This window comes from Globicephala melas, chromosome 1 (genome assembly GCF_963455315.2).
Source record: "Globicephala melas chromosome 1, mGloMel1.2, whole genome shotgun sequence".
In the NCBI taxonomy this organism is placed as follows: Eukaryota; Metazoa; Chordata; class Mammalia; order Artiodactyla; family Delphinidae; genus Globicephala; species Globicephala melas.
In genome coordinates, this window is record NC_083314.1 from 105,016,671 (window position 1) to 105,160,849 (window position 144,179).

Sequence of the window (144,179 nt, forward strand, 5' to 3'; positions counted from 1 at the left end):
TCATCATAATCGTGACCCATGTTTCTTAATGAGTAACAGAAATGCTGAGGGACATTTATTTCATGCTGTCAAGGCAAGAAGAAGCCATTTTCAGGTAGAATCTCTTTTTATTCTGCTCTAGAGAGGGGGAAAAAAATCTGAATGTGGAAAAACATTAAGGACCATATGAGTTGGAAACAAAGCAAAAGAAGGAGCCCTTTATTCTTGAATAAGACCAGGTTTTGGCTTAGCTTTCGTTTGGAAATTCCCTTTTTTTTTCGAAGCCTGGAACTTCAGAGAGGGCCAGCTTCACAAGGTAGGAAACGCTGAGGAAAAAGAGAAGGGGACTTGAATGCAAGCGTCGGTTTCCATGGAGCTTTCATAGGACCTGTGCATGCTTCAGTGCTGTCCTTGGGGAGAGTAGCATGTGTGGTGGTTAGGGAGTCGCACCCCGGAGCGCAACTGCCTGCTTTCAAATCCCAGCTCTGCCTCTTCTCAGCTGTGGAAACTTGGGCAAACTCCTTAACCTCTCTGGCCTTTGGGTTACCTCATGTTGTAAAATTCTATCTACCTCTCACAGGGTTGTCATGAGGATTAAATGAGCTAATACCTAAAGGATGCTAGAATGATATCTTCCGGCCATTTTCACTAGTTGTAAATAATAGAAATAGATCGCTGAATATTTCCAAATGATCATTTGCTTCTCCACTGGCATCATGACATCAGCTAAGAAGAAATAAGAGGCTATTTATAGAGGGAACAAAGTTAGTTTGCAGATTTCCTGGATTCTCAGAAAGTGACATCATGTCAGAGCTATGTCTAGTGTGTTGTCCATTCATCTAGCAAATATTTGATGGGTCCTGGCCTTCTGTGGAGGAGCAAAGGCAGACATGTTCCCACCTGTGTGGTGCTTAGACCAGGAAAGAACAGAATATCATCATAATAACCTCAATACAGGACAATGAAGGTGGCAAGAGGGTAAGTACGGGATTCTGGCTGCTGACCAGGTGGAAGACTGTGTCTTTAACAGCCCCAGCCCCCCAGGTGCCCAGCACAGGCTAGACACATAGTAGGTGCTCAATAAACATTCAAGGAACTAATGCATACAGTACTTATTGTGTGGGACTGTGTGTCTCGTGTTGCCCTTTATCTCCTACTCTTCAGAGCAGGAACATATCTTCATTTTTGCGACCCCAGCACCTAACGTCACGCCTAGCACATAGGGCAGGGGGCGATAAATATTTGTTGAATTGATATGAATGATTGATAAGCCTGATGTGTCTCTCCCCCTGTTCAACGGTGGAGGCCTTTCTTGCTTTAACCCAAAGAAGTGAGAAACTTGACAAGATGGGTAGCCAAGTTACTTTTAGGAGCTGAATCTTTTCATACCCATTAAAATTATATGTGTAACTCGTTTTCTGCTCACTCTCAGCTGCCACGACCTCCTCTTTCTTACGAAAACTCTCTCTCTTTCGGGTTAGGGTCCCACCTGCCCTCCCCCATCTCTCTGGAAATTCCTCCATTTTTTCCCTATCATCTCCCTCCTCCAGCTCCCCGCCTCAGTCCTAAGCCCAGCGGTCGCCATGGCTGCTGTCGGGCCACTAACGCTATCAACCCCCTCCCTCCAAGAGCAGACCCACACCCTGGCCCCAGGAGCCGACACATGTTCCTCTGGCAACACTGACTGGCCCAAGGAGTGGGCATGAGCCTCAAGCAGGGACAGTCAAAGTCCTTGCCTGGCATGACGGCTGCACCCTGGGGTGATGAAGCTGACAGGACATGGCCCTGGGGCTGTTGGCAACTACCAGGCCATACCACGTGGAGTCTCCCTGCAGAGACAAGTGGAGGCCAGCTGAAATGGGAGATGGGAGAGAGAGCAGACAAGAATGAGAGAGAGACCCAGTCTCTGGGACTTCCCTGGTGGTCCAGTGGTTGAGACACCAAGCTTTCAACGCAGAGGGCACGGGTTCGATCCCTGGTCAGGGAACTAGGATCCTGCATGCCATAGGCATGAGGCCAAAAGTAAATAAATAAATAAATATGACCACATACATTAAAAAAAAGAGAGAGAGAGAGAGAGCGCGAGAGCAACCCAGCCTCAGAGGGCTCTGGTTTCTGTAGCCCTTGCACTGGGCTGTGAGCTTCCCAGACGCATAAACCCGTGCCTTCCCCTTTAACTGAGCTGGGCAGACTGGAGTGCTGCTGTCTGCAGAGGGATTTGCTGCCACCCTAACCCTCCTTGGGGGCCTTGTCCACTTTTACAGCTTTGACCAGACTTCTAAGCAAATGGCTCCCAATTTCTATCCCTAACCTCAGACTCTCCACAAGCCTGTGCCCCGGTTCCAACGTTCCGTGAAGGGCACTGTTCCTGGATGGCCACTGCCCGCCTCAACTTCAACTTGTGTAAGGCTCTTCGCTGCTGAGCTGCTGACCTTCTCTATGCTCTACCTTGAACTGTGGTGCCTCGCTTCTCTCCCCCGAGGCCTTCCTCCTCTCTCTTCTTCCTGCCGCCACCCACAATCAGGCGCTAAGTCCTGCAGCTTCCTCCTTCTCACTGTTTCCTACGGCTGCCTCCTAACTCAATTCTTCTGGATGATCAGAGGAATAAGCTTCTTGAGGCTCTCTCTGCTGAATCAAGTCCAGGCTTCTTAGCGGAGCCCACAAAGCTGCCCGCCAGCCATCGTCCTAGTTTCTGGCCACACCCCTCACCTACAGGACCCCTGCGCCCCAAACCCATCGCGCATAGCACTCTGCTCATGCAGGCCTCAGCCCTTGCTCACCCCTCCTCCGCCCTGCCGTTCCTCTGCGGTCCAGCTCAGATATTGCTTTCCTCCAGGGAACCTTCTCTCTTCCCCCAGAAAAGTGAACTCTCTCCTCGAAGGTCCCAAATACATTTTAGGTCTTTAAACAAAGTTTTATGGCTATGGAGGAACTATTACGTGCCAGGCCCCGGGGACCTGACTTAAGGATAACGCAGTCTCTGCAGGCACTGAGCAGTCAATGGACTAGCAAGAGACATGGCGACACATCCCGCTTCACTTATACCGCCTCCTCCTGTGGAAGCTTCCATATTAGTCTCACTCCCCTGATTAGCTTGAAAGACATTTTAGAGAAGGGACCCATAGTATAGTTCCTGGCACACGGCCCTACACATAGGAATTCCTCAATAAATACTAACCTATATAAAGCAGCGTCTAGGTTAAAAAATCCGTAAAGGATAAGAGATGTAAAAGAACATTATTCTTTTTAAAAATTAATTTTATTGAAGTATAGTTGATTTACAATGTTGTGTTAATTTCTGCACACACACACTCTTTTTCATATTCTTTTCCATTATGGTTTATCATAGGATATTGAATATAGTTCCCTGTGCTACACAGGAGGACCTTGTTGTTTATCCATTCTAAATATGAGTTTGCATCTGCTAATCCCAAACTCCCAACCCAGCCCTCTCCTACCACCCCCCGCCTTGGCAACCACAAGTCTGTTCTCTATGTCTATGAGTCTGTGTTTCACAGGTAGGTTCATTTGTGTCATATCTTAGATTTCACATATAAGTGATATCAGATGGTATTTGTCTTTCTCTTTCTGACTTCATTTAGCATGATAATCTCTGGGTCCATCCATGTTGCTGCAAATAGCATTATTTCATTCTTTTTTAACAAATACTATTCTTAAAATTAAGGTCCAGGCTTAAAACTAATCTTTTCAGTTTGGTCATTTTAACAGCTGTGTATAAAATTTACCAAATTCTGGAAACTACTGCCTTGGTACCACAAGCACCCTCTAGAGTATATGTCCTGTTACTCCCCTCACCACAGGGAATAGGAGTCGTTTCATGGTTTGTTTGTAGCTGATTTAGAACTGTGAGTTGCTACAATATAGTAACTTAAAGGGTGATAGTTTAGGACAGCAATTACAACTTGCCAAACATTATAAATATGCTTCCACTGTGGAAATAACTTGGCTTATTCAGGAATTACTTACAGGCTTGAAAGCTCTGTTTTCAAGAGTAATTGATGTAATAGGACAGAGCATCATTCACTAAAGGCAGCAAGTGATTGGATGAGTGATGGGCTAAAATTTTGGAGCATTTGTGACCTATGCTATTTTATAAAATGTCAGCAAATGAATTATCTAAAAAAGAATGAATCCTCCTATGCAAATGTTTTTAAACTGGTTATATCATTATTTTTTAAATTTTTCATCTGAGGTGGTTATTTCATTATTTTTAAAATTTTTCATCTGAGGAATTCCACACCCAATTATCTTTTTCTATTAGACTTGCCTTTTAATAGGGTTGTCTTTCTATATTGGAATTCATTTTTTTCCATGTACAAAACTTTGAGAGTTCATCGATACATCCAACCTGATAAAGTATATGTACTTCAAGCCCACAGATAATTTTCTGAGTTAAAGACACCTGTTTGATGGACTGACCATGACATACCTAAAGGTTATTTATTTTAATTTGCATGGAACAAAATTTATTAATAAATAACATTGTTAAGATTGTTCATATCCAAACTAAAATGCTGGCAGAAAATTGTACAAATCATTGCATAGGATGTAATGTATGTACATAGGAAGGATTCTTTTTGTTTTATATCCAAAGTCTAGCAGAGAACTCAGCATCAGGCAAGATACTCACGCATTTATTGAATGAATAGATTTCTGTTCATCAAATTAGTGCATATGTCAGGGTAAGTCCAGGCCACTCAAGACGGCTGGTCTCTTGCTCTTGGTACATCCGCTACTTGACCAGTGCCTGCTTCACTCACATGACTATCCAGTCCTTACTTATAGGGCCTAATTTGTCCCTGGTAACTGATGAGACAACCTGATGTCAATTCCCTCTATAAATGGTAGCCTCCTTCTTCCCTAAGTAGTAAAGACTGCTGCCATTTCCTGCTCACTGTCTGCCGCACATGGTGAGGTGTTGCTCCAGGACACTTTGGGTAAGATTCCCCCATCTATTAAACCATTAATGTCTCTGTCGCTGTCTCCAGGCTCTTCATCTCCAGGCTGGGCAACTGCAAGGCTTGCAGGCCTGTGGGGTTCAGCCCACAGTCAGGTATAAGGAGATCTAGAAATGGGGAATTAAGGGATGTTTTCATAACATGATACCATATAAAAACTTTTAAATCATATGTGTTATATTACTAAGAACATATGTTAAAGGCGTTAATTTTAAATGACTTTTTCTTACTAAAACAATGTCCACAATTTACATTTATGATTTATTTATTTTGTCAACATTGTATGTAGATAATATATGATGAATATTTACTGTTCATCAAAATGAAATTTGGCAGGAAGACTGATAAGTCTTAAGCTTATAAAGATAGTTGTGTGCTGAAAATAATAATCCTGTCTAAGATTTGAACTGGAAGCTTTTTCTCTAAAATTATACTTTTCAGAATACTGGTGCTATGGGATAACATTTGGCAAAGTTTCTTGTAAACTATTCTAGACAGCTAGTAGGAGTATTTTGAATGACCAGGACAATAGATTTCATTTTATGGACTCTCAACTATTTAATTTCGGTCTAAAGGTTAACTGTTAGACTAGTGTATAATTATTTTCACAAAATGCATAATCATGACTGTCAACTTTTCCATGACTAACTATACCCTGCCAGATGTTTTTAAGGTTCTGCTAAGTCACATTTTTTTTCCGCCGGACTCTGTGTTCCCACACTTATTCCCTCTGGTCTTTTTTCATACTTTGCCTTTTACCTGAATTTTGGGTAAATGGTTTTATTGCTCTTTTTACTATTTCATATGAATATAATAGTTTCATATAAATTACTCTCAATTTCACCTTCTATCATAAAGCTTAACCCATCCCTTTCCTTGGGAGAGATACAGTTTGTGCAATTTATTCTGAAAAGTTATTAAGCCTTTCTAAGCAAGGAAAGCTAGCAACAGCTCATCAGATGACTGAAAATCTGCTGAATCACTCTAATATCGAGTCTTTTAGGAAAATGCTAACCATTTCCCAAACATTTGTTTTCTGCTCTTCAGCCACTTATCCTGATTAGATTTTCTGGCTGTAGCAAGGATCATTAATCATTAGACAGCTGGGGCTCACTGTCAAGTGAGACCTTGTAACACATGGTGGATTTGTATTTTCTTACCAAGTTGAGCTTTTAGGGAACATTCGCTGCTGGCCACTAGCAGAAGAATTTCGATGACAAATTTCATCTCTCGAATGCCAGTGAAAATATCTGGCTGCATGCACGGTTTCAAAGTGTTTATTGATTCAAAATGTATTAAAGCCTACCAGGTGCTTGTAATTGTGTGAGAAATGTGAAGAAAAAAACCCAGTTCTTATTCCCCGAAGGAGCTCTAGTGGGAAAGACAGATGACAAACACACAGTTGAAATCAAGTAAAGTATTCAATGAGGTCAAGTCTGTGAAACAGGTGGGGAGAGCTATAAAAGTATAGAGGAAGCGCTGCAACATTGCCCCAGTCACCTTCAGACTCTTCACCAACCACATTTCATCACTGGTTATGCAAAGGCAATGCAACCCTGCTACATGACTCCATGCATGCATGTTTGAAGGAGAAAACATCAGAATATTTCTGCGGGAGAACAGTGAGGTCTCCAAACTGCAAATATTTTCTACACCAATGGCAGAGCATTGTTGAGCACCTACGGTTGAATAAACTAATTAAAGTGAGCTTGGGTTTATGACCTAATCTTACTTCCATGCATTGGGAGAAGAAAGCATGGTCGTGCAAAGAAATCTCCTGGGGTCAGAAAACCAGATGTGTATTGTGAGATTAGGCAAGCGGGGTTCACTCAGGCCAGCTGAGCACAGGATCGTCATCTGTGAAGGCATGTCTGTCAGGTCCCCCCAGTCATGTGACATTCTAAGATCTAATCATAAGGGGATTGGTCAGGCCAGCCTGATTATCATTATAGTTTAGGACCATTTCAAACATCTGAATCTCCAAGGTGTATCATATAGGAGGAAACTCTGGTAACTGCTGAGCTCCACTTTATTGAAGGGGGTTAAAAAAAACTGTTTTAATAATCAATCGGTTTCTGTGCAAAAAATTATCAATAATGAAATTTTAACCGTGCAGAGCAGCACTAGAAAGCATTTGGCCACAGTCTGATCAACCAGGAAAAAAACTTTACTATGAAATGTTACTTACCATAGCCAGTTTTCTTCCTCTTCTTGAAAGTGGTCATTCTTTTTTAGCATTTTTCAAATCTTTTATTTTTTTTTACCTTTGATAATTGACTTTATTTGTGGAGTTTTTTGTATACACAAAAACTTTAATTTTCACATATTCAAATATGCCTTCACATTCTTGCATAGCTTTGGGGTTTGCAGTTTTAATTAAAAAGGTATTCCTAACTCCTATATTGTACATGTGTTTTAGACTTGTCTACATTTAACTCTTTTTTTAAATTTATTTTTTATTTATTTATTTTTAACATCTTTATTGGAATATAATTGCTTTATGATGGTGTGTTCATTTCTGCTGTATAACAAAATGAATCAGCTATACATATACATTTATCCCCATTTCTCCTCCCTCTTGTGTCTCCCTCCCACCCTCCCTATCCCACCCCTCTAGGTGGACACAAAGCACCAAGCTGATCTCCATGTGCTATGCGGCCGCTTCCCACTAGCTATCTATTTTACATTTGGTAGTGTATATATGTCCATGCCACTCTCTCACTTCATCCCAGCTTACCCTTTCCCCTCCCCGTGTCCTCAAGTCCATTCTCTAGTCTGCGTCTTTATTCCTGTCCTGCCCCTAGGTTCTTCAGAACCATTTAAAATTTGTTTTTAGATTCCATATATATGTGTTAGCATACAGTATTTGTTTTTCTCTTTCTGACTTACTTCACTCTGTATGACAGTCTCTAGGTCCACCCACCTCACTGCAAATAACTCAATTTCGTTTCTTTTTATGGCTGAGTAATATTCCATTGTATATATGTGTCACATCTTCTTTATCCATTCATCTGTCGATGGACACTCAGGTCGCTTCCATGTCCTGGCTATTGTGCATTTTTCAAATCTTAAAGAATGTCATTCTATATTCACTCAAAAACCTATGCTAACACCCGACAAATTCTTCTCTTTCCTGCCTGATAACTTTAGTGAATATGCAAAATAAATATTCTACTTTGTCAACATTTATGGCACCTTTGGTATCACAATATAATGTTAAACATATTTTTCTTATCAAACTGCTGATCTTGACAATTTAAACAATGCTGATTGTTTAAAGCCCTTTATGATTTCAGGACAGTCAGTGGCTCCAAATACAATCAATTACTCTGCAGACAGAGCAACAATTCCTTGGGTCTTGTAAGGCACTTGATTGAAGTGTAACATTTTCTCCCAGCTACCTTCAACTCCAGAGCACAAAGAATCACAACCCATGTGGGGCTAAAGATCCGTTAGGAAAAATGACTCCGGCCAGAGACTGCAAAAAGGAGGATTGCATGGCTTAGTTTTGCAAATATAAATTTTGTTTTAGAGTTGGAGGAGAAATCAAAGAGGAAACCAGCAAGTGCAGCTTTCAGCCTCCAGGAAGGAAGGACTACAAGAGCTAAACCTGGATGTGCTATTTCAGTTCAAGGAAAGGGGGAAAATTTAATTTTGCAAAGTTTCATTTCTTTTAAAATAAGTGTAATGCTATGGCTCAGCAGGCTATATGGAAATGTGTATAGAGTGTGCACTAAAGTGCGAGGCTAATTTCCCTAGAAAAAAACTGGGAGAGAAAGAGAGAGAAAACAGACTCCACTCTCCTAAAAACTCTCCAGTCTGTCGAGGAGGCAACTACAGAGTACAGTAAAAAAAATGACGGCAATACTTTGACAAGAACGCCTACAGAGCCGCTCAGTAGAATAAGAGTTAACATTCTCCTGCCTGACAACTTTACAGCAAAGCCCAGAAGAGGAAGCCAGAAAATTCAGAAAAACCAAAGCTTAAGTCTGACTATATTTTTAAATTTCATTTTTGGTTTCTTTATACTTGAGCAGAACTCAGTCCCGCAAACGTCTTCTTCAACGGCGGCAGATGTCACCTTGGAATTCTCCCAGAGGCAAAGTGCTAGATTTGGGGCAGTTCTTCTTCGGTCACTAAGCCGAGGTGGGCTGGGTTGTGCCTGAGCTGACTGAACTTCGGACCCGTAGAAGCACCTGCATTGGCACCATCTCATAGGATGCACCCAGGCTAAGGGCCCGGGGAGGTAGGCGAGCCAGGTATCATTGCCTTCGGGGCGAAAGCCGAAATCACAGCTAGGAGAGGGCTCTGCTCCTTGTCACGCTGTTACTCGGCTGCAGATTCCAAGGCTCAGCCTGACGCGCGCAAAGAGCCCGGGAAATGCCCTGGGGGCCGGAGAGGAGCCCGGAGCCAGTACTTTCTATTAAACTCGGTAAGTACTGCGCTCCCGCTGGCGGGGACACTGCATCGCCAAATGGAAGGGAGGGTTCCCTCTCCTCCACCTCGAACTCCTTCCAACCGCCACCTTTTCCTTCCCAACAGACCTGCCGCCCATTCAGGCGGACATCTGGGTCGGTGGCCTGAGGGCAGAGCTGGGAGTCAGGGGGTCTGGGTGGCTGGGACTGTGGTTCCCCTCAGCACCTGGAGCCGCCAGTGGCCGAAGGACACTCGCGCTTGACGGCCGATTGAATCACGGGTGAATCAGCCCCTGCAGGGTTTCGGAGTTTCCTACAGGGAGGAGGCGGGGCCGGGGTGTGGATCCGCCAGAAGCAGCCCAGGGAGGCTGCTGGAGCCTGGCTGGGGGCGGGGAGTCGGGAGGAGGGGCGGGGGCGGCCGTAGGGCCTGCGGAGGCGCGGGCGTGCGAGGGGCTCTTTAAAACGCGCCGGGCACGGGCTCCCACAGACTCGGGGTTTCTCGCGCCCCTCCTGCTCCATCCCGCAGCCCCAGGCGCCTCCAGTCCAACCTCCGCAGCCTCCCCGCCTCCCCAGCCTCCGGGGCGCAAGGAATCCTCCCGACCTCGCCGTCAGCTCGTGAACATGGCGACCCCCACCGGGCCCCGGGTACCCTGCTACGAGGCCGCCGTCGCTCGGGCGCTCCTATTCGGCTGGGTCCTGGTCCGAGTGGCCGGAGCCACAGGTGAGCGGCACCCTCCCCTGCCCCCCCCCCGAGCCCTGGGGCCCGCCACCGGGAAGAGGGAGGACAGTCCTGGCTGGCAGCAGGCTCGCCCTGCCGCCCTGAGGTGCCACCCGCCCGGGACCCGCCGCCCCTTCTGCTAGAGATGCTTGCTCGTGGCGTCCAGCGTTGCCTAAGTGCGTTCGGGGCTCTCGCTTGAAGTTTAGGAAAAGAGCTTCCCAGGGAGCCGACACCTTGAAGGTGGTGGGACGTGGCTCCTCACCTGCACGGGTCGGCGTGCAATGTTTGAATGTTATCCTTCATTATATATGCACTTTCCATAATAAAAAGCGGCTCTCGGTCTTATCTTGATCGTCTGTGTTTTAGATTGCGTTAGAGGCAGTCCCTGCAAAATGTCGCTTGGACTGGAGCAGGCACCACATTGTGCATGCCCTGTAAGCCTGTTGTGTGTGCGGGCAGGGCAGAGGCTGATCTGCTGAGAACTGGCCAGGCAGACCTTAACACTAAGGCATCCTAACCGAATACATCCGACGGTGTTAACAGGCTTAACGGCTGCACGGTTGTCTGTGGAAGTTTCAGTATAGAGACATTTTAGATACAAATGAAAAAAGTCAAGGTTTGGGTTTTTTATTGGATGCAGTCCTAACTCTTCTTACACATGTGGGCTTTGTCCTTTAACGTAATTTATGGAAAACCCTTCCTAGCCGGCTTTCCCTGCTAAGTTGAACCTGGAGTCCTGCCCTTCCCGAGTTGGGCCGTGGACACCCTGGGCCACTGATGGCTCCTGGGCTGTGCTTCCAGGTCATTATCACAGGGCTTTCCCCCATGAATAATTTCAAACAAGGGTTTCAAGATCCTTGTGCGTGTCCTCAGATTACCCGGTCAATCTTGCCATGAGGAAATTCTGGGTTTAGGAAAAAATTGCAGATTTTTTCTTATAATTCAGTTAAAGCTTTTGTGATTGGAAAAATATTAATGTGAGGTTTATGATGGTGTTGGGGAGTGGGAAGCTGTTTTATACCATCAACATGAAATCGTGTGCTGAGAAGTTCATGTAAACATTAATAGCTGTTTCTCTGTTGTTTAAAGGCACTACAGATGTAGTAGTAGCATATAATTTAACTTGGAAGTCAACTAATTTCAAGACCATTTTGGAGTGGGAACCCAAACCCATCAATCATGTCTACACTGTTCAGATAAGGTAAGCCAGGTACCAAAAAAGAAAAATAAGATTTTTGCTGTTTCCTGTGCTGAATATAAATGTCTTTAAAGCTGATTGATAGATGAGATTATTTAACAGATAACGAAGAAGAGGGCATTCATCATAATTTGCTGGCCAGAGCCATACTCTGTCAAGCCTGCAACATTTCCAGACCTTAAACTGATAGAACATTTTAATTGTTTTTGGAGATGACGGGGAAATTTGTAAGTGGAGTATAAGCTATGGATAGGAGAACCTTCTTGAGCAAGCCACGGTGGCACTGATCGCTGATAATTCATCTCATCTAAGTACACAGCTTTTTTCCGTGCTGTCTAGACTGCTAGCGGGATTTAACATGTTAGAGAAGAGGTGGGGAGGAGTTTGGATGTATACATTGCCTTTAAACAGTGTTTGATTCATTAATCTTTGGATTCATGATTCAAAATTCGGTTGCATACATGATCTTGGAGGGGGTCAAATTCATGACTCACTGAGCGGGAATGGAATACTCCTCTGTCTGCACCCTGAGCTGTCAGGGCTGCTCTGCTCATCCGTCCCCATCCCTGATTGGCAGCTGTCCCCAAGAGCCCCTAATTCAGCATATTCAGTCTCAATGTCCTCTTTTTGATGGTCGTCACCATATTCTTAGCAAGTTTTTGGTTTCTGAAATGTTCTAGGAAGCTTGGTAGAGCTCTTATTAAGTAGAGGAGAGCAGCTGTGGAAATTAACACTGCTTGTAAAAGGCACAAAATTATCGCTGGCTAAAATTAAAGGTGCTTTGCCATTTTGTTTAGCTTGTGCCAAGCCTTTTGTAGCATTTGGAATGCAGCTGCTAAGTATGGAGTGGGGCTTTTAGGTGGTTTTTTGTTTTTTTTTTTCCCAAAATCAACTTCATGACAACAATTGCCAAGGCAACACGGAAGAGAATTTGTGTGTGCATGCATGCTTGTATAGATACATAGAAAGATTTAAAGGAATTTCATAACTCGAGGTAATAATTACTATTATGGTCAAACTTGTCAAATCAGATTCTACTGGTTGAGAGTTAGTAATTCCACTGATACAGAGCTGAAGTTTACCTTAGTAGATGCTTTCCTTCTGGGTAGTGAAAATAAGATTTTAGGAGGAATGCTTACCTCCGAAATATATTAAGTTTGGTGAACACGAGGAAACATATTTCTGAGTTACCAGCTTTTGAAACATAAGCCTTTGTCAACTCAAAGTTCTTGGACTTTGCATGGCTGTTGTTACATAAGTGGACGCAGTCCCCTTGTGCAAACATCCTAGTGCAGAGCTGCCTCTTGGGGGCGCCCGCGGACCCGGGCTGGGGGTGGTTCCCGCCGCACCGGCCGTCTCCACACCTGTGCTGGAGGACCTGTGAGCAGTCCCTCGCCCCTGCCGGAGATCCGCACTCTTCGGCGACCAGCCCACGGGTAAATGGGATTCCTGGGTGAAGGGACCGTAGCAATCATTTTATAGAAGAGGAAACTGGCCCTGGGAAGGTGAGGGACTTATTCATGACTGCGCTGATGGGGCTCGCCCAGCAGGGTCGGGTACCACGGTCTACCCAGCGAGGCGCACCACCACCCCTCAGTGGGTCTCCCCCGGGTCTGATGTGGGGCTCCAAAGCCGGGAGGAGGAAAGAAAGTCATTCCCACTGGTCTCCTCAGTGCGCCTTCCTCCCTCCCGGTTTCTTTCCCTAGAGAAAGCGTCTTAACCTGCTGCTCCTCCTGACCCACCCACCTCACCACCAGCCAGTCCTCAAACACAGGGTGCCGCTGCTGTGTCTGAAGCCCCTCCTTGGAGCGCCAACTGCCTTTTTCCCCTTTGGAAATGTTCACCGGTGGTTGCAAAGTGTTACTGGCTCAAGCCTTAGCACCGACCATCCCTTGTAGTATTGATTCCATGAAACGTTCTGAATTCTAAAACAGAACTAACTCCCCAAGCTTGTAGAAAACAACTTGCTTCTTAATTGGAGAGTCTGGATTCTGTTGGGATTTTTTAGAAGTTCAGGCGGAACTTTTATTATTTCCAAATCAGGAGATTTTGCAATACCCAGAGGAACCTTGGAGGCGTTTATATTGTTCATGCTCATTATAGCATTCAGAGGAAATGAACTGCAGAATTGCCCCCTTCCTAACCTGTTCACAGCACTTCATGGCTTTATTACTTTTGATGATTTAGTTGCTTGTGCTAAATTTTGTCAGAGGACTGTGGTTGCTACTGTGAGCTGGAAGGAACCAAATGCTATCTCTCAGGCAGAGTATAGCCTCAGCACCCAGCAGTGTTGCTCCTGTTATCTGAACCATTTGTTTGCCATAGCAGTGGAGAAGAATCATCAGGTTCTCATTCACTTTTTAAAATAGAAATGATGTAATTTAAAAAAATGCATCTGGTCATTCTGGAATTAAGACTGCATCTCTACTTTTATCACAGAAAATTAGAGAAATCTAAGAGTATGTAAACTGATATTTCTGTATCAATCTTTATCTGTGAATTTAAGGACCAAGAGTGTGTTTACTCACACCCTCTTAGCCCGATTACTTAGTTCAGACTTTTAAAAAAATACTTATTTATGGTTCTCATGCCTGGATTTAGACAACTGAATCCATATGGCAGCTTGTTTTCCCCGGTTCAACCTGGAAATGTAAACCATCTAGTATCCAGCAAGGCCTGGCCATGTGCAAGCCCTAAAGCCCCACTGCGTGATGGGGGAGCACAAGGGCATGGAGCCCTGGTACCACCCTCACCTTAAGTGCTTTAATGAGATGTCAGTGCTGGGGGATGGGGAAGGGAAAGATAAATTCTGAGCAAGGAGATCTGGAGATTCCTGCAGAAGGTGGGATTGGAACGTGGCCTTGAATGAAGGGTAGGGAACGCTAGTGGTTGATGATGGGGAAGGTCAGGGTAGCTGTCAACTTATGTGGGACAGATGTGTGTGGATCCAGCTGCAGTGACATTTGTCTAGGAATTGTCTTGGTTCTGTAGAATAATTTCATTTTTAGAAGCTCTTTATATCATTTCAGGATACTTTCATTTTTGGCAGTACTTTAAATCATTTCCTCTTCAATGACATCTTACAAAAGAAAGCTCTGTCTTTCGTCAGGTCTCTTAGTCTCAGACTTTGACAGATAACCACCTGTGTTGTTGCTCTATAGTTTTTGACAGCACATCTTGTGAAAGTGAGGGAGGCATGTCGTATAATGAGAGGAACAGACCCAGCTCTCACCACATAAGCTGTGAGACCTTGTACAAGTTACCTAGCAGCTCTGTGCTTCAGGGTCCTCATATGTGAGGAAGATCCAATACCTTCTTGGAAGGATTATACCAAACAAAGTAACATGGCTGAGGGTCCAGTACAGTGCCTGGCTTATAGTAGATTCAATAACTGTTAAATAACCACACCAAGAATGGTCACAATAGAATGTAATAGGATAGAATATATTACATAGAACATAGAATGTGGTAAACAGAATATAATAAGTGGACTGTAATAAATAATTGGGTCTTGATGGAAAATTGCCCTTTATCCCACATAGTCATGACAAATCATCTACATTTTAAGGAAGATATTTAACAAAACGGTTCAGAGCACAGACCCAGTAGTCAAATTGCTGTCTGGCTCAAAATCCAGCTGTGTGACGTGGAGCTGGTCACCCAGTCTCCCTTTGCCTTCATTGCCTTATCTGTAAGAACAGAGACAATTACAGAGCCACCCGCAGGTTGCTGTGAGGATTCAAACTCATCTGAAGTGCTCAGCGTACCAAACGCCTCCTCGGGATCGCTTGTGGGAAGCTGCTATTGGAACAAGGCACCCCAGCCAGAAACCAGTTTGTCTTGTTGGATGCAAATCATAATGTTCCATTTCTCTTCCTTCAGCTCTAGATTAGGAAATTGGAAAAACAAATGCTTCTACACAACGGACACAGAGTGTGACGTCACCGATGAGATCGTGAAAAACGTGAAAGAGACATACTTGGCCCGGGTCTTTTCCTACCCATTGGATGCCATCGGTTCTACTGGGGAGCCTCCGTTTACCAACTCCCCGGAGTTCACACCTTACTTACAGAGTAAGTAGCTCGGTTTGTAGTAACCATTCATTCTTGTTTTAAAAACTTCTGAATATTCTTGTGAGCTTGTGACCCTTAGGAGCCATGACCTAAGAAAATATTTATCCATAAACACGTCTTCTTTCTCAGAGACTGGTAAGTGCCACAGGCCTCTTCGCTCATTCCGGATGTGGCAGGAGGTTCACGGAACGTGAACTTTGGAGTTGATAACAATGTCATCAAGTAGGTTTCTCCACCAGTCTGTCCCCAGACCCTACCAGTAACTGGCTGGATGAGGGGCAGGGAGTAGGAAATTCACTAAGCCTGGGGTTCCAGTATTTCCCCATATATATTTAGGAGAGTCTATATACCTCACTTCTGAATTTTCAGAAGTCCCAGATGAGGGTTTTTCACAGATGGTCACGAGTCCATGGGGACAGTTCCGTCTCCCTCCAATCTCATCATCGGGCTTGCTGACCTTTCTAATCGCTTGACCATGATCTGAGTCCTGTGATGTGCTGCCACTTGCCGGGCCAGCTCCCATCCTGCTTCCTTCATGCTGGTCTTGAAAACGCAGAATGCTTTTCTCCCCAGCCTTTGGCCCAGTAAACTGACTTGAGCGTCTACTAAGGGAGAGCAGAGGATTCCTGCCAAGTAGGAGACGTAAATTTTTTGTCACGGCTATGGTTCTGAACTAGGTATTTTAAATAAACACATGTAGCACATTGAGAAGAGTGAAATCAGCTGCTCTAGCAAGAAGACTTGGAATGAAAGTGTTGTGTTATTGGTGCTTTTATATTTACCCTTCTGACACCCAGAGGGGAGTTTCTCAAAGCAGGGATGGAGAGAAGGGGCCAGAGGGACAGGCAGCCGCCTTTCCCCTTAGCACCTACTTTGAGGGTGGAAATAGGCCCAGCCTCACCCCAGGTGAATCTGGCTGCCTGCCCTGAGCCCCCGTGTGCCAGAGCCCGTCTTCAAACTCCCCTAGTGCTTCTACCTGTGTGCCTCTCCCAGCACTTAGCTAGAGTAGTGACCCTACCCACAGCCGCCTGCAGGGTCATTGACATTTATTCTCCCTCCACTGGCAGCATCCTCATGATTCCTTTTTATAGTTCTTGAGTTTTTTTGTCAGCCACTGCAAATCCTTTTTTGGTGCAAGAGGGAAAATAGTTTATTTATTTATTTATGCGCTCACACACACACATACTTGCACATAGTTCCTGTTAAGTTATCGGGATTTGTTTTACTGTCCTTCAACCAAAGCACATGAGATAACTGAGCCATCAAAGAGACGTGGTGGTTAAAACTGGTTCCTTGAGGTACCAAGGACAGACATTTCTTGGGCTTTCCCACAGCCTCTACTTTATTGTATGTAAGATCTGGAACCTTATGCAGCTGTTTGGTTAACCACATGTGGCTGCTGAGCACCTGAGATATGGCTAATGCCCTAAGTGTAGAATACACGCTGGATTTTGAGAAAGATCTCCAAAAGTTTTTATACTGATTAAATGTTAAAATGATAATATTCTAGCCATATGGGGTTAAAAGAAATATATTATTAAGATTAACTTCACCTGTTCCTTTTTACGTTTTCTAATGTGACTCCAAGGAAACTTAAGGTGACATCTGTGGCTCCCACTACATTTCCGCTGGACAGCACTGCTGTAGAACGTCTCGGGGCCCAGCTCTGGGGCTAGGGAGTTGGTTCTATGAGCTGTTTCATGAGGGATGACCAAGTTGTTATTAACCATGATTAATGGGATTCTACGTTGTCTAGAATTCTTTGATTCCAACAAAGCTCATTTTCTGTGTTTTAGCAAACCTTGGACAGCCAACAATTCGGAGTTTCGAACAAGCTGGGACAGAACTGAATGTGACCGTACAAGATGCACGTACCTTAGTCAGAGTGAGCGGCACATTCCTAAGCCTCCGCGATGTTTTTGGCAAGGACTTGAATTATATACTTTATTATTGGAGAGCTTCAAGTACAGGAAAGGTGAGCGCTCTTTTGTTTTTATGACTCGTTTTAAATTGTAGATCCTTGATTTTACAGCCTACTTCTTTTCCAACTCAAATATCAGAGCGGGTGGTTGAGAGGACAGGGTGGCGGAGTGGGAGGGGCCGCTGTCCTGGTTTTACCTGTGACTTCCAGCTGCCTTGCTCAGGGCCTCCTCGGATACTCAGGTTCCTCAGCCAGGGGGCTGGACCAGTCATCTCCAAGGTTCCCACCAGCTTCCTCATTTCTTCCTCTACAGAGGATCCCAGAGACGAGATTTGTTTTCCATTCAACAATTAATACTTCATTCCTATTTTCCTTTACTGCAGATATCTTTTTTTAATTAATTAATTAATTAATTAATTTTTGGCTGTGTTGGGTCTTCATTTCTGTGCGTGGGCTTTCTCTAGTTGTGGCGAGCGGGGGCCACTCTTCATCACGGTGCGTGGGCCTCTCACTGTTGTGGCCTCTCTTGTTGCGGAGCACAGGCTCCAGACGTGCAGGCTCAGTAGTTGTGGCTCACGGGCCTAGTTGCTCCGCAGCATGTGGGATCTTCCCGGACCAGGGCTCGAACCCATGTCCCCTGCATTGGCAGGCAGATTCTCAACCACTGCGCCACCAGGGAAGCCCCAGATATCTTCTAAAGGGGCTAAAAACTGGGTTGGATGCGCCCAAACTGGATATCTTCATCCTTGGGAAAAAAACATCCTTAGCAGTTATCGGGGGAACTTGGTGAGCCAACTCACTTCCAATCCTTTATGTCAGATGTGTCCATGTAGGCTTTAACTACCACAGTGACTTAGTAAAGGGGGCAGAATTCCCGGAGCCCAGATGAATGAAGGACTCTATCTTTTAACAGAAAAAGGCCACGACGAACACTAATGAGTTTCTGATTGATGTGGATGAAGGAGAAAACTACTGTTTCAATGTTCAAGCAGTGATTCCATCACGAAGAGCTAACCAGAAGAGTCCAGAAAGTCCCATCGAGTGTACCAGCCAAGAGAAAGTTCTGTCCACGGGTGAGTGGCTCTACCCATGATCCATCTGGGAGGGAGGGAGGGGTGCCTTCCAGGACGAGGATTTAATTTCTTCAGGGGAAAACTGCCTTGGTTTTTTGTGGTTTTGGGGGTACTCATAATTTTAGGCATTTAGAGATGTTTCTATGTTGCTCCCTTGTATTAGCAAGTGTTTTTCTGAGCACGTACCATGCGCTAAGCTCTCTGCTGAGCCCTGGGCCCATGGTGCATGTTTAGGATTTAGCATCAAATGCAGATTTCTCTGAGCATTTCTTCATACTTAAATTCTGATTTGGGGAGCGTGGGGGGAGCTTCTGGACCAGGTGCAGCAGCACCTGATGCACATTTATGAGCACCTACTGTGGGCTGTTTCCACAAAGGTTTTAACCCACGAAGGGAAGGGACTGAGTCTATCAGGTATACCACGTGCATGTGTGTGTCCCTGGCCGGCACGTGTGTGTGTACATTATGTGCCACACCAGGGCCCTGACACCAAGTGAGGAGTGGATCTTATCTGGAGATGCCATGGAGGCTCAGACACGTGCATGAGGGTGAGAGCCCAGGAATCTCCCACCAGGCTTGAGCGGGTAGTGCTCTGAGTACTTTTGGGAACAAAAAGTCAAAGGATAGCAATAATGACCTAGTGCCTTGTTAAGATGTAATTTAAGCCTTTTAAAAACACTTAAAATTCCCTCCTGTTTATTGACACTGACAGAAGGAAAGGGCTCTCTTTCCCTCTGGTTCTGCACCATCTGGGCCCTCATACCCACAGCCCTCAGGTCCATCCTCCTAAAGCCAGCTTGAGTTCCGCTGCTCTCTGACTTCATGCACACCTAGATCGCTGCTTCCCCTGCCTCTTATCTATCTGCTGAATTGGGTCCTTTGAGAATGATTTCAAATGCCACCTCCACCAGGAAGCCTTCTTATTGCCCCAACCAGTTATCATCTCTTCTTTACTTGAATTTTGGTAGTGCTCTGCATCTCTCTTTGCACTGAGAGTTCAGCTTCTATAATCTTTGCCACCAAACTCAGCATCATTTTCAGCCACTTGTTTCTAACAGCCGTTCTTGCTTCCGTCTTCATGCATCTTTCTAGACTGTGAGCATTATCCAGTTTATTAAATCGTTTTCACCATTGTCAATTGCCCGCAAACATCTAGGGTTTGACAGATTCTTTCCTAATCGAAATGGGTTGTGGTGGAAAGAGCGCAGGAAAGAAATTTCAAGTTACGCAAAAACAGGATGGTGTAATTTGGGGTTATGCCTTCAGTTCTACCCACTGATAAATGGGATTCAAGCTCTCTCTCTGAGTTGACTTGGTACCTTTTATTTTTCAGAAATGCCCTTCATCGTTGTAGCAGTGATGCTTGTGGTCATCATCTTCATCATCGTCCTGTCTGTGTCTCTGTATAAGTGCAGGAAGGCGAGAGCAGAGCGAAGTGGGAAGGAGAGCTTGCCCCTCAATGTTGCATGAAAGATCCTGCTCTTGGATCTGCCAACTCTGCAGAACTCGTGTTGCACTGTGACCAAGAACATTTAAGGCAGTAGAATACATGGAAACACAAATGAGTGTTTGAAGCTTAGAGACCCTTGGGCTCAAAGAAAGCTCTTATCTGACCTGTTCTCACGATTAGCATTCTGGTTTCAACATCAGCATTAGACACTTTGGGACGTAATGAGCGGTACAACCAATTCCAGGTTTTTTAAATTTCTATTTTAATGCTGCAGCACCTTTTGCACATATCATGCTCTAGACTGTATATTTTCTACACTCAAGTTGAAGCCAGATCATCTAAGGAAAAACAAATGAACAAATGCCCTAAAAAATCCTGGGTGGATTTTTGGAGAACTTTTGAGAGGCCGACTTCAAACCATGTGGGAGAGTAAAATGGAAACTGGGTGGACTTTCTAACGTATGTCTGTCCTTTTGTAATATGGTGTTTAGGGTTTTTTTTTTTTTGAGTACTTTTGGAGGTTCGAAACAATTAGCAAACAACATTTATATGAATGTGTTAAAAGCAGAAGACTTGTATTTGGGGCACATTCGTAACATGCATTACAGTTTAGCACTTTAACTGACTTAAATGCTGTTGATGAAACACTTGACAGATAGCTGTATTTTTATAAGACTACTATACCAACAAATTACATAGAGTTTAAGATTTAAGGTACTTCACACTTTATGGTCAACATTGTACATATTTATAATTTGAAAAAAGGTTTTATATATGGGGATTTTCTATTTATAGAGGTAATATTGTTTGTATATATTGAGATTATTTATTTAATATACTTTTATATAAATAAAGGTAACTGGGAATTGTGACTATTTATTATATCTTATTTATCTTATTTAGTTATTATTTATGGTTTGGCCTTTGTATTAGTTGGCTCTGCTGCAGTAACAAATGACCCTGGAATTCTCAGTGGCTTATGACAATGGTATCTTTACATTACACTTACAGTTTGGTGGCTGTGGATTGACTACCGCTCTTCTTAATGTCTTCTCATTCTAGGACCAAAACCAAAGGTGAAGCCCCTATTTGGATCAGGGCAGAGGGAAAAGCAAAAAACTAGTAGAACGGGCAGCCATGTCTTCAAGGTTTAAGCCTCCTCCTAAAACTTCCACTCCAGAGTGGCTCAGTGTCACTTCTGGTCACATGCCACTGGCCTAAGCAAGACATATGACCAAGCCTGATAACACTCTGCCTGCCAGGAGGCACCACGAGTCACACAGCAACGGGCAGGGGTGTATGGTTTCCAGGGAAGGGAGGATTTTATACCATCTACTGCAGGCTTAGCGGGAGAGAGACCTTCCCATGGGCATCAGTTTGAGTTGCAGATGAGGGTTGGAGAGGAGAAGAAAAATTCTTCAGATTATTGAAAGAAAATTTGATAAAAGGACAATGTAAGATAAGGAGAGAGAGAAGTGGAGTTTCTAGAGTTATTAGAAGCAAACTAGATTGAGAGCTCTTTGTGGACAGGATGGGGTCACCGTCTGCTGCTCCTTGAGGGTGACCGTGCCAGTGGGCTCTTAGACATGGCTGAGTCGAACTACTTCACTTCGTCTAGAATGTCGAAATAGTGAGTTCTCCATTCAAATGCAAATAAAATCTAGCAGAACAGTCTTGATCCCACAACTGCACTGAAAGAGGATTCTAAGTAGAGATGAAAATGAGCCTCCTGGCACCTGGTTGAGCCCAGCCGTGTTTGCCTCCTGTTGTGGAAGGCTGGGCCAGTGCGGCCTGAGAAAGGCTTCCAGAGGCCACCCCTGCTTGGACATGGTCCCGCCAAGGAGACACTTAGTAAGCACTGAAAGCCAAGACTCAGCTCACTGTCCAGCTGTTCATGAATTAAGTGTATTTTGTTCCTTTGCTCCAAAGAGTTCAAAGCATTGTCAATAAAAATCTAAACATGAAATGTTAGGTATAACACCATATTTTTAGAAAGAATGGGGCCAAACAACCTTTCAGGTCCTCAGAAAGATGGCAGCCTGAAAAAAATATATTTTGGAGAAATTAAGGGAAACAGACCAGTGGTTGGTTTATTGGCTGGTTCTGATGGGTTGTTTGCCAGTCTGTGTCAATGCTGGAGTGGCATTCAAGCCAGAGAAAGGGCGTGCATTTGCAGCAGAGTCAACAAAAGAGAGGTTGGCATGGGAGCATGTCCCCAAAGAAGTATGCTTTGGCTGTTATCTTGAATTCCTGCTCACATGGGGCTATCCAGGACAAAGAGCTTAGTGCATGGGGGTAGAACAAGCTCCCAGAGAGGGTATCTGACTGGGTGGTTCCATCAGGCTGCTCTATTCTCGGCTAGGAATAAGTACAGCATTATGCAATTCCATGGCCTCATAATCTAAGGAACTTGAATGGTCCCACTAAAGAAAGTACTGGCAGAGTGAAAGCAGGTCTGGGTAGTAATGAGGTGTCTGGCTGTTCACAGGGAAGGAATTCATTACAGATCCAAACGAGGCTGCACTGCAATGATCGGGAAGCTTCAATATTGCACATTTTAACCACGACTCAGGTTTCCACCCCCGCCCTTATCGCTGAGACTAAAGAGCTGCTGCTCAAATCAACATCGTAATTAGCACTGGAGCAGAAAACCATACTCTAAATTGTTGGCTGGTATCCAGAAACTACTGCCCTCCAGTGGGCCAAATTATACTTCACTATTTATCCTGGTCTTTAAAAGTATCCCATAAAGCTAACTGTTAGTAAACTAAACGTTCATGCTTTGAAGACAGATTTTTACCATCTTAAATTATTAACCAAGTTTGACTTACATATAAGAGACTAATACTTGTGAAATCCAAAGACATTTTACCTTAGTTACAGCTGAGAGCCAATAACCTAAGGACTTGTCTCAAACAAAGGAACAATTCTATCAAATAGTAAATAAACTCATTACCAAATGCAGTTTTGACCTGTTCTAAGACACGTGTATTTAGCATGTGTTATTTTTCTTCGGTGGTTGCCTGAGAAGCTTTGTGACGGTTACAAGGTGACTTTCATTCATACCACACACTTATAGTGGACTCTAGTTCTTCTTTCCCACAGTCCTGCTTTTCAACTGCCGACAGAGGTGATTCTGGCTTTGCCATTCAGCACATTCCTTCCTCATGACTGCAGAAACTGGTTTAGGGGTAATCACATGCCCTAACTTGGTCTAGGAAGGGTGAATCTCAGCGCTCTTTGTGGGAATGTTGGGATGCTCTCTTTCTTGATGAACATAATGAAGAAACATGTAGCCCCAATGTTAGCTTAATCTGATGGTTCTCAAAGTGTGGTCCTGCATCTCAGGTGATGGAATAAGAATTAGCATCACCTGAGAGCTTGTTAGAAATTCAAATTCACAACCCTGACCTCAGACTTACTGAATTAGAAATCTGCATTTTAACAAGAAGCCCTTCAAGTGATTCTAATGCCCAGTAAAGTTTCAGAACCACTGGCTTAATCTATAATCTACTGCAGTGAGAGACTACAAGTAGCTCTAGACACAAATGGGGCATTCCTAGTCCTGGGAGAGGTCAGAAAGCAGCTTGCTGTGAAGCCAAAATCAAATTAAGAATACATAAAGCACAGACAAGATCCTCTGTCTTTAGCTGCACTGGAAGGTCTGTCATATATGGGTCTGTTAGGATTTTTTCTGTTGCAACGTACCGAAACTCTTTCAAGAGAACTTCAGCAAAATTGGGGAGCCTGTTTTCTCTTTTGTCAAGTGAGCTAATTGGTTGAAAGCTCTTCAATCTCTTTTAGCCTAAATTCCATGATTATGTATTCATTAGACAGAGCATGAATAATTAACAGCTGAAAGGCAACACTTTCTCTGGGAGAAATGAAAATACTTCAAAACAATCCAGGAATTTTGTAACAGAAATTGCAATTCATCTTGAATATACAAAATTTAATAAACATTTAAAACAGGGTTCTAAAAAAGCTTTAAGAAAAAAGGTTTTGACATAATCTTAATCCAGCCTGATTTTCAAAAATCCCTGGAAAACTATGCTCCATCTGCAAAGAAACTTGTCTTCTCTAAGCATGTATCAGGCCAGAGAATAAGAAACATTCAGAGGGGCAGGAAAATGCTTTTCCTCTGCATAACGGCATTTAGGGTGGAAGCGTCCTTTAATGACTAAGATTGCGGTGCCACCTTCAGTTCCTGAGGAGGATCGCAACTTAACCAGAATTCACGAACTGGATTGCAAAAGCAAAGGAATAGTAAATAAAACCCAAAACACCTGTAAATGATTAAGAATGAAGGAACATGGTGGGGGTGGTGGCCAGAATCACTGAAACAGAGAACCTCCTCCAAGTTGCTGCAACTCCACCTGTGATGGTCTCTTTAGTCCACAGCTAGAGCTCCACCCCAGATCCTGCTACTTAAAGTGTGGTCTCGGGACAGCGTTTGAGCATCACTTGAGAGGTAGTTAGAGATGGAAATTCTCGGACCCCACCCCCGACCTACTGAACCAGAATCTGCATTTTCCAGGTGATTTATATGCACATTGAAGCTCTGTGCTTTCCCCAATCATTTAGCCCACTCTTCTGATTTCACAAAGGCAGGGTAGGGGAAGTGAGGTGGAGAAGGGGAAGAGACACCTCACCAATGGATAGAACTGCACAGCCTTGACAAGAAGTTGCCATTTATTAAACTTCAATTTTAGCAAGTTATTAATCCAGGCCAAACGTAAAAGCAGAGCCATGATCATACTGTAAATACTACCCATTTCACTAAGACAATACTCTGAGGACCTCTGCTTTAATCCACAGCTTTCTAAAGACCAAAAGCTTTCCTGCCTCAATCTCACCGATTCATGTGCCCTGCTTCTACCTACCCATCCTTCAAGACTGGATAATAATTCCTGGATCTTACCCAGGAGCTTTCCTCTCCCATATTCCCAGTGCACTCTTCCTACCTCCTTACTGCATTCTCACAATTCTTTCTTACCACCCTTAGTACTGTACAGATCTTTACCTGTTATGGCCCCTTTCTAGATGGTAATTTTTCTGGCAAGAACCATGCTTATGCATTTGAATTCATTCATTTATTCTAATATTAAGCACCTACTATGTGCCAGGCATTTTGGATTTGATAAAATACAACAGGTATAATCTCAGCTCTTGTGGAGCTCATGTATTTGCAGGGTAAAATGTCAAACAAGTAATGATAATAGAACGTAATCATTATGATAGGGGAAGTATAGGGTGCTTTGGGAACTCACGTGGGGCCATCTAACTTGGAAGGGCTACCTAAAACCTCAGCTGAAGGACACAGTTATAACCAGGCAGATGGAGGAAAGGGAGAGGAGAAAGTGTGAGCAGTGTTCCAGGAAGACGGAAGGCTTGATCACAAAACAATGTCTTGGACATAGGATGATGCCAAAAATAAATATGTTTGAAAAAGCTTGGAGTTTTGTATTGCCTTAAGCATCCCAAATTCAAAGCCATTTGGCAAAATATCTTTGGCTAAATAGTTTGGCCAATTAATTTATGTTTAAAATTTAAATTTCTAATGGATATGTATAACTAACTCGCTTTGCTGTACAGCAGAAACTAACACAACATTGTAAAGCAGGCTAGGATCATTAGCTAAAAGCCCGCCTGTGACAAACTCAAATCCTCACACATAGACTGCTTTAAATATTGTCCCAAACCATAATTTTAGCCGATTAGAGCCTACCTACTTTACATACCCCATGAAATTGTATTGAACATCTGCTGACCATAGATAAGACAATCCTATAGCTGTAAGACCCCAAACCACTGCTTGTCCTTCAGAGCAACTGCTGCTGAGGGACATCACCTAGACACATGAGCCCCTCTCTGATTTCCCTGTTGCCCCTGGGAGTCCCCTTGTCCTATTCCACTTATAGGCGGTGGTCTCACGCCACCATCTCTGGAACTAATTTTTTCTTAAGTTCTGTCAGTTCTCACGTGTTGAAGGACTTCCTCTCTCATGTAATCCTGTCCAACTGCCATCCAAATAAAGTTTATGTGTTTAAAGTTTATCTTGTCTCTCCTTGATCAACACCCAAGCCCCTGACTTACCACAAGAAGTTACGAAGTTCACAGGTTCAAGGGATGGGATTATAAATCTCACTTCTCTTTGGAGGATGTTCATACCACACTGTAAAGAGCATGTGGGGTGGGAGCATCCTTGGAAAATACAATCTGTCATAAAGATCAATTTACAAAAATTAACAAGTAGAAAATAAAATATACTATACTAGAATCAACAAACATCAAATGCCTAGCAATGAAGATGTGCAAGACCTCTACACAGAAAACAACAAAATATTACTGACAGAAATTCAAGAAGTCTTAAATAGAGGGATCTATCACGTTGGGTGAATTCTGCAGTTGCTGGGTACACATGTTAATTAGGTCAAGTTGGTTAATTGTGTCCAATATTTATGTGGGTTTTTTTTTTCCCCCACTACTGGTGGATCAACCTTTTATCATCATGAAATGACCTTTTTAATTTTTAGAAATGCTCATTATCTTAAACGTCTACTTTGGATTCTGGGACAAGATGATAGAGTCGAAGGACTTGAGCTCACCTACTCTCATGAAAACACCGAAATCACAACTATCTGCTGAACAACCATCAACAAAAAAGACTGGAACCTACCAAAAAAAGATATTCTATGTCCAAAGACAGAGAAGAAGCCACAGCAAGACAGTAGGAGGGCATATGTGTGATATAATCAAATCCCATACCTGCTGGGTGGGTGACCCACAAACTGGAAAGTAATTGTATCACAGAGGTTCTCCCACAGGAGTGAGAGTTCTGAGCCCCATGTCCGGCTCCCCAGCCTGGGGATCTGGCATCAGGAGGAGGAGCCCCCAGAGCTTTTGGCTTTGAAGGCCAGTGGGGCTTGATGGCAGGAACTCCACAGGACTGGGGAAAACAAAAACTCCACTTGTGGAGGGTGCACACAAGGTCTCATGTGCACTGGGACCCAGGGAAAAAGCAGTGACTTCATAGGAGGCTGGGCCAGACCCACCTGCTGCTCTTGGAGAGTCTCTTGGGAGGCGGGGGGTGGCTGTGGCCCACTGTGGGGACAAGGACACTGGTGGCAGAGGTACTGGGGGATTACTCATTGGCGTAAGGTCTCCTGGAGGCTGCCATTCTGACACCAAGACCTGGCCCCACCCAACAGCCTGTAGGCTCCAGTGTTGTGACACCTCAGGCCAAACAACCAACAGGGTGGCAACACAGCCCCACCCATCAGCAGACAGGCTGCCTTAAGTCTTCCTGAGCGCACAGCCACCTCTAAACACAACCCTTGACGTAGCCTTGCCCACCAGAGGGTCAAGACCCAGCTCCACCCACCAGTGGGCAAGCAACAGTCCTCCCACTAGGAAGCCTGCACAAGTCTCTAGACCAGCCTCACCCACCAGGGGGAAGACACCAGAAGCAAGAGGACCTACAACCCTGCAGCCTGTGGAACGGAGATCACAAACACGGAAAGTTACGCAGAATGAGATGGCAGAGGAATATGCTGAAGGAATCAGATAAAACCCCAGAAGAATAACTAAGTGAAGTGGAGACAGGCAATCTACTCAAAAAAAGAATTCAGAGTAATGATAGTAAAGATGACACAAGATCTCAGAAAAAGAATGGAGGTACAGACCAGGAAGATACAAGAAATGTTTAACAAAGAGCTAGATGTTATAAAGAACAGAGTTGAACAAATACAATAACTGAAATGAAAAATACACTAAAAGGAATCAATAGCAGAATGAGGCAGAAGAACAGATAAGTGACCTGGAAGACAGAATGGTGGAATTCACTGTCATGGAACAGAATAAAGGAAAAAGAATTGAGGACAGTTTAAGAGACTTCTGGGACATTAAACACACTGACATTCACATTATAGGGGTCCCAGAAGGAGAAGAGAGAGAGAAAGGGCCTGAGAAAATATCTGAAAGGGCCTGAGATAATAGCTGAAAACTTCCTTAACATGGGCAAAGAAACAGTCACCCAAGTCCAGGAAGTGCAGAGTCCCATACAGGATAAACCCAAGGAGGAACATGCTGAGACACATAGTAATCAAACCGATAAAAATTAAAGGCACAGAGAAAATATTAAAAGCAACAAGGGAAAAGCAACAAATAACATACAAGGGAATCCCCATAGGGCTGTCAGCTGGTTTTTCAACAGAAACTCTGCAGGCCAGAAGGAAGTGGCACAACATAAAGTGATGAAAGAGAAAAACCTACAATCAAGAATACTCTACCCAGCAAGGCTCTCATTCAGATTCAACAGAGAAATCAAAAGCTTTACAGACAAGCAAAAGATAAGTCAGCACCACCAAACCAGCTTTACAACCAATGCTAAAAGAACTTCTCTAAGTGGAAAAGAAAAGGCCACAGCTAGAAACAAGAAAATTACGAATAGGAAAGCTCACCAGTAAAGGTAAACATATAGTAAAGATAGGAATCATCCACACACAAATATATCAAAACCAGCAATCGTGAGGAGAGTACAAATGTAGGATATTGGAAATGCATTTGAAATTAACAGACCAGCAACTTAAAACAATCGTGTGTGTGTGTGTGTGTGTGTGTGTGTGTGTATATGGACTGCTATATCAAAACCTCATGGTAACTGCAAACCAAAATTCTACAATACATATACACACAAAAAAGAAAAAGCAAAAAAATAAAATTAAATTTAAAAAAAAGCAACCCAAACACAACACTAAAAATGGTCATCAAAACACAAGAGAACAAAAGAGGAAGAGAAGAAAAAAGACCTACAAAAACAAATTCAAAACAATTAACAACATGACAATAAGAACATACATATCAATAATTACCTTAAATGTAAATGGATTAAATACTCCAACCAAAAGACAGACTGGCTGAATGGATATAACATATATATGTTATCTACAAGGACCCACTTCAGATCAAGGGACACATACAGACTGAAGGTGAGGGGATGGAAAAAGGTATTCCATGCAATTGGAAATCAAAAGAAAGCTGGGAAAAAAAAAAAAAAGAAAGCTGGAGTAGCAACACTCGTATCAGACAAAATAGACTTTAAAGACTGTTACAAGAGACAAAGAAGGACACTACATAATGATCAAAGGATCAATCCAAGAATATGTAACAACTGTAAATATGTATGCACCCAACAAAGGAGCACGTTAATATATAAGGCAAATGTTAACAGCCATAAAAGGAGAAATCAACAGAAACACAATAGTAGTGGGGGATTTTAACAACCCACTTACATCAATGGACAGACCGTCCAGACAGAAAATCAATAAGGGAACACAGGCCTTAAATGACACATCAGACCAGATGGACTTAATTGATATTTACAGAGCATTTCACCTGAAAGCAGCAGAATACACTTTCTTCTCAAGTGCACATGGAACATTCTCCAAAATAGATCACATGCTGGGCCACAAAGCAAGCCTTGGTAAATTTAAGAAAACTGAAATCATATCAAGCATCTTTTCCAACCACAACACTATGAGATTAGAAATCAACTTCAAGTCCTCGTGCAGGAAGATCCCACATGCCATGGAGCAACCAAGCCCGTGCACCACAACTACTGAAGCCCGCGTGCCTAGAGCCCGTGCTCCACAACAAAGAGAAGCCACCGCAATGAGAAGCACGCACACCGCAACGAAGAGTAGTCCCCACTGGCCACAACTAGAGAAAGCCCATGCGCAGCAACGAAGACTCAACACAGCCAAAAATAAAATATAATAAATTAAAAAAAAAGAGAAATCAACTACAAGTAAAAAACTGTAAAGAACACAAACATGTGGAGGCCAAACCATATGCTACCAAATAACCAATGGATCACTGAAGAAATCAGAGGAAATCAAAAAAATACCTAGAGACAAGTGAAAATGAAAATATGATGATCCAAAACCTATGGGACGCAGCAAAAGCAGTTCTAAGAGGGAAGTATTCAATATATAGCAATACAAGCGTATCTCAGGAAACAAGAAAAATCTCAAACAACCTAGCCTTACACCTGCAACAACTAGAGAAAGAAGAACAAACAAAACCCAAAGTTAGTAGAAGGAAAGAAATCATAAAGATCAGAACAGAAATAAATGAATTAGAGATGAAGAAAACAACAGAAAAGATAAATGAAACTAAAAGCTGTTCTTTGAAAAGACAAACAAAATTGATAAACATTTAGCCAGACACATCAAGAAAAAAAGGGAGAGGGTTCAAACCACTAAAATTAGAAATGAAAAAGGAGAAGTTACAACTGACACCACAGAAATACAAAGGATCTTAAGAGACTAGTACAAGCAACTATATGCCAATAAAATGGATAACCTAGAAGAAATGGACAAATTCTTAGAAAGGTACATTCTTCCAAGACTGAACCATAAAGAAACAGAAAATATGAACAGGCCAATCACAAGTACTGAAATTGAAACTGTGATTTAAAAACTCCCAACAAACAAAAGTACAGGACCAGACAGTTTCACAGGCAAACACTATCTAACATTTAGAGAAAGTTAACACCTACCCTTCTGAAACTATTCCAAAAAATTGCAGAGGAAGGAACACTCCCAATGAGGCTCCCATCATCCTGAAAGCAAAACCAGATAAAGATATGCCTAAAAAAGAAAATTAGAGCCAACATCATTAATGAACATAGACACAAAAATTCTCAACAAAATACCAGCAAACTGAATCCAACAATACATTAAAAGGTTCATATACCATGATCAAGTGGGATTTATCCCAGGGATACAAGGACTTTTCAATATCTGCAAATCAATCAGTGTGATACACCACATTAACACATTGAAGAATAAAAACCATATGATCATCTCAATACATGCAGAAAAAGCTTTTGACAAAATTCAACACCCACTTATGATAAAAACTCCCCAGAAAGTGGGCATAGAGGGAACCTACCTCAACATAATAAAGGCCATCTATGACAAACCCATAGCTAACAGCATACTCAATGGTAAAAAGCTGAAAGCATTTCCTCCAAGATCAGGAACAGGACACGTTTATTCCACATAGTTTTGGAAGTCCTAGCCATGACAATCAGAGAAGAGAAATAAATAAAAGGAATACAAACTGAAAAAGAAGTAAAACTGTCACTGTTTGTAGATGACATAATACTATACATAGAGAATCCTAAAGATGCCACCAGAAAACTACTAGAGCTCATCAATGAATTATGATAAAGCTGCACGATACAAAACGAATACACAGAAATCTGTTGCACTTCTATATATTAACAATGAAAGATCAGAAACAGAAATGAAGGAAACACTCCCATTTACCATCGCATTAAAAAGAATAAAATACCTAAAAATAAACCTACCTCAGGATGCAAAGTACCTGTACTCTGAAGGGAGTACACAAAGGGTATCCAATTACATATGAAGTTCACAAACAGGCAACCTAATTTATAAGTCAGGATAAAGTGGCTTTTATGGGCTAACGATTGGAAGAAGACATGAAGGAGGCCCGGAGGCGTGACAACGTCCTATTTCTTGATCTGGGGGGTGGTAATGCACATGAACACTTTCTAAAAATCCAATGAGCGTAAGATTTGTGGGCCTTTCTGCTTATGTATTATATTGCAATAAATATATTGGCTGTGGCTGGAATATGGGCAGCAGGGGATGCCTAGAACTGAAAAAGTAAGAAGTAGCTATATAATACACTGCTTAAAAATAAAACCACCAGGGCTTCCCTGGTGGCGCAGTGGCTGAGAGTCCGCCTGCCGATGCAGGGGACACGGGTTCGTGCCCTGGTCCGCGAAGATCCCACATGCCACGGAGCGGCTGGGCCCGTGAGCCATGGCCGTTGAGCTTGCGCGTCCGGAGCCTGTGCTCAGCAACGGGAGAGGCCACAACAGTGAGAGGCCCACATACCGCAAAAAATAAATAAATAAAAAATAAATAAAACCACCATAAAACAGTTACAGGTTAAAAATGGTTGCCCCACTGAACAGCAGAAACGACCTCAGCATTGTAAAGCGATTATACTCCAATTTAAAACAAAAAAAGAGAGAGAGAGATTGCCCTTAAGGTGTGGGGAGGGACTGTTATTTATGAATTTCTGGTACTAGATTTTTTTAAGTGGCATGCATACATTTATAGGTCAGAGCATTTCAACTCTTCACAAAAGAAAAATTACTGATGGAGGTAAAAATGTAAACAGCTTCCTACAACTAACAATGCTAAAGTCCCATCTGATAGGAGAAAACTCACTCTGCTTTTAGGCAAACTATGGTTTTAAACACCAAATTTAAAAGTTAAAAAATTATATAAGGAAATGATAGATGCTATAATATCACCACAGTTTTAAGCCAAATGCTAATCATTAAGGGGTGGAGGGGGAAGAGGTGAAGGGTGGTAGGATTTGTCATCCCAAAATATGCCACTTTGGCATAAGGACTAGTTTGAGCTACAGGCACTTAAACAGCAGGTGCAGGAAGGGCACTCTGACTCTCCCCTTTTTCTTCCTTAAAATAGGCGATAAAACCCCCATATGGAATATGTCCTCACTATACCCGAAGGAGAATAACACTGTTATCAAGGACAGGATATTGAGGCTGAGAGAATTCTATACAAAACTTATTAAAATAATTCTTACCTTCTTTTAGCCTCTCCACATAGTTATTTTCCACAATTGCTTGTTTGTTCAGCTTTGTAGCCTCAGGTTTTGCCACTTCTTTGGGGCTTTATTTCCTTTCGAGGACTCCCGTGTCACATAAAACTTATATTAAATAAATGTGTATGTTTTTGTCCTGTTAATCTGTCTTACGTCAATTTAATTCTTAGGCCCAGTCAAAAACTCAAAGAGGGTAGAACTTTTGCCTCCCTTATAGAGGCAAACCCCAGATACATTTATTCTATTAGTGCATAGCATACAACCCTAGGTGTCTGCATCCCTATTTTCTCATAGAAAAAGTAGAAGCTTGGTATGATACACTTGATATGCAGTGTGTTGCTCATGGATGAAAGTCCTTATCTTCAGTTTATTCTTCAGATTAAACCACCATTTCCCAGTTCAGTCTATGAACGATACTAACAGGAATTATATGGGAAAAGATGTTCCATGGTCAATCACGTTCTGGAAACACTGGATTCCTTTACTGCAAGCCTTCCTAGAACCAACAAGTTAATGTATACTGTGATTCTCCAGGAAAGGGATCTTTCTTTATACCTCATATGGTGAGGCACTTTAACATTTGTTAAATTAAAAATGGAAGAAAAAATAAAGAAAACAAAAACAAAAAAATTTTTTTGATTGCAAGAATTCATTACAGGGCTTCCCTGGTGGCACAGTGGTTGAGAGTCCGCCTGCCGATGTATGGGATGCGGGTTCGTGCCCTGGTCTGGGAAGATCCCACATGCCGCGGAGAGGCTAGGCCGTGAGCCATGGCCGCTGAGCCTGCGCATGCGGAGCCTGTGCTCCGCAACGGGAGAGGCCACAACAGTGAGAGGCCCGCATACAGAAAAAAAAAAAAAAAAGAATTCATTACAGAGAAATAAGGAGGCAGCTAGGAAAATACTTCTATTAGTAGGCTTACGATAACCTAGAAATCTGAAAATCTGAAACTTCCCCTATGCCATAAAATGTTTCCCAGGACTGATACTATCTTTTAAGGTCTCCTGTCTATTTGGTAGCATTTGTGAAGTACACTGAAGGTTTTTTCCTGGCTTTTCTAAAGAAGAAATTCATTCCACTAAAACCACATTTGACAAAAATTTTTAAAAATTAGATACTGGATGCTAAAAGGGCTTTGTGAATGTTTATTTTTGTATTTTTCAAGTCAAGACTGTATAACTCTGTATGAACTACCTAGGATTTATATACCAGAATAAAAAGAACAAGCAAAGGTTGTATAGGATATCTGATTCTTTTTTAATCTGAACAGAAAATAAGTAAGTATACAAGTTTGCTAAAGAGAAGAGGTAAAAATTGAATGTTATGTATTATGAAATCAGTACATCAAGTTTTAACTTTGGTAGTCAGTGATTCTTATAGTTAATTCTGCAAAATAAAGACCCAAACCAGTTATGCAGAGACAAGAATATAAAAAGCCCCTTTCTGAATCCCAGTTTGATAAAACTGATTTCATATCTAGCTTATTGATAATACTCAATTTCAGTTCTCCCTGTGCAAATAATACACATAGTCATTAATGGTGGTCTGGTGAGATGAAATGGATTTCTCTTAGGATATAGTTCAACATAATGACCCAAATACAAAAAAGTTATTAAAGAGTCGCAGAGATAAACCAGTGCCTTAGGAAACATAATTCATTCATGTGCATAATTTTATAACATATTTTTTAAACATAAAATCACAGTCAAAGACAGTGATAACATTGCATACTCAGTGCTTTACTTCATGTAGTACATTCCTATGGCTCATCTGGAGTTTAACGCCATGTAACCACCACACTTCTAATGAATGGGCTCCTAACATATACAAATCCATCCAATTCTTTAAAAATTCTAAAAATCTTGTAAGACCTTGAGCTTGACATGTAAGGACTTTGTGTTTTCATATCCCATCACTGAGAAGATTAGGTGTGAAACACAGTAACCATCCCCTGTAAGCAAGACTGCACATATACTTTTGTTGCATCACCACAAATAACCCTCAAAACAACTCAATAATGAAGATTGCGAGTGGCACACTTATTATTTAGCCAAAGAAAATCCAAATGGCTTTCCTGGATTCAAATGTACCCCAAGACATAAGCAAGGAATGAGTATAACTGTGGCAGCTAAAGATATCTGCCACAGGGTAATAAAGGCCATTATGCCAAGATGTACATTTTGATAATACACTATGATTTGTTTGTTTCCCACTATCATGGGGCACAAGAAAATGAAACTCAAGACTATCTTGTTAGAACAGGACAAGTGATGACCCTAGTTTTAAATAGGGTTCTTCACTGAAGGAAAAGATAGAGCCATAAAAGTCAAAGTAGCTGACTTCAAATGGTTTACATCCCAGGATGAATCAGGTTACACTGATTTAAGCCCAATTTAATTTAGGCAGGTTTTTAACCACAAGAATAAGGACATTCTTAGTACATATTAATAATTAAACCAACATATACACAATTAGCAATATCCTATATAATATTAAATGTTTCAACAACTTATTCGTGATTATTTTATATCTAGTTAATTTGTTGTTTTGTTTAAAAAAACAAGCTCAACTTTATTTTACAATGTACTTTGTATTTCTAATTGTATTGTGTAATTATTTCATTGAAGCTGGTTCAATACAGTTCTCTGGATTCTAAGAGCCAAACTCAACTGTATCTTCTGTTATCTGTTTGAATTCATAATTGCCTCTGCCATCCATATGCAGGTAGTACTATGGGAAAGAAAGGGGAAAAAAATCAATAACTGAGAATCTCCTTTTCATCAGGAATTTATGTAGAGCTTATTATACGAGAAAATGATTGAAAATAATTATTTTAAGCCACTAAAATCTTCAAAAGTTTATACTCAGAAATGCATACCATTTTCCAAGGAAAGACTAAAAGAAGATGTCCGCTCTCTTTAAAAGGAGCCACAATATACAACTGCTTGTAGTGGATACAGTACTTTCCATTAAGAGAACTAAAACACCAGACTTCCTTATTATTATTTTTTCCTTATTATTTTAAAGGAACCAAATCTGTAAGCATCCCACAAATTAGATGCTACCACTCCACAACCAACAATCTGATCTACAGAGGTGCAAGTGCACTAAGTGCAAGCCTGTCGTATAGGACAGCCTCTAAAATACTTACTTTAGCTGGTTTCCCAGATCAGCTCAGAACCTCTAACTTAAGGCTTTTTGTTCATTTGTTCTTTGACTAAGCAGAGGAGGATGAGAACTAGAGAGTGAGCTCAAATATTTCATCCTATGAAGATGCTTAGGACAGCAGTTACAAAGCCTTCCGTTTTATTTAGTGGCTTTTTGTTTACAGAAAAGACTTTTGTTTTTCCATTTTCTATATTGTTATTTTTAAGCTATTCTGGACTCTTTAACATTGCAGTTCTTTGTGTTACCCCTCCTGCACATGATCAATGGCCTGACGGTTATTTTGATAACTGTCTATACACCTCCAGGAGAAGAGGAGAGGGGAAACCCAAGTCCTTTCACTGTCCTATGGCTGTAATGTTTATGAACTTCTGAGAAAACACAAAGGCTTGGGTATATTTTAAACTGCTTTGATTTCTAGTTATTTAGTTTTTCATTCAATTCATGAAAATGGGCAAATTATAATATGTCATTAAGATAATAAAAGTATCTTTAAAAGTCAACAGCTATACAGAACTTCATTACGGTTTATTAAGAACTTTCATACAGGCTACCTCTTTGATCCTCACGGTAATCTATGAGACAGTTAGGCAAGGATCAATACTTTATTATACGAAGGAAGCAATTAATGCCAGAAACAGTGATGCCTGAACCCAGGTTTTCTGACTTCAAATCCCATGCTCTTCATTTAACCATTTATACACTATCATCTAAACCATAAGGTTCTTGAGTGTAAGGACAGTACTCTGTATCCCTCATGACACTTAGCCCAGTATCTGGTTAAAAAGATAATCAATCAGGTATGTATTTTATGGGACAAAACACCCTTACCATGTTCCAATTTTTCTCAACCCTTTCTGTATCATTTAGGTAGGAAAAAAAGGAAAGAAGAGAAGAGGGAAGGGAGAAAGAAAGAAAGGATGGAAGGAAGGAAGGAGGGGGAGAGAGGAAGGAAGGAAGGAAGGGAGGGAGGGAGGGAGGGAGGGAGGGAAAAGAAAAGAAAAGAAAAAAGAGAAGAGGAACTAAGCTGGGTTTATTTTTAGGGTTTGATTATTTTACATTAAGAGTTGAAGAGAACTCCCACACTGAGAATGGCACTATGGCACTGCTGGAGCACCTGTACCTATGTAAACCTCACTGTAATATCTTTGTAAATTATAGTGACCACCTAATGAATTCTGTTTATTACAGTGTGATGACAAATATAGCTGACATTATATAGTTTCCTCCTTGTAGTCCTGATCTCTACTAAAACTGTCTCTAAACTTTTTGCTACCTGATCCTTCTTAAAACTTTCTCCTTCTGTCAATAAAGAATGGTAAGAAAAAGTTTGTTTGGCCATAGTTGTGATAAGATTATGCACATTTTAGTCAGTTATTATACAACAGTCATTTATAAAACTGGAGAACCACTAACTGGTTCTCTAATATCTATCATATATAACAAGGGACTGTTTACATATATTGTAGCTTTCAAAATTAATAACTACAATAATATTTATGAAAATCCTGTTTTATAAAAATGAATTAGAATCACCTTTTTCCCTTAAGTTATATATTTATAAGGGAATATACACCAAGAAATCTAAAACCATAATCACCTGAATTCATATATGAAAATAAACTCTCACTATACCATTCAATAAGAAATACAAACCTCATGGTGTTTCCAAAGAGACTTCCTATGTGACACAGTGAAGAGGGTAATGCCAACCTAATACAAGGAAAATGATTTAGGTTTATATCAAGAACACAAAGTCACAAATTAAACTAGTCTATATAATTTAAGCTGTTAAGATGACTGTCTTCAGTAGCTATAGTTAAAAATCAATGCCAAAGAGAAAGAACTGTAACTGATGCCAAATGTTTAAGGTAATGCAAAGTACAGGCCATTGACCGCATAATAAAAACTAACAAGTATCAACAGAATCTTAAAGAAAAAAAAAACTAAACTAATAGGTACTAGCTTAATTTAAGTGTATTATTTTGTTTTGGGCAGGAAATATATATCCTAGCACATTTTGTATTTTATTGTGAAAAATATCTGAAAAGAGTATAAAGGTGGTAAAAGTAGCAAAAAGTCAAAAACAGGAAAATTAAATCAATATAGTACTGCCTACAGCAAATTTGTTTTTCAAATACAGGGTCATAATCTTTTATTGGAAACCCTTATTTTGGAATGTCTTAGAATTCAGACTTTGTAAAAGTAGTATTTACCACCCCCAGAGGGTTCTGAGGCAGAATTCAGAAATCAAACACATCAATGTTTCTGCATCAACACATATGGACATGAACATTCAGTGAGATAAATAAGAGCTTAAAGTCTTCTGTTAGCTCAGGCCAGGTCTGGCTACCCAGTGAACTTGCTACAAAATAATGAAAAGTCTTTTGGTTTTACAAGCTTACTGGATTTCAGACTGTGAATAAGGATTTATAGATTGTTCTTCAAATTTTCAAAACAACACTAAGAGATACAGCTAGTTGCTCTGGATCAGTGATTCTCAACCAGGGAGGGGAGGCAGGGGATTTTGTCCCATAGGGGACATTTGGCAAGGTCTTTTTGATTGTTGCAACTGAGAGTGCTACAGAAGTCTAATGAGTAGAGGTCAGAAATGCCGCCAAACATCCTACAAACAGAGGACAGCCTCCCACAACTAAGAGTCATCCAACCCACAATGTCAACAGTGCTGAGATTGAGAAACCTTGCTCTAGATCAGTGTTTCTCAAAATGGATCTCTCGAGGCTGAGATACATGCTAGGGTAGCCAGGAAATCTCCACCATGAGTTCCAATTTTTATATTCATTTTGATAATTAAAAAGAATTTTGAGTATGTTCTTCTTATCACTTCTATCATGAGATTTAAGTGCCCAAGTTTGTGTTTACACTTCTGTTGGCACCATGTGGTGACTTAAAGTGGTATCCTTTAAAACTTTTAATGTATCATAAGTTTGGCTGCCGTGGGAAAGGTTTTCAAACAGGTTAGGAACTGCATGACAAGTATACGGTCCGTTATTAATAAAACATATATTTCGATGGTGCAACACATATCTGATTTTTGAAAGCTCACTTCAGATATTATTTCTCTTACAACTCTAAAATAACTGGATTAGATCTCAACTGAATGAAGGCATTCTTAGAATTACTTAAGTCAAAATACGTAAGCAAAATTCAAAACATAAGATCTGAACCTCCTATTATTTTTGGACCTCAGATTAAACCTAAACCAGTGGTTTAGTTTCAGCAAAACAGTATCATAGGTCTCTCTAACGCTGCAGTTTTGAAACTGTGTTTTAAAGTTTTATCTGTACTTAACTTATAAGTTTATATTGGTTTTGTAGCTTTTGTAAATGAGTTTTAAGTTTAAGTTCATACTTCATTTCATGCTTATCCATATTCAAGTGCCATTATAGTAATACAATTTATCAACTGGGGGCTCCATAAGAATTTTTTTCTTTTAAGTGGAATCTACACATAGGAGAATTGCATCCTTTGTGGGGACTTGCAGCCTACAGCTAGATATAAGAGGAAACTGTATGGACAAAATTACCAGCAAAGTGCCTCTAAATCACTAATCAAGTAGAGACTACGTGGTTTTATGTGTAAGAGATTCCACAAACACCTCTAATGCCTATAAATCTGAAAATATGTATGGACAAATGGATAAAAATTATAAATGACTAAAACTGATTAAGAACAGAAAACCATTAAAGAAATAAAATCAGTAGCTATAAAATCTTCCTAAAAGATGAACGTAGCAAATTTATTCCTTCTTCATTATGCCAATTCTTCTCAAACTTTAATGTGCATTTGAATCATCTGGGGGTTTTGTTAAAATGCAGGCTCTGATTTAGTAGTAGGGCTTGAGACTGCATTTCTAACAAGCTCCGAGGCGATGCTGCCGCTGCTGAGCTATGACCAACCACACTTTGAGCAGAAGGAATTGATCCTGTATATGCATCGTGACTTTTTATATTTATTGTGAACTCCCAAAGAGCAGTTACAAAATGTTAAAAGACCCCTGTACTTCATTTGCTTACACTGAAACTCTAAAAAACAGTTAGGATACACTGCTCTTGTTCTCAAAATCCAACACAAGTATAGATGATGGTGACAATTCCTCACAGGAAAAAAAACAAACAAAAAAACTGAGATTACTGGATAATTACTTAAAGAATGGAACCAATGTAGACAGCCTCAGAAAAGGCTACTAAAAGAAGCCCTGGTAAAATACTGGCCAGGCCAGAGAAAAAAATGGATAAATTAAAAGTTGCCAAATAATTACTATCAAATTTTTTTAATTAAAATTTTTTTTTATTTTTTGAATTTTCTTTATAAAAAAACAAATGATATTTAGGTAAAGTTGATGGAACAAATTAAGAAAATATCAGTTTACTAACTCTGAGTATAGAGAATGAGTTAAAAGGAAAAAAATGTAAACACTTATTTTATATCTAATACACGGCTAAAAAGAATTATATTCAGAATTCATTGATAATTTTTTTTTACTCATATCTATTAATTATCAGTTTAAAATATTAAAGCAAGATATCATCCTATGATAGTAATTTTGTCCCTTTATAACTTGGAATCTTCTCTTTGGGTAGATATTTGGTTGGACACAGAGTAAACTGAAAGGGGGGACTGAGAATTTATCACACTTACCTTTCGACAATGACTGTAAATGTAGTCTTCCACATCCACACTAACTGCACTTGTGCATTCATCCAAAATGGCAAACTGGGGCTTATGATAAAATAATCTTGCCATCTGAAGCATAAAAAGAAATATTCTGTACAATCATTTAGAGAGCTAAAATTAATATGCGAAAGTAGATTTACTTTAAATGAAATACTCATTTACAGTCTTCTAAAGCAAAGATGAAAATTATTCTAACTCAAAAAATCTACTTCTCAGAAGCAAAAACAATATAAAGAAACCTGATTGTTTTTATTATCGTCCTGAACAAAGGGAAAAATGTAACACATGGGAAATATTGTTAAGAGTAAAGCAAAAACTTTTAAGACTGATGGGAGATGAAGTTGAGTTTTAAACTAGTATTAAAGAAAGCTCTCTAAAAAAGGTCAGAGGGTATACTTTTTGATGAAATCTTAGAATTCAGACTATAGATGACTCATGCAAAAACTGACTATTTTTAAACATTTTGTTGCTGAAGTAATGTCAATATTATGTTGCCAATTAATATTCCCACCAACAATGTTTGAGTGCACCTGTTGTATATATCCCTGTGGTCAGTATTGGGCATGCTCATTTTTAAAAGGCTGTGCTAATTTTATAAGTGAAAATTAACATCAAGGTTATTATAGCTTACATCTCTTTGATTAGCAGTAATGCTGAACATTTTGCTGTTTATTTTCCATATGTATCTTATTTTCTGGGAATTATTTATTCTGATCCTTTGTCTAACAGATACTCCAAATTGTCATCTGCTCCTAACAGTGATCTCCATGTTGCATGACCATGGACACTTTCTATCCTTGCCCAATTTACCTTCTCTGCAACATTCAACACAGGTGACCAGTCCCTCCTTCTTGAGAAAGTGAAATCATGGTTTTAAGTTTCTTTCCATTTCTTATGCTGTTTTCTCAGTTTCTTTTCCAGCATTTTCTCTTTCACTTGACCATTAAATGTTGGGGTCCCTGAGGGTTAATTCCTAGGTCCTCTCCGCTTTTTCCTATGTTGTTTCTCTCTGAGTGATCTCATCAAATCTCATGATTTCAAATATTATTTACATTTGAAAACTCTTGATATATCTCCCTCACCCATACTTCTCTTCTGATTTCCAAACTAATACATAAAAATTCCTATTTGATCTTTCTATTTGGATATCTTACAGGACTCGTAGACTTTAAAAATCTAAAACTCAACGGATTTTCTAGATTTTTCCCTTAAATCCATTCATCCATTTCCCCCACCCCATCTTGAACATTTCAGAAATGAAGCTATCAAACAAGCTGCTCAAGCTAGAAAGCTGTGAGTCCTCCTTGATCTTTTCCCTTCTCCTCCTCCCTTCCCCTCCCCGCCATTTTTAGTCCATTCAAGTCAGTCCTGTGGACCCTATTCACTTTCCCCCAGCTCACAATCATGTCCTTAGCCCAGAGCATAATCCTCTCCTGCCTGGACGACCACAAAGAGCCTCCTGCTTCCTCTTTTGCACCTGTTTAACCCATTCTCCATGTAATCAGAGAGGATCTTCCAGAAACGTAACAGAGAATTTCATTCTTCTGCTTAAAACCCTTCAATAACTTCCCATTTCACTTAGAATAAAATTCAAACTCTTTACCATGGTCTACAAGGCCCCGCACAACCTTATTACTACTCACTCTCTAACTTCAACATTCCAGCCACCCTCTCCTCTCAACTACCAGGACACAATGTGTCACAGGTCTTACAGGCTTAGCACGTCACTTTCCTTGTGTCTCAAACGCCTTACTCTGCTCCTTGCATCTTTCAAATTTCTGCTTAATGTCACCTTCTCAGACAAACCTACCCTGATCCCTTTCCCCAATCCAAGTAGGTCCCTTCTGTAACATCTCTGCAGCTCTTCACATACTGTAAATTGTATGTTGTCTCTTTGTCTACCCCTTAGGCTATAATATTCACAAAAGCCGAGACTCCGTTTTAATCACTACTGTACACCCAACACCTGTATAGTATAGGAAACATTCAAATATTTGATAAATGAATGACTAAAACATAAAAACAGCTTTCTTGGGGTTTATATCTTATTTATGAGAGATGTGAGGAAGGGGAAGCAGCAAGGACAGCCCATCAAGAAGTTCAGTTGTGCAGAGAATGAAAGGTATAGGCTACATGGGACCTTTGGTTAAGGCAGAGTTTGCTTTTTAGATCACAGAGACCTGAAAATATCTTTCTATAAGAGGACTAGAAGAGATTAAATATGGGGGGGGGGTGTCGGAGGGGGTGCATAACTGAAGGAGAGGGATGTGATAAAGTTGGAGGAGGGAGGGTCCAAAAACATAGATGGAGACATTTAGCCTTTCTCAAGAGGAAGGATGACATATCCTCCACTAACAGTGGGAGCAGGGAGGTCAGGACAGCTCAGTGCAAAGTTATTAAGAGGAGTGATTATTTGAAGGCATTCCACAAATGCCCCTCCTCTGTGTTCCCATGCAATGCTTTGCATACCTTCGTCACCACACTTAGCACATTATATGGAAATTGTCTCATCGTGTGTTTTTCTCTCTCCCACTATGCAGTCAGCTACCCGGTTTCTCAATACAAGGAGATTTTGGAGTATATGAACTCTGCAGTCACACTGCTGACTGAGCATGACAGGCCACTCCCACCCCCCACCAGCTTTAACATTTCCTAGATATCTTTGCCTGGCAAGCCACTTAACTGTTCTACATTCTATTTCCTCTGTGAAATGGGACACTCACAGCTCTCATCTCACAGGACTATGGCGAGAATGAAATGAGATAACCTGTGTAAAGTGCTTGGCATACTGCCTATCGCCTGTTTAGCACTCAATAAAAATTAGCAGTCATGTAACTGAAATAACAGCGTCTCTTTTTTCTTTAAGAAGTAGGAGGGGGCTTCCCTGGTGGCGCAGTGGTTGAGAGTCCACCTGCCGATGCAGGGGAGACGGGTTCGTGCCCCGGTCCGGGAAGATCCCACATGCCGCGGAGCGGCTAGGCCCGTGAGCCGTGGCCGCTAAGCCTGCGCGTCTGGAGCCTGTGCTCTGCAACGGGAGAGGCCGCAACAGTGAGAGGCCCGCGTAACGCCAAAAAAAAAAAAAAAAAAAAAGAAGTAGGAGGAGTTATTCTGCTGAGAGTGGTGGAGAAAGTAATGGGGTAGAAAGCCTGAGACTGGTAGTTTTCAAATGATTATCATGAAAAATGAGACAGAGGGACAAAAATCAGTAATAGGATTGCCAAGCCATGCTGTGAATCCCTGTAAGACTGGAAACCATGGAAGTGCAGTGCCACCAATCCATCTTATTCTCTGACTTTTTTCCAGCGGTGCTCAGAAGCCAATGTACAGAGATGCCAAGGCAAACAAATGCTCTTGGATTGGTGTTTAAATAATATGAGAAAACAGAAAGTGGGAAAGGAAGTTAAGGGGAAGGGATCATTTGTTCATTCCTTTAAGAAATATCTCCTGTGTACCTCCTATATTCTAGGCCCTGGATTGTTAAGTCTGTGCTGGACAGGAAAGAAGGTAGTCAGAAGGGAACTGATCAATTATAGAGAAGGAATGGGTCAATATTAGAGAGACCTCAGTGAGTCTGAAGAACGGGGACAGCTGCCAATTAGGTAAAAGAAAAAGAATTAATTACAAAAATGAATTTAAAAAAACACTAAAAATCTTATGACAGTGGTATGTCTGGTAAGGTGGTTTGGGCCTTTCTTTACACTTTTATAAACATTCCAACTTTTCTATCATATATACTTTTTCATAATTCAATATAAAGAAACCATCACTAAAGAGGAAGAGCAAGAACAGAAGAGTAGAAAAGAAAACTATGGGTCAGAGAAATAAGACAGCCCAATTTATGATATTAGGTGGAGCAACCCTGGCTGATGTTTGGACCAGGGTTGGACTAGCTGATGGCTGGACACAAATGGGTACAATGGGGGAAAAAGACATGTCACTTGAGACTTCAAGGTACAGTGAGAGAAGAGAACTGGTCAGACAGTTCACCTGCATATTGAAGGCCATATACTGTAATGTACTGGTTAAGAGCAAGAGTTCTGGGGTCAGACTCACCTGCACGTGGATCTCAGTTCTGCCATGCAGCAGCTGTTTGGTATCAGTAAGCTGCTAAGTTCTCCAAGTCTTTCCCTCATCTGTACCTTACTTCACAGGGGCTCTTGAGAGAATTAAATGGGACCTGCCATCCCAAACCAATCTTTCCCTCATCAATATTCTACTGCATTTTCTTTGTAACTATCACTGAAGACTGCCTGCCTGGTATCACAATTAAAGGAGCATATCTGGCTCTCCTAACTAGATTATAAAGGCAGGCACCTAGCTAAGTGCCTTGCACAGAATAGATTCTTAGCTAATCCTAAACTCTGTGGCAAGCATACCATAATTAATTTTTTTGCTGTTAAAATAATGGAATATTTCCCCCTATATTTATGTTGATATTTTTCAAGGGACTTTTAGAAATGTGTTCACCAGATCTCCCTTTATTCAATAGTTTTATTCCATTCCCTCAAATTCAAATCCTGATTCTCCTTACCTAAGACTTCCTTTGGTTCATCTGTTTTATACCAACCTTCACTCATAGATTCACTGTTTTTGTTAAACCTCTCAAGTCTGTTCTTCCTAAAAACTATAATTTTTATAATTTATAAATAATAGGTTTTTATAATTTATAAAAATTATGTCTTCTCTTCCCATCAACTTTTTACTTTGAAAATTTTAATCCTACCAAAAAAATGAAAGAACAATAAAATGAATACACATACATTCTCCACCAACTTCAGCCATGTTAATATTTATTGCATTAGCCTTTTCTATCTTCCTCCAAACCCTTCTAAAGTAGCAAAACAATATGCTCTCTTTTAAACTTCACATTCAATTCTCCAAATATTGGCCTACACCCTGTCAAGGGCTTGGCCATGCAACCGTGTTACAGGTGAGCTCTCCCCATTTCCCAGCTCTATCATGGTTCATCTAGCTTTACAGGGTTCCTTCCCCCACTCCCCATCCTTCCAAAATAACCTCTCACACCTCTAGGCATACCCTTAAATTTTGTATCTTCTAATAAAAACTACCCTCTGTGTAACATTTATACCAAACATATAGAATTCCTTAGTTTAAGCAGATTTATTTTTCTTTCTGAGTCTCCATTGTGTCCACTTGTGAATCTTGCCTTATCCTTCCATTTTCTTTGAAGTCATAGTATAGGAATGTAAATTAGTTTTCTTGAATTGCAGTTATTTCTATAGGCACCTTCTAAACTGATTCCAGAAATGCTCAATCACTTTAAATTTTCATGCCTTCAGCCCAATTTCCACTTTGAGTATGGCTGATATCTCCTCTTTCGTTTATGATTCATTCAGCACTCTAGATTAATCCCACTAGCCAGATAAATCACAATATTAAGTTGATATTAAGTTCATATAATGGGTATGACCTGGAGAAAAACAACATGCAAAACAATCATGGAATAGGAGGTAACCAAAAGGTAGAATATAACCTGAAGATAAACAGTAAGCAATTCTGAAATAAGGCCATTCTGCTGCTATCTTTCCTTGGCTACAGTTTTCTCTAATTTCCACAAGGTTATAACACTCCCTCACCAAAAAATTCCTCTGGATCTGCTCAAATTATGGTATGTCTAGTTAGAAAATGACTCCCTAAAAGTTATCCCCCTTGCGACTTCCCTGGTGGCGCAGTGGTTAAGAATCCGCCTGCCAATGCAGGGAACACGGGTTCAATCCCTGGTCTGGGAAGATTCCCACATGCCATGGAGCAATTAAGCCCGTGCACCACAACTACTGAAGCCCACGCGCCTAGAGCCCGTGCTCCACAATGAGAGAAGCCAATTCAACAAGAAGCCTGCGCACCACAACGAAGAGCAGCCCCTGCTCGTCGCAACTAGAGAAAGCCCACGTGCACCAATGAAGACCCAATGCAGCCAAAAATTAATTAATTACAAAAAATAAAATAAAAAAATAAAAGTTATCCCCCTTTACAGAGTACTCAAAGAATCACTCTTAATATGTCACATTTTGTAGTCATGTTTGATTGAGATAACTTTAGTTGATCATAAAATAATTGCTTTGAAATGCTTCTTTATATTAGGAAAATTTTAAAATTCTAAATAACTTTAGGTAGTAGATACTGAGCCCTGAAACAAGGATAAATATAATGATAGAGGGAAAGGACAAGAACAGAATAAAGAATAAAATGATAATAAAATTAACATCTCTAATACCTTCAGCTACTTTAGAGAGAACAGGCTAAGACAGAGAGGTGTCTATAGGGAAAAAATACTGAAAGGGATCTCATAACCCAACCAGGACCTATGTGCTACAAAGTTCCCCAAACTTTTGGAAAAACGGATTAACGGTATATAATTGGATCTGCATCTTTTCCTTTCATAGGAATATTTTTGAATTTTTCAGAATTCCAAATTTACATGCAAGCTATACTTCTATTATCATATAAACTAAACCACACTATAATAATTGCTAAATAAAAAGATTAAAACAAAACTGTATGCCTTGATTACCAAAATGCTGGATTCTAAGAGTGACTTTATGCAACCAGCTGCATTGCTGTGCAGTGTTTTCAGAGCACACTTACTGCCATTCTTTGCTTTTCTCCACCACTGAGTACATCCATCCAATCCTGAACACTGTCCCAGCCTCCTTCACGTTCAAGGATATGACCCAGCTGGACATTGTCTAAGTATTCCTTCAGTACCTTTCAGCAAAATGATTAAAGATGAAATCGTGCTTAATATAAACCAATATTCTCTATCTTGCTTTATTTTTTAAACTAGAAGGACTATAATACTATTGTCAATATCACTAAAAAAGGCACATTTCACAAAAGAATGTGGCACAAAGGTAAACAAACTCTTTACTTCCTATTTATACTAATTTTGACAAAATATATCTAGAGGCATAAAGAAAATAATACTATTGTACATAATTAAAGGACAAGGGCAATGAGAAAACAAACAATAGTGTAAAGACAAGGTTAAACATTCAACAAGTCATATTTAAGCAAAATGGTTAACGTCTTACCTCAACCTGGAAAGTTATAATTAATGATCAGGCTGTAGAAGCCTTTACAAAAGGTTAGGATAAACTACTTGAAATCTAAAATACTTAACTGATTAAGATAAAGACTCTGAAGTGGTGTTTTCAGTAAGTCTAGGAAATAAACATTTCCTTACGAGGTCAGAAATCCCCTTCTTTCTCTGATCTTCTCTTCCATCTGGATATATCACTTGGTCTCGAAGTGTTCCAAGGGTCATATAAGGTCTCTGATAGTAACAGAGCAAAAATCATTAGAAGTGATTTTTTAAAAAATAAGTTAAAAGATCTTGAAATCAAAGATTATAAAATAACTCAAACAAGGTCTTACCTGGGGAACGTAAAATAACTTTCCTCTCTCGGGTTTAGTTAGACGTCCTCCAAAAAGAGGCCATAACTATAAAAGCAGAGGAGGAGGGGGAAGAAGAGCTGTAAATTTCACAATGTGGTAGATTATATGGCAAAATAAGACTACAAAACCTTGAGGCCAATTTTTACTTACTTCACCAAGAACACGGAAAAGTGAACTCTTTCCACAGCCATTTGGACCACAAATTAGAACGTTTGCCCCAGATCGAACCTGAAAGGAAATGAGTCTATGAATTAATTAAATAGAATATACACTCAATGAACATTTCCATAGAGTCAAATAGTTCTTCGCTAATGATGAGCTTTCTATTATGTCTATAAATGTGATATTAGGTAGAAGCAGTGGAGGGTATGGATGAAGAGACCTTTTATTTTTGTTTACTTTCAATTTTTACTCAGTCACTTTTTTTCCCACTTAAATATCACTATTGATTGATATCAACTTAATCTCAATCAGAATACAAATATCTAAAGCTTGAATTCTTGAAAACAGTAATTATGTATGTAAACACATTCTTGTTTTAAAAACAGAATTGTACTATATATACTGCTCTACAACTTGTTCTTATTTAACAATATATCGGGTGCTGAATAGACTCATCCTGCCTAGTTGGGGAGGTCAGCAAAGAATTATGTTTTATTTTGCTTTGCTTTTGAGGTTTTTAAAATGTACTTAAAAAAATCTAGTTATATATTGCTTACAAGAAATATACCATAATAAAACAGCTCAGGAAAGGTATAAATAAAGACTTGTACAAAATACAGATGTAAACAAAATGAATTTCATGGAAGGGATCAAGATGGTGGAATAGAAGGACGTGCCCTCCCTCCTGCAAGAGCACCAGAATCACAACTAACTGCTGAACAATCTTATCAACAGGAAAACACTGGAACTCACCAAAAAAGATATCCCACATCCAAAGACAAAGGTGGAGCCACAATGTGACGGTAGGAGGGGAACAATCACAATAAAATCAAATCCCATAACCACTGGGAGAACACAAACTGGAGAACAATTATACCACAGAAGTCCACCCTCTGGAGTGACAGTTCTGAGCCCCACGTCAGGCTTCCCAACCTAGGGGTCTGGCAATGGGAGGAAGAATTCCCAGAGAATCAGCCTTTGAAGGCTAGCAGGATTTGACTGCAGGACTTCAACAGGACTGGGGGAAACAGAGACTCCACTCTTGGAGGGCACACACAAAGTAGTGTGCACATCAGGACCCAGGGGGAAGGAGCAGTGACCCCACAGGAGACTGAACCAGACCTACCTGCTAGTGCGGGAGGGTCTCCTGCAGAGGCGGGGGTGGGGGGGTGGCTGTGGCTCACCCTGGGGACAAGGACACTGGCAGGAGAAGTTCTGGGAAGTAATCCTTGGCATGAGCACTCCCAGAGTCACCATTAGCCCCACCAAAGAGCCGCGTAGATTCCAGTGTTGGGTCACCTCAGGCCAAACAACCAACAGGGAGGGAACTCAGCCCCACACATCAGCAGACAAGTGGATTAAAGTTTTACTGAGTTCTGCCCATCAGAGCAACACCCAGCTCTACCTACCACTGGTCCCTCCCAACAGGAAGCTTACACAAGACTCTCAGATAGCCTCATCCACCAGAGGGCAGACAGCAGAAACAAGAACTACAGTCCTGCAGCCTGTGGAACAAAAACCATATTCACACAAAGATAGACAAAATGAAAAGGCAGAGTACTATGTACCAGATGAGGGAACAAGATAAAACCCCAGAAAAACAACTAAATGAAGTGGAGATACGCAATCTTCCAGAAAAATAATTCAGAATAATGATAGCAAAGATGATCCAGGACCTCAGAAAAAGAACAGAGGAGTCAAAGATTGAGAAGATACAAGAAATGTATCTTCTAGAACAATTAAAGACCTAGAACAATTAAAGAACAAACACCCAGAAGATTTAAGAACAAACAAACAGAGATGAACAACACAATAACTGAAATGAAAAGTACACTAGAAGGAATCAATAGCAGAGTAACTGAGGCAGAAGAACAGATAAGTGACCTGGAAGAAATGGTGGAATTCACTGCAGTGGAACAGAATATGGAAGAAAGAATGGTGGGATTCACTGCTGTGGAACAGAATAAAGAAAACAGAATGAACAGAAATGAAGACAGACTGAGAGACCTCTGGGACAACATTAAACACATGAACATTCACATTACAGGGGTCCCAAGAAGAAGAAGAGAGAGAGAAAGGACCCGAGAAAATATCTGAAGAGATTAGAGTCTAAAACTTTCCTTAACATGGGAAAGAAAATAGCCACCCAAGTCCAGGAAGTGCAGAGAGTCCCACACAGGATAAATCCAAGGAGAAACACGCCGAGACATATAATAAACAAGCTGGCAAAAATTAAAGACAAAGAAAAATTATTAAAAGCAACAAGGGAAAAATGAAAAATACAAGAGAACTCCCATAAGATTAACAGCTGATTTCTCAGCAGAAACTCTACAAGCCAGAAGGGAGTGGCATGATATATCTAAAGTACAACTAAGATTACTTCCCTGGCAAGGACTTCATTCAGATTCAGTGGAGAAATCAACAGCTTTACAGACAAGCAAAAGCTAAGAGAATTCAGCACCACCAAACCAGCTCTACAACAGATGCTAAAGGAACTTCTCTAGGTGGGAAGCATAAGAGAAAAAAAGGACATACAAAACCAAACCCAAAACAATTCAGAAAATGGTCTAATAGGAACATACATATTGATAATTACCTTAAATGTGAATGGATTAAATGCTCCAACCAAAAGACACAGGATTGCTGAATGGATACAAAAACAAGACCCATAAATATGCTGTCTACAAGAGACCCACTTCAGACCTAGGGATACATACAGACTGAAAGTGAGGAGATGGAAAAAGATATTCCATGCAAATGGAAATCAAAAGAAAGCTGGAGTAGCAACACTCATATCAGATAAAATAGACTTTAAAATAAAGAATGTTATAAGAGACAAGGAAGGACACTACATAATGACCAAGGGATCAATCCAAGAAGATTATATAACAATTATAAATATTTATGCAGCAACACAGGAGCACCTCAATACATAAGGCAACTGCTAACAGCTATAAAAGAGGAAATCAACGGTAACACAACAATAGAGGGGGACTTTAACACCTCACTTACACCAATGGACCGATAATCCAGACAGAAAACTAATAAGGAAGCACAAACTTTAAATGACACAACAGACCAGACAGATTTAATTGATATTTATAGGACATTCCATCCAAAAACAGCAGATTACACTTTCAAGTGCATATGGAACATTCTCCAGGGTAGATCAGACCTTGGGTCACAAATCAAACCTCCGTAAGTTAAGAACACTGAAATCATAGCAAGCATCTTTTTCAACCACAATACTATGAGATTAGAAATCAATTACAGGGAGAAAAACGTAAAAAACACAAACACATGGAGGCTAAACAATACATTAATAAATAACCAAGAGATCACTGAAGAAATCATAGAAGAAATCAAAACATACCTAGAGACAAATGACAAGGAAAACACAATGACCCAAAAGCTACGGGATGCAGCAAAAGCAGTTCTAAGAGGGAAGTTTAGAGCAACACAATCCTACCTAAAGAAACAAGAAAAATCTCAAATAAGCAATCTAAGCTTACACCTAAAGGAACTAGAGAAAGAAGAACAAACAAAACCCAAAGTTAGTAGAAGGAAAGAAACCATAAAGATCAGGGCAGAAATAAATGCAATGGAAACAAAGAAAACAATAGCAAAGATCAATAAAACTAAAAGCTAGTTCTCTGAGAAGATAAACAGGATTGATAAACCTTTAGCCAGACTCATCAAGAAAAAGAGGGAGAGGACTCAAATCAATAAAACTAGAAATGAAAAAGAAGTTACAATGGACACCACAGAAATACAAAACATCGTAAGAGACTACTATAAGCAACTCCATGCCAATAAAATGGACAACCTGAAAGAAATGGACAAATTCTTAGAAAAGCATAACCTTCCGAGACTGAACCAGGAAGAAAGAGAAAATATAAACAGACCAATCACAAGTAATGAAATTGAAACTGTGATGAAAAATCTTCCAACAAACAAAAATCCAGGACCAAATGGCTTCACAGGTGAATTCTATCAAACATTTAGAGGAGATCTAACACCTATCCTTCTCAAACTCTTCCAAAATATAGCAGAGGGAGAACACTCCCAAACTCATTCTACAAGGCCACCATCACCCTGATACCCAAACCAGACAAAGATACTACAAAAAAAGAAAATTACAGACTGATGAACATAGATGCAAAAATCCTCAACAAAATACTAACAAACAGAATCCAACAACACATTAAAAGGATCATACACCATGATCAAGTGAGATTTATCCCAGGGATGCGAGGATTCTTCAATATATGCAAATCAATGCGATACACCATATTAACAAATTGAAGAAAAAAACCATATGATCATCTCAATAGATGCAGTAAAAGCTTTTGACAAAATTCAACACCCATTTATGATAAAAACTCTCCATAAATTGGGCAAAAAGGGAAACTACCTCAACATAATAAAGGCCATATGTGACAAACCCACAGCAAACATCATTCTCAATGGTGAAAAATGAAAGCATTTCCTCTAAGATCAGGAACAAAACAAGGATGTCCACTCTCACAACTTTTATTCAACATAGTTTTGGAAGTCCTAGCCACAGCAATCAGAAAAGAAAAAGAAATAAAAGGAATCAAATTGGAAAAGAAGAAGTAAAACTGTCACTGTTTACAGATGACATGATACTATACATGGAGAATCCTAAAGATGCCACCAAATGAATTTGGTAAAGTTGCAGGATACAAAATTAATGCACAGAAATCTCTTGCATTCCTATACACTAACAATGAAAGATCAGAAAGAGAAATTGTGGAAACAATCTCATTTACCATTGCAATGAAAAGAATAAAATACCTAGGAATAAACCTACCTAAGGAGGTAAAAGACCTGTACTCAGAAAACTATAAGACACTGATGAAAGAAATCAAAGATGACACAAACAGATGGAGAGATATACCATGTTCCTGGATTGGAAGAATCAGTACTGTGAAAATGACTATACTACCCAAAGCAATCTACAGATTCAATGCAATCCCTACCAAATTATCAATGGCATTTTTTACAGAAATAGAACAAAAAAATCTTAAAATTTGTATGGAGACACAAAAGACCCTGAATAGCCAAAGCTAGTTTGAGGGAAAAAAACGGAGCTGGAGGAATCACACTCCCTGACTTCAGACTATATCACAAAGCTACAGTAATCAAGACAATATGGTAGGGGCTTCCCTGGTGGCACAGTGGTTAAGAATCTGCCTGCCAATGTAAGGGACACGGGTTCGAGTCTGGCCCAGGAAGATCTCACACACCACGGAGCAACGAAGCCCATGCACCACAACTACTGAGCCTGAGCTCTAGAGCCCGCAAGCCACAACTCCTGAGCCCACGTGCCACAACTACTGAAACCTGCGTGCCTAGAGCCCGTGTCTGCAACAAGAGAAGCCACGACAATGAGAAGCCCGCACACAGTAACGAAGAGTACCCCTGGATCACCGCAACTAGAGAAAGCCCATGCACAGCAACGGAGACCCAACACAGCTAAAAATTAAAAATAAAATAAAATAAAGACAATATAGTATTAGCACAGAAACAGAATATAGATCAGTGGAACAGGATAGAAAGTCCAGAGATAAACCCATGCACCTATGGTCAACTAATCTATGACAAAGGAGGCAAGGATATATAATAGAGAAAAGACAGCCTCTTCAATAAGTGGTGCTGGAAAAACTGGACAGCTACATGTAAAAGAATGAAATTAGAACACTCCCTAACACCATACACAAAAAATAAACTCAAAATGGATTAAAGTCCTAAATTTAAGACCAGACACTATAAAACTGTTAGAGGAAAACACAGGAAGAAGACTCTTGAAATAAATCACAGCAAGATCTTTTTTTATCCACCTCCTAGAGTAATGGAAATAAAAACAAAAATCAAGAAATGGGACCTAATGAAACTTCAAAGCTTTTGCACAGCAAAGCAAACTATAAACAAGACAAAAAGACAACCCTCAGAATGGGAGAAAATATTTGCAAACGAATCAATGGACAAAGGATTAATCTCCAAACTATATAAACAGCTCATGCAGCTCAGTATTAAAAAGAACAAACAACCCAATCAAAAAATGGGCAGAAGACCTAAATAGACATTTCTCCAAAGAAGACATACAGATGACCAAGAGGCACATAAAAAGCTGCTCAACATCACTAATTATTAGAGAAATGCAAATCAAAACTACAATGAGTTATCACCTCACACCATTTAGAATGGGCATCATCAGAAAATCCACAAACAACAAACGTTGGAGAGGGTGTGGAGAAAAGGGAACCTTCTCGCACTGTTGGTGGGAATGTAAATTGATACAGCCATTATGGAGAACAGCATGGATGATCCTTAAAAAATTAAAAGTAGAATTACCATATGACCCAGCAATCCCACTACTGGGCAGATAGCCAGAGAAAACCATAATTCAAAAAGACACATGCACCCCAATGCTCACTGCAGTACTATTTACAATAGTAAGGTCATGGAAGCAACCTAAATGCCCATGAACAGGCGAATGGATAAAGAAGATGTGGTATATATATACAATGGAATATTACTCAGCCAGAAAAAGGAACGAAATTGGGTCATTTGTCAAGACGTGGATGGACCTGGAGACTGTCATACAGAGTGAAGTAAGTCAGAAAGAGAAAAACAAGTATTGTATATTAATGCATATATGTGGAATCTAGAAAAATGGTGCAGATGAACTGGTTCGCATGGCAGAAATAGAGACACAGATGAAGAGAACAAACGTATGGACACCAAGGTGAGGGAAACGGAGGTGGGGGTCGGGTGGGGGGCAGGGTGGTGGTGGTATGAAATGGGAGATTGGGATTGACATATACACTAATATGTATAAAAGAGATAACTAATAAGAACCTGCTGTATAAAAATAAAATAAAATTTAAAATAAATAAATAACAAACAAACAATATATCACAGATATTCTTTCAGGTCAGTATATTCAGATTCTCCCCATTCCTCTCTTAATGCCTGCAGTGTATTCCATAGTAAGGATGTATCATAACGTATTTAAATACTCTCCTTTTGTTAAATATTTAGGTTGTCTGCATTTTGCTTGCTCTTTTAATAATACTGCAATGAAGCTCTGAGAGTGCAAACTGATGCACTAGTGAGAAATACTTCTACAGATCAGATTCTTAGAAATTATGTATTGTATAAAGTACATATGTATTATAAATATTTATAAGTGCCACCAAATTGCTCTGCAACAACGTAAAGTTAAATGAAAAATGTCAAGAGTGGTTGATTTCTAAGCTTATGGTCTTATCTGAGTTAATCAACCTGGTGATGAATCAAAAAACCTGAGTCATAATTGTAGCTCACACAGCAATGTATCACAGCAGGAAAAGACAACAGAGAGATATGAGTTACCCTGGCTGTGGAACCTGCCTTTTTTAAACTGTTGAGCCTTAGGTTCTTATTTTTTAATTCAATGAATATGTATTGAATACTCAGTGTCTGGCTCTGTTCGAGGCAATGCAGCTACATTAGTGAGTAAAAGAGACCAAAGAAACCCAAAGAACAACAAAAAAACACAGCAAAATCCTTACCCTTACCAGTACACATTCTAGTGGGAGAGATATACAATAAGGAACATGCATAATAAATAAGTAAATTAAACAGTATGTTAGAAAATAAGTGCTACAGGGAAAAAATAGATAAAGGTAAAAGAAACTGTGGCGGGGGGGGGGGGTGGGTTGCATTTTTAAGGTGGCCAGGCCAGGCCTCACTGAAAATGACAACTGGGCAAAGCTGTGAAAGAAAGAGTAAACCAGAAGTTTATCTGGAGGGACTGTTGCAGTCCCAACCCTACCCACAAAAAGTAGCTACAAAGGCTGAAGCAGGAATGTACCTGTCCTATTCAAAAACCAGAAAGGATTCTGCTGAAGAAGAATGAGCAGGAGGGAAGAGTAGTAAGAAATGAGCTCAGAGAGGTCAGAGGTGGTGGTAGGGTAACGGCAGATAAACACTATAGGGTGCTGTAAGCCACTGAAAGAACTTTTTCTGATGGAATGCAGAACCTTCTGCGTTATTCAAAATAGTCGAAAGTGGAAGCAACCCAAGTGGATAAATGAATAAACAAAATGTGGCATATACATACAATGGAATATTATTATTCAGCCTTAAAAGGAATGAAATTCCGGTACATGCCACAACATGAATGAATCTGAAGACACGATGCTAAGTGAGATATGCCAGACACAAAAGGACAAATGTTATGATTCCATTCACATGAGGTACCCAGAATAGGCAAATTCAGTGAGACAGAAAGTAGAACAGAGGTTACCAGGGACTAAGGGGTGGGGAGAAACGAGTTACTGTTTAATGGGTACAGAGTTTCTCTTTGCTGTGATGAAAAAGTTCTGAAGATAGAGGTGATGGTTGCACAACACACTAAATGTACTTAATGCCACTGAACTGTATACTTCAAAATAGTTAAAATGGTAAATTTTATGTTGTATATTAGAGAATGAGCTATTCTGAATGACTTTTCCAGATATTTGTCTTTTTTTCTGAGAAATTATTTTAAAGAGTTATTTTGATGGACTTCTTCTAAATACATATTTCTTTTTCCTATAAAATTGAATATAGTGAATATTCCTAGTAATACATTATATATAATAATTGTACTCTACTATAAAAGTGTTTCCCCTAGGAGCACCTTAAAGTTCAGAGAACGATTAATTAAATGGTTCCCTAGCACTCTGATTTATTTAGGTAATGTTAGCCATATGTACTCTTCTCTGCACCTAACTGCTTACTGTGGCTTTCACTGATATCCAATACCCCTCCACATTACTTGGTGCAACATGCCGGGAAACCTCAAAACCAAGTTTGTAATGATGTGTATAAATAGCAACTAGAGTTACTGAAATCCTTAGGTACTCTTCTATGCACAAATGTCTTAGACTCAGCATTAACTTTTCTTTACTCCATGGCTTTTGATAATGTTGGACAAAACTTCCAATTATGACATCAGCCATGGTAAGCCAGCGATAATTTTTCCAAATTAAAGATTTGTAAAAACATGTATTTTTTTTTCTGGGTTGAATTAAGACTAAAAGCCAAGGGTTCCTTTCACTGAAAACCAGTTATTAAGTTCTTAATAACACTCTATTTTTAAATTTTTTAAATATAAATTTATTTTATTTATTTATTTTTGGCTACGTTGGGTCTTCATTGCTGCGCACAGGCTTTCTTTGGTTGTGGTGAGCGGGGGCCACTCTTTGTTGCGGTGTGCTGCTCATTGTGGTGGCTTCTCTTGCTGCAGAGCATGGGCTCTAGGACAGGCTTCAGTAGCTGTGGAGCACGGGCTTAGCTGCTCCACGGCATGTGGGATCTTCCCGGACCAGGGCTGGAACCAGTGTCCCCTGCACTGGCAGGCGGATTCTTAACCACTGAACCACCAGGGAAGTCCCAATAACACTCTATTATTGAGGATCCTGGATTGCTTTACTGGGGCAACGAATGCTTTGAACCACCATATCTTTACCAATAAAAATATTCCCCCAGAAATATCACTTCTTGATAAATCCTACTTCCTATGAATTTACTATAATAAAACATCAAAATATTCTACACATAAATATGATTTAAATAAAAGAGAGATTACATGAAAGTATGCTGTTTACGAAGATTTACTTAGGCTTCTTTAAACATTAAAATATGCTCCCTTACTGAAAAGGTAAAAATTTTAGTAAGTTACAAAGTACTATTTTAATGCCCACATTATAACCTGCAAGTAGTTATTTCTTAGGGTTTCTCCAGTCTATATAAATATGCCATTGCTGAGGGAGTTTATAAAGGAATAAGATATAAAATCTCCTATCTCAAAGAAGCTTACATTATTTGATTATTAGGTAACACAAAAGGCAAACTGATCATAAAGTAGGACACATTTATTTGTGATGGCCAAGTCTCAGTTTTATCATGTCTCTTTGCAGGAGAAAGGAATCTTTATTTTCAAGTAAGCCAGATGGATAGAAAACAATCAGATGTTACAAAGAAGTGATGGATGTTTGTTGAATTAAAAAACAAAATAAAACAATGTTAAAAAAATGATAGAAAGACAAAATAAGTGAGAAAAAGCCAAGTCTAACTTAGAATACCCTAAGTCAGAAAGAGACAGAAGAGGAATTTATTAACAGTGGACCAAAAGTACAGAAGTCAAAGAAACAGCTCCAAGTGGAGGAGAAAACAATACAAGAATCACAGAATAGACAACAGTGATATGGAACATGGTCACAGAGCAAAAAAACTTAAACAAGCAGGGGTGTAACTGATAACTAAAATAAGACTTTCCAAAATGAAACCAAAATAAGAACAAAAAAGTTAGGTCCTTTCTAAGACTAAAAGTGAAGTTATCAGGACTGGCCAGAAGTATACTAAAATTCAAACATAAAGGCTTTAAAGGGAAGGGCGGCTTTGGACTAAGATGAAAGGGACAGCATTAGTGTGGTAACACTATGACAAAGTGAGCATATCACAGACCATAATCATGATCTATTTATTCCACGTGGCTGTACATACAGATCCCAAATCTCTCCTCACTAGGCTCAAGCCATGTGTGCATCTGTATTGTTGGCGTATTCTATGTCTGTGTAAAGACACAAGTGAGGGAAAGTAGGAGAAAGGGCTAAGAGGATTCTTCAATGGAGAAATCTCATGGCCCTTTTTACTCTTGGGTAGTGACAATAAAGGGGCTACTGAAAATCTATCAAAGATGGAGTTTTAAGCTCTGTTTTATTCCTGAAATCAAGCCCTGTAGGTGGCCACCTACTTTGCCAAGGGAGCAAAGCAGCACCTAGAGCTGTAGCTCTGACTGCAGCACCTGGAGCTAAATGAGAAAACACTTCTGTAATACTTGTGCCACTAAATATTTACCAAATATATTCACATTTTCTGTACTTCCCTTTTTGTTTCCTGGCTTTAAAGTAAACATGACAATATATAACACTCATTGTTGAATAAGTCCAAAGTACTTTGCATAACCAACACTTTTCATCTTTACAGTTCCTTAAAAAGAAAGTGGAGACGTACATAATAAATATACATGACTAAGAGTAGAAAAACTGAAGACTTACCCATAACACTTTGAAAACAAATCCAGTAATTATACTCCTTATTTTATAAACTATCAGACAACATTCCTTCAATAACAGCAGTTGAAAAGAATCTCCATATACAACACAAATTACAGAGGACCATACACATAAGCATGTAGAGAATTCTGGAGTTGTGCTGTCCAATACAATAGCCACTAGTCACATGGCTATTTAAGGTCAAATTCATTAAAATTAAGTAAAATCTAAAATTCAGTTCCTGAACTATACTAGCCATATTTCAAGAATACAATATCCACATGTGGCTACTATACTGGACAATGCAGACACAGAACATTTCCATCATGGCAGAAAGTGCTATTGGACAGTGTTATTCCAGAGTAATGGTATCTGGAACTGGAGAGACAGCCCACATGATAGCCATCTGTTACTAATCTTCAAGATTTTCAGATATGAACTATTCGTAAAGTCACAATAGACACATAACCTAAATAGTAACCCTTAGGTCTGTAAGAGTCTTATAAAATCATACAATAACAATAATTCTCATCTTTTGCTTTTTCTTTTTCATTTGGCCTGCCATATTCCCATTTGGTTAATAGACTATATTGATCAGCACCACAATTCACTTGGCTCGAGATGTTATGTGTCTTGGGTGAGTGGCAATCTGCAGCACTATTGTGCTGCTCTTCCACTGTTTTCATCAGTAATATGAAAGTTTATGTTTTGTTTTTATAGGTACAGATCCTCCTATACCATCAAAATACTACCAAATGGTAAATTATTTTAATTTAAAGAGACTGTTATATTTGCATGTTTAAATATTCATCTTACATCGGAGATTCCAATTATCTATATCTTCTATGGCTTTCTTCAGATGGACTTTATTTGCAAAAGATTTTTGATAGTAGTATTTGAAACTTTAAAGTCCTGTCAAATAAGAAAAATAAATTTCTATTTCAAAGACTTACTTTTTATTTTTTTCTTCCAGTTTTATTGAGATATCATTGACATGCAACACTAAGTTTAAGGTGTACAGCATAATGATTTGACTTCCATACACCATGAAATGATTATCACAGTAAGTTTAGTGAACATCCATCACCTCATACAGATACAAAATTAGAGAAATAGAAAAAAAATTTGTGTGTGTGATGAGAAGTCCTAGGGTTTACTCTCTTAACAACTTTTCTATATGACATACAGCAGTGTTTTTATATTGGTCATGTTGTACATTACATCCCTGGTACTTATTTATCTTATAACTGGAAATTTACAGTACCTTATGACTACCTTAATCGAAGGCAGTCCTCCTTTATAAAGACTTACTTTTTAAAGCAATTTTGTGGGTTCAGAAACTAAGCGAAGCCTTAAAATTATGTTAAATATTCAGACAACAGTTCTCCATTTCACATTCTGAAGATGATTTAAGCTTTTATATAACCATGTAAAAACTTACTTCAAAATTAAGGTCTCGAATCAAGATATCTCCATTTGGCGTTGCTAAAGGAACATGATCAAATCTATAGAGGAAATTAATAAAAAGAGAATAATTTTACATTTAACACTAAGCAGATGTAGCTGAAAGAGAAAGGCTACTGTGTAGTTTAACAGATGTTTATGGTGCTAAAGAACCCTTTTCTGTACGTACTTTATAATGTTATCTGCATTGATGATTTCTCCAACACCAGGTATCAAGGGAATGCCTTGTGCTCCTTCAATACATTAAATGGAAAAATCAGTATTAAAGCATCATGTCATGTCAGCAAAAACTTATGTGACCTAGTGCATTCATATTTACCTTTTTCCTGTTGTGAGACCATGGTGCGTTCATATTTGCCCTGATTTAAATCCTTTAGTACTTGCATTAATTCTGTAATCCGAGCAGTAAAGCTGAAGAAAAAAAGAAGTCATAATCAAAACTCCAAAGGCTATATCTTTAATTTTTATTATTTATTTTGAATATAATTGACATATAACATTAAGTTCATATTTTTTACTTTATACAAATCTAACTGAAGTTTCTAAACTTATCATTTAGTTTAAATGAGATAACTTAAAAGACATCTCATCAACATAAAGTATTAGTACACATTTTATTATTATGCTTCAATAGGAGAGGAGGAACATGCGGCTAAGAAAAGAGGTCTCATAGGATCCCACCTCAACAGATACTTCATTAATAGGCAAATCAAGAAGGTTCTCTGCCACTAGAATTTTAAGGAATTTTCTAGTAAATACTATAAAAGGACCAATGCTAGTGCATTCCTTAGGTCCAGGAAGCATGGACCCTGAGTTCCTGCTGGAGCGAGTTATAAAGCCTTGGATAAAGTTGGCTTTTCTCTCTGAGGACATCATTTATTTTAAGTATGCCAAATGCACACTACTTCCCTGCAAACATGGAAGAATTTGGAGGATTCCTCTCTTTCTTCCTCTGAAGAGGGAAAAAAGATGAAGTGTTCTTAATATTAGAGAGAAATCACTGTGGTGATAGAAATCAAAACTAATGACAAGAAGTTGAGGAGGAGAAGAATGATATTATGGTCGAAGAGAAAGCACTCTAACCAGAGAAGCAAACAGGATCATTCTGTGAATAACAAGCAGAAACTTCCTAAAGGAACAGAAGCATCCCATATGCTAGGAGCTGTAAAGGCATGAGAAAGTTATTAACAAGTAGGAAGAATGTCAGCATTCTCAAGAGAGAGACTCCTCATAGTAGTTTATAACTTCTTCTATCTTGCCATGAAGACCTTAACTGACAAAGGAGTAGAGAAGAAGGAACAGAGGAAACAGGCAGACTAACCACAGGCCTGGGAAAGATCCAAAGACATCTAATTTCTTCAGATGACCTGAAACTTACGGTGCTCTTTTTTTACATTATCGTTTTTTTGACACCATACCAAGCCCTTTATATTAGACCCTGAAATTTTGAAATATTTAACTCCATTTGATGGTCTAAGAACAATTTTACTAGACACCCTGACCATATTTACAACTGGACCTACAGCTACCATAAAGTAACTTTTCACTTTTTTCATTAAAATCAACTTCATCCTTGTTTATCTTTTGCTGAGTTGCCAGGTATCAAAGACCTAAGGACAAAAAAGTCTGGTAGGGGACAAAAAAGTTCAAACGAGAAAATTCTATTCACTAACTTAATTTTCTGTGAATCAAGGAAAGACTGCCCCAATTCGACATTTCCCAGCTTACTGAATACCAGTGTCCACAGAACAGACAGCTTGAGAACAACTAACCTAGTTTAAGGCTCCAAACAGCTATCTTAAGGAAACATGGAAAGTTCACTATCAAAGAAAAATCTTCCTACTTTTCTATCAAAACCAGCTTGCAAGAGCAAGAAATACGGGGCTTCACTGCCCCTTATCTCAACCTCAACTGGGCACAATTATTAAGGATAACATATTTGAAAAAAAATTATTCTCTGCAATTGCTCATTATTACTAATCTTACTTACCCAGCCAATCTTGTCATTTCACGGCCAGCCAAAACTATTCGACCCAGAGCTTGAGACATTCGCAAAAGCATTCTTCCACTTTGGTAGTAATCCTGACAAAGAAATAAATATTAGTTTTCACTTATATTTCTAAGATTAAAACTAGCTTTTCTTTATTGTTATATTTAAAATTTCAATTGAGTATGACTACTACTACCACTTTACCTCCAGAAGTTCTGAATGTGAGCTTTTGAGATGTCGAGGATGAGACAAATCTAGGAAAGGACGACTGACAACTACATAACCAACCACAGTGGCAAAATCTGAAACAAAACAGTTAAAAACATCAACAATACTTCACTTTTCCCACAAATTCCATTCCACTATCTCTTTTAAAGCATACTTACATTTGGCAATTATGCTATCAATGAAGCCCATAGAAAACCGAAACAAAATGAAATTATGTAGGTGCTCCACCTGGCAGAAAGCAAAAACAAAAAATATATATACTTTCTGTATATTAAAAAAATGAATCTATCATGAGGACAAAAGAAACTAAATAATTTTTGTATTCAACAAGTATTAACTGAGTGCCTGTGATCTCTGATGACATTATATACATCACATTTCATTGAGCACAATGCTGATCACAGAACAGTTGCCAAACAAATACTTCATGAAACCATTTTTATGCAAACAGAATGGAAACTACTTAAAGAATATCAATGTGGTGTCCCTTGCATGTAACAGTACAATGACACTGTATTCATAATATTGTCAGATACATACATGTTAAAATTGATCAATAATCAAAAGAAAAAGAACAGAAAGATGAGCTAATTTAGGTGAAACACCAGCTGTCTGGAAATAGCACTCAATGCTTTGCCTTAGTTGGAAACCTCTGGTCTGTGCTTTCTCTAAGAATTATATTACACTCAATTTGAACCCAGCGCTAGTGATGCTACACAGCCCGAGTCTGTAGCTTTAATCTCAGCATGCATTATCTCAAAATTACAAGTCTAAAAATGTATTTTATTCTGCATTTTTAATGTTCTTGACTTTTCCATCTATCATATTACTCAAGGCCCTGCATGATCCGGCACTGGTCTCTATCTTAAACCTCATCTGCTTCTACTTTGCTCTTTCTCACTGAGCTCCAGAAATATTGGTTCCTCAAACATGCTTCTGCCTTAAGGCTTTTCTCCTGCTGTTCCCTCTGCCAGGATTACTGTCTTCCTAGATATTTATATTCTGTGACTAACTCCCTTACTTCATATGGGTTTCTGATAAAATGCCACCTCTTCAAGAAAGACCTTCTTGCCATCCCCTACCTAAAATAGCTAGGCAACAGCCCCCATCATACTCTACCACTTTATTCCATTTTATTTTTGGTCACAAAATTCACTACAACCTGAAATCATATATTGTAAAATATCCAGTTGTTTACTTGTTTATTGTCTCCCCCACTAAAACGTGGATTTCCTGAGTACAGGGTAGCTTGCTCTTAATATCTTCTGTGAAAGAACAATGGCTAGAACATGTATTCAATGAATGACAGATGTTACATACTGAGCTCAATGCTGGAGATACAACAATGAATAAAGCAGACAAGGTCCCTGAGCTCATGGAATTCACATACTAATGAAAGAGACAAACTAGTAAACAAACAAAATAATTATAAATCACAATGTACGCTTTTAAGGAAACAGATCATTAAAATGGGAAAATAACTGGTGGAGGCCATCAGAGAAGACAAGGCCTCAAAAAGGTGTTAACTTTTGGGCTGAAATCTAAAGGATAAGCATGGGCAAGCCATGTGAAGAGCGAACTAGTTAACAGCAGTCCCCTAGAACATTACCTTAAATGCATTTTATCAGTGAATACTATCAAAATTCAGTCATGTTAAATATAAAAAAGGCAAAAATTCAATTTCTGAAATAATCTAAAATAACTTCCTTAACCTTTAAAAATCACCTTAAATATGTATTTAATTTCAAAAACTTCCACTAAAATGTAAGCTCCTTAAAGGGAGGATGTGGCCCATCACACACACCACTGTTATCACACTAATCACCTGGACAAGCACAGACACCTAGATGGTGCTCCGTATCTTTTGAATGAATAATCAATAAAATTAATTAAATTCAAATTTTCCAAGCGGCAAGTAAATAAAAACCAAGGTATAGTTTTCATAAGAAACAACGTTTATATTCTAAATCAAGGGTCAGCAAACTATGGCCCACAGTTCAAATCCAGCCTGTCACTTATTTTTGTAAATAAAGTTTTATTAGAACATAGCCACATCCATTCATTTACATACAGAATATGGTTACTCTTGAGTGGCAGAACTGAACAGTTGCAGCAGAGACCATATGGCCTGAAAAGCCTAAACTATACATGTATTATCTTGCCCACTACAGAAAATGTTTGCTGAACAGTATTTCCATGAATGCTACAGGAACAAATTCTTTCTGTAATAATCACTAAATTTATCACTAAATAAGACTCCTAAGTAACCGCTTTAAAAGTACAGACAATTATTTTAATAAAACCTACCCATTTTTATAGTTGGGCAACTTAATACAATGATTTGATAGTTTTTAGGAAAACACAGTATAAAAATTCTTCACAGTTAGTTATTTTAAAAATAAATATTTTAAAGATTAAAGGTATATGTATGTATCTTGGCAAAGGCCCCCAATCTTTTTTCCATAAACACATGAGCCTCCAACATGTTATCTTACCAGTTTTCGGAAGACTGAGTGGATTGTCTGCTTCTCTCTTTTATTTCCATTGTAAAAGGCAATTTCTTCACTATTAAAGAAAATAATTTAGCAATTAATTTTAATGTTACCTAAGCCTGAAAAATAACTGAAATACCGTATTTAATGACCGAATATTTGTATATAACTGGACATTTTGTGACTATGAGCTTATTGGGTACATCTCAAGCCACTATCTGTACCCAGCTCAACTGATCAGAGCACAGGGATACGCACCTGACTGGATCACAGACTGCACTACTGACATATGTTGCATATGCCACATATAGCCTGGCTGGAAAAGATGTGCTGGGTTAATTCTCAGAAATGTGAACAAAGAAATAAGAAATATAATAAGAAGTAAGAAGGAAATTGCCATGACATATAGGAAGGCAGGACTAGGGCAGCCATTACTACAAACTGAGTACAGATCTAACCAGAAGGGAGAGGAGAAAACAACAGTTAGAGAAAAAAATAAGGTAGTGATGCCATGACATGCAGCCTTTAAAAGACAGAAAAGCAAATTAATTCCTGCCCGCCTCACAGTGCCAGCTCCCAGGAGGCCTAGCTGAACAGTTGTTCTTATTCTTGGAACCCCAGCATAGCCTCGCAACTCCTCTTTCTTTGAGCTGATTTGAATGGGTACACAGGGGCCACAAGGATCTTAACTAGGAAAAAAGGGTCATTTTATGGATGAAAATAGGTTAAATATAGTTAACTAAATTTGCAGAAGTCATGGAGCTGGAAGGTCAAATAGCTGAAATTATAACTCGTATCTGACACTTAAGTCTAGTTTTCCACTCTATTCAGTATAATGTAAACTCTCCCAGCAAAGTACCTCTTATAGCAGAGGAAAGTAAAGATTTACATAGGCATCTAGAAGGCACAGTTAAAACAGCTCTTAATAAACACACAATATTTCTTTAAAGTCTCTTTTTTCCCTTAAAAATTTATGTGAGTTTTATATTCTAGTCCAAAATGTACCTGTATTTTTTTCCATCATAAAAACAAGGTAGCCCCTACCTCAACCAATTCAAGTAAAATTAACTTTCCATAAAGTTGCTTCGTGTTTGACCTGCCTTTCACAATTTCCCTTACACAATAATACAGGGCCCCAGGGTATCAGAATCCCTATACCTATAATTTGTCTTCTTACTTCCTTTTACCTCCTCTGCACATTTAAGTCAGTGGAGAAAGATGAGGTGATAATTCTACTTCTCCTGAACGTTTTAGCCTAAACCTAAAACCTGAAAGAACAGAACATCCCAGAATACTGACAACTGCCTATCCAACATTTATTCTCTTCCATGTCCTTCTTCCTAAGAGAACCCCAATTTTCTTAAAGTTCTCTATCCTTTTCTATGCATCCAAATGGTTGAGGAATGGCCTCAACTCCATCCACAGGGGAAGAGTTCCCAATGGTCTAAGCCAATCACTTTGCTGTAATTGCTTTAGTGATAATTCTGGCCAATGAGATGTGAAAGAAAGTCTGTTGTGGGGCTTCTGGCGAAGATTCCTTGCTCTCTTAAAGAGACAGCAGAAATGGTCTGTTTTTGTTTCTGGACTTTTTGCAGGGAAGGAGGGCTGGTGAGATCTAAAACTGCTTTTGCCATCTTGTGATCACAAAGAGAACTAGCCAGAGGAAAAGGGTAACATACAGAGGAGGAGAGAGCCAAGAGAAGACCCAGACACCCCGATCATGCTGCGCCTGGAACTGCTCTATCTTTAAGAGTTTTTATGTGAAGTAGTAAATGTCTTTATTGTTGCAGCCACCTGAGTCAGGGTTTTCTGTTTCTTGCAATGGAAAGCATCCTAGCTGATACCATCTTTCATTCACTTGGCAGATCACCTCTCTACTCAACCTTCTATTCTTCTGTCTCCCTACAGCACAAAAACCCTATTTAGAACTGGTACTATTTTAGCAATCCAAGGACATAAAGGAAGAGGGAACTGTTAAAAGAATAATTTCCTAAATAATTCTGTAATGCCAACAGGGTAGTAAATAAATATTAGGACCCTCAAGATGACTTAAGGTTGACAGATCATCAATATGCGAGAAAATGTATTGAGCACTTGCTACATATTAAAAACAGTGCTGGAAGCTTTATATATATTTCATATTTAATCCTCATGACAACCCTATATTATCTACCTAGCATAAACAAGGAAAGTGAGGCTATAAATAACTTGCCAAAAGTCATATATAACTGATAAGTGGAGAAGGTAGCTTTTGAAACTAGTCAGGCTGGCTCTAACGCCCAATACTTCCTTCTTTGGATTTTTAAACTGTCTGGAAAATAGGTAGAGACACATGCAGTGAGACTGAATTAACTTTGAGTAGTCCAAATACAGTCTCGAACAAAAAACATTTGTGGATAAATTGAGACAAAATTTTCTTTGAAGAAGTAAATTCGAATTTAAATTGTTTTTTTGACTTTGCTTAAAGTGAAATCAACAGAAAGTTAGTCAATAGAAGACATGAAGAGGTAAATCAGGGATACTGAACAGTTAACAAGAAACAGGGTTAGAAACGTAGAGGATTACTACTTTATAAAACCGATATCCTTCATAATGTATATTTTCAAAAGAAGTAAATACACACAGACATAATTTCAGTAACAGTGTTACTAGACTTTTTGGAGTCAGCTTACAGGACTTCAATAGCCATACAAAGGAATTTTTAGTACAGCCAAATACATTTAATACATTTGTACACACCTGTTTGTGATGAGCCGAGAATTAACGTATCTATACTCTCCTTCAAGCTTCTGCTCAGTTATTGTCATCTTACCAATGGGTCTTCTAATTCGAGTTAGGAATAGCCCAGAAACAAGCAAGTAGGCCATCATGCTTGCTGGGCCCTGTTATTATTGGGAGAGAAAGATATACAAAGGTCAAGGATATAATAAATTCACTGAATGCAACACACACAATTTATTATAATTAACTCCAGTTACTTTGAGAGAAATTACTCTTTTGACTAATTTTTTCCCTTAATTGTTTCTTTTCTGAGAAATTACACACTGGGTCTTCTTTGTTTTTACTACTCATCTACTCCTCCTCCCACCACTCTTTCCCCAGCTCTCCCAAATTTGCTCACTTAAAAACTCCTAATTGTAGTCCCCACTCTTTTTTACAGCACCTAAAACTCTTCTGATGGAACTCGTCTCGACACTCTCTTAATTCCACAATAACTCGCAAACCTCTTTTTCGCCTTTTCTTTGAATGTTAATACTCCCTGAGGTTTTCTCTTTCACTCCCTTCTCCTCCCAAATTTATACCTCTAATCCCATCACTCTTAAGAATCCAAGATGTTATTTCCAAATACTTACTGTACATCTGAAGCTTACTACTCTGTAGAACCTCAAGCTCAATTCCCCCAAATGAGCTCAATCTGCCTTTCCCTTCTCCTGCGTCTTGCTTCTAGCTGCCGTACTTTCTAATGTGGTAAAGTACCTCATCACGCATTGACCCTTCTAAGAGAGAAGCTTCAAGCTTGCCTTTCCAAGCTCATCGAAGGTACTTCCCTCATTCCCATATATATATCCTATGTTCTGCCATACTGAAATAACTGTTTCCTGAACGTGCCTTTCAATGAAGTTGTTCTTATGTCTGGCAAGCCTGACATGTCTAATGGAGGCCTACTCATCATCCTCAAAGCAGCGCAAATATCACCTCCAATTCTTCTGGACAGTAAATACATTTCCACACTTCCATTACTGGACTTATCACTTATTACAATTGTTTGAATATCTACCCTTTCACCAGATCATAATCCCTCTTCAGTAGGAACTGTGTCTTACTCATCTTTTTATTCAGACAGTGTGTATGGAACATAGTGTGTATTATTTTTAAATTCAGTATGATTGATTCAATGCATTTCAACAATTACTAGAAGTATGGGCAAAAGAGATAACTAAAACATAGTTTCTACCTAAGAAATACAAAATCAGAAAATAAGAACACATGGAGATATATTTAAATATAAATATAATACTTAAGTATTATAAACATGTAATAAGTACCATCAAAATATTACAATATATCGGTAAGAGGCCTTAAGCCTATTCACTTGTTTACAGTAAAAACAAGTTTTAAGAATGATTAAACCTGGCTTACGAGATATCAAAAGGTTAGGAAGATAGACAAGAAAATTAAAATAAAAAACTGCTTTCCCCAATGTTTTGGAACAGAACAAAAATCACTACATAAATTATTTATTAATCAACTACAGAAAGTATATACATACACATGTACATATACACATAAAACAACCACACTATTATATGACTGTTATAAATATATAACAATAATACTACATATTAAATGAGTAAAGTTAGACTTCAACGAGAATACTCAGAATATAAAGGTCATTCTTATTAACACAAATGTCAGAGAGACACCTAATAAGGCTCATAGGATAGTCAACCATTTATATTATTATAAAATATTCTTGAAACTGTTATGGCCACTCTAAAAGTATTTAAACATTCAAATTGCATAGTAAAATAGCTGTCTCCAAATTTCTTTTTAGACATTACTTTGCAACAATAAATACACGTATGTTCAATGTTTAAGCACTTCTGGTTGTTAAAGCCACAAAAATTTTCGAAGTGTCTGGCTTAAGCAAAATTAAAAAGCTAAATTAGAAACCTTTAAAAATCTCTAGTACGGTATTATTTTATAACCAGACTTTATTACCTACACTTGTAAAAAATACATTCTTTGAGATACATAAAAATTCTTACAAACCATCCAGCTATTCACAGCACAGTACTGTAGCCATTTAGAAGACAGAATAAAAGTAAACTTACCTGAGCTCCTATTGCACTCGTTAACTTGAAGATATACAAAACTATGTCTAAAAATGGCTGTAAAATAAACATCAGAACGTTCAGAATTAAAAAGAACTAGATTGCCTAGAGTGATAGCCAATAAACATGTTAAATACAAAATGCTATTCGACATTTATAATTGTCAACATGCAGAGTTCCCACTATGTATAATGTAACAGTATGCAACTCAAGACACAGTTCTTACTCTCAAGAAACCCAAAATGGAGACAGCCTGATCAATGTCTACTGACCATCAACTGGGAAAAGTATTTACCACTTTCCATCAACTAAGGTAGCTCTACTGTGATAATTAGCCATTACTTACTTAGCAATTTCTCAATGTAGTATAAAGACACTGAATAAAATGACCTGAGTTTTAACCCCAAATCTACTAACAGCTTTTCTGGTTTCTATATATCTTCACCTGAAAAATGAGAGACTCTTTCTGCTCTTAACGTTGTCTGATTTTATCACAACATCTACATGTTGAAATATGGTGAGTGAGCTTATGAATCTAATTTTCTGACCTAAAACTCAAGCTCCTAGAACTAAAATAATACATTAATGTACTGCTCCTCACACAGAGACAACTCAACTGACATACCAAAAGTTGTACATATTTTGAACTGTTTTTCAAGAAACCCAAACTGTGTTCATTTACTTTAAGTCCATAGCCACTCCTTTCTGACTATATTAGGATAGGTGGCTTCGTTTATTAATTGGCTTGTACTAAGATGAACCTTTTCTTTCTTGTCTTACGAATTATCAAGAAGTTAGATATATTTAGACATATACTTAGATATATAAAATTCAAGTACACTTAAGTTACTGACAAAAATAATGACTCAATTGAAGTCAGAGTTCAAACAATCAGATATTTTATAAACTAAATATACTGTCGTATATAGCACCACTACAATCAATTAATTTGATAATATTTTTCTTTACGGCAGCTGTGACAAGTCCTGAGCTATGGACTTACTCAAGTGCCAAGATGTAATAAAGAATACACAACAATGGCTACAGAATTACATGAAAAATATTATATACAGCACCTCCTCTCTACACACACACACAGAGAACGAACTAAAATGTGGTGATGGGCGGAGGGAAAAAAGCAGCTGCATTACTGAACAACTTGCAGCTGTCTGAGTTTCTAGAGTTTGGATCAGTAAAGACTTAAAGAGAGCTAAATAAAGAACAAAGTTTGGCATGAAGTGAAAAGGTGTCCTAGCAGTGGGCCTATCAAGAGGGATACAGATCGCTTTTCTTAGAACTGCCTAACCTCCTTCCATCCACATGGTTGAAATGGGAGCATTCCTATTCTTACAATGTGACCCAGCCCCTGGTAGTATATAGTTTTTTGTCTCAAGACTGGAATATTTGGATCAATTGTGGTCAGAGGCAAGATACTACAAATGGTCCAGTTTGAGACAAGCTCCGACCACAAACCAAGAGCAGTCATGTGGACTGGATGGGAAATGGGGCATCTAAGATGAAGAGTGGCGGGGGAAATGCTGGGCAGACAGTCTTATAGATGCCCTCTACATGTGCTAGCCAACGCAGGAGGTAATGGCAAAGAAGATGGCTTAATGAGAAGACCACAGCAAAAACTGTAAGGGTGGTGAGATAAGAAGAGGAAGTAAGAGCTGACATAATCAGGAGGAAGAAAACTAGTTAAGGTCAGAGTCAAAAGCTTTGGCAATATTCTGGAAAGGGGGGAAAAACAGTAATTAGAAAAAACTGAAATGTACTAATATCTTGTGAAAATTTTTTGACTATTACTTAAATGATCTATTAGAGATACTGAAGCAGAGAATTGGGCAAGAATATGTCCTAGCCTAGGGTTATGAATGTGGAACTAAAAATAAATTGACCATGAATTTCTAACAACTGCCAGAAGTACACAGGTCAAGAGATAAAAATCCAAGTTTCTGTCGTTTTACTGAAATCAGCCTACAAAGTTCTTATAACATCTTTATAAGACACTAAATTCTCAGTTCTTGGCCAAAGCACTTCACACCAATAATATAAAAAATTAAGTAACTGTAGTTAAAACTATTATAACAACTCTATAATTTTCTTATAAAAGCATTAAATACTTATATGCTGCTGTTATGTGCATCAAATCAATTCCATATAAATTTGCTTAGATTCAAAGATAAGCAAATTAACAACAATAAAAATAGAAAAACTTACCTTACTAAGATTTGAATACAGATCAACTACACTGTTACAAAACTTTTCTACATCTTGTGTAAGCAGCTGGTCTGGATTAGCTATTCTGTTGTCCAGATTTCCCATTTTATAATACGTGAAAGTTCTAAAATAACAATAAGAAGATGACTTTAAAACAAATGATTTTAAAAACAAAAAAATTCACATTATACTATGTAGTGCAAATTCATAGAAACAGAAAAATCTGGATCTGGAAGAGGCCCTAAAGATTGTCCTAATTTATTTTAGAGATGCAGATGCAAGTCTGGAGAAGGATCACTGGCCAATTAATGGAAGAGCCAGGATTAGATTCCAAATAGCTGATGTCTTTCTCTATATGCTTCTGGGTCTAAGAGCAATCCTCTTGAAAAACATATCAAATAAAAAAGAAAAACTTCTACATCTCAATATCATAAGTATTATTGTTTAAGTATTTTAAATATAAAAATAGGTTATTACTTACTGGAGATACTCCTCATAGAGGTACTTAGTTAGTCTTACTCGGAAGCACAGTTTGAGCTCATTTAACCCAAACTTCAAGAAGTTATTAACCAGAGAAATCTAAAACAAACAAACACATATTATTGGTTTTGCTTCATTTCTACTTACTAAATTATAATTTGTTTCCCTATCATTGATTTTGTCTCCAAATCTTATAAATTTTTTATAACTGATAGTACAAATTGATATAATTCAGTTCTGTTTTACTAAACATTTCCAAAGACACAAAGAGAACATGCTAAATCAAATGTAATTAGCTATATTACCCTTTACTTGGAAATTAATTTTAGAATATATTAATATTATTAATTATGAGAAGCACCTTGTTACCTTTTTTATTTTTTTGGGGGGGGAGGGAGATATAAACAAGCCAAAGAGCAAATCTGTCACCTTTCTATCCAGTGTAAAGAACTTACTTTAGGAGTACTGACATTTATGCTTAGTATATCTTCTCTTTCCTGCTACCAGCACTACAACCCTAGACAACGGAACTCTATACCCACTGTATTTGCATTTGTTAAAAAAATTACTACAAGTTTTATACCAACTAATGCCATCTTCTAGATTATTTCTGCAGTCAACTTTACTACTCTTTTCCACCATTATATTAAAATTAATTCTGCCATAGTTCTGAGGTCACATTTATATAAAAATTTTCTCAAGGAAACACTGGTCTTCTGCTGAATCTCCATCTTTGATTGACATCAATGCTGCTTTTCTCAATTTTCTATTTTAAAAGGTCTTCCATGTATGTCTATCCTCAAGCTTTATTAAATCTGACATATGTTCTAATTAATTAAGTTCTATAATCAAGCTCCTCCCTTTTACTCCCACACATACAATACTAAAATTCTTATCGTGCCGATAAAATAGAATAAAGGTAAGACCCAAGCTAAGAAAATTACTTATGATTTGGACCACTTAACGTTTATTTTTAGTAAATTCGGACAATAAATTCCAATTACATTACATTACATTAGTGGTTCGAGTTACTGTAACAGTTTATGGCCTACAGCAATGATTCTCACCCAGGATTTCTGCTCTCAGCCCACTGCCCCACAACCTCACCTCAGCCCCCCACAGGCCACTTGGTAATGTTTGGAGACACTGAAGACATTTTTTTTGTTGTCACAACTGGGGGAAGGGTGCTATTTCCATCTAGTGGGATGTTACTAAATATCTGAGAAACCCTGGCCTAATGGTCAAAGAAAAAATCATCTACACTTGTATACACCTACATATGTATGCAAAGAAACTGATCCAAACATAATTCCTTTAAATTTTTCTATCTAGTGTAAAGGTTTGCGCACTGGAAAACTCCACTATAAGTTACAAAACTAAACTTGAAAAAACTTAGTATATAAATCTTCAAAGAACTTAATAAGTAAAAATCCTAAAAGATTTCAGTAAGATGCAATTTTCTCCCTATGTAAAAATCTTTAAAGAATTAACACTTACGAGAGGCATGGCAGCGATGAAGTTGAATAAGTATTTCTTGAAATCTTTTCTGCTACGACCAATGATACCACTGCAAACCACCACATGCAATGCATTAGTTGCAAAAGAAGCAATATTTAACACTAAAAAAACCTCTCTAAATCTCTAAAACTATTTTTGGAAATTTTCATTGAATCAAATGAATCAATAAGAAAAAAGATGCTAAAAACATTTTCTTACAAAAACATTAACTTTTGAAATTTTGTCATTTTACACAGCTTGCTTGGAAATCACTCTACAAACGGCAAAATTAAATAAGAATGATAGCTAGTTCTTTCCTTCATAAAAATGGTAATTAAACAGCAGGCTTGGGCTTCCCTGGTGGCGCAGTGGTTGAGAGTCCGCCTGCCAATGCAGAGGACACAGGTTCGTACCCCAGTCCGGGAGGATCCCACATGCCGCGGAGCAACTGGGCCCGTGAGCCATGGCCGCTGGGCCTGTGCGTCCGGAGCCTGTGCTCCGCAACGGGAGAGGCCGCAACAGTGAGAGGCCCGCGTACCGCAAAAAAAAAAAAAAAAAAAAAAACCCAGCAGGCTTACACTTAAGCAGTCACAAAAGGGGTTTTATATGATGAAACAATTAACAACTTTATAGACCCAGGAATGGATTACTGTGGATAAAGTACTATTTCTTTGTTTGCCTTTAAATATTTTAACATCCTGTCATTTGTATGAACTAATGGCAAGGAGACAGACTAATGACAGATGAGCAAATTCTTACTATAAAGGGCCAAGAGCAACCATTTTAAGCTTTGTGGGCCATAAGGTCTCTGTTGCAACTACTCAATTCTGCTATTGTAAAGCTAAAACAGCTAAGAATGAGATTGACTGTGGTCCTAAGAAAATTTTACCAAAAAAGATGGCAGTGGGATTTCAATGAAACCAGATCTTTTATCTATTTTTAATCTATTTTAAATATTTATGTTTTTAAAATATCCACTAAGAACTTATTTAAGGGTTCCACTACTTTTTTAAAAAGATAGAAAGCCATTATATCATTATAAGTAAAGGATCTCTGACTACCAAATGTCTGTGGTCTAATGCAAAGATAATGTTAATACTCCCAGAAGTAAACTAACCATATTTTGAAAAACAATGTGCTAAATGATTCAAACCTAACTCTACACAAAAAAATGACTCGTATACATACTGATAAATAATTTCTTTTTATGAGGGAGTAGATGAATAATGCCAAGTAATATGAACTGATCTTTTAGAGCAAAAAAGTTCCATGGGCAAATAAATTTGCAAAAACCTGAGTTAACGCTAACAAATGTCTTTACCAAAGGCCCTCTCAAAGCTCTAATGTATAATATGCATTGTAAAACTCTGAGAGGGCTTTGTAGCACTAGCATTTCCTCCATCATTGCTAAGATTCCAAAGAACATACTTTGGGAAATGTTACTCTAGACCAATAGAAAAATTAATAGTCCAATTTTGACATAGCTGCTAAAAAGTGTTAAAAAAAATTTTTTTTTAAAGCTGAACTAGAAAAAAGTTAAAATAGAGCCACACAAAAATGTTGTGTGAGCAATAAGAATATTAGAGGCGAAAAGTAATTAAGTACAAAAGTTTAGAGGTTTAAATTAAAATTATTTGAACCAAACTTTACATAAAACCAAAGTGCTTTAGTGCTGCCCAAGCTGTGAAACACACAAGATTATCAAACTTTGGTAAAGCACATGCCATCATTCAGCAATGGTTTACCACTGGAGTAGCAGCTACAAATTTAAAAAATGGTTTCTTGAATAAAGCTTTATTTCTGCTTATTATCCCACTGCAAAAGAAAAATAATCATCAATAAAGTAATTTTAGAGTAGTCGCAATCATTACTTCTAAAACATACAGGAATCCTAAGACAGTTTGGTAATTTTAAAATGCTACTTATAGCCAAGTGGTTAAAAATAAAAGATATATTTATGATTACATACGGCAGTATAGGGGAACAAACTTTGCCACCCCAAAACGTGTTTCTTTGGCATAAGGATTACTTTAGGCTGATTATTTTTAAGAAACAGAAGCCTCAGGAAGTCTTTCTTTTTGCCTCCCCCTTAGCTGCCTAAAGAATTTAGATAAAAGGGCCTGCTCCCAGAATAGAGCTATGACCAGAGTTATCTGCAAAGCATATGGGCTAAGCATGTGTGGGGAAAGTAGGCAGGACCTAGAGATCAGAGTCCACGCTGTGTCCCAGAGTCTCCACGTGGCCCAGCAAACATTTGTTTACCAAACATTTGCTTTTCCATCTTCATGTGAATTGCCTTCCTCCCCTGTGAAGTCCCAAACCCCTACCCCCAACATCCTCTCTGTCGTTAGCTGAAGATGGTATTCAACATGAGGGCTTCGGCTATTCTGGCAAGTTACTAAATTCTCCTGGGTCTCTCCCATGTACACATGTTATTAAACCTTTGTTTGATTTTCTCCTGTTAATCTGTCTCACGCCCATTTAATTCTTAGACCAGCCAGAAGAACCTAGAAGGGCAGAGGGGAAGTTCTTCCTCCCCAGCAGCAGCAACAAGATATGAAACATTACCTTCCATATCATAGAATTGCCAGTTTCTACCTTAAAGAAGGGGTCTGCCCTATTAAAATCTGCCCCATTCCGAAGTCATTAGTCACTGCTAACAAGTAAGCCTAAAAGATGTAAAGGATATTAAAATTAAGTACATTAAGGACCATAACAAGTCTCTTTGTGACTCTATTTTAGCAGAAGAACATAAATCTAAACATACTTTGCAAGAGGCAAAATGGAAAAGACAAAGTTTACAATGTACCTTTAGTAGCAAGTTAGAGAAATGTGTTAATTTTTCCAATAAAACTGTTCTATATTATGAATTCACAATATTTTAAAACTTTTAATTTGACCAAATATCAAAAGCTCTCATGCACAGCAGAAGCTCAAAAATCTTTATTCAGGAGAAAATAAACAATTAACTTTTGTTTTTGTTTTTTGGGGGGAGGAGCAGAGAAAGGTTTATTGCAGGGCCAAGCAAGGAAAAGAGGTGGCTCGTGCTCAAAAAAAAACCCAAACTCAACAATTAACTTTATTTATTTATTTATTTAGGCCACACTGCACAGTATGCGGGATCTTCCCTGACCAGGGATTGAACTCATGCCCCCCGCAATGGAAGTGCACAGTCTTAACCACTGGACTGTCAAGGAAGTCCTCAACAATTAATTTTTAAATGACTGCTTCAAGGATTTCCCTGGTAGTGCAGTGGTTGAGAATCCACCTGCCAATGCAGGGGACACGGGTTCGATCCCTGGTCCGGGAAGATGCCACATGCTGCGGAGCAGCTAAGCTCGTGTGCCACAACTACTGAGCCTGTGCTCTAGAGCCTGTGAGCTATAACTATTGAGCCCACGTGCCGCAACTACTGAAGCCCATGCACTCTAGGGCCTGCATGCTGTAACTACTGAGCCCACTTGCTGCAACTACTGAAGCCCACACACCTAGAGCCTGTGCTCCACAACAAGAGAAACGACCGCAATGAGAAGCCTGCGCACCACAACAAAGAGTAGCCCCTGCTCGCCGCAACTAGAGAAAGCCCACGCGCAGCACCAAAGACCTAATGCAGCCAATAAACAAACAAACAAATAAAATGACTGCTTCAGAATCGTGAATTTGGGTTAAGAGTATAAGGAAGCTCCCTGTACTATTCTTGCAGCTTTTCTGCAAGTTTAAATTATGTCAAAATAATATGTTTCTTAAAAACTCTTAAAATTTTTGTTTTTATTATTTTTTTCTACATCTCATAACTGAATTTTAAGGCTGAATACCCAACAAGTTGATTAGTCTAGTAGAATTATAAGTTGGCTCATGCTACATAATAACTTTCCTCTTATCCATCATTACCAATTAAATTAATGCACCACATACTCTTAGTGATGGATTTTCTCTAGAGCATTCAGTCTTTGAGAAAATTAAAATAAGCACCTATTTAATTAAAGTTGGAAATCCCTAGCTTAGAAAATTAAATATTATTCTTTTAGGTTACAAAAACATGAAATCACAAAATATGAATAAAAGGGAAAAAACTTTAAAAGATAATCTTCTATACTATACCATGATTGTACAGGGTTCTTTATATGTATCATGTGACTGTACACAGATATCTAATATAATGTTATTCACAGTGGATGTAACCTGTTATTTTTGTCACAGGTAATTAATAACACTACAGTTGGGGAGCCTGTATTTTTATTAACAGATATGGCATTTAAATAATAAGTAAAGCCATCAAAGGAAAAAATATAAAATTCTATAATCATGTAAAAGGACATACATGTCTTCTCTATATTAATCATACAAATGACTCAAATTACTTGTACACAAAGCTCATAGAAAGAGAACTTAACAAAACTGATCCTGCTAAAGCTGATGTGCTAGCAGCAATGAACAAACGCTTCAATTACACTCATGCTTAACTTCTTAGAATTCCTTAGAGGATTCCTCACTGGGGCACAAACACACAAAACTGACCAGACTCCCCCTACAAATTCCCTTCAGGGAAACCAGACAATCAACAATCCCACAACTTGTCTTCTAGCAAGTTAAATATGAATACACAGCCAAGAGTGACTGCTTAAGGAAAACTCTAAACTGAATGACAAAGATCAGAACAACAAAGGACACTGAAAGTCACAGACTTGAAAGAATGACTGCTACAAAAATGAACATTCATACAAAAAGATAGCTCCTGGAAATAAAATTAAAACAAATAAAAATTCACTGGATGATAAAGTTAAAAGAAATCTCCTAGAATATAATATAAAATGTCAGAGATGTAAACAGTAGAGAAATTATAGTCAGAAGATCAGTCCAGGAAGTCCAACACTCAACTAAGATTCCAGAAAAAGTACAGAAAACACTGGAGAGGAAGAACTTTTTTAAAAACACAAGAAAATTTCATTCTTCAGAATGAAGAATGAGTTTCTAGATTGAAAAGAGCCCACCTAGTGCCTAGCACAAACACACGGAATGAAAAAAAAATTCACACCAACATTCAGTGAAATTCCCATAACACCAGCAATACAACATCAACAATAAAGAAATAATAAAAGCTTCCAAAGCAGGTAAAAGAAGATCCGCTGCTAAGGGCGGGCAATCAGCACAGGAATGGGACTCAACACCAAATGTGGAAGCTAGATCAGTAGTTTTTAACCTTGGCTGGGATCAAGGTTAGGATCACCTGGGATGCTTCAAAAAGTAATGATTGATTGAATCAGAATCTCTAGGGGTGGGCCCAGGCATTAGTAGGTCTCCAAATTCCCCAGATGATTCTAATTATACTGCAGCCAAGGTTGAGAACCACAGAGCCCTATAGAAGACAACAGGATGATGCTTTCCAAATTCTGAAAAAAAGTGATTTCCAATTTAGAATGAATAAATACAGCTAAATTATCAAGTGTGAGAGTAAAAGACTTTATCAGACCCACAAGGTCTCAAAATTTTACTTCCCTCGTAACCTTTTCTCAGAAAGACTGCATCTGCCAAAATGAGAAAGTAAACTGAGGAAGAGGAAAACAAAAGATCCAGAACATAGGAGTTATTTAATGCAGGAAAGAAAGATGAAAAAAATTCCTAAGATCATGATAAAAGTAAATTCAAACATGACTGCTATTTAGTGAAGCTAAAGCACAATCAATCCTAATGAGAGCCGGAAGACAGAAAACTAACAAGAGGTATGGGGTGGTAATAGATAAAAATCAGTTAAGTTATCTAGTGTGTTTGACATATTACAATACTGAGATTTTTTTTTTTTTTTTTTTTGCGGTACGCAGGCCTCTCACTGTTGTGGCGTCTCCCATTGCGGAGCACAGGCTCCGGACGCGCAGGCTCAGAGGCCATGGCTCACGGGCCCAGCCGCTCCGCGGCATATGCGATCTTCCCGGTCCGGGGCATGAACCCGTGTCCCCTGCATTGGCAGGCGGACTCTCAACCACTGCGCCACCAGGGAAGCCCCCAAATACTTAGATTTTATAGTGTTGTCAATAAGCTTGAGCTGAATTAGTAAGAAGTAGGCAAAAAATTAATGTGCACAAAAACCTGCAATTTATAAATGCCAGGAAAAGAAGTTGTATATAAAAGAAACTACCAAAGAAGAGCATTTGGCTCAGCTGTAAACAAAAGTCAAAATCATGTAAACAATAAATTCTGATTTAACAAAAAACTGTGATATAACATTGAGAGAATGAGCACAGACATGGGTAGCAGTGGAAAAGAGCTAATTCTCATCTTCCAAAAGAGAAATAAATACACACATAGTCTCTAAGACTGAAAAATCTAGAGACAGTAACATAAGTGTGTTACTGTGTGAAGTAACAGAGACAAAAAGTGTGAAATGCAGAGACAAAATAAGAGATGAAACAGTAAAAAGAACAGAAGACAACTGGCTCCAGGAATGACAGTTACAGGTGGGAGGAATGGGGCACAGAACTAATGTTTTTGTGATTAAGTCCTGTATGGCTATTTGATATTAAACTATATTCATGTTTTACTTTTTAAGCTTTTCATATATTACTTTGATTAAAATAAAAAGGCATGGGACTGACCAAAGGATTCAGGGCGCCCTGAATTGAATATTGGCGTCTATACCATTTACACATATTCAGAGGCACGTGGTCGGGGCTTTAATCCTATGCAAATAACCTTCTTTGTCCTTCTAGAGAGATGAGTCAGAAAACACCTGCATAAAGCATTCTGCCTCTCCTACAAATCCTCTAAGCCACACACAAATCAAGGATGTCAGAAAAAAACTTACAAAATTTGGGAGCATTTAAAAATTTTAAGTACCGTCATTCAAACAGTTACATTATACTAAGTACTTTAAGAAATTTTCTGATAACATACTGCATGCCAGGAAACAAAATTCCAAGAAAAAATTTTTTACTGACATTCAAATTGGTATCATGAGGATACCAATACCTTTGTTAATACCTTTATTAACAGATAAATGTTAATATCCCAACTGTTTTTTTGTTTTTAAATTCCAAATCATCAATTGCAGTGATTAATATACGTACAAAGACTATAATGAAAAAATATATAAAGCACTAACTTCAGAAACTGAAGAAAATGTCTAAGAATTTTTTTCTGTTTAATAAACATTCTCAACATGATTCCCTGAAATGCTTTGATATTTTCCTCAAATTATCTCATTAATTTCAGACATCCAGCTTGGTGACTTTTTAAGTTCCCACTACAGCATTTATTATACTGCATATTAATTTTCTTTCTTTCTTTCTTTCTTTTTGGCCGTGCCCCAGGGGCATGCGATATCTTAGTTCCCCAACTAGGGATTGGACCTGTGCCCCCTACATTGGAAGCGTGGAGTCTTAACCACTGGACCGCCAGGGAAGTCCCATAATTTTCTGTTTACTTGTCTCTGACCCTCTATAAACGGCCAGCTCTGCAGGGCTTGGTACAGGGTCTCTCCTGTTCACTCATGGGTACATCCCTATCACTGCCTGTGGCACAAGGGAGACAATAAATATCTACTAAGTAAATGAACAAAGACATAATTTGACTTAAGTATTTATACCTAACTTAGAATCTATTCCTTGCTTAAAATAACACTTAAATATGACACAAATCAGTATTTCATACATACAGGAGGAAGATGAAAAGTACCTTTCAATGAGTGTCCCGTTCTGAATCATCCAAACATCACAATATGTTCGAGACACCAGCATAACAGCAATAAGTATCAAGTAACCTGTCTAAAATAAACCAGGTATAGTAAATTAATTAAATGCATTTTAGAAAGTTAAAAGAAACATTACTTTGGTAAAGATTTTTGGTTTCTAAATTCAAAGCTTTATTCTAGCTTTAATGTAGTTGGCTGACATTTTACCTACAGGTTATTTTTAAATATAATTTTGAAAGAAGTTTAAAATATAATGTAAATGGAAAAGGCCTTATAGATCATTTAATCTAATTTTTCATCCAGATTCAAAAGTAATCCCAGGCAGGTCAAATGACTTGCCTTCATATAATTAGTCAATGACAGAAACCAGCAGTATAAGTTAGACTACCTAAATCACAGTGTATTGTGATTGTCCTATGTTTTTAATATACAACTCTAATAAAGAAAAATGACAACTACCAATACACAGTTAAGAACAAATACTGAAGCCTAAAATTTTGCTTAAGTAGAATAAATTTGGTTCAGTTTGTTAGAAAAATCTCTTAATAGTGCCCCTGCCATTGCAGGGCTTTCAATTTAGTTATTAAGGCAAGATTTACACATAAAATGTAAGAAAACAGACCAGTGTAGGTAAGTATATTTGCATCACTTCAATGTGATACGTGGCAGGATCGAAAGGTCTGAGGTAGCAAAAAAGGCTTATGACATTAGAAATACATTAAATAACCCAAGTAAAACAAAGGAGAAAATGAGGATTATGAGTAAAAAAAAAAAAGATGAAAGATTTAATGGAAAATAAAAAATAGATTAAAACCATATGAATTACAGTATTGCACATCCAGCAGATCTTATAAAACTACTGCAAGCTTTTAGGCAGAACAAAATATTAAAAAGTGTTGTTTACAGAGCATTACTTAAGCAATGCTGGGCAAGATGGATCATTGTGGGGGAGAGATGAGAGGCTGAGTGGCTGGCTTGGAGTCAATTGTCTTTGTGTGGGATGAAAATCTACCCTCCAGCCTCCAACTGCAACACACACCCATTCAAAGGTGACCTTAAACTTTCTAAATGGGAAAAATATGACAGCAGCATAGAAGCTAAAGTCAGAGAAGAGGGTGTGTGGCAGGGGCAATGTTTGTTGGATAAGGTGTTTGATTTCAAAGCTATGGAATTGAGAGGCAAATGCATCTATGACTTTTGTAATTTTTGCAAAACAAATCTTGTTTTTTAAAAAAGGTGAAGGTTCTGAAAATACAGCCCTTAAGTGAAAGACAAGGCAGGGAGTAATAAACATGGAAGTAATAAATGAATCCATAAGAAAGAAGACAATGTCAAAGAAAGTCTACACGACTGAGTTGTGACAGCTGCTCCCCCAACGTTTGCCAGAGCTGTCCAGCAAGGAAGATACCATCTTCCTACCCTCTCCCACCATCTCGAAGTTAAGTATTAAACTGAGAACAGAAGAACCTACTGATTTTAATAAATCCTATCTGTAGATGACACTTTAACGGTAATGCTAACTTTTAATTCAGACCTTAAGTACAGCCTCAATCCTAAATTAATCATTTGAGGAATAAAGGTAACATTAGACAAAGACAGTTTATTTTTTCCTTTATTTTATATACTTTGCTTAATTTTTTCTTTAAGTAAGTATCAAGTTTATTGTCTCATTTAGCAAAATCTGCCGAACTTTGATTACTGACAGTCCTGAAATGCCTTTTTGATGCAAAGGCTGTCCTCAGAATCACCATAATTCCATTACTGGGTTCATAGAATATGTCAGAAACTAAAGATAGGCTTGATTTAGGCAGTCCCTCACCTTATGATACAGACGAACTTCTATATGTTCATATGCAGCATTTTTATTTCATAAATTGATTAAATTAATCTCTCTATCTCTACCTCCAATTATCTGTGATTTCTACTGGAGTTTATTTCACTTTCTTGAACTGGGGTTAAGCCCGTATTTTTATATCCCTCAAAGATGGTTCGTAAAATGGCTCTGTGGCATGGATGCACCTTGACAGAACTGGGAGGTTGGCCAAGTTAGGCCCATCTACCTTCTTATTAACTCCCAGAGATCTATTCAATGTCTCACATTCATTTCATATTCAGCAAACCTCTGCTAAAAGGTTAAATGAACATTAAGCTGTTAACTGGTAAGGGGGGGGTGGTAATACAAAAATCTTTCCAGAGAAGAAGCTTGTACTTTAAATAAAGATTCTTCAAAGTCAGGTAGATTGTAGAATGAGAAAACAATGAATTATATCCAGAGAGTCACGGGACGCCTTCACAAAGAAGATAAAGAGCATTAAGCTGTTTTTAAACGTTATTTGTTTTTGTTGGGGGTGTTGTCACAAACATGGTGTCATGAAAGTACGAGGGCACAAGGCCTGGCTACAAAACAGCAAAGGACCTTCCAAGTAGATGGTATGCAAAGGAAGGGCAAAGTCACGTTGTGATTTACCCTACAGGAGAAAAAAAGCCAAGTGTTCTTATTCGGGTTTCAGAAAGAAGACTAGTTAGAAAAGGAGAAGAGATTATAATAATCCAAGCAAGTGAGAACAGTACAAATGGAAAGTAAGGGACTAATCGAAGAGAAACTCAAGGATGCTTGGAAAAAACATTTAAAATATAAGGGACGAAGCAGATTTAAAAAGTGCATTTTCCAATTTTTTTTCAAGAAACACATAGGATCTCTATCTAATTAGAAAAAAACCAAATGTTATTAAATTATTTTTTAGAGTTTCTTTTAAGGGCAGAGTCAACAAGACATGACGCTGAAGTGAGGGGAAGGAGAGCAAGTCCAGTGTGATGGAGGAATGTGCCTTTCCTTTGAGAATTATAGTGCTTTTGGAATGTCTTATCCTTTTCCTGCTATCAACAGATTACAAGCCTAATGCTTTTTAAAATTTGAACGGTGGGAAACAATTATGTTTGAAGAAGACAAACTTGACAGAAAAGATTTAAAAAGGAGAGATTCGGGCTTCCCTGGTGGCGCAGTGGTTGAGAGTCCGCCTGCCGATGCAGGGGACACGGGTTCGAGCCCCAGTCCGGGAAGATCCCACATGCCACGGAGCGGCTGGGCCCGTGAGCCATGGCCGCTGAGCCTGCGCATCTGGACCCTGTGCTCCGCAACGGGAGAGGCCACAACAGTGAGAGGCCCGCGTACCGCAAAATAAATAAATAAATAAATAAATAAAAAGGAGAGATTCTTTGAAATGAGACTAATTAAAGAACACTGTAATATCTAGGTAAGAATATTTAGAAAGAAAAATTAGCAGATACTGAAAGGATCTGTATCTGTGACTGAAAGGATGAGAGGTAGGTATGGGGAGGAGAAAGAGTCAACAGTGATAATATTTCTAGTTGTACAAAAGGAGAATATTAAGGTAATTAAAGATGGAGAACACAGCATTATGTTATTTTTTAATCATTAAAATACTTAATAAATCATGACAAAGATAATCTTGACAAAAGAGTAAATGAAAGAATAACAAAACTTTATTCTTACAACCAGTTCACTTCCTGAAAATACTTGAAGAATTCAGGTATCTTAAAAACATATTTAATCAAATATGAAGAAGCAACTCTCAAACGTATTCCATATCAATGCTACTTGTTAACATCTTAATGTAATAAAAAGGTCTTTCTAAATTTAATCTCGTTTGCATTATATTATAATAAAGCAACACCATTTAGGCTGGCTGTACTGAAGTACTCTAGTATTTCACATAAAATATAGTATTTCATAAACAAGAGAAAATCATTTAAAAACTGGCGCTGAACAACAAGGGTACTTGCATGACAGGCAATGACTTAGACAAAAATTTAGTCTTCATTACCTACAGAGGAGACACTTGACCTGCAGTAGAACAAAGGCTTTATAATTCTATCGTTCTGATCTCACATAAGCTTTAAAGTTGAACACTTAATATTATCGTTTCATAAGACTTACCTCTTTACAAAATGTTCTAGGGACCATGATTTTCAGAATTCGTGTGAGCCTTGAAAAAAACACCTTGTCCACCACAGCTCGTTCTTTTTTCCCCTCTTTCTACATACATTAAAAAAAAAAGAAAGAAAGAAAGCTCTTAAAATAGTTATAACAAATTAGATTAAAGAACCATGTTTCATCTAAGGCAACATAAACAACTACTAAGATGGATACTGCATTTGAAGAACATAGTCTTGTACTGCTCTTCATATTCAAACATGCTTTCAAGAAACTAAGATGTTACCAAAAACTGAATAAGGAAGTGAGAACTTCCTTTCAGAAGTGAAGTTGCAGAAATATCTGGAAAAAGAACACTGCAAACAGAAGAAACAGCAAATGCCAAATACCAAGGTAAAAGCTCGTTTAATAACAAAACGGCCAATCTGGCTGGAGCTGTGAGCAAGAGAAAGTAGTAGAAGATGAGGTCAGAGGACAGCTAAGAAATGGCCATTATCCATCTCATTACTGTTTGTTCATCATCCACTTCCTTATTAACAACAGAATTTTTAAAAAATCCTGAACAGGAGTTTTCCTGCTATCAATTACAGGAAACTTTTGGATTCCTAGATTTATCATTTAACATTTCTAATATGCACTCTTCCTTACCAATTCAAAGACAGACAAGGTTCCCTCACTCATACAGTTCACATTCTAGCAGGGGAAACCCAGATAAAAATAAACCAATAAATAAACTGTTACAGATAGACTAGGCAGGGTCAAGAGAAAAAGAATGATCCAGAAAACTATAAGAAGAAAGGTCTCTTTGGGGGAGGGTAGTAAAGCACAGGGAATACCAAGCACAAAACCCAGTTCAGGAATAAAATTGGTATGCACACTGAAGAGCAAGACGACAGTGCTGCTAGAGCAGAGGGGACAAAAGGAGAGACGCTGAAGAGATGGGCAGGACCTATAAAAAACAGAGCCCTGAAGCCATAGAAGGATTTAGAGTTTACTGTCAGTGTAGAGGGAAACCACTGACGATAATTAAGAGCAGTAAATCATTTTATTACCCTCAGATATTTCTTCATTTTCACTGGTCCAAGAAAATAGAGCTATAAAACCATTTGCAAGGATAAGGAAAGAGTGACACGAACTGGGTATAGTGGACGTTATTTACTTCATTACCCTTGGGCTGTCTGGAAGAACAGGCAGAAGAAACTTCTGAATAGGCAAGACTCTCCAGAAGGACCCCATCCCCAATTGAGCTCCTTTCCCCAACTCCTATAATCACAGCTCACTTATGTATTAACTACTACGCTCTTGATAAACAAATACCCATGGTATAGTAAATTCTATTTGTTAGACAAACTTTGCTGTAAATATGCTGTAATTAAATTAATATCTAACTTGATAAACCTTAAATGAGTTCTTTGTGTACTGAATTAGAATAATAAGCTACCATCCATATGTCACACACTGTGCTAAGGGCTTTATATATGTAATCCTAATAAACAGACACTGCATGTCGTACAGAACTGTAGACAAGAGATGAAGGCACTGGGTATGTAGAGTTAGATCAGAAAGACTAAGACAGAAAGAACTGGATAAGAACCAACCTACCGTGTAACTGCTGGAACAGAGTTCAGGTCTTTCAAACCGTACAAAGGTTGTAAACCCCATCCCACTGAGTCACAGGCCCAGTCTACTTCATTCACACATGTATGTATTCATTCATTCAATATTTACTTGGCCCAAGGCACTGTTCTAAACCATGGGGACACACCAGTGAACAAAACACAAAATGCCCTACTCACAGTCTATTTACTCTAGCTAGCCTATTCTCCCCAAGCCAAACCTTACAACTTCAACCTAAATATCCCCTTTCACCTCCCCAAACTGAGAAAGTATAGGAAGAAAAGAATAAAGAGAAAGCAATGTACATCAACTACCTTTAAAGAAAGTTAGACTTCTACTCTCGTTTTCCTCCTGTCACTGCCTCCCTACCTCACTTCATCCCACCTGTAGTCAGTACCTTCTCCATCCCTAGCTTGAGCCTTAGACAGAATAATTCCAAAGTGAAACGGCCACCTTCTGACTTAAACAGAGGATAACTATTTCCAGCTGTTCTCAAGAAATGATCTAGGGCAAACAATGAGGAAGGTTTAAAAAAAAGTTATAAGAAAGTAACAATGAAGCACGTCGTATATAATTAGCAGTTTACCTGGTATTAATTCCTCCTCCTCTTTTTCTTCTGTCCCTGTTGTCACTGCTCCTATTTCTTAAGCTGTCTGAAAGCTGACTTTATTATTTTCATTACATTTGAATCCATAAAGGGAACGATATACTTCCTAAAGTCAGGAAACACCAAACATCTGGGCTGGAGGGCTGACTCAGGGTGAAGAAATAATCAAGATGCTGTACTATTCTTTTTTAAAAAAAAAACATGGAACGCTTCACGAATCTGCGTGTCATCCTTGAGCAGGGGCCATGCTAATCTTCTCTGTATCATTCCAATTTTAGTATATGTGCTGCCGAAGCGAGCACTGTACCATTCTTGATACATAATAAAAGTCATACCTGAAACCAATCTAAATGCAAATACTTACAGAGACAGTACATCTCATAAACACTACTAGCTTCTCCTAAGAATTCATTTTAACCACAATTGACTTTCCCCACCTTTAAACTTCCCAGTAATTTTTTAAAAATATAAAAAATACTTTTATGATATAAATCTAACATGCAAATCATAGAAAATAAAACAACCATTAAAGACCATTTAAGAAGCTAAAGTAATAATGCAGTCAGAAAAAAAAAAATGTACCTAACATTCAGGAGGCAACAAGGTCAAAGGGCAACGAGAAGTTCCTATTGATGTGTCAATCAACTTAGAAAGGTGACATGAACCAGAACTGACCAGAAAAGACAGATGTTTGAAATAGCAAATAAAAGGTCATGTGGTGCTGACAAAAGTGTAAGCATTTCTGTATATTGTTAGACGAAGTATAAATCAACATAACTATTATGTTGCATCTATCACAATATAAAATGTACACTCATTGCAAAATGTAAAACCCAGCAAATTTACTTTTAGAAACTTATCCTAGAGATATTCCTGAACATATGCTTAAACACATAAATGAAAAAACTTGCACATTGTTTTATAATACTATAAAATTAAAAACCTAAATGTACATCAATTATGAGATATTACATAAATCATGGTAAATTTATGCAATGAAGATTCTACACAACTGTAAAAAAGGAAGCAGCTCATATTCATACAAGAGAATACTATAGAGTGGTTAGTTAACTAGATCTATAGCTATCAATATAAATGGATCTTAAAAAAACATTATGCTGAAAAAAAAGGAGAACGATAGTACAATGATTCAACTTATAAAATTTTTCAATAAGCAAAATAATTCTACCTATATTGTTTATGGAGATATACGCACACCCCAAAAGTATAAAAATATGCATGGGAATGCTGAAGACCAAACCCAGCACAGTGCTACCTTTGTATATTTTGAATTTTATACCCTGTGTATTACATCAAAAAGAATAAATATTTTAAAACAAGTCAACTATCTCTTTATACTATTCTCTATCTAAATTTTTTTCTCCTTAAATCTCATGTCTTATGAAACTTGTCTCACCTCAACCCATCCCACCAAAGATTATAAAAAATTTCAATAAAAAGTTCTTTTCAATTGCGTCCCCTCATAAGTGACACACATTCACTGTCGTAAAATTAGAAAATTCTGATGAGCAAAAATAAGGAGCCTATAGCTACCACTGAGAGACATCAACTGTTAATATGTGGCACATCTCTTACAAATTTCATTTCAGCATATGTCTGTGTGTGCACTTCCTATACATTTCACAAATGTGGTATCAGGATGTACACTGCCTTAAACCTTTTTTTTGGCCAACCATTTGATCTAAACTAAATTTATTTTGCTTACACTATATGACTAGCAAACAAGTATATATATTTTTAAATGTACAAAAAAATAGGAAGAATTAAAATATGAGTGAATGAATACTGCTGTACTGGATAGTTTCACTGATGTCCTAGAACTTTCAGATACGGTGGTATACAAATAGTAGCTATAACTAAGATAACTAAGGTTTGATTACTCAGGTATAATTTAGATATAAGAGATTATGAAGATGGAAATTTGCCAAATGACTGGAGATAAGCATATCTTGTCCCATTTTTCAAAGATTATGGAAACTGGAGAACAGCAATTTTGATGTCCATCTCCAGGATATTCAGAGAATAGACATTAATATTGAGGGTTTAGGAAGACCTAAGAGACGCTAATCCCTAGAAGCCAGCAGAAGTTTACTAGGAAGAAGTCATGTCAAAGCCTTCTAATTTCCTTCTTTGTTAAGGATACTGTGCTAGTATATTAGCTGACATGCACAACATTAAGCTCCATGAGGGTAGGAACTTTTGTTAACTGCTATACACGCAGAACCAAGAACAATGCCAGGCATATATGAGGGGCTCAATCAATATTTTTTGACAGGCTGACTTAATAAATGAATTAACAAATTAATCAAGGAATTTGATGTTTCTTATAAAACTATTGTGGCCTTAATGGAGAAATAAAGACCAGATTTTTCTGCAGCTGGATATAGTCACAGCTGAATAAACCATAACCAAAAAAACAAAGATTAAGAGATGGCACAGAGGAATTTTCTGGTCCTAACCTAGTCAATACTATCAGCAATTGTGAGGAAGATAGAGAAGACAAATTAAATTTGTAGATAATACCTTCCACTTAACACACTAGATGTTAGAATTATATTCAGAATTATACTAGGGAGTTCCCTGGTGGCCTAGTGGTTAGGATTCCAGGCTTTCACTGCCATGGCCCGGGTTCAATCCCTGGTCAGGGAACTGAGATCCCGCAAGCTGTGCAGTGTGGCCAAAAAGAAAAAAAAGAAAATTACAGTAACAGAATAGACATTATAGAATAGACTAATAGTATAGACCCTATAGGCTGACATTTACAGGGAAACAACTGAGTTACCATATGACCTAGCAATTCTACTCCTAAGTATATACCCAAGAGAAATGAAAACATATGTCCACACAAAAACTTGTACATGAATGTTCATAGCAGCATTATTCATAATGACCAAAAGGGGGAAACCACTTAAATTTCCCTCAACTGATGGATAAATACATGTGGTATATCTAAACAATGAAATACTATTCAGCAATAAAAAAGAATGAAATACTGATACATTCAACAATACATATGAACCTTGAAAACATCATGTTAAGTGAAAGAAGCCAGTCACAAAAGGCCACATATTACATGATTCTATTTATATGAAATGTCCAAAATAGGCAAATCAATAGAGACAGAAAGTAGATCAGTGGTTACCAAGGGCCAGGAGGAGAGGGTAATGAGGAATGACTGCTAATGTGTATGGAATTTCCTTCTGGGGAATTGAAAATTTTCTAAAATTAGTGGTGATGGCTGTACAACTCTGTGAACATACTAAAACCACTGAATTGTACACTTAAATAGATGGATTTTATGGTATATGAATTACATCTCAATAAAATTGTCATTAAAAAAAGAAATAAAGAAATCAACTGATGAATACAGACGTGTGTCAAAAGAGCTGTTCATCAGAAAGACACCTGAAGGCTTACAATTTATCACAAACTCCACTTAATATAAACAGAAGTAATGGCTAAAGAAGTAAAAGCAACTTTAGGCTGAATTTTAGCAACATGATGTTCATATCAAGAAATGTAGTAGTGCTGATGCATTCCACGCTAGTCAGACCACGTCTACATTAGACTACATTCTATAGACCACAGACTACATTCTATCCTAAACATAATGTCTAGAGGAACTAACTAGTATAGATCCAGAGGAATGTATACATAATTGAAGAACAATTAGAAACCATGTCACCTGAGAAACACTTGAAGGAATGAGGATTGCTTAGCGGGGGAAAAAGATTCAGGAAATACAACCATCTTCAAACAATATGAGAGTCTATTAAGAGAAAATAGAGTAAACTTGTCCTGTGTTTCTACAAATGACAAAATAGAGGCTTAGAGAGGGAAGATTAATTCCATCATGGACTTGAACTAATACAGTTATGGCTATCTCCTAGGTAGTACTTTCCAACAAATGAACAGATTCAAGTAAATACGAAAAGTCACCTACCAAGGATTCCTATTTTAGGAAGAATTCCTATAATATGTAGTGGATTAGAGATGATATTTAAGTTCCCTTCTAATTCTTAAATTCTGTGATTTTATCCTAATTCAAAAATATATAATGAAACAAATGAAATAAATGCACGAAATCCCGAAGAGTAGACAACATAAATTTTACCTCATTGTTCCGTAATGGTGGTTCTCCATTTTTCTTACTGCAGAGAAAAAGAAAAAAGAGCAAGACAGCTTTATTTGCAACTGTTCCCATCATAAAATATTATTTTAAGATATCAAAAGAATATACCAAATTCTCCAAATGAATTTCTTCTTTTATATTTCATACTGAGATAGAATATATTAAATACAATAGTCCAACTGTATAATCCACAGTCTTCTTACTAAGTATAAATCACAAAGAGTGCTCAATAAATGTTAACTACTACTATAATATATCAGGCATTACGTTGTAATTTTTTTCATACACACACAATTACACTTATTTTACAAATTCTCTCATGGAGATGCAGAGTCTGTTTTTCCATCCTTGAATCAAGGCTTGGCCAAGATATTAGCAAATTGACACAAGGAAGGCCTTGAAAAATGTTTGTGCATTGGGCTCACTCTCTTGCTGCTTGGAATCTTTTCCCAGCCATGTGAGCAATCCCAGGTTAGCTGCCTAAAGGATGGGAGACCATGTGTCATTTCCATGTTACAAATGAAAAAACTGGCTTGGGGGACTTCACTGGCAGCACAGTGGTTAAGAATCCGCCTGTCAATGCAAGGGACACGGGTTCGAGCCCTGGTCTGGGAAGATCCCACATGCCGCGGAGCAACTAAGCCCGTGATCCTGCACTCTAGAGCCCGCTCACTACAACTACTGAGCCCACTCACCACAATTACTGAAGCCCACATGCCTAGAGCCCGTGCTCCGCAACAAGAGAAGCCACCGCAATGAGAAGGCCGCGCACCGCAACCAAGAGTAGCCCCCGCTCACCGCAACTAGAGAAAGACCCAACGCAGCCAAAAATAAATAAATTAAAAAAAAAAAAAAAGGAAAGAAAAAACTGGCTTGGAAAAGTCAGTACCATGCCCAAGGTTCACGCTACTCAAAACAATGTAATAGCACCCCAAAACAATATAATAACCAGGCTTGGCTTCTTTTTATACACACTACCATAGCACCCTATGCTTCTATATAACATTAATCACGTATTAAATCTCTTGTTTAACATATATTTCCTCCCAGTATATTAGTTCTATGAGATCAGGAGCTATTGCAGGTTGGCTTCTCCAAAGTAGAGGCGAGGTGGTGTTTGGAGTACAAAATGTTTATTAGAGATCAGTATCTGTGAAAGGAAGGCAAAGAAAGAAAGTTTGGGCAGAACTCAAACTGTGATATAGGCCAACAAAATTTCAGCCAACCAAGTGGGAAGCCCTGAATCAAATACTGTCCATCATAGTGCTCTGTGATGGAATGAAATGGTCAGGTCTTTAAACCTCTTTCTAGCTCAGCATGCAAATGTATGCTGCTCCAGGGAGATCATGACCTTGAGGGAGGTAGCTCTGCAGGTAAGGCAGACCCTAGAGATGTGTGCAGAAGGGGCTACCTGGTAATCCGCACTCCTCATAGCCGGACAATGAGCCCTTCTTTGAAGGGGAATCTGGGTAGCATATCTCCTTGTCTACTACAGGGGTCATATATTACCCAACCCTGTATGTTCAATACCTAGTTGAGCCACAGCAATCTGTACAGCAATCTGAACATTTTCAGTAATAGGATACCACGTCACTGAATAACGCTAGAAAGGCAAACAACTATTGATACAATTCGGTAGATGCTATCATTTTTAAAGTGCTTAGGTTTATTACTGTTTCTAGTTTCAATTATACTGCAGGATTGTTCATCTGTTTTTAAATTTCCATGAGACCGCAAAACTGTTTCACAGAATGCCTTTTATATATATGTTCAAGCATGCACAGTTAATTATGAGCCCCTTTTATAAATAAGGCTTTCTAAATTCCTCTTTTTAAGAATTCTTTAATGTTTCCTCAATTTTGAAGATACCAGCTATATAAATACATATAAATTACTTAGGATAAATTAGAGCAGTATACTATATTTATGAGCTAAATCCATTAAAATAAAAGTATTCAACACGTTCGAAATATATCATCAATATGCACACAAAATGGCGAGGTATCTATAATACCTAGAACAATCACTAAATATCAGTTATCTCGTTACATTTCAGGGTATAACCAACTGAAGTTATTTTTAAATCTAATTTTGTGACTATGTGAATGATGACCTTAAACCAGTCTATTATACCAATATCAATGTCATGTTCAGTCAGGAGCTGCTCATCTATCTTCTTCTCACTCAATAAATCAGCACACTTTCCAAAATACGACGGCACTCCTGCATCAATCCTTTTCATTGCCTTGCCCAACATCCAGGCGTGGGCAAAGGCGAGGAAAAGAGAATCGCAGTACCAGGATAAGATATATAAAAACAACTTGGTTGCTAGAGTATGAAACAAAGGCACACAGAAAAGATACATTATCAAGTGCATGTGGTACTGAAAAGACAGGTAAATTATAAAAGTGACATGGTCAAGAAGCATTCAAACGTCTACTAATTGCTTACTACATGCTAGGCACTATTCTAGATCAGCACTTCTCAAACCTCGTGGTCTCAGGATCCCCAAGAACTTTTATATATTTGTGTTACATGGATATTTATATGAAATTTCAACCTCATAAATTTTAAAAATACTTATTTACTCATTTAAAGACAACAAACACATTACATGTTAAGTAAAATTTTTATAAAAATAGCTATATTTTCTCAAACAAAATAATTTAGTAAGAAAAGTGGCATTGTTTTTACATTTTGGCAAATCTCCTTTATGTCTGGCTCAATAGACGACAAATGGATTCTCATATCTGAGTCTGTATTCGTTCTATCTACTGCAATTCAGATAGGCAGTTGTAAAACAGGAGTATTCTGATAACTGTGGATATTCTTCTGTGATACTATAATGCTGCAATGCAGTCTGATAATTATATCAATGAACTTGTACTCTGATACAATAAAATTCACTGGTCTATATTATATTACACTTTAAAAAAAATAAATTTATTTTATTTATTTATTTTTGGCTGTGTTGGGTCTTCGTTGCTGTGCACGAGCTTTCTCTAATTGCGGTGAGCAGGGGCTACTCTTCGTTCCGGCGTGCGGGCTTCTCATTGTGGTGGCTTCTCTGGTTGCAGAGCATGGGCTCTAGGCACATGGGTTTCAGTAGTGGCAGCTTATGGGCTCAGTAGTTGTGGCTCGCGGGCTTAGTTGCTCTGCAGCATGTGGGATCTTCCCAGACCAGGGACGGAACCCATGTCCCCTGAATTGGCAGGCGGATTCTCAACCACTGTGCCACCAGGGAAGCCCCTATATTACACTTTCAATGGCTCTTTTAACCCACTCGAAATTTTCTAAGATCGTGCATTAGTCATTTGGAAAATGCTGGTTCAATGAGTTATATAGTAGGCCTTGCAAATGTAATACATTTTATTATACAATATTTTTAAAATTATATTTGTTAATATTACCACCAACCTCATCAGAAAGGTCTTAAGCACTGGGAAACTAGCAAGCTCATGGTAGCAGACAAGATTTCCAAATTCTAATTTTCACTTGAAAGCTTAAACTGTAACATTAGCAACAAACACTGCCAGTTGTTTTTCCTTGAAGGCATTACAAGAAAATGTCTGCAACATTCAAGGCTGAATAACCAGAGTTATTCAGTCTTTCTTTCAAGTAAAAATGATGTTCCACCAAAAAAACAAAAAAAAAAAGTGGCTAGTTCAGTTCACAACTCAAACAACTGCACAGTGCTTTCCCTCAAGACAACCTATGTATTTGATATGCTACAAGAAGTGCTTTTGCAAATTTCTCATTTTTCTTTGGCAAAGACATTACAAAAAAGAAAAGACAAGAGCAGTAACCAGCTATAAAAAGTATAGGAAGGTTTTATCCAAGAAATGTAAAGTCAGGTTAACATTTGAGAAAACAAGGTAATTCGTCATATTAACAGTCTAAAGAAGAATAAACATATGATCATATCAATAGATACAGAAAAGGCCTATAAAACCTGACACCTACTCATCCTAAGAACTCTCATCAAACTAGAAATAAAAGGAACTTCCTCAGTCTGATAAAGGACATCATCAAACACCTACAATTATCATCATACCAATTAACAAAAGACCGAATCTCTGTAAGATCTGGGACATTGCAAAGATGCCAACACTCACCACTTTTATTCAATATTGTTACTGAAGGACGCAGTGCAATAAAGTAAGCAGAACAAACAAAAGGCACATAGAATGAAAACGAAGAAGTAAAACTATCTTTATTGCAGACTCTATAAACACTATATAGAAAAGCCTAAGGAATCTACAAAAAAGCTAAGTGAGTTCAACTGGTTTCCAGGATACGAAATCTATATATAAATACCAATTGTATTTCTACATATGAGTGAAGAACAATTGGAAATTGAAATTTTAAACATACCATTTATAAAAGCATCAAAAATATTAAATACTTAGGGCTAAAATTAAAAAGAAAAAAAAAGACGTGCAAGACTTGCATGCTGAAAACTACAACACATTGCAAAGAAATGTTCAAAGAAGACTAGATAGATATATATCATGGTCATGGATCAGAAGAATCAATATTATTAAAGTGTCAATTCTTTCCAAATTGATTTAGAAATACAATGAAATCCCAATCAAAATCGTACCAGACTTTTCTATAGAGACTAACAAGTTGAATCTAAAATCCGTATGTAAATGCAAAGGACCTAGAACAATCAATAAATTTTTACAAAGAAGAACAAAGTTGGAGAAATTGCACCTAATTTCAAGGCTTATCATAAAGCTCTACTAATCAAGAGTTTGATACTGGAGTATAAACAGAGATCAAAGAAACAGAAAAGTCCAAAGTAGACCTACACATATAAGGTCCATTGATATAAGACAAAAGTGCCAATGGCAACTCAATGAGGAAAGTATAATCTTTTAACAAATGGTACTGGATCAACTGGACAGACATATGCAAAAAAAATCAAAAGGAACCTCAGATGTTATTGCACACCATATACAAAAATTAACCTGTAATGAAACAGAGACCTAAATGTAAGAGCTAAAACTACAAAATTTCTAGAAGAAAACAGAAGATCTCAGTAATCTTGAGTTAAAGACTTGTTAAATAGAACAAAGTACAAACTACACACAGAAAAAAAAAATCAATAAACTAGAATTTATCAAAATTCTAAATGTTTGTTTCTCAAAATATACTACTAAGAAAATTAAGACAAGCCACCAACTGGGAGAACATATATGCAAAATACATACCCAAGAAAAAACTTGTATTCAGAATACATAACAGACTCTTATAATCAAATAAGGTGGCAATTCATTTAAAGATTTAAACAGACACTTTGCCAAAGAAAATGTATGGATGGAAAATAAACACAAGGAAACATGCTCCAAATCATTAGTTCTTAGGGAAACTCAAATTAAAACCACAATGAGAAACCACTACACACATCCACTAGAATGGCTAAGATTACAAAGACTGATCACAGCAAGTGTTATCAAGGATGTGGAGCAACTGGAATTTTCTTATACTGCTGATGGGAATATAAAATGGTACAATCACTTTGGAAAACAGTTTCTTAAAAAGTTAAACATACACCTACCATACAAGCCAGCCATTCCACTACAAAGTATTTACTCAAGGAAAATAAAAGCATATTTCCATAAAACTTACACACATATTCATAGCTGCTTTATTTTTAATAGCCAAAACCTGGAAACATCCAAATGTTCATCTACAAGTGAATGGATTTAAAAAATTGTAGGTATTTCCATAAAATGTACTCAACAATTAAAAAAAAAACCTATTGATGCACGCAACATGGATGAATCTCAAAATCATTATGCCGACTAAAAGTAGCTAGACAAAAATGTACATAGTATAGATCCCACTTAACATGAAATTCTAGAGCAGTCATATCTAATCTACAGTTATAGAAAGCAGGTCAGTGGTCGCTTCAGGCTGGTGCAAGGGAGAAGATTGACTACAAAGGGGCATGAGGGATCTCTGGAGTGATGGAAATGTTTGCTATCTTGATGGGTGTGATGGTTTCACAGGTGCTTACATGTCAAAACTCATTAAGTTGTGTATTTTAAACATAAGCAGTTTATTGTACATCAGTAAAGCTTCAATAAAACTATAAAAGAAAAAGATGACCAAAACCTAGGGGAGACTTTTTCTTAAGAACACAATAGAAAAGTACATTTTCTTTGTTCTTTATTGTTGGAGGGGTGAGGGAGAAGGAGATGGAATTAACTATTCCTTAATAATGCCAACAAAATATGTAAAACTAATAAGCAGAAATTTCCCCCAACAAACTATGAGACTAGGAAAAAGAAATTGACAAAAATTAAAAGAGAAGTTTTCAGATAACTTTCAGACTAAGTAAAAAAAAAAAAGAAAACAATTCTGAAAACTTTGATCAGAGTTTTGTTATCCAGAACAATAATTCTGACCCTAAAATTTCTCACTTAGTTCATTTTTCTAGGCCAGTGTTTCCTGGACTTCAGATAATATATGAACCTCTCCTGAAGGAAAAAAAAATTCTTACAGACCCCAGCGTTGACTTAATTTGGTGCTTCCTTAAATATGTAGAAGCGGGCTTCCTTGGTGGTGCAGTGGTTAGGAATCCGCCTGCCAATGCAGAAGTCACGGGTTCAAGCCCTGGTCCAGGAGGATCCCCCATGCCGCAGAGCAGCTAAGCCTATGCACCACTGAGCCTGCACTCTAGAGACCACGAGACACAATTGCTGAAGCCCAGGCGCCACAACTACTGAAGCCCATGCACCTAGAGCCTGTGCTCCACAACGGGAGAGGCCACCGCAATTGGAAGCCCACACACCGCAACGGAGAGTAGCCCCCGCTTGCCTCAACTAGGGGGGGGCCCGCGTGCAGCGACGAAGACCCAACACAGCCAAAAATAAATAAATAAATTTTTAAAAAATGTATAAGCATAAAATTAAGTTAATTGACCCTTAAACATGAAGACTTAGGAGCACTGACCCTCACTGCTGTTGAAAATTCACCTGTAACTATACAGTAGGCCCTCGTATCCGAGACTCTAGATCCTTGGATTCAACCAACCATGGATCATATAGTATGGAAGTACGTATTTAGTGAAAAAAATCCACACATAAGTGGACCCTCGCAGTTCAAAAACATGTTGTTCAAGGGTCAACTGTATACATTCCTTTTGTTTACAGCTCTTCTACAACCACAAAATAAAATTTATCACTTAAAAATTTTAAAGCCAATAAAAATGGAATCAACATTCATTTAAAGTGATAGGTGAGATAACATTGCTACAACTAATCACCAGTGCTGGGGTAAAAGAGTAGAAGGAATTATTTATGTGTTATATGTTCCAGTTAATAGCCAAGATTTTTAAATAATCTTCATTATTTTTCTTCTGTAAACAATGAATTGGCTTTAAATCACTGCTTCATTAAGGTTGATGGGATAATCAATTTATTAGTACACCCCAAAACAAAATTCTAAAAATTAAAATACTCAGTGAAAATGTCATAGAACTTACTGCTAATAATACTACTAATAATAAGTGTTACAAATTGGTATTTATAGAAACAAATGGCGATCCATGCAATGTAACTGCTCACAAAAATATAATTTGCATATATATATAACATACATATACATACATACATATATACACACCTATCCACCCACAATACATATATATACACACACCCACAATGGGCCACATGATCAGTCGGCTCTCCCATCACTTTTCTCTCTTCAAGCTACCATGAAATACCTTATTCAGAGTATACCATGACATCTTATGAGGCCTTCACTTGGTGTAAACACATAATCTACATGTCAGCCCTATGTTCTTTTATCAGTTTGTGACAAAGTAATACACTACTCAATTGCTCTACGTCTTTTTCATGATTTCAAACCAAAGCTTCATTATAAGATTTCAGTTACTTAGAAATTCTATGAAAACACCTTTCACCCGTAATTATCACTACAAAAGAAAAATTTAATAGCAAAATAATTCAGTATGAATACTAAGGTTGAAGATGATTTTCTTAGTTTTACATTACTACACTTCAGCCTGATGTAAGTTCTAATGCAGCAGATTTGTCTACCATACATGTGGTCTCTTTTGATGGTCACTTAAGCAACAATTCAAACACAAATACGGGTACAAAAATCTGCAATACTATGGTAGTCATTCAGACGATCCAGAATGTGCTTATACTAATTTATTTATAATTTATCACCAAGATGAAAACACAAAGTTAGAAAATTCTCATAGAACTTTAGGACCCTGAAGAATGAATCATTAGATCCATTATCTCTAGGCCCTAGAGATACTACATTAGAACACCTCGGTCAAAACCATGATATCAGCTATCACCCATTCTCTAATGACTCCCCAAATCTCTAGCTCCCTCATCTTTCCTAAGCTCCTGACTTGAATAATCTATTTTTTTAAATAAGGTATCTGTACCTGGATCTACTGAAATCATTTTAAACTCAACATGCATTCTATGTCTGAACTTACCTTTCCACCCCAAATCTACCTTTCCACCTTCTCATCCTGAGCTGGGCCCTAACTCAGTGAATATACCTTCTTCTATCCAATCACCTAAGCCACAAACTTGGGAATTATTCTTAGATATTCTCCCTTTCTCATACTCTCCCTATCCAATCTCTCTCTATGCTCTCCTTTTCCTCTATTGCAACGACTTCAGTTCAGGCTATCAAAATTTCTCATGTAAACTAACAATTTTCTCACCTGCTTTCTAAGTAGGTTCCTTATCATTTCTATTGTCCCCCAGTTCAAGTCCTTAGCCATATCAAATATAGCTGTGTGTGTGTGTGTGTGTGTGTGTGTGGGCACACATGTGCACGCACACAACCAAGGTCAATCAGGGCCCAGAAATGATGAAGATGTGAACAAAGGTGGTGGCTATGGAAATAGAAAGATGAAACAAAATTGCTAGAAATAACAGGGTGAGAGAATAGATAAGAGCTAAGACCTAACTGAATATGGAAATGAGAGGAGAAGAGCAAAGACTTAAAGAACTATGTAGAAAGATACAGGAGGTATTAGAAACCTTCTGCTCCAAACTTATGCCCTGAAAGGCAAAGATCATTTTTCCTCAGGTCTCGCAGCTTGCACCCTAAGCGACCCGAGGACAGTCATTCCATTTACCATAATAAAGAATAACAGTAGAAGCATGCAGGGAAATAATAATTGGACTCATTATAAATGTGTTAAATTTCAGGTTCCAATAAGATAACGATACGGAATTGTCCAGAAGATTTTTTTTTTAAGTTTAGATTTGAAGTTCAAGAGTGGAGATGTTGATTTGAAAGGAATTAACATGACAATACTGTGACTATACAATGATATAACTCCTTTGGGAAACAAAAATATGAAATCTGAAATGTGAGTCTTACACCTGTTTATTAAGCTACTGTACTAAAAATTTTAGTATGTGCTCTTAAGAAACTTGGTTTAAGTTCTTCCCTGACTGATACTGCTCCCAGGTACTTTAACAAGTAAACTTTCCTCTTAAAATGAAAGTATGTTTACTATAAGCCTCAAAATTATTCCAAGTAATTTTAAATAAAATGTCTAGACCATAATCAAAAATAACCAAGCACATAGGAAACTACACTCCATAACCAAGAACCAGTAGAAATGACAGAAAACAGGAGCAGACCCAAAAAGATTTCAGATGTTGGCATTTCCAAACATACCCTATAAAACAATGCAGACTATATTTAAAGAAATAAACAGATAAAATAAAACAAAGTATCTACCAAGATAAGAAAATAATAAAAAGCTACACAGACTTAAGAAAACCAAATGGAATTCTTAAAAATAAAAATACAATTAAAATTAAATATTTAATCAATAGGTTTAACAGATTTCACACAGCTGAAGAGAAAATTAATAATCTAGCAGCTAAGTCAGAATTGACTATACAGAGTATAGCAAGGAGAAAACAAAAAGACAGCAAACAAAGAAATAAGAGACAGTGGTTACAATAAGACTATCTCAGTTGGTGTCCAGGAAGAATAAAGAAAGAAAATGAGGCATAGGTAATGGCCGAGAATATTCCAAAATCGAAGAAAGACACCAATCCACAAAAATTAAAAGGCCCAGTGAATTCTAAGCAAGACAGATAAAAAATAAATCCACACCTAACCATTACTGCCAATCTAGAATTAAACATTCAGGAAAAAAGACACTTACATGAAAGAAGGCAAATAAAGACATTCCCTGGCAATATGGAGAGGGTTCATCATCAGCAGACTTGTACTAAAGAAATTTATAAAGGACATATTATGGGGGAGAGGAGGGTTGATCTCAGTTGAAAGGTATAGATTGCAAGAAGGAATGGAAAGCAAAGAATGTGGTAAATATATAACTCTAAGTAAATATTATATAAAACAATAATAATAATGTCTTATAGTACTAAAAAAAAAAACCCACAACAAATGCATCTAAATAAGGAGGAAAAGTTAATGGGGTCACTGCTCTGAAGTCCTTTTACTGCCTGGGAGAATTATGAAGTATTTCTTATTGATTAATATTTAGACTTGAAAAGGTAAACAGATGGCAAAATTTCTAGGGTAACCAGTAAAATTTAAAAAAAAAAAATTTATATAGAGAATAACTTCCAAACAACTAAAAGAGCTAAAAATAAAATGAGGAAAAAAATCAATACTCTAACCACAAAGCAATTATGCTGGTAATTAACAGCAAAAAGAAAAATACAAGAAAAATTCCCAAATGTTTTGAATTTCTGGTATATTAAATACTGAGACAAATTCCTAAAAAGGAGGAATCTTTTTTCCCACCCTTGAATCTGGGCCAGGCTTGTGACTTGCTCTAGCCAACAGAATGGGTGGAAGCCTTTCTGCTTTCACCCTGGCTTCTTGGAATGCTGACCTGAGACCACCATGTAAGGAACTGGTATAGCCTACTGAATGATATAGTCACTTAGATGAAAATCAAGGCATCCCAGCCACCAGCCAGCACCAACTACCAGATATGAACCTTCCAGTGCAGCCAATCCTCTACTGGGTTCCTCATAAGGGAACCCAAACAAAACAAGCAAAGGAACTACCCAGCCATCCATAGAAATAAGGGGGAAAAATAACTGTTGGGGTGGTTTGTTATACAACAATAGGTAACTGACATAAATAAAGAGATTCGCTTTGGTTTGTGAAAAGTCATGGGTCAAAGAAATTTTTAAAATATTTGAAACGAATGATATACATATCAAATGATATGTTTACAACATAAGAGTTTACATATCAAAAAAACTGTGGGATGCAACTAAACAGTGCTTAGAGAACTTTATAACCTTAAACGAATACATTAGAAAAGACAGAAAATTCATCATCTATGCGAACATTAGAAAAAGAACAAAATTAACTGAAGTATAAAGAATAAAAGAATACAGATAAAAGCAAATAAAAATGAAATAAAAGACACTCAACAGAGGTAAAGCAAAACTGAAAGTCAGATTTTTAAAAAAATTGACACCTTACAAACTCATGGCAAGATTGATCAAAAAAGAAAGGGCACTATAACCAATTTTAGAAATTAATCTATAAATTAGATGAAATCCTCATCAAAATCCCAACATGCTCATTCTAAAATTTAAATAGAAATAAAACCAATGCAAGAGTTGATACCTGAGGCACATTTCATATTTTTATAAGATTCACTGCATTCATAAAGGTTCCTCCAAAGCATCTATAAGAAAGCATTAACTACTTATTTACAAGTAGTGAATCATTAGGTTCATAATGACACTTAAGAAGAATTCATTGGTCACCTCCAGAGAATAACAAGAAACTGATGTATAATAAAGAAGCAAACATCCATCCTGCCTTTCCTAACTGAACTGTACCACTGGGGAACCAAATAGATGAAGAAAACTTCCTTTTTACAGAAGCATTCCACCTTATAAATGAATAACCGAATTCAAATATCATCATTTTGTAAGACCTAATAAACTCATTGTTCTAGGTATCAAATATCAGTGGCTGCTCAAATCACAAAAAGAAACCACCAGACCTTATATACCTTGTGACAGAGAGTATACCACATCAACACCTAGGAAGCATTCTTGTCCAAAAAATAAAAACAAAATCTAAACTTTAGATCCAACTAGCAATTTACAGGAAATAGAGAATGAAGAAAAATTATACAACTGGCATAATCCAAATTACAGAATATGTATAGGTGAAAACACCTGGTTGCTTCAACAAATAAACTATAACAAAGGGGAAAGAGAAATGGCATGCAGACTCATAGATTAAGAGAGACCTGAACAAAAAATCCCACAAACACATCTGAATTATACTGCTTAGGAGCGCACCTTTGGGTGATAAAATTATAAAGAAATGCAAAAATGTAATTACTATAGAAGTCAGGATAGTACAGAGAAGGGGCTGTGACTGGGAAGGGGCATGTGGCTTCTGAGTAGATGGCAAAGATATTTCTTGACCTGGGTGGCAGTTACAAAAAAAGTCATTAATTTATATACATGTTTTATGCACTTTTCTATATTTGCTGTATAATATACAATAAAAATGTTTTAAAAATCTTAAGAGTATTTCACCATGACTATATTTTAAAATTAATATACCACAATAAAATTGTTAATCTAACAATTAACATAACTTTGAATTTAACATTTTTTCTTAGCCCCTGAATGATTCTTGACTGTTCTTCTGAATCTGAAACCGAGTTCCCTTACTGAGTCTATGATTACTCTCTCTATCCAATTCTTTATTCCCTTTTTTGTCCCCTCTGACCTCAATCCTGTGCTAACTGAACACTAATCAACCAGAGTCAGAGGACGAAGACTGCTACTGTCGATAACATCGTTAATGTACTAAAATTCCTATTATGTATATCATCATTAACATACAAACCCAGGTTGTTTCTCCAGGGCAAGATGAGCTGATGGACCCCCAAGCCACGGACCACCTGGTCTGAGCCTCATAAACCAGAACATCCCGACTCCCGAAACTATGATGAAGAAATGTCACAAGATGATGATTAGTCCCAGCTTTCGTTCTTCCCCTTAAAAAAAAAATCCCTAACTCAAAGACCAAGATGGAGTGGATCTGAAGCTTGTCTCTCTCTCTTGCTTGGCGCCGTGTAATAAACCCTTACTTTGCTGAAAACACCTGCTGTCAAGAGTTTGGCTTTCTGTCCAGGGGCGCATGAGGCCTTGCTTGGTTACAAACCTAAGTATATCTGAAGGATCTGATAAAAATGTTTTATTCTGTCTTTTACCCTCCACATGGCTAATTCAAACGTAAGAACTCTTATAATCAGGTACCATTTTTACCTTTCTGATTACTCACCGATAAAATAAAGATAATAAAACAACTATCTCAAACGACTGTTGTCAGGAATAAATGCAAAGTATTTAGAACCTATAATATGGCAAGTGCTCAATAAATAGTTAATAGTAAGGTTACCAGCTTCATGTCTTTGCAGTCCCTTCTTCTCAAATCATAACTCCACTAACGCCATCCTTTGCTCATGCTACTTTCTCTACCTAGAATGCCTTTTACGCCTTATCTCTTAAGATCAGGCACAAAAGTGAAACCTCCCCAGGTAACAACCAAAACAATCAAACATTCCCAATTCAGTGCTCCCTCCCACAGAATTATTATTAGACCACAGGTCTAGTCACACTGACTTGTACGACTTTTCTATATATTTGTATTTCCAGGGGTTAGAAATAATGTTCTAGAAATAATGTTCATCAATTTGGTATCTCAATGCCTAGCTTAGAGACATACAAGAAGCATTCAATAGAATGTACTGGATAAACATTGTATTTCCTTCCACATTGAAAGTTTCTTCACTGAAGTAAGGGGAAGTAGCTATTTTGTTGAGCCGGTGATAAAATAGAGAGAAATGTATTCATTCATCAATAGTTAAATTGGAAATTATCTGATACGTTAAAAATGGGATCATTTCATTGATTCTGTCCTACACTTGCCTCCCACAGTGCCTCCACTGTTTTACTAAACACATCTTGGGCATTACTGCAGGGGAAAGAAAATGAATACCATAGTTGAAAACACCTTAAATCTAATTTCCTGATGCAACAAAATTGTATCACAGGTAAATGGAGAATAATATTTTAAATAAAATATACCAGGAGTTTCTTTTTTTAACTAGAAATTTGGTGTGAAATGTCCAGACACAGGATTCCCTCTTTTAATAGTCTGTGGGTTTCTTAACAGCAAAAATCTTGCCTAATTTAATTTTTAATCTTCCCAAGTGCCCAATACAAAACTAAAATGAAATGGGTTCTGTCTTCTCTCACTACGGGATCCATCTAGGAAACAGACCTACTCTTATTCACTACTGTGTGTTCTCAGCACCTAGCACTAAATGTTGAATGAAGGTACAGACTTGTATCATATCCCCCAACGCTCGAGAATAGGACCTTTTTTTCATCTCTATAAACCCAGCATCTGACATGTAGCAAGCACGAGATGTTTTGTGAGTTAGTGCATGATCTTTGGGTCCCTTTCTTTGAGTGGTTCATTGATTCCCATGCCACCCTACTTCCTCCAGTCCTTGCTCTGGAATGAGGAAAAGATCTGATTCTACCTCAACTTAAGTTAACTTCAGTTAACCTCTAAGATATAATGAAGAAAGAATGACAGTAACACTGAATATGGAGTCAGAAGATTGAGTTTGATGTAAATTACCAAGAAGCATTTTTATAAGCAAATTAAAAACATGCACAGTAAAACGGAAATGTAACAATATGCCAATACCATATTAATCAAAGCTAAGATGCGTCGGCTGTAAATTGCATCCTAATTTCAGAGAAGCTGAAATGTAAGAACGTCCTACTCACTAAAGTATGATAAATTTATAGGACCATACTTTTTCCTTCTGAGGAGACACTATGTGTCTCGTTGCTTACTTCATAGGTTTATGAAAGTGTAAATGTTTTAAACAGCGACATGCAGTGACCTACAGACACAGTATGCTGATTAAATAACCAAATTATGATTTACCTAGAGAAGCTGCCTCATTCCACATAGTACATTTATTTTTAATGCCAACAGATAACTATTGGCACTAAATTAATGCCAATAACTTCTTAAGCAGAGAGTAAATCATACAACCCATGTTTATGGCTATTATTATGGTGCCATTACAGTGGTATGTGAGATTGTTACGTCTATTCACAGATATCAAATTAGCTGAATGCTTTGATGAGCTTTATTTTCAATTTTATACTTTATTAATTTAATTGCAATCATTCAGGACTGCTAATTAGCCAAACAACAAATGCATGTTTTTTTTAAAAAAACACCTTTACCACACTCACTAGTTTTATCTAGCAAGGCTTCAAACTATCTTAATATGCATAATAGTTCCCAATGAAGAGTGCAACCATCAGTTATCCAGACCATTTTATCCTAATGCTTATGGAAGGTTATATTCTTAAAAGAGATGCCTAAAACAAAAGTTATTTCCTCATAAAAAGAATGTTATGATAAAAGCCATATTCTTAAGCAAGGGTCTTATGTCTAATTTTTTGTAGAAATGACTACAAATGTCATTTATAAAAACTCTAACATTCTGTAAAAAAAATCACTCCAAAAAAAATAACAATAGGGAAATACAGTACCCATTTTGCATAAAATTTAATTTGCCACATATAACTCTAAAGAAAATTATAAAGAGCGCCTATCTCTCTTCTTCGTAACTCCAGTTTAGGGAATTCCCTGGGAGTCCAATGGTTAGGACTGACTCCATGCTTCCACTGCAGTGGGCATGGGCTCAATCCCTGGTCAGGGAACTAAGATCCTGCAAGCTGCGTGGTGAGGCCAATAAAATAATAATAATAATAATTCCAGTTTATATTTTATTGCAACAGATTAGAAGGTGGTGATATTCATCATCCATGACCGAAAAAGGAAGACCATTTCCCACTGACTCCATAGCAAAAACATCACAGAGGAGGAAGGATTCTGACTGGCCCAGTATGGATCAAATGCCTAGCCCGACCGTCAGAGTGCCAAATATCACCAGAAGGAAAGGTGTGAAAAGGTACCAGGTAAGTTAAAGATGAGAACCAATACAACCCCCAAAAGGTATCATTTAAAAGAAAGGTTATAGTGACATAAATACATTGTTCTATACTTAGTCCTGTCCGATAACTTATTGACAAAATATACAGAAAGAATACTAATTAAATGTGCAGGATCTACTGTATAGCACAGGGAACTCTACTCAATGTCTGAGGTGACCTAAATGGGAAGGAAACCCAAAAAAGAGGGGATATATGTATATGTATAGCTGATTCGCTTTGCTATACAGTAGAAACTAACACAACATTGTAAAGCAACTATACTCCAATAATTTTTTTTTAATGTGCATGATGAAAAAAAATTTAGGAGAAAGTGATGTGCCCAAACAAAGATAAGTTGTAAATACTCACACCCAGGTTTAAAAAAAAAAAAATCAAACACAGCAAGCTAAGAAGGGGAAAGGAAGGGAAAACAATTGTGCAAGCTAAAATATGAGTGAAGAATACTGACTGTCACAAAAATGAACGTAACCTCACCTATTTTAACAAAAGTTTTGGATTTACAAAGCAGGTAACAGCCCACTCCACTCTGTCAGTCAGACCACACTTAGAATAATGAATTCAGTTTCAGACCTCCCTTTAAGGGGTGGAGAAATAGAGTATCATATTCAGGAAGCAACAACTGAAAAAACAGAGGACTGAAACCATGTCACATAAAAGTAACTTAAATACTTTCCAACTCTGAATGAGTCTATCAATTTGAAAGGTTTCTTTAGGGAGATTTTGGTGGGCATATTTGAGGAAATTTTTATGAAGGCTCAATAGTTACTGAGTACATAACAATGGGATGTTTTGCTGTCCTTTGGCAAGCACAGGGAAAGCTAAAGCTATCTTCTATTTACTGAGCTTTGTTCCAGCTATTGAGTTAGGACATTTTCTCATTTGATCCTCACAACTACTGATTAAGTAAATACTATTATCCCTGTTCTACAGATGAGAAAACTGAGGCTGAAAGAGGCTGAGTAAATTGACCAAGATCACAGGTCTAGCAGATGGCTGAATAAAAACCTGAACCCATATCTAACACCAAAGACCATGTTTTATACTATGCTGAGTGCCTCCATAATAAAGACAGGTTTCTGCATATAAAAATATGCATTCTTGGAAATTAAAATAATCCTGAAACATTATTTTACATCTCGAAAGTAGTTCCCCCTCCAAAAAAATTCAAACATCCCTTAATGATGATTAGAGAATTAAATTAGCACTCATTCATAGTACTCTATGGCACGATTCTTAAAAAGTAATATGTGGAATTTGTGTAGCTCCAGAATGTTTATGTTTTCCTTTTCCACAAAAACTAAAGAAAGCTTATAACCTTCATTCATTAATCCTAATTCTGGCAATTTATTCCAAGGAAATAATTCAGCAGAGACAGAAATGTTCACTCACAAACACACACAGTATTATCTGTAAAAATTACAGAAGCAATCTAGATACCAAATATTTAAGGGTAAAATAAATTATGATATAGTCACACAAAGGAGTATTTATGTATTTCTTTTAAAATATAGTAATGAGGTTCATGTAGAAACACAGGAATGATGTCTATGCTTTAAACGAAAATAGCAAACCATGTATATAACTGTGTAAAAATATATGCATATAAATAATAAAAGGTAATAAAAATAAAACAATATGTGTGTTATGGTGATGACATTATGCATGATTTTTAATAGATCTTTATTGGCGTATAACTGCTTCACAATACTGTGTTAGTGTCTGTTGTACACCAAAGTACGTGATTTTTAATTTCTTAAAATTGTCTTTAATGTTTCTACTCTATTGTTAACTGTCAAAAGCAGGTTATAAAATAATGATACTATTTTTATAAATTTCTAAGACTTGCTTTACCCATGCATATAGAAGGGGCCCGGCTCCTAAAGAACTCATAATATACTTCAGGACACATTTACATGTGTAGCAAGAAAAAAATTGTTATTTAAAACAAACAGTAACCACAGCTCTAAGAAAAATGGGAGGGAAAACAATGAGGATGTATGGGGAAAGAGAATTCCAGGCAGGGGAAAAGCAACTGCAAAAGCCCTAAAATGGAATGCCTGGCCAATGATGCTAATGTGCCCAAAGCTGAGAAGTTTAATTATAATAATTAAAAAGTCAGTACCCAGTTACCCCCAGCATACCACAGACAGCTGCACAGTTCTGAGAACATGACCTGCATCAGTTGGTTTCTGTATAGAGCTGCTTTTCCTGGCAAATCCTTTAAGGCCTTCTTTACCTATAGCTGCTTAAGCATCTCCTTTTTATTCTGAGGATCCATATGGCGATGAACCCTACAACATCCACTCATGGTTCATCCTAAGGGTCTCATGCAACTCCAGCCCCTCACCTGACACACGCCTGTACTTTGCAGAACATTCAGTGGGCCTGTGAAACTGAGAAAAGTGAAGCCAGCCCCTTCTAAAGCTTGATATGAAAGGGGCAGATCTCAAGAAGGAAAGCTGAATTCAGTATGCAGGAAAGCTGTAGGGAGGTTAGTGGGGACAGAGTACAGGGAGTAGAAGCTAGAGATATGGAAACATCCAAGGGGTACAGAAAAGACCCAGCAACAGGCCACAGGGCTGAGGCTCAGGGGAAAACAGACAACAAATTTCCAACAGTGCGAATGTACAAGAAACTTGTAAATAAAAGAACTTCTCCATTTTAAGCTGTTCCCTATGTTGCAATATAATCCCTGCCACTACTCCCAAATTTTCAGTAAAGCTCTACTACAAATACTGCTTTGTGACTGATGCTTTGGAGGAATCAAGGCAGATACCAAAATGACAGGCTCAAGAGACAACATACAAGTGGGTTCTAAAATAGAGCAGAAGCACAGAAGTAAGGCATGACTAAGAGAAACACAAGCTCCCTGAAACTCTCCAAAAATATTTGGTTATTCCTACCATCTATAGATTGGGGATTTGAAAAAGGACGAAGGAGGATCCCATAAGCTGGTGGACATGGCTACACTCCGATGGCTAACAACTAGATCATACCCAGTCAAACAATTAATAGATGAAAAAAGAAAAGCACCTAAATACATGGTTCATAAGATTAAAAAGGGGTTGTTTAAAATTACTTCATGGAAAAGGTGACCCTGATGTAACCCTTAAAGGATAAGAGTTGAAGAACAGAGGATACAGGAAGAGATATTCCAGGCATGGCTAATATCATGAATAAGGCTCCAAAGCCAGGAATGAGTGTGGCCTGTTCAGAAAACAGTGCAGAAACTGGCCTATTTGGAACAGAGAGTAGTCACTGGCAGGCAATGGAATAAAAGATTAGCCAGGTAAGGTGAGACCAGATAAAGGAAGGTTCTGAAATCCAGGAAGAGAAATCTGAACTTTGACAAGCATTCATGGGAAGAGAAAGAAAACTGCTTTGTTCTGTTTTTGTTCTTTGTTTGGTTTTATTAAGATTATAAAATAGTTTGGCAATGTAGACTGGTCTCTTCCCTGCCTTATAATACTGGCCCACTGATTTCCTACCCCTCCCTACCCCCCTGTTCCTGTTATATAATCTCAGGTACACAACTATCACTTCTCTGAAGATAATGCCTTTACTCATGTTTGAACTAGTACCCCATCTCCAACTGCCTGTCAGACAATTACCCTTAAAAATTCTTCAAATGGGCTTCCCTGGTGGCGCAGTGGTTGAGCGCCTGCCTGCCGATGCAGGGGACACGGGTTCATGCCCCGGTCCGGGAAGATCCCACATGCCGCGGAGCGGCTAGGCCCGTGAGCCATGGCCGCTGAGCCTGCGCGTCGGGGGCCACAACAGTGAGAGGCCCGCGTACCGCAAAAACAAAACAAAAAAAAATTCTTCAACTATCCTACATCATTTGTCCACCCTATAAATACTTACTGAATGTCTATCCTATGACATGTGCAAACTAGGAATTTAAAGATGACTCAGTCCATGTCCTCCAGAAACTCACAGTCTGATGCAGGTAGAAGCCAAGAAAATAAACTACCATACAGAGTGGTAACTAGAGTAGGGGAATGCTTAGAGCAGCCTGAGAGCAGAGGACAACAACATCAGTTTGGAGATCAGGAAAAGACAGGAAAGTGCTAACTGAACTGAGTCTTGAAGGAAAATAAACATCAGAGGGTGGGAAGAAGTGGTGGGGATGACTGTGATTACAATAAGACTGCAACGGCTGGGCAGAGCCTGTCCTACTCAGAGTGTGTTAATTCCATATGGCTGGCTGAGTCGAAGTAGCAAAGGACCAGATCATGAACATCATTCACTCATGCTAAGAATTTTGTATTTTAGAATAGCTGAAAGATTTTAATGAAGAAATAACATGATTATATTTGTGTTTAAACTGAAAGAGTACCACCAAGCTTCTTCCTCCCATAAAATGCAACAAAAATCTAATAAGGGCTGCTACTGGCATTCAATTTATCTCCAGTTATTCATTCCTACCCTCTTTCTAGGCTTAGCTCACATTCTTCATAAAACCTTCCCTAACTCTTCCCAAACACATTAATCTCTTCTTTCTCAGAATTTTTAATATATGACTGTCTGTACACTGCATTGTCATCATCTTACATTTTTAACTAATTCACACTTAAAGATGTCATATATTTTTTAATGTATGTGTAACACACACGCACACATACACACACCTCTCCATCCCATAGCACCTAGTAATACAACATTCAATACTTCCTTTGCACTGAAATACATGGTCTCCTTTATCCATGAGTAAAAAGATTCCACTGTTCCCCATATAAATAATAAACAAAATAAGATGTACGATTAAGCAAAACTAGGGTGAAAAAGGTTAGTACGGTGGTCATGTAGAATGAATACAAGAGAACTTTCTGGGGAGATGAAAATGTTCTAATTTATGAAAGGGATGTGTTATACTATCGTACCCATTTATTTTAAAAAAGTACAAGATGTGTACAGCTCAATATATATAAATTTTACCTAAACATCTGTAAAAATCAGGGGCGGGGGGCAAGGAGCTATAAGAAACAAGAATGGTAAGATGTTAACGGCACTTCTTGTGTGAAGTGTATAGGAGGTCCATTATATTATTCTGCTTACTTTGAATGTGTGTGCAATTTCCCATAATAAAAAGTAAATTTCACCCAGTCAAATCATATGTAACTAAAAAATTATTCAGAACATTAAATTACTCATTCTCCCAATGTCTGGAATAAAATGACACTGTAACTTTTAAAGTGATTTTATTATCTTTATTAACTATCTGGTTCTAAGGAATATCTTCTAAGACAAATCTACTCTCAATAGCATAGACAAATAAAGGTCAAGCACTCACAGGTTCCTTCATTAGGCACCAGATAGTAAAATTAATTCGCCCTGTTACCACAGTCACCCGACAAGCCAGTAAAATATAAAGTTAGAATTTTCTCATCTTCAAACTATGATGCCAAAGATAGCAACTGAAAGATATCCAAATGATTATGGAAGTATATTATCTACAAAGATAGATTTGACACCATTCTTAATGGTTTTATAGTAATTCAACCATTTTACCTCAGTAATTTAAACATCATGCTTATCTGCTCATAATTTGCACTCTCCTCCCACAAACTAATGTGTAAAATAAAGATTTTCCTCACTACTGCCAGTGCAAAAGATTAACAACAATCTTTTGTTCAGTAAATTAACTGCTGCATAATTTAATCCCCCAAAAAGTTTACAAAGTTTCTCAAAAAGAGGTTTGTAAAGCATTTTATATAATAATGAATAAACACTTAAATTATTTAATAAAACTGATTGCATTATACCATCTTGCTATTATTGCTACTATTTCCCATTAGATTATATTTAAAATTTCCGTCGCTCAATAATCTATGGCCTTATTAATCAGTAACTACTTTAGCTGTGACTGGAAGGGACTTGAAAAGAGCTTCTGGGTTGCTGATAATATTTTTATCTGGGTGCAGATGACGGTGATGATTACATGAGTGAGTTCTATTTGTGAAAACCCTTCAAGCTCTACACTTATATGTATTTTTCTACAACTATGTAATACTCCAATAAAACAAAGTTTTTAATTAAAAAAATCATAAAAGCAAGCCAGAGCTGTTAGGGCTGTCCTCAAATCCCCCTCTCCCATACTAAAACACCTGTTCTATGCACTAAAACACTTCTCTGTAAAAATGTAATTCAAAGTTATTTTATAGCATTCAGCATTTTCTATTGGCATATTCCCAGATAATAAATAACTTCCATTTGCAACTGGGAGATCAGAAAGTACACAATCTAACAGAAAATTTTGTTTATATTTTCCAGAATAAATCATTTTAAAAGCAAACTGAAGAGAGGAAAAGTGAATAGGTACTGTACTGTCCTGACAAAGAAGCAAATCATTTTCAACTTTGTTAAGCAGATTTAGGAAGGAAAAGAAAGACCACTGCTTCAGACTAATAAGATAAAGAAGCCAGGGGAAGGTTAGTAAGAACTTCATGGGAAGGAAGGCCACTTGTCAGTGTTTTAGTCCAAAATCTACTACTAATAAGATATATTAGGCAAGTCAAAACCGAAGGCAACAGTACCTGCCCAAAGAAATGAAGTAAAATGGATGAAAGCACTATGCTAAGATTTAATATGAAATATCCAATAGTAGCAAGAATGCGTTGGAAGTAGCCTTTTCTCATTCATTTGCTGAAGGAAAGTGACTCCCAGCAAATAAAAAATTATGTCTTGTAACGCCACAACAGTAACTCAATTCTCTCTCTTCCTTCTCTAATCTTACAATCTCCCAAAGTTAAATTTAAACATTAAAATTCTCGAGGGAGAAGCAGCGGAATATTATCAAAAGGGATCTGGATCCTTATCTAGAACACACTTTCACGTTCCACCTGCGAGTCAGGGAAACGAACCTTGCCCTCCAAATACCTCGGAACCGATTCAGCTTTTCCGATGAAATGCTCGGGCGTTCACTGGCCAACTCGAAGGGGACATCACTTTAGAAAGCAACTTTGCCAAATGGACCCAGGATAGTTCACACAAACCATCCTCGCGACTTTCAACAGCAACTACTAAGGAATCGTGCCAAACCTCACTCATCCAATGACTTAGACAACAGCCTCCAGCCTGGTGAGTCCAATCCCCTTCCTCAAATCACATATACACGTCCACAAAGCAAATCCACGGTCTGTCAGGAGATGAGATGGCAAAACAAGAATACACCCATAAAGTTGATGCAAAAAGGAGGTGGTGGTGCTGATGCAAGAAAGGGGAGGACATCAGGGGCGACGGCCTCGGGGCAGAGGCACGGGTTTGCTAGCGAGCGCAGGAAAAAGATTCGCACACCCGGGGGCAGAGTGAGCAGCCGGACAGGCCGGCGGAGCGCAGGGAGCACGGGGGAGGCCGGGGCGCGGGGACACCGGACATCCTGACATTGGAGCCTAGCAGCGGCCGCAGCCGGCCCCCTCTCCGCTTGACCTCGCGGGGCAAAGGCACTCGTCCGCCGGGCGAAGAAGAAGAGAGCGCGGGGAGCTCACGTTCGGGCCCGGGAAGGCGGCGCGGCCACGGGCCTTCTTACCCGTGCAGGCCGAGGGCGCGGCGCCGCTTGTGGAGCAGGCAAAGCAGCAGGAACGCGGCCCCCGCCAGCGAGGAGTTTCGCACGGTCAGGTACTTGCTGAAGGCCGCCATGGCACAGCCTTTGCTAGCGAGACGGGGACAGGAACGGGGACACGGCGGCGCCTACCGTAGTGCAGGAAGCGCGGGGGAGACTGGGAGGAGAGGAGCGCGCTGGGGGCGGGCAGTGCCGGCCGCGCAGGACCGCCCCCTGGCGCGCGCCGCCGCACCGGCCGCGCGCCGGAGCCCACCTCGGACTTTGGCTCGTGGGGAGCGCGCGCGGGCGCCACGGAGGCCGGAAAGGTCCCGGGACGCGCTCTGCGCACGCGTGGACCCTCGCAGGGTCTCTGGGAAAGAGGGCTCGGAGACGGCCCTGGGCCTGCCTCTGCTGCTCCTGGCTGCTGCTGGGTCAGTGTGTCGCCCCTAGCTCACCCCTACCCCCCACCTCCGCGCGCACACACGCGCAGGCTTTCACACGAACTGGAAAAGCGGGCCTGGCCTGCGCCGGGGGCTTCGTGGGACATGCCACTCCACCTCCAGGATGGGCCGTTACCACCCTCTTAAAGGAGCCAGGAAGAAGGGAAACGGCCCCGTCACAGAGCATTTACACAAAACTGAGGGCACAGTAATCCTTTAGATGAAAACAGCTGTCGGGAACTCTCCGAGGTGTACGGAAATGTGGAAAGAATGACTACAAATCAAAAACCTTTTGCCAAGCCGGTGTTTTCTAAACCATAGATTATAGTCTCTAGGGGATTGTGATATCGGTTTGATAGATGGAGACCACCACTTCTTTTTTTTTAATGAAATCTAGAAGAATAGAACACAATAGAACAATCTGAGAGTGCATTACATGTAAAGGAGTTGTTTTGAGAAATTTTTATACCAGTCTTTTATATCTATGTGTCCTGAGGAGTGATACAAAATGTATTTCTTGGGCTTCCCTGGTGGCGCAGTGGTTGAGAGTCCGCCTGCCGATGCAGGGGACACGGGTTCGTGCCCCGGTCCGGAAAGATCCCACATGCCGCGGAGCGGCTGGGCCCGTGAGCCATGGCCGCTGAGCCTGCGCGTCCAGAGCCTGTGCTCCGCAACGGGAGAGGCCACTACAGTGAGAGGCCCGCTCACCGCAAAAAAAAAAAAAAAAATTATTTCTTAATGTGGATCTGATCAAACAAAAAGTTTGAGAAACACTGTTCTTTGCAGAGGGACATTCAGACATAACAAGAGTGCATTGTATTAATGCTGGCCTTACTCTCAGAATCAGAAGGGCATTACAGATTACAGCATTCTTCTGTCAGGCCCGATGATACAGAATTTCTTATCCTTAGCATTTAGATTCGGGTATGTACAGTGACTAGCGAGTCCCTGTCTTTAGTTGAGGAAACGAGAAAAAAGCAAGTGTGTCAGAAAATAAGTACATAAAACCTTGCATAATACACATATTAAAGTAGCCCACTCTGAAGTAGCCCACAAAACAGTGGTTTCCTAGGTGTTTTCTCAATATAAATTGGTAGTTGCCTAATAAAGATTACAAGAGTCACTCAGTAAGACAAGAGGGAAAGTTACTAATTCACTAATAAATTGCATAGTACTGTGAAAGTGTTAGGGACCTTGGGAGAAAGTGACTGTATCATCTTGGAGTTTGTAGCACTGAAGGAAGGGCATGCAAGTTTAGTCCAAAACATGTCTAATTAGTAAATAGATTATATTTCAAAGAAAAGATATATTTAGGAAGTAGACTATAGTTCAGAGGAAAGATAAGAATGACTCATTGGGCAAGATTTTCTAAAAGATACCCTTGTTCAAGGAGCATGAGTGATTCTTAAAAAATGAAATTCGTTAATAATGAGCTCAAATAATTTTAGTTGTTCGTAAAGCCCATCATATAAAGACCACCAGGGACAAACCTGTAACCCAACAAAGTTAGGTTTATTAACTTACTGCAGCAGAGGAAACCCCACACAGCAGAGGAAGCAGAGGAATTGTGGGTATGTCTCCAAAACAGGGAGGAAATGGGGATCATTATGGTATCAGGGGAAGGGAAGTGTTTAGGTAGATTCTAAATAAAACAGTACTTAATAGGCTCAGAGCAAATCAGATCTGTATGTAAAGGGGTTAATATCAGACCTGGCTTGAGAAGCAGACTAGTGGTTCTATTTTCTTGAAAGATAAATTTAAGATTAACGTAGAGTATTGTGTCCAAACCCCCGCACTGAAAATTGAAGCCAATTCTCTAAATCAAAGTGACCTGTAGGGTATACACCCCCCAGGCAAGAAAGGAATATTCTGTTCTCACTAATATGAGTTCCAAACAATGAAGTTTCTGTCAACCTAGGATTTTAGAGAAGGTTCCTTAGCACTGTGTCCTTTGATAATTAACCAAAGCAATTTTTCGGATTTATACTTTATAATACTAAATGATTTTTTTAAGTGTGAATTAATTGGGAGATCTTCAGGAGCTCTGATTTTTAAAGAATTTGAACTATTGGGAATAGGGAGGAGGGGGCATATGGAGCTAGGGAATCTAGAAAGCCTCTTGAAGAGGTGTTGTGACAGCCAGCCTCCAACACTGTCCCAGATGATCCTTGCTTCCTGGTATTTATGCCTTTGTGTAATCTCCCTCATGCTAGGACTGGTCTGTGTAACCGAAAGAGTATGGCAAAAGTGATGGTATGTGACTTCTGAAACCAGATCATAAAAGGCATTGTGGTTCCTGCCTTGGTCTCTCAGATTGCCTGCTGCTGGGGAAGCCAGCTGTGCAGAGAACAAATAGCCCTAGGGAAGAACTGAGGACTCCTACCAAGAGCCAGCACCAGGTTCCCAGCTTTAGGAAGCAGATCTGCCATCCCCAGTCAAGCCTCAGATGACTGCAGCCTCATGAACCATCCCAAGCCAGAGCACTCAACCAAGACGCTCCTAAATTCCTGACTCACACAAACTGTAGGAGATAATAAACGCTGGTCGTTGCTTTCAACTACTAAATTTTGGAGTAATATGTTATGCAGCTGATGTGATTTGGGCCAGGCCTTGAAAAATGGATGGAAGAAAAGGCTTTAGGAGAAGATATAATAGGAGCAAAGCTACAGAGACAAGAAGGTACAAAGCAGATTCAGGAAGATGATTAACTCTGGTGTGGATGGAGGTTCAAGAAGGGGTGTGAGGGCTTCCCTGGTGGCGCAGTGGTTGAGAGTCCACCTGCCGATGCGGGGGACACGGGTTCGTGCCCCAGTCCGGGAAGATCCCACATGCCGCGGAGCAGCTAGGCCTGTGAGCCATGGCCGCTGATCCTGCACGTCCGGAGCCTGTGCTCCGCAACGGGAGAGGCCACAACAGTGAGAGCCCCACGTACAGCAAAAAAACAAAAAAAGAAAGAAGGGGTGTGAAATGAGAGAAAAGGATGAAATGTTTAATGGAAGATCTAGAACACTAAGTTAACCAGGTGGGATTTTATTCTGCATGTAAGAGGGAGTATCGCAGGTTTGGGGGAAGGGTAGTGACCTCAGCTATCATTTAAGGAAGACCATGCTAGTGGCAGTGTGTAGGGCAGATTGAAGGAGCGAAGCATCAAGTAGAGAAACCAGTTTGAACGCTCTTGAAATAATCTAGGTGAAATGTTGTGGGCATCTGAGAGAGTGCAGCACAGAGCAAACAGGAAGGAAAGGACTTTGTGGATTCAAATTGGGTGGGGATGGGCGAGATCATTACTTAGTAGGAAGAAAAATTTTTTATTAACTCCGAAATTTCCTGGTTGAGTGCCTGAGAGGATAATAATATTTCCCAGAGAGCAGGGGCACACAAATGGCACACCTTGGCAGGAAAGATATTGAGATGCAGATGAATAAATTCCTCACTGGCTCCTCATCACCAAGATAAACCCCAAGACCCTTAGCATCTTACAGAAAGGCAGTTATGATATAAGCTGTGCCTACCTCTCTGAATTCCTAACTTGGCACTCTTCCCCTCCAACAGGTATACTCTACCTCTGCCCCAGGACACACTTCTATTCCCCTCTGTGGTTTTCCCTCGAGTATGCTATTCCTTCTACCTGAAATACCAATTCCGTTCTGCCCTAACATCCTTTAAGCTGAAGCTTTGATGGTCTCCGACCCCAAAGTGTTTTCTGACCACTTCCTCCCACTGCCACCCCCACTCCCTGCAAAGTTAATCACTCCCCTCTTTGTACTACTTATGTTCATATGTAGTTCTATTAATGTAGAACTAGGGTGTTGGGGAGGCAGATCTTAAAACTTTTTTAAAGAGACACAGCCAATCATTTCTCTGACAAGGTAAACACCTCTAGTCACAAGGAACAGTTCATCTTTGCTTAGAAAAGAAGCACTTGAGAAGCCCTTCTTACTGACACATTTATAGGAGAGTTTGGTACCCATTGGATTGGGGAAAGTATGTAACAGGACATCTGGACAAGACCATTCCTCCAAATAACCCTAGTTAGCCCAAATTGGTAATGTGAAAATTTGCCTAGGATTGCCTTCTGGGAAGAAAGACTGAGATGTCAACCTCTTTCCTTTTGAGGTTCCATATTATTAGAACCTTCTGATAGACTGAGATAGTCCCGTCTTATAAGCTCGGGATCCTAAAGAGAAACTCCCAGGGGAAATAGGAAGCCTGGGCTGGTGAACTAGTTCAAAAACAGCCTCATGGCCACAAGGAGAACTGGTTCCCGCACAGTACTTGGCTAAGTCATGAAGGCCATCCAAATTCAGCCATCTAGGAATACCCGTGTTCTTTGGGAACTGTATCAAAGCATAGAAAAACTTTGGGAGTCCATGCTTCAGCCACTCTACAAGCTGTGCACCCAGGACGACATGACAGGGGAGCGAGGATGCTGAGGACAGCCAACTCGCAATGGCAACAGCAGCTAGTACCCCAAGAGTTTTGGCAGTAGTTCCCTCTCTTACCTGGAGACGGACAACTTTTAACTTCTCTGGGCTAAATTACTGCCTGTGGTTTTCGGTGAATTAGGTGAGAAAGGCAGCCTCAAGGGTAAGACACAGGTTTTCCTAATAAGGACCTAACTGAGCAATTAATTGGAAAAATAAATGATATGAAATGATATGTGACTATTACCCCAAACTGATGGAGCAGGTCATACTGATTAAAAGCATTCACACACACAATTGTGCTTTTTGTTTCTTTAGAATAGATATATCTTTAGGCCCTATATACTGTTGGCACACGGCATATGTTTGTTAACCTGAACAAATATTTTGGAGTGTTAAGAGGAATACCAAGTGGAAATGCCCAGTACGTAATCAGAAAATTAAGATCTAGTTCATAGGAAAAAAGGTTAGTATTAAACATTTATTCATATGAAAATATTTGTTAATGACTTACTGTGTGCCAGGAACTGAGGCCATAGGTGAGAAAAACAGAATAGTCCTAACCCAGAACAGTCTAGTAGGTGAACAGATATTAAGCAAATAATCAAATAAATATAAAATTCCAAATATAATAAGAGTTTCAAACACACATTTAGAAAAAATATACATGGATTTAGAGGTCTTCCATATACAAAACAGATGAATCCTTGGAACTGAATAAGAGTTAAAAAGAAGAATGGGCAGTTGAGAAGAGGAGTGTAATCCTATGAAACACCTACATTTTAAGGATAAAGGAAGGAAAAGGAGCCAGGACAGTGAGAATACTTTAAAAGGTAGTATGGGAATGCAGAGACATGAGAATCAGAGAAGTCAAGATAAAAGAGAGTTCCAGTAGGATATAGGAGCATTAATTCTGATCAGTAAGTATTGGAGATACATTCCTTTGTGAAGCCTTTTCTGGACTCTCTTTTCCTCTCTTTGGTGTCCCCAAGGCACACTGTTCTGATTTCTGTCACAGCTCCTAAAATGCTAATTTATTTAAATGGCAGTAACCATTACAAGGGAAGAAACCAAGTCTTATTTTTCTTTAATCCTGCATCATCTCAATAAAAAGAATTGGATCCATACCTCATAAGCCAAACAAAATAAAGAGAATAATTTCCAAATTGATCAAAGGATGAATAAAAAGAAAAAAGAAATTTAAAGAAACTATAAAACTATTGGAAGGAAACATAAAATAATTCTTCATGAAATAATTTTCTTATAACCTTGGCATGAGAAAGACCTTTACAAGTATTAAATCCAGAAACTGTAGAAGAAAAAAATTGATGCTTGGCTACTAAAAATAATTTCTTCATGACAAAAAACACAATAAACTGAGCAGAAAGAAAACTGTAGGAAACAATTGCACTTTATTTCATAGACTAGTGGTTCATTTTCCTAAAAGTACATCAAATCAGTAAGAAAAAGACCATAGCTAAATAGAAATGGGTAAATAATATGAAATATAGTTCATAGAATAAAAAATTAAAATTAATATGAAACAATGCTTTTTGTCACACGATAAGTGATACAAAATAAAACTACACTAAAATACAATTTTCACCTACCAGATTGGCAAAGATCCCAAATTTTTTAAAACATACTATGAAATTTTTAAATTAATATTTCTGAGGGGCAGGTAAATTAGAGCAAACTATAAAATAATTGATCAAAAGCTTTAAAATAGTCACAAATGCACATACTCTATGACCTAGTAATTCACTTCAGGGAATTGATTCTGTAGATGTACTCTCAGATAAGTGAAATGTCATAGATATAATGCATCTTTGTAAAAGAAAGGAATTGGGAATATTCTTTAATTCCTATCAATGAAAAACTGGTTAAATAAATGTAATGGAATATTGTACATGCATTAAAATAATGAAGCAATTCTGTATGTACTACTATGGAATGATATCAAAATATAATATTAAGCAGAAAAAAAAAAACCAGGAGCAGAATAGTATGTGAAATGTGTTACCATTCATAAAAGGAGTGGGGAGGTGAGCAATATATACTTACTTGCTTATAGATGAATGTAATGTCTTTGGAAGGATACTCATGAAGTTGATCGTATTGACTAGTTGCAGGAAGGGTAAAATTGTGGTGAAAGGCAGGAAGAAATATTTGCACCGAATTAATTTGTACCTTTTATATTTTTCACCCTGTGAATATATCATCTATTACATTTCAGAAAAAAATTTAATGAGGTGAAATTCACATAACATAAAATTAACTATTTTGAAGTCAACAATTCAGTGGCATTTAGTACATTCACAATATTAGACAACTGCCGCCTGTATCTAGATCTAAAATATTTTCATCACCTCAAAAGAAAACCCCATACCCATTAAGCAGTTACTCTCCACTGTCCCCTCCCCTCAGCCTCTGGCAACCACCAATCTTCTTTCTCTATGGATTTATCTATTCTGGATATTTCATATAAATGAAATCATACAATAAGTGACATTTTGTGTCTGGCCTCCTTTACATAGCATAATGTTTCCCAGGTTCATCCACATTGTAGCCTTCCTTTCTATGACTGAACAATGTTACATTGTATGGATAGACCACATTTTATTTATCCACTCGTCAGCTAAGGACATTTGGATTCTTTCTACCTTTGGGCTACTGTGAATAGTGCTGCTATGAACATCCGTGTACAAGTATTTGCTTGAGTACCTGTTTTCAATTCCTTTGGGTGTACACCTGGGAGTAAAATTGCTAGACATATAGTAATTCTATGCTTAAAGTTTTTGAGGAGCCGCCAAACTGTTTTTCACAGCAACTGAACCATTTTGTGTTTCCACCAGCAATGAATGGGGGTTCCAATTCTTTGACATTCTCACCAACACCTGTTATTGTTTGGGTTTTTGATCATAGCCATCCTAGTGAGTCTGAATACTCATTGTGGTAATGATTTGTATTTTCCTAGTGACTAATGATGGTGAGTACATATTTATGTGCTTGTTGGCCCTTGTGTATCCTCTTTGGAGAAATGTCTGTTCAAGTCCTTTGTTCTTTTTAAAATTGGGTTGTTTTCGTTGTTGAGTTGTAAGAATTCTTTATATATTCTGGATACTAGATCTTTATCAGATATATGATTTGAAAGTAGTTTCTCTCATTCTTTAGGTTGTCTTTTCACTTTCTTGATCATGTCCCTTAATGCACATCAGTTTTTAATTTTGACCAAGTCCAGTTTATCTGTTTTTTCTTTTGTTGCTTATGCTTTTGGTGACATATCTAAGAATCTATTGCCAAATCCAAGGTCATGAAGATTTATCTGTTATATCTTCTTCTAAGTGTTTTATTGTTTTAGCTCTTATATTTAGACCTTTGATCCATTTTTAGTTAATTTTTGCATATGGTATGAAGTTGTCTAATTTTCTTCTTTTTTGTGTGGATATCCAGTTATCCCAGAACTATTTTTGAACCTATTATATTTTTTTAATGAAATTTAAGTATAAAAAAAATAAACTTAGTCTTTTTAGGCTTTCCTCCTTTTGGGGGATGTAAAAGTTTTGGGATCTCATACATAACTAAGGAATTGTAGAGGCCCCTTCATTTATCAGTTCTCTGTCTGTACTATCTGTGACTGAAGCGTCATTGTCTCAGCCTGCACAGTTCCTTCCATGCCAGGAGATTTTGGATGAGGCTAGGATCTTCCAACCTAGCATTTAGCTGACCTGGTACACTCTGCAGCTAAAGAACCCCTCTCTCCTCCTGTCTCAGGCAAGATCTTTTTATTCTCTTCAAACCCCAGTCTCAGTTTAAGCTTTGACAATCAAAAGTCGTAAAGCCATCCTACCAAGCCCAGCTGAAACAATGAAGCATAGAGCTTGCTCCATGAATGGGAAAGGGAAAGGGGAAACGATAGGGAGAAAACATAAACTGATATTATGCTGCTACCCATGTATTGGGAACCTACTTACAAGAAATTTGAAAGCAAAGAAGATAGTCCCCACCCTCCTGAAATTAACAATGTAAGGACAAACACAGGCTAGGGAGTTATAAGGCGCCAAGTTTCTGATAACATTTATTTCTGTATTTACTTTTACATTTACATTCACTTCAGTTCTCTGTCTGGTCCACTGTGCCCCACACTTGCATGCTCAGTTCCAATCATTTTTAAGCAAATTCTGATTCAAATAGTAGTTACAGTATTGATGCCCTATCTGACAGGCTAAATTCTCAGTCATCCACTTGTATGTGGGATCCAGTCAACCAGACACAGCTCCTGGGCCTCTGTAAAGCAAAGTTTGATTCATTATTCAACTGAATACCACCATCTCTCTTTTAGAATTATTGTGCTGCCCTGACCCCGGCTGGGACCGGACACTATGCTGAGTCTTCTCAGACCTCCTTCGCAGAACTAGAACTTTGCACAATTCCATGGCCAGCCTAGGGTCCTGCTCCCCAGTCCCTTTATATGATTATTGGCCATTGTCTGATTCCTGGATTCTCTACCACTCTATGCTATCCATCAGAATGGAAATTTAAAAGGCTGCTAGAATTTGGTGTTTCAGGAAAACCATAATAAAGCCAGAAAGATATGAAATAAAAAAGCTAGAAAAAGGCCAATGAAGTCTTTACTATTTTCATTTATATAATTTTTAAAAAACTGAAAATGCATACTGTTTTACCAATATAGTTGACCCTTGAGCAACATGGGTTTGAACTGAGTGGGTCCACTTTCATACAAATTTTTCTCAGTAAATATAGTACCTGTGTTTTCATTTTGCAGGTCTTTAAATTAACAAGTTTGGAAGAAAGTTTGTCTTTGATAAGGGGTCACAATATATGGAATCAAAAGAAGTAGGGTTTGAGTCCTGATTCTATCCAAACTGTTTCACCTTTCATCTCAGGTGAGTCATTGATCAATTCCTTTGTTTTTGAGGCAGAGAAAGCAGCACTGATTTTCAGCTGGGCAGCGGGGTCAGTGCCCCTAACTCCCACATTGCTCAACGGTCAACGGTGTGGCTGTATATTGTAGTGATAAATTGTGAGATAAGAAAAATGTAAATTGGCTTATAATTAAATTGCAGATCTAAATTAATTCATCCTATGTTGTCTCAATTGCCTATTCATACAATGTTTCAAAGATCTATCAGGGATATTTAGGGAAAAAGGACTGAAACATAAAACATTTAAAACTATAAGGTGACTTATTTAATGTAAAAATGAGCATAGGCAAAAATGCCTTAGAAGTTTCCAAAAGGAGCAGAATAATATGAATGGAATTAGCATGGTGAAAAGTTCTCTGTTCTCTGAATGTTCCTTTTATAGACTCTTATTCTTACATGATGGTTGTGGTATCATTTCTTGTCTCTCTGAGACTATGAATGATAGTTATTTTTAAGTTGTCTTCTCTCTGCACACTCTGTTTTCTCCAAGTTATTATTTCTTTTTTTAAAAAATTTATTTATTTATTTAATTTATTTTTGGCTGCGTGGGGTCTTTGTTGCTCGTGCAGGCTTTTCTCTAGTTGCGGCAAGCAGTGGCTACTCTTCATTGTGGTGCGCGGGGTTCTCATTGCAGTGGCTTCTCTTGTTGTGGAGCACAGGCTCTAGGCACGTGGGCTTCAGTAGTTGTGGCACGCAGGCACAGTAGTTGTGGCTCGCGGGCTCTAGAGTGCAGGCTCAGTAGTTGTGATGCACGGGCTTAGTTGCTCCGTGGCATGTGGGATCTTCCTGGGCCAGGGCTTGAACCCATGTCCCCTGCTTTGGCAGGCGGATTCTTAACCACTGCGCCACCAGGGAAGTCCCCAAGTTGTTATTTCTATCGTGCCTTTATCTTCCACATAGGAGATTTTCCTTGGATGTCTAATAACCCTTGATTGTGTGTTCATGATCCTTGATCGTGTGGAACAATTTTTAAAGCCTAAAAATTAGCACTGATTAAAAAGAAAAATACCACCAACATGTAGGTATTTTACTTTATTCAACTGACTTAGTTTACTTTATGCCTTCGTGTCTATTCCTATATTTACTTGGGCCCTACTTTGTGAAACAGTTTCAAGAAGATGATTATTTAAATCATAATGATAACTATGAGGGGGAAAGCTATAAAAAGGTAAGCATGAGCAGAAGATTGTAAAGCTACACTGGACCTTTTTTTTGATGCTAATGCTTTTTTAAAATTGAAGTACAGCTGATTTACAATTTTGTGCTAGTTTCAGGTGTATAGCAAGTGATTCAGTTACACATGTACCTATATCTATTCTTTTTCAGAATCTTTTCCCTTATAGGTTATTACAGAATATTGAGTAGAGTTCCCTGTGCTATACAGTAGGTCCTTGTTGATTATCTATTTTATATATACTAGCATGTGTATGTTAATCCCAAACTCCTAATTTATCCCTCTCCTTTCTTTCCCCTTTGGTAACCATAAGTTTGTTTTCTATGTCTGTGGGTCTATTTGTTCTGTATATAAGTTCATTTGTATAACTTTCTTTTAGAGTCCACATATAAATGATATCATATGATATTCGTCTTTCTCTGTCTGTCTTACTTCACCTAGTATGATAATCTCTATGTCCATCCATGTTGCTGCAAATTATATAATTTCATTCTTTTTATGGCTGAGTAATATTCCATTGTGTATATATACCACATCTTCTTTATTCATTCATCTGTCAATGGGCTTTTAGTTTTTAAAAAACTAAAACTAGAGCTACCGTATGATCCTGCAATCCCACTCCTGGGCATATATCCGGAGAACACCATAATTCAAAAAGCACGCCAATGTTCACTGCATCACTATTTACAATAGCAAGACATGGAAGCAAACTAAATGTCCATCGACAGATAAATGGATCTTTACATCTAGACCCATGGCCTTATTTACAGATGAAGAAACTGAGTTAAGGAGAGGTGAAGTGACTTGGCCAATGTTCTGTGACTAATTAGTGACAAAATCAGTATAATCTTCCCTATTCTATTTTTTGTTTCTATATTCTTCCCAGTTCCTTCCTCTGTAATATAGTTACAGGAAGACAGACCCATTCAGAGTAGTGTATAAATGTTGGTACCCACTTGAATTCAAATATTTCTGTTTAAAGTTGTTAACTTGAGGTTTTAATAATCAAAGCAGCATTATTAGAGAATAAATAATGAGATTCATTAAACAAATTAAGAAATTGCCAATTAAATATATCTTTTTAAAGAAAGCTATACATAGGAAAGTTGACTTGATTACCAATCCGTAACCATTAAGAAGGTTTTGATTGTTTTGTTTAAATTTTTTGTTTATTTTCATCTTATGATCTATTTATTCTATTCTCTTGGTCTCAATTAATTGCTCCCTAATATCCCTGATAGCACCTTGGAGCAGCTTTGTTCATAGTTTCATTTGTGCTACAAGAATGAATGGAGGGCTTCCCTGTTGGCGCAGTGGTTGAGAGTCCGCCTGCCGATGCAGGGGACACGGGTTCGTGCCCCGGTCCGGGAAGATCCCACGTGTCGCGGAGCAGTTGGGCTCGTGAGCCATGGCTGCTGAGCCTGTGCTCCGCAACGGGAGAAGCCACAACAGCGAGAGGCCTGTGTACAGCAAAAAAAAAAAAAAAAAGAATGAGTGGATATTTTTTCATCATGACAAAATATATGAACCTTACTCCTAAAGTCAGCTCCGAAACGAGGAAACTCTAGCAGCAATCTCACTAAAGTCAAGAACAACAGATGCCTGCTATCTCCACTATTATTTAACATTCTCTGGAGTTACTACCCAGTGTAATTAGACTACTGGAAACAATGAGGCAGAAGAAAATAAGAAGTAAATCTATCTATTTGCAGATAAGATGGTGATATACCTGGAAAACCCTAGAATAGGGGTCAGCAAATTATGGACCACAGGTGAAATTCAGCCCCTCATCTGTTTTTTAAATAAAGTTTTAATGGAACACAGCTATGTCTACTCATTTCTGACTTGTCTATGGCCGCTTTTGCACTACAATGGCAGGGTTGAGTAGTTGCATCAGAGACCTTTACACCATCAGGTCTAACATATTTACTCTCTGGTCCTTTACATAAAATGTTTGCTGACTTCTGCCCTAGAGAATCAATGGTAAAATTATCTCAAACAATAAAAGAATTACAAAAGGTAGCAAGATATAAATTTGCCATGCAAGAATCAATAACATTCATATATACAAATAACAACCAGTTAGAAGATATAATGGATGAGAAGACCCCATTTACAATAGCATCAAAAAAGAAAAAATATTTCAGAATAAACCTAATAATAAATGTTCAAAACCAATATGAAGAAAATTATAAAACATTCCCAAAAGACACAATAGTAGTTTTGAACAAATAGAAAGACATCCCCGTTCTTGGTTAGGATGTTTCAACATCATCAGTATGTGAGTTCTCCCTTAGTAAACACTGCAATTTCAAGTAAAATTCCAACGAGCTTTGTTTGGAAGTAGATAAGTTAATCCCAAAGTTCATATGGGAAAATAAACATGCAAGAACAGCTGACAAGAAAGCATTTAACCCTTTCAGATATTAAAATATACTATAATGCCTCTATAATTAAAAGTGTGGTATTGATACATGAATAGATAGACCAATGGAATAGTATAGAAAATCCAGAAATGGAGCCAACTGCATATAACAGTCTAGCATATGATAAATGTGGTATCTCTCATCACTGGGCAAATATAATATTTTTTTTAATAAATGGTGTTGAGACAACTGGATAACCATTTGAAAAAAGATAAATTTAAGTCCATTTCTCACACCATACACCAGAATAAACTCCAAATGGATCAGATATCTAAATGTAAAAAATAAATTACACAAGTACTGCAGGAAAACATGAGTGAATTCCCCTATAACACAGATATCAGAAAAGTCTTTCTAACTATAATTAAAAATCCAGATGCAGTAAAAGAAAAAGATTGATAAATATAAGGACTAAAAATTTAAAAACTTTGATATGTCCAAAAAACAGCATAAGCAAAGTCAAAAGACAGATGATAAACTAGAAGAAAATATTTGCAACTTACATTCCAGTTAATGGGATAATATCCCTAATTTATAAATAACGTATAAAACCTGAAAGAAAAAAAGCCTATAGAAAAATGGGCAAATGACAAAACACAGACAATTTACAAAAAGAGATATAAAAAATGGCCTTTAAACATATTGAAAGATGTCTAATAAGAGAAATTAATGGAAGTAAATTTCTTACCAATAGCAAGTTACCCTCTGGCAATAATATGAGGAAAACAGACACCCTCATACATCACCGTGGGAATGGAAAAAAAAAAAATGAGGGAAGTTGGGAAATACAAATACAAACACAAAATTATACATGCATTTACCCCTTGCCCAGAAATCCTACTTCTAGGAATTTAAATGCCCAAGGAAGTGGATCCACTTCCAGAAATACAAAAATCCATGCGCACAAAATTCTCTCTTGCAGCATTATTTGAAACTGCAAAATAATGGAAACCAGCCGAAGATTCAAGCATAGGACATTGATTGAAGAATCTTTGGTACAGGTACACAAAGAAATTCTATGCAGCTTTAAAAAAAAAATAATAGAGAAGATTTCTGTGAATTGAAATGGAGTAATTTTGGGAGGTACGACTAAGTTTAGAAAAAGCAGAAGGGCTTACATAGGATATTATCTTTTACGTACAAAAAAAGGGAAAACAAGGATATATACATTTTTTTTGCTTATCTTTTTTTTTCTTAAATTTATTTATTTATTTAACTTATTTATTTTTGGCTGCGTTGGGTCTTCGTTGCTGTGCACAGGCTTTCTCTAGCTGCGGTGAGCGGGGGCTACTCTTTGTTGTGGTGTGCAGGCTTCTCATTGCAAGTTGGAAAATGATCATTTTGCAACAATCACAGTAAAGATTGTATCAGGTAAGAATCACCAATGATGCTAAATCTAGGAGGAAATTTTCATAAGGAATAGGATATTTTCTCGATTCTAAATTATCTCTGCATAGTCCACCCATGATTTACAACGGAGAGGAAAATAGTAATTTTACACTGAATAAATTAGACAGCATCTTGACAGGGCAATCCAAATTAAAATCACCAATGGGGGACAGATGGACAGTTCATGCCTCTAACTGTGCTACCCTGAGAAAGAGCATCTCCCATGCAGTATTCTGGTCTAGACTGCATAATATAAATCTAATTCTGAGGAAACATCAGAACAACCTGAAATGAGGAACACTTTTTTTTTAAAGAGAAGGGGGTACCAATTTGTCAAAAATGTAATGTTATAAAGACAAAAAAAGGCTTTAGAAATACTCCAGATTAAAGGAGGCTAAAGAGAGGTGACAGTTAAAAGCAATAGCTGATCCTAAACTGGATTTTTTATTGGGGGAGTAGGGGACTTTGTTAAGGACATTATTGGGTCAATAATTGACAAAATTGGAATACAACTGATAGATTAGAGTATTACACTGATGTCACTGAAAAAAAATAAAAAAAATAAAAAAAGTATTACACTGATGTCACTGAAATTGGTAACTATACTGTGACTATATTAGAGAATATCCACGTTCTAAGGAAGTATAGACTGAACTTTTTAGGAGTAAAAGGTCATAATTTTGGAGCAAAGGACCTTCAAATTGTTCAGGGAAAACACACACACACACACACACACACACACACAAATGATAAAGCAAAGTTTAAATAGTTACAATAGATAAATCTGGAAAAAGGGTATATGAGTGTTTTGTGCAACTTCAATTTTTGCTACTTTTGGTAAGTTTGAAATTATTTTTTAAAAAGAAGTTTTTTAAAAAGAGAAAATTTAGGGCTTCCTTGGTGGCGCAGTGGTTGAGAGTCCGCCTGCCGATGCGGGGGACACGGGTTCGTGCCCCAGTCCGGGAAGATCCCACATGCCGCCCAGCGGCTGGGCCCGTGAGCCATGGCCGCTGAGCCTGCGCATCCGGAGCCTGTGCTCTGCAACGGGAGAGGCCACAGCAGTGAGGCCCGCGTACCGCAAAAAAAAAAAAAAGAGGGAAAATTTAAAGACATTCGAGAACATCCGTAGCAGCCTTATTCATAAGAGCCTAAAACTGGAAACCCTCGTGTCCATCAACAAGAGAATGAGTAAACAAGCTGTGATATAGCCATACAATGGAACACCACTCAACAACAAAAATGAAGAACTACTGACAAGTACAGCAACATGGATGAATCTCAGAAACTGAAAGAAGATACATGCACACGCACATGTGCACACACGCACACACACGCTACTTGGTTCAATGAATGTGAAGTGCAAGAACAGGCAAAATACTATAAACGTATCATAGAAGTCAGAAAATGGTTGCATTTGGAAGTGGGGTAAAATCGACCAGAACTTTCCGGGGTGATGAAAGTGTTCTATATTTTGTTTGGGGTCAGGGTTTTATGGGTGTTTACAAATGTCAAAACATCAAACTGAACACTTAAGATCTGTGTCTTTTATGGTCTACAAATTATAACTCCAACTAAACGAATGAATGAATAAACAAACAAACAAGGTAATTCTTTTTTAAGGGCAATAACTTAAGGTAAATTCAGGTTCAAAGAGAAGTTAATATCCCTGGAATTTGTTCCAGTGTTAAGACCATTATGTCCTGAGAAAGATCTGGAGTTTCTAAAAATAGCAAAGGGAAATAATTTATCTTAAGAAGACCTAGGGGATCTGAAAACATGGAAGGGAAATAATTTATCTTAACCATCCCTCAAGCAACTTTTAGAATATTTAAGAATGTCCTGTGGGATGTATGGTTAATTTCAAAACATAACTAACCAGTTTGTTAACCCCAAAAGATGCATATATTGCTACACTTGTGAGGATGCCCAGATTTTGCTGCTACAGTTTTTTATTTTCTCTCTTACATATAAGGAGTGGCATGCCTTTATAGAATTGGGGCCTGTTTGGGCACCATTCTGTGCTGGGAATGTTCTCCTGATTTGCTCACACTGGGCCCAAAGCAGGGCTGCAACTACGTGTGTTACCTGAGTTCCACCCAGTTCAGGCATCTATCTTTAGCAGTACATGAAGGAGTTCATTTTATTCAAGCGATAAAAGGATTAGTCCACAAAAACTAAATTGTGCAATGGAAATAATGCTAGTTTAAATATCTGTGCCATATTTCAAGTACTCACAGCTATAATCATAGCATAGCTTTAGAGTTGCAGCAGCGCCTCTCCTCTAGATGCTGTTGTAGGCTTCATCCAAGAGGCACTAGGGTGATGCTCTATTCCAGTCCTGTGGCAGCTCTGCATCTTTGGTCAGGCTGGCTCTGAGATTTCTCTCCTTGACCTCTTTTGTTCCAGAATGCCACACTGGTGCAGTTGGGGGGTCATTTCCTATTATCACAGCTAGGATACAAATTCTGAAGTTTTCCAATCTCTTCAGTTCATCAAAGTTCAGTTTCAAGGGCACAGATTTTATCAATAGTTCTTTTATTGTTCTAGAATATTATGCTTCTAATTGCTACTGCTCCAATCTTTGCAAAACAGGGACTTCCATGAGAAAATCCTTGCTGGTGCCTTCTGTCTGTGAGCTGCTCTATGAATCCCTACTAAACCCCTGCTGTGGCCAGAGTGGAAAGGTTTTTTATAGACCTCCATGGCATAACACGGAAGATAAAAATCATACTCCCCCAACACATGACTGCCCCTTTATCCACAGCTACCGCAGCTGAGGTCAAAACGGTCTACTTACCACCTCATGGGTGTTTTACAAGTTGTCCATTTCACACTCATCTATATTTGGGTTGCAAATTGATCTGAGTACGTGCCTTTGAACAAAAACACCAGGAAGTAGAAAGAACAATGATCTGGTAGTCTTGAGTCTGAGATCCAGCTCGGTTTGTCATAACAAAACTTGTGTGACCTTAATCTCTGATATGTGAAATAAAACAATCAATACCAGTTAACTCTGAGAGTGGGGCTTGGAACCATTATTAACTACTAGGCCAGATATGGACATACCAATGGAGATAAAAAGAACTACAGAAATAGTCAAACCCTTACATATTCACACATACAAACAACTGAGGGAGAATTGTTTTCATATTATACCTTTCTTTACCATTAAACAAAAATGTGTGTGTATTTTATAAACTTTAAAAATACAAAAAAATTATAAAATAGAAAAATTTTGGACAAGTTGATTCCTAATATTCTTTATTGCTTAAAAATGTTTATTATTTTACCAGAAGGTGTTAGAGCAGGGGAAAGAATATATGAAAAATAAATGATACAACTGCATGGGGATGGGAGAAGAGCTGACCCATCTGGGAGAAGAGTGTTTTTACTGGAAACTGTAAGACTAAAGACAAAAAGAACTGATGAAAACACTGATATATTTTACTTGGTAAATGTGTGTCACACAAGAGTACAGTTTAGCAATTCTGATACTGCATTACGAGTATACTAGGGTTGAACAAAAGTAAGTAAATTGTAGATAATGGAAATCATGTTTCTCATTGTCAGAGAAAGTAAATTACAAATAAGTAAGGGAGGAAAGGTTAGAATGAACCCTGTGGAGTTGAATGAGTCAAAGATATCAGCATAAACTCACATAGTTGTTAGATAGATAGATAGATAGATAGATAGATAGATAGATAGATAGATAGAAATGATACAGAAATAAAAAGAGCTTCATTGACCAAACTTGGAGGAATTTGAGCAATAAAATTAATAACAATAGTATTGGATTATAACTCAAAGAATAAAATAAGTATCTATTAATTCATATTGATATAAATAAATAATTGAATAAATAAATGGAGAAGGGAAAACTCTTCCTTACAGAAAAATTCCAAAATTCCAAATAATAAATATAGAAGGAATGAGAGCAATAGAAAAATCACTATTTGAACACCAGAGTAATAACTACTGTGGGTAAGATTCAAGGATGTGTGCTAAAATTAGTGGGTGAAACTTTAAGGAGAAACAGCATAGTTGCACAGCCTCAATGTATCTCCCCCCAAATATTTACAAATGCTTTAGTGGTTTTAACATATGTCCACAAATTCTTTAATACTCCTCCCTCCAGAAGGTGTCATTTATTTCCCCAGATCTTGAGTGTTGACTGGACTTAGAAAGTCACTTCTAATGAATACAGTATGGAAATGGAAAAAAAATTAGTAATTTTACAGTGTAGAAACCTGGCAGACACCACTGTAACCAAGTGATCACCAGTAATAAGTTGATTAGTACATGCTGATATCATGTATCCTTGATATGATGCAATGAGAAGGACACTTCATCTCTGTGGTATTCTAAAAACTCCACAACCCCAGTCGGATCATGAGAAAACATTAGACAAACTCAAATTGAGGGACATTCTGGAAAATATCTGGCCAGTGTTCTTCAAAAGCATCAAGTTCATGAAACACAAGGAAAGACTGAGAACCCATCAGAGATTAGAGGAGACTAAGGAGATATGATGACTAAATGCAGTATAGAATCCCACTCAATCCTGGAGCAGAAAAAGCAGAAGTGGGGAAACTGGTGAAATTCAAATGAAGTTTGTGATTTTGTTAATAATGCTGTACCAAGGTTGATTTATTAGGCTTTGATAAATAGAATACGCAATGTAATAACATTAAGGGAAGCTGGGTGAAACATATGCAAGAATTCTCTGTACTATCTTTGTAACTTAATCTCTGCACTATGTAAGTTATCTTTGTAACATTTGTAAATCTAAATTGTTTCAAAATTAAAGTTCAGAAAAATGTCATGATAAAATGCATTCAGTGTTGCTATACAAAATACACATGTCTAATCAGGAGCCTTACTGTTGAACCCAGAAATCAAGAAAGAAACTAGCATTAAAAAAATCCTTAAAAAAATGTTAAATGTAAAGAAATATAGACGACTACACTCTTTTTTCTTGGAATACCAGCCAACAACGTCTTGGACTTATCAACAAAGCCTGGGCACATACCTTGCACATCATATAAGGCTAGAACTCATTATTTTGTCATAAGCTTGCTTTTCATATCTCTAAAAGAACCTCAGGAGATCATTGAGTCCCAGGCTGGGAGACCGTTTCATTCCCATCAACACGCATAGACTCATAGAAAAACATAAGCATTAGGACAAAACAATTTAATGCTATTTCAGTTGTTAGTTGTTTTTTTTTTTTTAGAGATAGAAATGTGTAACATTATATTCATGTGCATCTAAAATTAAGAAGAGTTTACATAAAATTGTTCCATAAATGTAGAAAGAAACGACCAAACAAACTTCTATCCACACTAGGAACAGTGTATGGAGTGAGAAGGAAAGGAGAGAGGAAGGGAGATGAGGATTAGCTGCCTGCTACCCTAAGATGGGCACTGACTTCATGACTAAACTTCTTGTGGTGCCCTAGAGAATGAGGTTGGATGAGGTGTGTATGTGAAACAGCCCTTGAGAGTAGCTGCAGTCGGTGTCCTGGTAAAGAAGAGTGTTAAAGTTCACTATCAAGATTTTGTTGTCTGGTCTGAGGGGTGAAAAGGGAAAGACTGAGTAATTACTAGAGCCTCCACTTATAGGAACATATCTCATTTGATTTATTTTTAGGGAAACTAAAGCTTAGGGACAATAAGGAACTTGCCCAAGGTCACACAGTAACTGGAGAAGCCAGAACTGGAACCTAGGTTTATGTGACCTCAGAGTTGGAGCTCTTAACCACAACACAAAAGGAGTCAATAGCTGAGCAGACACAGAAACAAAGAACAGAAAGAAAGCCTGGACAGGAATAATGTGAGAGAGTTTAGCATTTGCCTCAAATACCTGAGATTCACTTCTAATGGCTGCTGGATTTTCCAGGTTGCTGGGTTATCACTGGCACAAACAAAGAAATGTCAGTGGACGTAGAGACGTAAAAATGCTCCCTTTCTCTCTCTCTCTCTCTCTCCCATACACACGCACACACACTCACACACACACACACAGAGAAATCTTAGCCTCACAGAGGATGTGGAATTGGAGCCACCACATGTAACCACACACACACCTACAGAAGCAGTTTTTCTCCTTTTCTAGGGCCAACCTTCCATCTGGCTCCATCCTGTGAGGGCCTTGAACTTGGCAGAGTCAAAGCTGGTTGGGGGGCTTCCCTGGTGGCGCAGTAGTTGAGAGTCTGCCTGCTGATGCAGGGGACACGGGTTCGTGCCCCGGTCCGGGAAGATCCCACATGCCGCGGAGCGGCTGCGCCCGTAAGCCATGGCCGCTGAGCCTGCGCGTCCAGAGCCTGTGCTTCGCAAGGGGAGAGGCCACAACAGTGAGAGGCCCGCATACCGCAAAAAAAAAAAGCTGGTTGGATAGTGACTGGGAACTCTTTCACCAAGACAGAGTGGTATCTGGAAGTGGTTTGCTGCTCTCACACCTGCCAGCAAGATACTGTTTCTAAACTGGCCAAAGCATCTAAAAACCTAGAGAAGAACAAAATGGTATTCAAAGCCTCATGCTTCTTGTGATCCCCTTCCCCAACCTCTTTGTCTCATGTGACATCTTGTGTGTCTTCCCCAGAAGGCATCTTGTGCTCAAACTCTACCCCTGTGCCATCTTCCTCTCTCCTCCTCTGTGAAAACCTGACACCTTAAAATCGGACCCTCTGAGAATCCAAATGCACAACCCCTAATTCTGTTTCTAAGTTAACTGGAGCAAATAAACAACTAGAAGGAAAGATAAAAATAGCAATTACCCTTGATTTTTCATAATAGACAAATAAGCTCCAAAACTCCTAGGAGAAAACTTGCTTTCTGTTTCTGTCAGTCTGTTTGTTGAAGGCTTTTGGCGAGTCACCTATTCCTTTCAAAAGGGGGAAACTTTGTTTTAAATAAGTCTACCTTAAGGGACATCCTTAAAAGAGAAGAGACAATGGAATCTATTTCTTAATTTTTATGCAGAAGCTTCTGAAAGACAAACTGACTCCAAAAAACAGCTCTAAAAGGATCCTTACAGCATACAAAAACAAAAACCAAACAAAAAACTTTGACCACTTGGGCAAGTAAACTTAATTTAGTTGTTGGTTTAATTAAAAACAAGCATGTCTTTGGAGTTATCAAATCTGAAAGTAATTGCAGGCATACAATTTTAATTCTATCTGGATGTATTGACCAGAGAAGTTCATGTTATTTTTTTTACAAAATTTGTCAGCCAGAAAAATAACTTAAGATGGCTAGCTGTTCGAATGTCATGTGAAAGTTTTTGTGAATAATCTAAACATAATTGTTGGAAACAAATGATTTAGGTAGAGGAAAATAGAATAAGAGTTTTTGGTATAATAATTATGTTTTGAGGTATATGTGCTTGAAAAGTAAATTCCTGAAACCTTTTTGGTAACTGGAAACTTTGGAGTCTTGCTAAGATTAAATTAAATGATGAGTAGTCTAGATCTCTATATATGGAAATATCTAGATCATTTCCAAATAAGTTAAAGTACTGAAACGTTACTAAAAATAGATTCATCAACTTTTGGCTTTCTTTACAAAGAAATTAAAGGTATTTGGGTTTGGTTTTTTGGTGCCACATTGGAAAATTTACTATGAAGGAAATATACTTTTATACTGGTCCACTCCTGATGACAGATTGTGAAGGATTTTTCTTTACCTATTAAGTAATCTGCTTAGAAAACAAAGATTTGTGTTTTATGAAAATAATTTCTTGCCCTTCATGTGGTATTCTTTTTTTGTCCGGACCTTATGGCTTGTGGGATCTTAGTTCCCCAGCTAGGGATTGAAACCCAGCCCTGAGTAGTGAAAGCACAGAGTCCTAACCACTGGACTGCCAGGGAATTCCCACCCTTCATGTGGTCTTAATCAGGTGTTTGATTACTAAAGGAAACTGAATCTTCTCAATATTCAAAGAGCTAAGTTTTGCTACAGCTATGTAAGCTATTTGTGTTTGCCTTTGAAATCTTTTGTTGTTACTTTCGTCAAATAGATAAATTAAGTACCATTTCATAATGATCTATGGTCCTGTTTGGTCAAGTGTCCAAAACTTTTTGATGTTTTTGACCAATTTCGCAAAAGCTGGGTTCTAAACGAAGTCTTCTTGTCCTTGAACTAACTTTGGGTTCATACAGAAGGCCAAAAATCTTAAAGAATTTGTCTCTAACCTGTAAAATGTTAAACTAATCAATATTATGTTATATACAGAATTACATGGGAAGCTTGTCAAGAAGGAATACTAAAACTTTTTTTTTAACAGCTTCATTGAAGTATAATTGCTTTACATTGTTGTGTTACTTTCTGCTGTATAACAAAGTGAAGCAGCAATATGTGTACTTATATCCCCATATCCCCTCCCTCTTGTGTCTCCCTGCCACCCTCCCTATCCCACCCCTCTAGGTGGTCACAAAGCACTCAGCTGATCTCCCTGTGCTATGCGGCTGCTTCCCACTAGCTATCTATTTCACATTTGGTAGTGTATATATGTCCATGCCACTCTCTCATTTCGTCCCAGCTTACCCTTCCCCCTCCCCTGGTCCTTAAGTCCATTCTCTACATCTGCTTCTTTATTCCTGTCTTTCCCCTATGTTGTTCAGAAACATTTTCTTTTTTAGATTCCGTATATATGTGTTACCATATGGTATTTGCTTTTCTCTTTCTGACTTACTTCACTCTCTATCTGTCATACAGAGTGACAGATAGAGAGTGAAGGTCCATCCACCTCACTACAAATAACTCAATTTCATTTCTTTTTATGGCTGAGTAATATTCCATTGTGCCACCATATATGTGCCACATCTTCTTTATTCATTCATCTGTCAATGGACACTTAGGTTGCTTCCATGTCCTGCCTACTGTAAATAGTGCTGTAGTGAACATTGTGGTACATGACTCTTTTTGAATTATGGTTTTCTCAGAGTATGTGCCCAACAGTGGGATTGCTGGGTCATATGGTAGTTCTATTTTCAGTATTTTAAGGAACCTCCGTACTGTTCTGCATAGTGGCTGCATCAATCTACATTCCCACCAACAATGTAGGAGGGTTCCCTTTTCTCCACATCCTCTTGAGCATTTATTGTTTGTAGATTTTTTGATGATGGCCATTCTGACTGGTGTGAAGTGATACTTCATTGTAGTTTTGATTTGCATTTCTCTAATGATTAGTGAGGTTGAGCATCCTTTCATGTGTTTGTTGGCAGTCTGTATATCTTATATGGAGAAATATCTATTTAGGCCTTTTGCCCATTTCTGGATTGGGTTGTTTGTTTTTTTTGGTATTGAGCTGCATGAGCAGCTTCTGTATTTTGGAGATGAATCCTTTGTCAGTTTCTTCATTTTCAAATATTATCTCCCATTCTGAGGGTTGTCTTTTGGTCTTGTTTATGGTTTCATTTGCTGTGCAAAAGCTTTTAAATTTCATTTGATCGCATTTGTTTATTTTTGTTTTTACTTCCATTTCTCTAGGAGGGGGGTCAAAAAGGATCTTTCTGTGATTTATGTCATAGAGTGTTCTACCTAGGTTTTCCTCTAAGAGTTTTATAGTGTCTGGCCTTACATTTAGGTTTTTAATCCATTTTGAGTTTATTTTTGTGTATGGTGATGGGTAGTGTTCTAATTTCATTCTTTTACATGTAGCTGTCCAGTTTTCCCGGAACCACTTATTGAAGAGACTCCCTTTTCTTCTTTGTATATCCTTGCCTCCTTTGTCATAGATTAGTTGACCATATGTGCATGGGTTTATCTCTGGGCTTTCTATCCTGTTCCATTGATCTGTATTTCTGTTTTTGTGCCAGTACCATACTGGCTTCATTACTGTAGCTTTGTAGTATAGTCTGAAGTCAGGGAGTGTGATTCCTCCAGCTCCGTTTTTCTTTCTCAAGATTGCTTTAGCTCTTCAGGGTCTTTTGTGTTTCCTTACAAATTGTGAAATATTTTGTTCTAGTTCTGTGAAAAATGACATTGGTAGTTTGATAAGGATTGCATTGAATCTGTAGATTGCTTTAGGTAGTATAGTCATTTTCACAATGTTGATCCTTCCAATCCAAGAACATGGTATTTCTCTCTATCTGTTTGTATCATCTTTAATATCTTTCATCAGTGTCATAGTTTTCTGCATACAGCTCTTTTGTCTCCTTAGGTAGGTTTATTCCTAGGTATTTTAGTCTTTTTGTTGCAGTGGTAAATGGGAGTGTTTCCTTAATTTCTCTTTCAGGTTTTTCATCATTAGTGTATAGGAATGCCAGAGATTTCTGTGCATTAATTTTGTATCCCGCTACTTTACCAAATTCATTGATTAGCTCTAGTAGTTTATTGGTAACATCTTTAGGTTTCTCTGTGTATAGTATTATGTCATCTGCAAACAGTGACAGCTTTACTTCTTCTTTTCTGATTTGGATTCCTTTTATTTCTTTTCCTTCTCTGATTGCTGTGGCTAAAACTTCCAAAACTATGTTGACTAATAGTGGTGAGAGTGCACAACGTTGTCTAGTTCCTGATCTTAGAGGAAATGGTTTCAGTTTTTCACCACTGAGAACAATGTTGGCTGTGGGTTTGTCATATATGGCCTTTATTATGTTGAGGTATGTTCCCTCTATGCCTGCTTTCTGGAGAGTTTTATCATAAATAGGTGTTGAATTTTGTCACAAGCTTTTTCTTCGTCTATTGAGCTGATCATATGGTTTTTCTCCTTCAATTTGTTAATGTGGTGTATCACATTGATTGATTTGCCTATATTGAAGAATCTTTGCCTTCCTGGGATAAACCCCACTTGATCATTGTGTATGATCCTTTTAATGTGCTGTTGGATTCTGTTTGCTAGTATTTTGTTGAGGATTTTTGCATCTATATTCATCAGTGATATTGGCCTGTAGTTTTCTTTTTTTGTGACATCTTTGTCTGGTTTTGGTATCAGGGTGATGGTAACCTCGTACAATGAGTTTGGGAGTGTTCCTCCCTCTGCTATATTTTGTAAGAGTTTCAGAAGGATAAGTGTTAGTTCTTCTGTAAATGTTTGATAGAATTGACCTGTGAAGCCATCTGGTCCTGGGCTTTTGTTTGTTGGAAGATTTTTAACCTCAGTTTCAATTTCAGTGCTTGTGATTGGTCTGTTTATATTTCCTATTTAATCCTGATTCAGTCTCAGAAGGCTGTGCTTCTCTAAGAATTTGTCCATTTCTTCCAGGTTGTCCACTTTATTGGCATATAGTTGCTTGTAGTAATCTCTCATGATCCTTTGTATTTCTGCAGTGTCAGTTGTTACTTCTCCTTTTTCACTTCTAATTCTGTTGATTTGAGTCTTCTCCCTTTTTTTCTTGATGAGTCTGGCTAATGGTTTATCAATTTTGTTTATCTTCTCAAAAAACCAGCTTTTAGTTTTATTGATCTTTGCTATTGTTTCCTTCATTTCTTTTTCATTTATTTCTGATCTTATCTTTATGGTTTCTTTCCTTCTGTTAACTTTGGGTTTTTTTGTTCTTCTTTCTCTAATTGCTTTAGGTGTTAGGTTAGGTTGTTTATTTGAGATTTTTCTTGTTTCTTGAGGTAGGATTGTATTGCTATAAACTTCCCTTTTAGAACTGCTTTTGCTGCATCCCATAGATTTTGGGTTGTCATGTTTTCATTGTGATATTTTTCTAGGTATTTTTGGATTTCCTCTTTGAGTTCTTCAGTGATCTCTTGGTTATATAGTAGCGCATTGTTTAGCCTCCATGTGTTTGTATTTTTTACATTTTTTTTCCTGTAATTGATAGGTAGTCTCATACTGTTGTGGTCAGAAAAGATAATTGGTATGCTTTCAATTTTCTTAAATTTACCAAGGCTTTATTTGTGACCCAAGATACGATCTATCCTGGAGAATGTTCCATGAGCACTTGAGAAGAAAGTGTATTCTGTTGTTTTTGGATGGAACATCCTGTAAATATCAATTACATCCATCTGTTTAATGTATCATTGAAATCTTGTGTTTCCTTATTTATTTTCATTTTGGTTGATCTGTCCTTTGGTGAAAGTGGGGTGTTAAAGTCCCCTACTCTTATTGTGTTACTGTCAATTTCCCCTTTTATGGCTGTCAGCATTTGCCTTATGTATTGAGGTGCTCCTATGTAGGGTGCATAAATATTTACAATTGTTATATCTTCCTCTTGGATTCATCCCTTGATCATTATGTAGTGTCCTTCTTTGTCTCTTGTAATAATCTTTACTTTAAAATCCATTTTGTCTGATATGAGAATTGCTACTGCAGCTTTCTTTTGATTTCCATTTGCATGGAATATCTTTTTTTCATCCCCTCACTTTCAGTCTGTATGTGTCCCTAGGTCTGAAGTGGGTCTCCTGTAGACAGCATATAAATGGGCCTTGTTTTTGTATCCCTTCAACCAGTCTATGTCTTTTGGTTGGACATTTAATCCATTTACATTTAAGGTAATTATCGATATGTATGTTGCTATTACCATTTTCTTAATTGTTTTGGGTTTGTTATTGTAGGTCTTTTCCTTCTCTTGTGTTTCCTTCCTAGAGAAGGTCCTTTAGTTTTTGTTGCAGTGCTGGTTTGGTGGTGCTGAATTCTCTTAGCTTTTGCTTGTCTGTAAAGGTTTTAATTTCTCCGTCGAATCTGAATGAGATCCTTGCTGGGTAGAGTAATCTTGGTTGTAGTTTTTTCCCTTTCCTGACTTTAAATATGTCCTGGACTCCCTTCTGGCTTGCAGAGTTTCTGCTGAAATATCAGCTGTTAACCTTATGGGGATTCCCTTGTATGTTATTTGTTGCTTTTCCCTTGCTGCTTTCAACATTTTTTCTTTGTATTTAATTTTTGATTGTTTGATTAATATGTGTCTTGGCATGTTTCTCCTTGGAATTATCCTGTATGGGACTCTCTGTGCTTCCTGGACTTGATTGACTCTTTCATTTCCCATGTTAGGGGAGATTTCAATTATCACCTCTTCAAATATTTTCTCAGACCCTTTCTTTTTCTTTTCTTCCTCGGCAACCCCTATAATTCGAATGTTGGTACGTTTAATGTTGTCCCAGATGTCTCTGAGACTGTCCTCAGTTCTTTTCATTCTTTTTTCTTTATTCTGCTCTGCAGTAGTTATTTCCACTATTTTTTTTTTTTTTTTTTTTTTTTTTTTTTTTTGTGGTACGTGGGCCTCTCACTGTTGTGGCCTCTCCCGTTGCGGAGCAAAGGCTCCGGACGCGCAGGCTCAGCGGCCATGGCTCACGGGCCTAGCCATTCCGCGGCACGTGGGATCTTCCTGGACTGGGGCATGAACCCATGTCCCCTGCATTGGCAGGCAGACTCTCAACCACTGCGCCACCAGGGAAGCTGTATTTCCACTATTTTTAATCTTCCAGGTCACTTATCCATTCTTCTGCCCCAGTTATTCTGCTATTGAATTTTAAATTTCATTTATTGTGTTGTTCATCATTGTTTGTTTGCTCTTTAATTCTTCTAGGTCTTTATTAA

General features: G+C 38.1%; 2 protein-coding genes and 1 non-coding gene across 3 annotated transcripts; 1 reads left to right on the top strand and 2 right to left on the bottom strand.

The window, feature by feature from the left end:
• The first annotated feature begins 9,810 nt into the window (after positions 1-9,810).
• Positions 9,811-20,683, top strand: F3 (coagulation factor III, tissue factor). The gene is made up of 6 exons (XM_030868718.3): positions 9,811-10,094; positions 11,181-11,292; positions 15,172-15,362; positions 17,159-17,337; positions 18,197-18,356; positions 19,690-20,683. The coding sequence occupies exons 1-6, from the start codon at positions 9,995-9,997 to the stop codon at positions 19,824-19,826; spliced, it is 879 nt and encodes a 292-aa protein (XP_030724578.1). The 5' UTR covers positions 9,811-9,994; the 3' UTR covers positions 19,827-20,683.
• A 13,003-nt stretch (positions 20,684-33,686) lies between these two features.
• On the bottom strand, positions 33,687-116,071 carry ABCD3 (ATP binding cassette subfamily D member 3). The gene is made up of 23 exons (XM_030868716.3): positions 115,884-116,071; positions 92,238-92,274; positions 85,882-85,980; positions 81,908-81,996; positions 74,240-74,309; positions 72,744-72,841; positions 72,263-72,386; positions 70,043-70,099; positions 67,947-68,089; positions 65,211-65,280; positions 62,874-62,943; positions 62,692-62,789; positions 62,488-62,579; positions 60,817-60,908; positions 60,667-60,730; positions 60,475-60,538; positions 47,911-47,988; positions 47,740-47,805; positions 47,549-47,638; positions 46,951-47,070; positions 40,309-40,413; positions 37,303-37,359; positions 33,687-35,211 (listed from the first exon to the last, which is right to left on the bottom strand). Exons 1-23 carry the CDS (start codon positions 115,991-115,993, stop codon positions 35,134-35,136), a joined length of 1,971 nt encoding a protein of 656 aa, XP_030724576.1. The 5' UTR covers positions 115,994-116,071; the 3' UTR covers positions 33,687-35,133.
• LOC115859980 (U6 spliceosomal RNA) lies at positions 88,298-88,404 on the bottom strand. The gene has a single exon (XR_004042295.1). It is a non-coding gene; the product is annotated as a U6 spliceosomal RNA (small nuclear RNA).
• Positions 116,072-144,179: the final 28,108 nt, after the last annotated feature.

Bases quoted from the DNA above. Each gene is read 5' to 3' on its own strand.
- F3 (XM_030868718.3), top strand. From the start codon at position 9,995: ATGGCGACCCCCACCGGGCCCCGGGTACCCTGCTACGAGGCCGCCGTC. The intron at 11,293-15,171 runs GTAAGCCAGGTA...CTCTTCCTTCAG, and splicing joins GTCTACACTGTTCAGATAAG to CTCTAGATTAGGAAATTGGA. The intron at 17,338-18,196 runs GTGAGCGCTCTT...ATCTTTTAACAG, and splicing joins GAGCTTCAAGTACAGGAAAG to AAAAAGGCCACGACGAACAC.
- ABCD3 (XM_030868716.3), bottom strand. From the start codon at position 115,993: ATGGCGGCCTTCAGCAAGTACCTGACCGTGCGAAACTCCTCGCTGGCG. The intron at 92,275-115,883 runs GTAAGAAGGCCC...TTTTCTCTGCAG, and splicing joins CGCGCCCTCGGCCTGCACGG to TAAGAAAAATGGAGAACCAC. The intron at 72,842-74,239 runs GTAAGTGTTAAT...TGTTTGTTTTAG, and splicing joins TCATCGCTGCCATGCCTCTC to ATTTCTCTGGTTAATAACTT.